Consider the following 137,428-nt stretch of genomic DNA (forward strand, 5'->3'; position numbering starts at 1 on the left):
TGTATCTTTTCTTCCCATATCAGCGAGTTGATTCAATGCCCGATAGAATCCTCTGGCAGACCCTCCATCGTTTCAATGTCTCTCGGTGGTGCGGCCTCTGATACCTTCGACAGTGGGGTTCTCTCTGTCAGCAATCATATCTACTCCACATGTGCCGATATTGACTGGAATAAAATAGCTCATCAATGCCAGCATTCACGTCGTAGTCGCTGCCGGAAATGGCAAGTCCCATCCATCTTTTATTCATGTTCATCAGTGCTTATTTATCTACAGACGGTGATGACGCATCTGGCACCAGTCCCGCCCGTGTGGCCGAAGTCATAACTGTCGGTGCCACGACCATTGCTGATGCGAAAGCAACCTGGTCCAACTACGGGTTCGAGTTTTTTTTTTCGCTTGTGATGTCAAGTTACAAAAGTAACCATTGGTGATAGCTCCGTTGTTGACATCTTTGCTCCTGGAGCATACATCACCAGCGCCTGGATCGGCAGCCCGACGGCCACCAACAACATCAGCGGTACCAGCATGGTAAGTGGATTAATCCTCGGACTGTGCTTACGTGCCAGAGCTGAGCCTTTGTTGCGACTCAGGCTACTCCCCATGTTTCCGGTATTGTCGCGTATCTCATATCTCAAAGCGGGAATACGACCCCGGCGGCAATGAGCCTCCTCGTCAAGTCCCTGGGTGTCTCTGGTGTCCTGACTAGTATTCGTAAGTTGTCTTCTTTGCAATTTTTGGATCATAGTCTGATCTCTACGTATAAGCTTCTGGTACCTCCAACTTGTTGGCCAACAACGGGGCCTGAGATCTGAGAGCGCACTGGACGTTATAACGATATAAATATAAATATATGATGTAAAATAGCCTGAATATCGGCGGGCATGCCTTCAAATGGAATAGAAACAGTTCATCACAATGTTATAGTTTCCAGATTTTTGAGTTGGGTGCTACCTAGTCTCCTCTCATCAGCTGAAATATCATGTGGCATGGTGAGATAGCAGCGGCAAGGTGCTTGAATACACAAATTGGTCTGGTCATTATTTCTCGATAGGCACGACAACACCCCATTTGACTTCTTCTGTGCTCTCTGCTGAATATAGATGGCTACAGAAGACAAAGTGTCCAGCAGATAATACTTTTCGGATACAAGTTCATAATAAAAAAGCTGATATTTAATGATAGAAATGTCATTGATAGAGAAGTGGCCGTTTTTAAAAATCGTAATATCGCGAAGGAATAAAACAGTATGTGGGGTATCATCTGGTCGGATGTAAGTAGTTACAACAATGATAGATGCGCGAGGAAATGGAAGGGTGAAAGGAAGTGAATTGAGACCCTCCTAGGTCCCGGCTGCCACAAACCGAAGGGACATGAGGGGCGGAGATGGGTGTCCTGCTAGAAGCAACGGCCTGCTCAAGTCAACCTCCCTATATGAGAAATATCCATGCTTACCGAGCTTGAGTTTGGGTTGCTTTGGCAGTGAGGATAAGGGCGCGAGGGCACGAGGACGTGATGCTGTAATAAGAAATACGAGTGATGTCAGACAGATAAGGATACGCCCATCGTTCGGAAGACGTACCAGTCGATGGAGAAACTACCGGCCGAGAGCTGCTGTTTGGTTCAGGAGATAAAAGTTCGCGATGTTCGTGAACAGTCATGTCCATACTGATCTTGCAGTCCTGGAAACGACGGCTCTCTCCTAGCGTGGCGTCCCTTGGCAGGGTGGAATCTAGTTATAAACATGCTAATTAGCACCCCTACGGCTATTTTAAGCAAACTTCGAACACACCCAGTACCATCTGTCCCGTTGCTTTTGCAGTGGGAGGTTGTGGGGACCACAAGGCTGACTCCCCCCTTCGCTCCTGCCCCATCGTCTGGCGCCGCATCTGAAGCACGTTTGACGTGAAATAATCAGGACCGTCGAACACTTTAAGGTTCAATCCCGTATCCGGGAGGTGTCGTTGGTTTTGAGTCTTGAGGGGGGAAAGGGACATCTTGATGACTGCAGGGATGGTGGGCAGAAATCGATGAGTCTTACTTATATCATCCAATGATCCAATGGTGGGAATTCAGATGCCGGGCGCTTTGTAAATTGTTCCTGGCGCCTGGGTTACCAAACATACACGAGGGATTTAGCCAGCCTGGACGGACTACGGACCGAAGACACAATCCGCCAGAGCTACTACGTGCCAGAAGCGCTCTATAGAATTGTCGACGAGTTTTACGGACTCCGGTTTACCATTTGGGGCCCTTGTGATTCTCTACAATTGATTGAGTATAAGGTACCTCCAAGTAGATAGGGAGCTCTTCACGTTGATGATATGAAGATTAGATGAGAAAGATGTAACAGCCCAGCCATGGCCCATCAACCATCATTTCTGCGAAACGGCCATGAGACGAGCGAAATACCATCCTTTCCTTACTTATCACCCCCATTCGTGAATCGGATCACCAGGAGAGACGATATCAGACGCATTGTATCAAAAGATACGAAGCCGAAAATCAAGGAGTCGGGTGCAGAGAAGAATCTACGGCAGTTCTCCACAGCAGCTGCATCCATGAAGAGGCATTTTCGCCACGTATCGGCAGATCCGTGAAGCAGAAGACCGGGTTCAAAGCCCGCGGGGTGATGACGTAGACGAGCGACTTTGTGCGTCTCGTTTAAGACGTCGTAGGTCAGAAAGATTTGAAGTCCAAGAACTAGAAGAGTATCATACTCTAATAATACTCTTGAGAAAAAAAAACATGGATGAGCGACAAGAGCTATCAAGATTATCCAAATATCATAGTCCCAGCCAGAATCCAAAAAAAAGATGGTTTTTCTAAGGGACAATCTAAAAGGAGTAACAAGCGAGGATCTTGTTCGGAGTAAACCCTTCCCTGGCTGATCGAGGTAATGCGGCTTTCAGGGATGCCGTCAGGTTTCGTCAGTGAGAGTATGTGCCAGCACAAGCAACTTAAGCGACAGAAAACGCAGGTGAAATAATGGCCTAGAGTAAGCGAAATTTAGCAGGTCGTGGCGGAAGCAACGGTCTGGGTATCTGTGAACCTGAAATATATGTACATTTGTACAGTTGCAAGCGAAGATAGTGCGACTCGGAAGAAGTTGGGAGAAGCGATGACCGATGGAATCGATGATACTCGAATACTTACCCCGCGAAAGTCACGTGAATAGTTGTGTAAGATCTTCACTTGGGAACTTTTTCACTGATCTTCAACAGTAACTTTGCAGGCATAGTTGTGGCTCTCGCCGATGTCTGAGCTTAATCTTGGCTCCAGCCCTGCAACCCTCACTGATCTCCCCAATGAATTGGTCTTCATCATTCTTGACAAGCTAGATAATAAAGAGCTCATTTCAGTTGTCTTACCATATCTCTCGGGCCATGGATCCTAGTCACCCCACCAGAATCAGTGCATCTGAATCAACTCTAGTCACTTGCTTGCATTTATTATTCCACCTCAAGCTGGATTCTCTTTCATTTGGAGCTCCTGACAGATGTGACCTTCCATTTTCCTTCTTCAAGGTTATCTGCCTTTGGCTCATGACAAATCTGCCCATTGAGAAAGTGGACTGCATGTTCTCATTGATTTTTGCAGAGCAGATAACATGTTATTTTTTAATGCATCCAAAGCTGAGTCAAATCACTCTCAATTTATCATCTGGATCCAGTTCTATGGAGTAGATTTTGAATATGCAAAAGAGGCCATTGATGAGATGAGAAAGCAAAGAAACCATGCTTCTTTGGAGAATCTTCTTAAGCATGGCACCACTCTATGGCATGATTAACCATCTCTCCAGGATTTTGTCACTGATGAGAGACCTCATTATAGAGGAAGACAGTAGCACATTTGATGGATCATCTCTCAAAATGTTTAGAATGGTTATCCTGTGTGATGCCAATGTTCTATTTTGTCATTTGTTTAGAGACTGGATCATTGCATCTCTGAATACCTGCTGCATCACCATCTTACAGTTAGATGATATGGATATCAGAACTTTTCTACTCCAGATCCAAATGGGCTTGCTGAATTGGCTGCTCATTCATTGCTCTCATCTCCTGCAATCCAATCTCATTAACTTTTTGTCTTGATATGCATGTATCACTTGGCTGGAGGTCTACATTCTAGATCCTGCTAGAAATATGGCTTTCTTCTCTGAGTCTCTTTCTTATCTTACTTATATCAGCAGTCTATTACATTTTTTGTTTGCTGGACTGGCAGTGTCCAGTGTCATGATGGGAATCACAGATGTTACTGTTGTAAGGCTAGCAAACTCTCTGGATAGAGAAATATGCTTTTGCATCTGCAAGATCTTTTATAAATTCAAGAGAAAATCCATCTGCTCAGAATAGATATTATGATTTTTCTATTTTCTTTTTGATCTAACCTCTATTTGTGCTTAGTCAGAGTGCCTACACCAGTGCTTAGGATCATGGGACAGGCTTAGTCATCACAACAAGCTCAGTCCATCATTGTCCTTTGATGCAATGATGATGCTTGATGATGTACAGCAGTCTTTTTGTGGACAGTAACAATGCTCAAGGACAAAGAGCACAACAACTTGGACAGATACAATAAGTAGTAGTATTAAAATCTCAATGGATGATTAGTATATAAGTAGGCTAGCTCTTGCTGTATATCCTCAGCTTTGAGCTAAAGTTTATTCTATACCTCTTCACTCTCAAGCTGATCTTGCAAGGCCTTGAAGCATTTGGTCAATGGACACATATAGTGAACTCTGACATGACTGTATGAATACAATACAGCATCAGTTTATCATGTGTTCTGATCATGTGTGACTTGGATCTAACAATTAGCTCAAAGCTTTTGCTTCTCTTTCCTTATGCACAACAAGTGTGAAGGAAACTGAATGCCACCTTCTCAGACTACAACTCTTGATCTCACAGATGACTTCTTTAGGCTTTTAGCTGCAATCATTGGAACCCTTCTAGGGCTTCTCACTATTGTTCAACTTTATCAAGAATACCAATTAGTAACTGCTTGATAGTCAGGCACTATCAAGCATTTTAGCAGATATAACAAATATTATACAATGTCATCTCTGACCTTCTCTTCCATGACATTTCTTCCTCTGCCCAAGTCTCCTTTCAGCCTCAGGTTGAAACCATATCAGAAATCCAGCCTAGCAGCTCAGATATGCAGGATGATCAAGAAGAAGAAAAACATGCCTATCTTAAAGAACAACTAGCTGAAATAGTAATGCTTGCCTTGCAGGCTTTAGAAACTTATGGATCCTGCTGGGGTTCTTTTTAGTCCTGAACCATGAGGATGAGGATCTCCCTGATGACTTCTTCAATGACAAGCTGTTCTCTGATCCTTCCACTGCCCCATGAGAACCTGAGATTGAAGATCATACTTGGAACTCCCTTGATGCTCCTTGGGTGGCTTCAAGATTCTAGAGTGTATTGTCAAACTCAGGCCATAACTCTCTCTATGCTATACCAGCCAGAAGCTCCATCTTATTGGTCCACACCAACTATGGTAGTCATAGGGCCATTGACCTCTAGTCTAATGATGAAGACCCATCAGAGCAATGGAATGAAAGGCTCATGACCTGAATCAACTCAAGTGGAGGGCTTTGCACTCAGCTCAGTCTGAGAGGAAGTCCATGAAATCACAGTACAGAAGAACCATCCAACAATCACTATACCACTGCCACTTGAACAGAGTGGGTCAGTGCAGAAGCAGAAGAATGAGCCAGAGATGCCACCAAAGAAGTGGCTGACTGAGCTTTTACTGAGTATGAAGAAAAAAAATATAACCAGCAGTGGCACCAACAGCAGCACCAGTTGAAGACCACTATCTGAGGATCTAGTTCTCTATTCTGGTATGGCCAAGAAACTCTGGACTCTTCCTTTACAGAGTCTAGCACAACTAAAGAAACAGATCTCTGAGCATGGTCCACAGAAGCCATCACCCTCAGTAAGGCTGCCCAATGCACCACATATTCCTCTCATCCTGAAACTTCAAGCATTGCCAATACAGATATCATTCCCTCTCATTCTGAATCTGTACTCAACACCTATGGGCTTTGAGTCTCCCTCAATGCTCACATCTCTGACCACAGCCTCTAGAGGTTTCTGAAAGAAAGAGTTGCAGCACTCTTTCTTAACCTCTAATATTACTGAAACTTCTGCCTCTATCACTGAAAGCTGGAGGAGCAGAGAGTGCATGGCAGCCATTAAGAAGACATTGAGATTAGCACTGGCTGACCTCTTGGGCAGTCTTCTCCTTGGACTGATGATAATGAGGCTAGGCCAAGTGCAAGAAATAATGATCAGCTTGCCAGTAACCATCAAAGCTCCTGCCCCATCTATTTATGACCAGCCCAAGAGCTCTCTCACCAAGGACAGCAAGGATAAGGGAGATGACAAGGCTGAGGATGAAGAGAGCAACAAGAATGCTTTTCTTAAATGGAGAAAATTCATGAAATATGCAAAGGAGGAGACAGATGATAAGGCTCTGGAAGAAGCAATACAGCAGAACAGAGAAAAAGAGTTTTTGGAACTATATCAGGAGAGCATGACATTCCTATAGCAAGATGCCAAATAGTTAGTATTAGACATGGGAAGGAAGTATATTTATGAAGATGATATGGAATAGTGAGATATTTTATAATATTCTGTCACTAAACATGCTATTTTAACTTATAAAAGGAGGCATCCAAAAGACCAACTCAGAGGACTCTTAGTATATCAGTCCAAATACAACATCCAACTGATGCTGTAAACCCCTTCAGTAACTCCAAAACATGCTATTTACATAGCACCATCCATTTGAACCACCAGTAGCTGGTATTCATACTCTACTTCCTCAGTCTGAACATTGGCAACTCAGCTTGCTTGATCCTGACTCCAGCCAACAACAAGGCTCACCAGATTCCAAAACCCTTGGACTAACAGGAGAAGCTGACTTCTGAAGAGACAACTGTCTTCTGATAAGGCTGAAGGAAGTTAAAAGTCCTGCTCTTTCAAGAGCACATCCAATAATATTGATTGATTTTTGATAGACTGCAAGCAATACTTTGAGGTCTATATTGCCTATCTTGAGACCAACATGAATAAAGTTGTCTTTGCCTTCTCTTACCTTGAGGATAAAGCTAAAACATGATGGATTCTCATTTTTCTCAACTTTTATTCTATGACCAAACAGCACTACTGACTGATGTCCTGGCTGGTCTTTAAGCAAATGCTCAATGACAAGTTTATTGACTCTGCCATACAAGATGGGTGATAAGCTGGCTATAGAATACTTTGATGAACTTGAATGATTCACCAAGCTGGCTGAAATCAGAGATGACATAGCTGATAACAGACAAATAGTAGAAGCATTCAAATGAGGAGTCCCACTATTCTATATCAAGATAGTTTTGGATATTGGAATAAACATCCCAAAAGGCTATGATGCATGAAAGGAATGAATCATCAAGATATACAAAGAAAGGCAGTGACAAAAGATGGAGCAGTCTAATTTGCAGGAGTACCATAAACTAAACTAGCTGCCAAACTTAAAATCCAGTAATCAGACTGGCACCACTAGACTAAGTGCTTCATCAACCAGCACCTCCTCCTATGAAACCCAAAAGACTGAGACAGGAATGACATATATAGGAAGTGAGAAGCTGATGAATATAGACTGGCTGAAGAAAGAAGGGAAATGTTTTAATTATGGACAGAAAGGGCATTTGTTGTGGGATTGTCCAAAGAAGAAGCAAACCTGTGAAGACATATGAGTGCAAATTGCCAAACTACAGAAGGAGAAAGAAGAGCTCAGCAAGGACATGAAGGTGAAAGAGGTAAAAGATGGGGCTAACCAGAGAATGATTCTACTGGATTGGCTAAAGAACTAAACAGTGTGTCAGCAATAGCTGTGGGACAGACTAATAGCACTTTTGTAGGAATGACTATGTCTAACTTATATATGCATTTGAATATACTCTGAACTTCAACTACTATATACACTAAGAAATTGCCAACTCCAAAAACTCAAACACCTATAAGCTGAACAGAGAGAGAGACCCCTGTTAAATGGCTCAAGCCATTTGAAACTGAATGGATTTGGTGAGCCATTAAGGATGCTGCAACTGAAGAAGCAGCAAAGGCAGTACTCAAAAATTGAGTATATAAGATCCAGGCTGAAGAAGTAATAGATGAAATGATTGAAGGAATGCAGAAGATGAAGCAATATTGAGCTCTAGAATGGCTTGATGAACTCTGAGGACCTCAGAGATATGTGCAATGAATCAAGACTCTGGAACAGGATCTAACCACAAAGGCTCAAATCAAAACTCTTACCAACTAAACCAGTCATGCAGTAATAGCTCTGATCAACAGTGGATGCATTAGAAGTTCTATTAATTGAGCTTTCATCAACAAGCACAAACTTTCTACTAGAGCAATGATAGCTTCTATCCCAGTGTATAATGCAGATGATACTAAGAACTAAGTCAGCTTGATCACTGAGTTTATTGAGCTATAACTAGCTATTGGTAACCACTCTAAAAGAATTGATTTGGCTATAACTGAGTTGGGCACAAAAGAAATATTCCTAGGACATGACTGATTAATATATCACAACTTACTGGTCAACTGAAAGACCAGATAAATCACATTCATGAGATGTCACTGTTGAAAGATCTCCTTTGGGTTACCTAATAAGGATCCTGAGGATTGGTAGAATGAGGAGATGGAGAGACAATCCTCACTGTAGATCTGGAGAAGGCAATCCATATCTAGATCATATATCATGCCAATGATCTAGCAGCTAGAGCCAATGCAGAAAAAGAAGAGAAGTCTTTTGAAGAGATAGTATCTGAATGGGTCTGAGATTACTGAGATCTGTTTAGCAAAGAAAGCTTTGATGAGCTGCCAAAACCAAAGCCATGGGATCATGGGATTGAGCTAATCCTGAATGCCAATGCCAATTTGGATTGCAAAACATACCTATTAGAAAACCTTGAACAATAAGAACTTGACAAGTTCTTGGATAAAAACCTTTCCAGTGGATGCATCAGACCTTTGAAATTCCTGATGGCCTCCCCATTCTTCTTCATCAAAAAGAAGGATGGCAAGCTCTGATCAGTATAAGATTATCAGAAGCTAAATAAAATAATGATCAAGAATTATTACTCACTTCCTTTAATCTCTGAACTGAACTGATGAACAAGTTGCAAGGGGCAAGTACTACACTAAATTAGACATCAGATGGGAGTATAATAATGTGAGGATCAAGGAAGGCAATGAGTGAAAGGCAGTCTTCTGAATGATTTGGAGACTATTTAAACTCATGGTGATGTTCTTTGGGTTAACAAACTCACCAGTGTTACGATTTTTCCTATTTTTTCCTGATTTTCTTCTCTTTCTCCTTGGAAATGACCCCTATCTCTGCTTAGTCAGGGTGCTTAGGCCAGTGCTTAAGACTGTGGGAATGCTTAGCTCAGCACCCAAGTCAGTCACTCTCCTATCGTGATGCTATGTGCTGTGAAGAAAGAGACAATGTCCTATTTGTCCTTCAACTGTGGCGCAGCAGTAACAGCACAACAGCAAGACAATAACTTTTGTGGAGAGCCTGGCAACAGCAGGGGTAACAGCTCTACAGCAGACAATATCTTTTGTGAATGGATATTAATAGCCAGATAATGGAACAGTATTTAAGTAGCTTAGTTCTCACTGTAATACTCTAGTCTTGAACTAAAGTTTTACTTCACCATCTTATCTCGAGCGAACTGCAATGCCTTGACAACACAATGCTAGTCACACACAAGTGGACTCTGATAGTATAATCCAAAGTGTGAGGTTCTGTCAGTTTATCATATGTCTCTAGTCACGTGGAATTTAGGCTTAACAATTAGTTCAAGACTTCTTGCTTCCCTTTCTCAGGCCCAACAGTGCTGAGAAACCAAATGCCCCCTGCTCTAAATCCATCTGATCCAAACTTTACTTATGAGTTCTTCGAACTCTTGGCTTCTATCATTGGAACCTTGATCAGTTTGTTGGTGATCATACAGCTGTGCTATAAATGCCAATCCATTACCGCCTGGGCCATTCGACACTACTAAGAATTTCAATGCATTTGCACAATTCTCTGAAATGTCACACCAGACCTCCCCCTCCATAACATCCCTACCTCTGTCTGAAACTCCATCCAACACTCTGAAGAAACAGAAGACGAGCCTGGGCACTTGACTGAAGAATGTTCTAGGGAGAAGGAGCAGTGGCAGCAACACGAATATCCCCCAAGACTGCCATCGGCAATCATCTGAGACCCTGGAAACCCTTAGGCTACAGGGTTTCGATGAACCCAACCTGACACCCCCATCCTCTCCTCCGAGTGCAGCATCACTGCATCAAGAACTACTGTCGCCCAGTCTGGAATTGGGTGCTAGGCCTGAGACTTCTTGGATGCCGTTCGGATGGCTTCAAGGACCAGAAGTACTGACAGGCATCAATCCCGAAATGCCTCATCAACAAGAAGTAGCAGAAGGAGAACAAGAGTCAGTAGTCCTGACCCCTTCTTTGATGACACCAACAGGGACGAGGTCCAATACTGGCAAGCAGCATCAAGAGCTGCCAGTAGACTGAAACAAGGAAGAGCCCCATGCCTATCAAGGCATGGTCCAGTGGTACCAAACCCAATATGGCCAACCCCTCAGTCTCTCACCTAGTACCTCAATACCACAGTTGGCACTCCTGACACTCCATTCAGAGAACTGGCCACTCCCACCAGTGAACCTGATCCCTGGGCAAGGCCAGCTGCTAGAGTCGTCTGAGCCAATGACTACTACCACAGAGAGCCAACACTCTTCGATGACAACTGCCCGTTATCATATGGGACAGACACCGTCGCCGAAACTGACGATATTCCCATCTGGAGAAATAGGATACCACCAGAGTTTGGGACAATCAGAGGTGACAATGAACATATTGATCCCACTGGGGACCTCAAAAGGGTCCTTGACAGGCCAATTGCCGATCTCTTCCTTCACCTCTGGTTCTATAGAAACTTCCGCCAGTATTGCAGAGCAGTGGTGCCATCAGCAGAAGGAGAGGAAGAGCAGCCCAACTGGGAGCCTTCTCCTCAATCCGGTCCTGACGACGCTGAGTCAAGTACTCAGCCCTGACCTATGAACCTTCGACCAGCAAGACAGTTTCCTTCTCAAGGGGACCACCGACAAGGGGGTTGAAGGGGATGATGAGGCCAAGAAGGAGGACCAAGAGGGCTGAGCAGTGGACCCCATCCTTGAATGGGGGAGTATCGTTAGTACAATAATACACCAAGAACAAGAGAAGAAGTGGCAAAAATGAGAGGTGTGGGAAGAGGAGTTTATTCGGCTATACCAAGAACAGGTAGCTGAATTATGGAGGGATGATCTCTGGCTATGGTCACCCCTGAGACAAAGGTATACCACCACCGATCCTGTTGAATGGGAAGAAATTATACAGTATGCCACAACTGAGTGTGTGATTTTTAATTTCAATCAGCACTTCTTACATTATCAGATGATGGTGATGCTGCCATACTGGCCAAGATTTGGCAAGAGAGAGGCACTAAAGCCTTGGATGCCAAGTGTAATGCTGGCTAAGTCAACTGGATAGACTATGCCATCAATTCAATTGGCAAATATGGCCACATCAAGATACTCACTTGCCACATTGGCCATCCATAGCATGGCATCTCAGCTAACTCGATCTTATGGACAGCCGAGGACCTATCACCTAAACCCCTGGACTGGCAGAGAAAGCTGATTACTGGAGGGACAACCGCTGCCAGATGAAGCTGAAGAAAGCAGATCAGTCCCGACTGATGTCAAGAAGGATGACCCTGAAGCAATGGTACAAGGGTGGACAATCAAAGATAGGCAGATCATATGAAAGGAAGGACTGCTGATGCCAAGAAGCCCCATCGCTGATGATGGGTCCTTACATTCCTTTCTGGGGCCCCTGATGGATTGGGCTGGTCTCCCTAGAGGGGAATCCTTGAATCTGATGTTGCCTCTCAATCTGAAGGTGCATATACTAAACATCAGACCAATGCTTGGATGGAAACCCCTTCCTTTTAAAAGGGCTTCAGATGATATTGACTGCTTTCTCATAGACTGCGACTAATATTTCCAGGTCTTTGCCTTGTACTTCCTTCACGATATGTACAAGGTCAACTATGCCACCACCTACTTTGAAGACAAGGCAAAGGTGTGGTGAGTACTACTGGCCTCCAACTTCTGGTCGACTACTCGACAACATCACCGATACTCCTCTTGGGCAGTACTGAAGCAGATGATCCATGACAAGTTCACGGACCCTGCTGTATGAGAAGTCCACAGGTCGAAGATGAAAGAATACAAGATGGACAACAAAGTAGCGCCCAACTACTTTGATGAATTGGAGTGGCTCAGGAAGCTGACCGGAATTCAGGACGACATCGCCGACTCAGGGCGAATGGTTGAGTATATGAAGCAGAGACTCCCGCCTCATTATCTGAAGATAATTTCAGATCTCGGCCATAATGTCTCAGTCAGCTACGATGATTGGAAGGCATGGATCATACTAATATGGCAGGAATGACAACGACAGAAGGCAGAAGCAGCAAACCTGTGGGACCAACACAGGTACCAGGGACAGGGCTTGAAGCCCTCCACCTCCCACATGACCACATCCATCAGGCCCAGTGGCTCAGCCCCAACTTCCCAGAACAATGGAAAGCAAACTGGTAAGGGCCCAAGTACCAGAACGGGTAAGCAGATCGATGTGGATCACCTCAAGAAGGAGGGGAAGTGCTTCAATTGTGGCCGACCAGGCCACATGGCATGGAACTGCCTGGAAAAAAAGAATAAATGCATGTGGAAGGACATTAGGGTACAGATTGCAGAACTAATGAAGGAAGCGCAGGACCTTGGGGATGATGAACCTGAGAAGGTAAAAGGTGAGGCCGAGCAGTGAGTGATTCTGCTGACTCAGCCAAGAAAACAAGTAACAGATCACAATCTGCTGGACAGACTGACATTTTACCTTCTGTAGTATTATCACCTATGTCTAAATTATGCATGCATTCAAACATACCTGACCTTGTTACTCAGAAACCAGAATCGCCTAAGGAATCGACTCCTACAACTCAAGCACCGATGAAGGGCTGAAGAGGGGCAGAGAGCCCCAAAGGGGCAGTGAACCCCACAATGTGGCTCAAACCATTTGACACCGAATGGACTTGGCGAGCCATTAAAGATGCCAAGAACAAAGAAGCAGCAAAAGCTGTACTCAAAAACTGAGTACACAAGTCCCGAGTCGAGGAAGTAATCGACAATATAGTCACTAGAATGCAAGTTGCAGAACAGTGCCATGCCTTGGAATAGCTCGATGAATTATGTGGATCATGAAAGTTCATTCGATGGTCTAAGTCTTCAGGACAAGACCTGATAACCCGAGTACAGATCGAGACATTGACATCTTGATCTACATATGCTGTCACCACCCTGATTGACAGTGGCTGCATGGGAAGTTCCATTAATCAAGCTTTCATCAACAAGCATCAACTGCTTACCCGAGCAACCATTGCACCGATTCCCATCTATAATGCAGATGGAACCAAAAATCAAGCAGGATCAATCACTGAATATGTAGAGCTCAGGCTCACTATCGGCAATCATTCCAAACAAATAGACCTCGCCGTAACCAATCTGGGCACCAGGGAAGTATTCCTCGGTCATGATTGGTTAATCAGACACAATCCATTAATCAATTGGAAGACAGGATGCATCATTTTCACTCGATGCCACTGCTGCAAAATTCCATTTGAGTTACTGGATGAGGACCCTGAAGATCAATGGGATGAAGAAATGAAAGATGGTGAAATAATCCTCACTGTTAACCTACAAAGGGCTATTGACATATGAGCAATACACTATGCCAATGACCTAGCAGCCAAAGCTAATGCTGGAAAAGAGAAGAAAACGTTTGAGGAAATGGTTCCCATATGGGCCCATGATTATCAGGATTTATTTGAAAAAGAGAGTTTCGATGAACTACCTGATGCAAAACCCTGGGACCATGCCATCGAATTAATCCCTAATGCAAACAGTAACCTGGATTGCAAGTGTTATCCACTTAGCAATAACGAACAACAGGAACTGGACAAGTTTTTAGAAGAGAACTTATCCAGCAGAAGGATCCGACCATCAAAATCACCGATGGCATCACTGTTCTTCTTTGTCAAAAAGAAGGATGAAAAGCTCCAACCAGTACAGGATTATCGGAAGTTAAATGAAATAACAATCAAGAATTGTTACCCACTTCCCTTGATCGCAGAACTAATGGACAAACTCCAGGGAGCCAAATACTACACTAAACTGGATGTCTGATGGGGATACAACAATGTATGCATCAAAGAAGGTGATGAATGGAAGGCTGCTTTTTGAACTAACTGAGGTTTGTTCGAACCAACGGTTATGTTCTTTAGACTCACCAATTCACCAGCCATATTCCAGTGGATGATGAATGATATCTTCAAAGATCTCATCGCCACTGGAAAGGTCACAATCTATCTGGATGACATCCTCATCATGACAAAGACCAAGGAGAAACACTGACAAATAGTATGGCAAGTGCTATCACGAATGAGGAAACACCGACTTTTCCTCAAAGCCAAGAAGTGCAAATTTGAAGTACTCGAAACAGAGTATCTCGGAGTCATTATCAGCGAAGGAAACATTCAGATGGATCCCATCAAGATTGCAGGAGTAACTGAATAGCCAGAACCAACGAAGAAAAAGGAACTACAATCCTTTTTAGAATTTACCAACTTCTATCACTGATTCATCAGGGACTACAGCAAAATCATCCAACCAATGACACAATTAACCAGAAATTCCTCATAGGCTTGGGGAATTCCCCAACAGGAAGCGTTTAACAACCTTAAATGCTGGTTAGCTGAAGATGTGATTCTGGCCATACTGAGTCAGGATGGAAAGTTCTGGGTGGAAGCAGACTCCAGTGAAGGTGCAATTGGAGCTGTGCTCTCACAAGAACAGGATGACAAATGGTGATCTGTTGCCTTTATGTCAAAAGTGCTCACAGTAATGGAGTGCAACTATGAGATCTACAATAAAGAGCTCCTCGCTATAATGCTTGCCCTTGCTGAATGGCAGCATTATCTCATTGGAGCAGTCCAGACGTTCAAAATCTGGACAGATCACCAGAACCTCCGATATTTCCGACAACTCCAAAAGCTCAATCGCAGACAAGCTAGATGGGTTATGGAATTATCAGAATATGATTATACACTACATCACAAAGCTGGAGTAGCAAACAAGAAGGCTGATTTTCTCAGCCACAGGGTGGATCATAACCAAGGGGGAGACGACAACAAGGAGGTCGTATTATTATAGCTGGAACACTTCTGGGCAATGATTATGTCTATGGAAGAAGAGATGCATGAATGCATTAAGAGCACCACATGGGATCCCCATAAATGGGATCAAAGAATTGCTCCATCACTCAATCATGAGCGGGGGCTGAAAAAAGAAGGGAGATTAATCCGATATGATGAACGGATCTATATCCTAAGGGATCAAAAGCTTTGTGGTGATATCATCACCACATGCCACAATCATGCAACTGCCAGACACCCCGGAATTGCAAAAACAAAGGAGCTTGTACTGAGGGAATATTGGTGGCCCAAAATAGACTATGATATCACCTGATATGTCAAAGCTTGTGAAACTTGTCAAAGGGGCAAGTCTTCAACCCAACAATGAGCAGCACCACTCTACCCAAATAAGGTCCCTTCATCACCATGGACTCACATTTCAGTAGATATGATAACTGGACTGCCCGAAAGTCATGGCTATAATGCAATCATTATCATAGTCGATTGCTTCTCGAAAGTGATCATTCCGATCGCCTGCTCAATAGAACTAACATCCGAGGGATGGGCAAAAATACTATGGGATGAGGTCTATGCAAAGTATGGCATGCCTCAAGTAGTCATTTCAGACAGAGAACCACAATTTGTCTCCAAATTCTTGGACGATTTGTACTGACTCCTCAACATCAAAAAGAATGCTTCTACAGCATATCACTCACAGACAGATGGCCAAATGGAACAGGCCAATCAGGAAATAGAAAAGTACTTGCGACTTTTCATCAGTTATCGACAGGATGACTGGACAGAATGGCTGGTGCTTGCAGCATTCCAACATAATAACAGAATTCACTCAGCCACAGGCAAGACACTATTCTATGTGAATTACGGATGGAACCCACCAGTTGCGCAAACTGGCCATGTTCACACAACAACACCAGTGTCGACAGACTTCATGAAGACAATGACAAAGATCCATGAAGAAACAAAGATGGCCCTTGAAAAAGCTGCTTCAACAATGAAGAAGCAGTATGATAAACATTGCTGTCCAGCACACCAGTATTCAACAAATGACAGGGTCTGGTTGGATACTACAAATCTGCACCTACCAAGGCCGAAACGGAAACTGGCTGATAAACAAACAGGATCCTTCAAAATTCTCTGAAAAATTGGGAACTCAGCTTATAAGTTGCAGCTCCCAGCAACTTGGAAAATTCATAATGTTTTTAATGAAACATTGTTGACACCATACATGGCATCAGCCTTTCCAAACCAAGAACGACCACCTCCACCACCAGCTGAACTCATCGACGATGAAGAACACTATGAAATCGATGAGGTGCTTAACCACAAAATCTGACGAGTTAAAGCACAAGGCGGAGGCATGAAAACAACCATTGACTACCTAGTCAGCTAGAAAGGATATGGGCTAGAGTCAAACCAATGGGTCAATGAAAAATACATGAATGTGGAAGAGGCGATTCGGGACTATGAACACCAAATCAACAAAGTGGATATGAAGGACATTATGATCAGCTGACCAGCTGACAATGGGGGAATGTTACAAGAGGACGATGAAGATGACTCTGCAATGGATGAGCCACAAATGGTGGAGACATACAATGAAGAGCAATGTCCGATGCCTTCGCCTCATTTGAAGCCTACCATTGGAATGATGAGAGGTCCAGCAGATCGGCCACCTCATGCTGAAGGAGGAGGGACTTCCCTAACTTAGCCATCAGAATGATGGTCTTAAGGAGAGGGTAATGTTATGATTTTTCCTATTTTTTCCTGATTTTCTTCTCTTTCTCCTTGGAAATGACCCTTATCTCTGCTTAGTCAGGGTGCTTAGGCCAGTGCTTAAGACTGTGGGAATGCTTAGCTCAGCACCCAAGTCGGTCACTCTCTTATCATGATGCTATGTGCTGTAAAGGGAGAGACAATGACCCATTTGTTCTTCAACTGCAGTGCAGCAGTAACAGCACAACAGCAAGACAATAACTTTTGTGGAGAGCCTGGCAACAGCAGGGGTAACAGCTCTACAGCAGACAATATCTTTTGTGAATGGATATTAATAGCCAGATAATGGAACAGTATTTAAGTAGCTTAGTTCTCACTGTAATACCCTAGTCTTGAACTAAAGTTTTACTTCACCATCTTATCTCGAGTGAACTGCAATGCCTTGACAACACAATGCTAGTCACACACAAGTGGACTCTGACAGTATAACCTGAAGTGCGAGGTTCTGTCAGTTTATCATGTGTCTCTAATCATGTGGAATTTGGGCTTAACAACCAGCCACTTTCTAATGGATGATAAATGATATTTTCAAGGATCTCATTGTCACTGAAAAGGTCATGATCTACCTGAATGACATTCTCATCATGTCCAAGGACCAGAGTGAGCATCAATGACTGGTTCAACAGGTATTAGACCTGATAAAGAAACACAAGCTGTTCTTCAAAGCAGAGAAATGTGAATTTGAGATCCTGGAGATGAAGTATTTAGAGGTGATCATCAGTGAAGAAAGTATATAGATAGATCCAGTAAAGATGGCTGGAGTAACTGAATAGCTGATGCCAACAAAGAAGAAGGAGCTCTAATCCTTCTTAGACTTTATAAACTTCTACTGATGGTTCATTCAGGACTATAGCAAGGTTGTTCAACTAATAACACAACTAACCAGAAATGCTCTGTGGGGCTGAAGACTCTTCCAACAACATGCATTTGATGACCTTAAGCAATGGCTTGCAGAAGATGTGATCCTCACTATTCCAACTCAAGACAGATGGTTTTAGATTGAAGCTGACTCAAATGAAGGAGCAATTGGAGCTGTACTCTCTTAAGAGCAAGATGAGAAATGGCAACCAGTAGCCTTCCTATTTAAGGCCCTGTCAGTTACTGAATGCAATTATAAAATCTATAACAAGAAGCTTTTAGCTATAATGCTCACCCTTGAGGAATAGAGGTATTACATCATCAGTGCAACTCAGACCTTTGAAATTTGGACTGACCACTAGAACCTCTGCTACTTTTGACAATCCCAAAAGCTTAATTGATGACAGGCAAGATAAGTAACAGAACTTTTGAAATATGACTACACTCTCTATCATAAGGCTGGCACAGCAAATAAGAAAGCAGATCTGCTCAGCTGACAAGCTGATCATGATCAAGAAGGAAACAACAATGATGATATGGTACTATTAAAGCCTGAACACTTTCAGGTGATGATGATGCCAATAGAGGAAGAGATTCATAAGCAGATCAAAAGCATCATAAAGAACAACAGTAAATGAGACCAATGAGTAGCCTCATCACTCAATCATAAACAAGAGATAATGAAGGAAGAAGGGCTAATCCATTATGATGGATGGATTTATATCCTGCAGGACCAACAACTCTGAGAAGAGATTATCACCATGTGTTATGACCATGCCACAGCAGAACATCCAAAGATTGCAAAGATGAAGGAACTCATACTTCAAGAATACTGGTGGCCAAAGATGAGCCAAGATATTGAACACTACATAAAAGGGTGCAAAATGTGCCAACAGAAAAAGTCAACAACTCAACCATAGGCTGCTCTCCTTCATCCAAATGAAGTGCTACAGTCACTATGAACACATATCTCTGTTGACATGATCACTAGATTATCAGACTATAACAACTATGATGCTATCTTAATCATCATCAACTGGTTTTCAAAAGTGATCATTCTGGTTGCATATTTAATAGAGTTGACATCTGAAGGATAGACTAAGATTCTATATGATAAGGTCTATATCAAATATGGTATGCCACAAGTTGTCATTTCTGATCAGAGACCACAATTTGTCTTTAAATTCCTTGACAACTTGTATTGCCTACTAAACATCTGCCATAATGTCTCCACTGCCTACCACCTCCAGATGGATAGGCAAACTGAATGTATCAATCAGAAAGTTGAGAAATATCTCAGATTGTTTATCAACTACTATCAGAATGATTGGGTAGAGTGGCTTGCTCTTATAGTATTCCAACACAATAATCACACTCACTCTACAATAGGAAAGACTCTCTTTTTCATCAACCATGGTTGACACCCAAATATTTTCTATATGGAATGTGTTTATGCCACTACTCCTGTATCTTTTGACTTTGCATACATCATGTTCAAGATTCATGAGGAAATGTGCATTGCTCTTGAAAAGGCAGCATTCTTGATAAAAAAACAATATGACAAACATCACACCCCTGATTATATCTATAATATCACAGATAAAGTCTGATTAGACATGACCAACCTTCACCTCCCATGCCCTAAACAGAAGCTCACTGACAAGCATATCAGGCCTTTTTAAATTATCACAAAAGTTGGTGCCTCTACATATAAACTCTGCCTCCTCATCAATTGGAAAATACACAATATTTTTAATGAATCTCTCCTCACACCCTTTATTGCCCCTGCATTCTCCAATCAAGAATATCTGCTACCATCTTCATCTGACCTAATTTATGATGAAGAACATTATAAAATTGATCAAATACTTAATCACCATCTTTGCAAAATTTGAGCACATGGAGGGGGAATGACAATAATAGTTGACTACTTGGTTAGTTGGAAGGGCTATGGTCCAGAATCTAACCAATGGGTCAACAAAAAAACAGATGAATGCTATAGATACAATCCATGACTATGAATTATCTCTAAATTAAGCTATTAGAATGATGATCTTAAGAAGAGAGTAATGTTATGATTTTTCTATTTTCTTTTCAACTTAACCCCTATTTGCACTTAGTCAGGGCACCTACACTGGTGCTTAGGACTGTGGGACAGGCTTAGTCATCACAATAAGCTGAGTCTGTCATTGTCCTTTGACACAACAACAATGCTCAATAATGCACAACAGTCTTTTTGTGAACAGTAATGATGCTCAAAGACAAAGAGCACAATGACTTGGACAGATACAATAAGTAGTAGTATTAATATCTCAACAGATGATTAGTATATAAGTAAGCTAGCTCTTGCTGTATATCCCCAGCTTCAAGCTAAAGTTTATTCTATACCTCTTCACTCTCAAGCCAATCTTGCAAGGCCTTAAAGCATTTGGTCAACAGATACACATAGTGAACTCTGATGTGACTATACAAATATGATACAGCATCAGTTTATCATGTGTTCTGATCATGTGTGACTTGGGTCTAACAACAGATCTGACAGAATCTGCTGTAAGAGCAGATACAATAGCAGAATAAGCCCTGATATCTGCTAAGAGAACAGATGGACATAATGAGGTATTTATACTACTGTGACTGAGTAGTATTTGCCACCCTATGAACAATGTAATTTCTATGAATAAGATAAGTTTTTTGTCTTTGGTGTATCTGACATCCATTATCTCAAGAACAATAAGATGCCAATAAGGATAAGGTGAAAGACTGGTGGACCATGCAGCTAATAGATCTGTATTCTATGGCCAAGGGGCATCACTGACTGCCATCTTGATCTGATTTCAAAGCAGCTATACATGACAAGTTCACTGACTTTGTAGTGTAAGATATCCACAAGGCCAAAATGAAGGAGCTCTGCATGGGTGACAAGATAGTTAGCAAGTACTTTGGCAAGCTAAAGAGGCTCACCAAGCTTGCTGGTCTTTATGAAGACCTCTCCCAGACTGGGCACCTCATGGAGGCCCTGAAGATTGGGGTTCTGTCTTCTTACATAAAGATTATCTCTGATATTACCATCAATATGCTGAAGAGATATGACAAATAAAAAGAAAGGATTACTATCATGAATCAGAAGTGACAGTGATAGAAGATGGTGAGCACCTTTCATCAGAACAGCAACAAGAAGCTGGGAGGAAGCAACAAGAGGTCCAGACAGCAGACACCATCTAAGGCAGGCACAACCCCTTTGTATGGCAAGAAGAAGACTACTACTGGCACAGTCTACACTGGGCAGGAGAAGCTGATAGACATTGATTGGCTCAAGAAGAAAGATAAATGTTTTAACTGCAGAGAGAAAGACCATATGTTAAAGAACTGCCTAAAGAAGAAATACATACAAGAAGAGATCAGATTGCAGATCACAGAACTGCAGAAGGAAGCAGATGCTGTAAGAGAGAATAGAAAGGACACAAAGATTGAGAAGATAAAAGATGGAGCTGATGAATGAGCAATTCCACTCAGTCAGCCAAAGAACTTTATGGTGTGTCTCCAGATATTGCTGGTCATACTTATGATAGCTCTGTAGATACAACTTATTTACATGTGCATTCAAATATACCTGCTTCTGTGACTCTAAACACACTGAAAGAATCATCTAATAAGAAAACTCAACCACCTATAGGCTGAACAGGAGAAGAGACCCTCACTGGATGGCTCAAACCATTTGACATTGAGTGGACCTGGCACATAATCTGTAGCACCAAAACAGAAGAAGAAGCAAAGACTGCACTTAGAAACTGGATACACAAAGTGTGGGCTGAGAAGATGATCAATGAGATGATAAAAAGGTTGAAGAAAGTAGAAAGAAACCACATGTTGGAATAGCTGGATAAACTTTAAAAGCCTCAGAGATACATTCAGCAGCAGAAGACAACTGGCAAGGACCTGGTCATCAAGATCCAGATTGAGATGCTGACAAACTATTCTATGTATATGATCTCAGCTCTGATTAACAGCAGCTGTATCAGAAGTTCCATCAATCATGCTTTTATCATCAAGCACAATCTCTCTACCTGAGCCACTACAGCTCTGATTCCAGTATACAATGCTGATGAGACTCAAAACCAAGCCAGATCGATAACCAAATTTATGAAATTATGAATGGTGATAGGGGATTATATGGAATGGATTGACCTGGCAGTCATAGACTTAGGAACCAAGGAGATCTTTTTTGGATATGACTGGCTGATATGGCATTACCCACTTATCAACTGGAAGACCAGCCAAATCACCTTTTTCTGATGCCACTGTCAAAAAGTCTCTTTTGTCTTGTCTGATAAAGATAAAGAAGATCAGTGGAATGAAGAAATGGAGGAAATAGAAACTATTCTTGCTATCAATATAGAGCAGGCAAGCCATTTTCAGGCTATGCACTATACAAATGACTTAGCAGCAAAAGCCAATAAGAAGAAGGAAGTCCAGATGTTTGAAGAGATGATACCAGAGTGGGTGTGAGATTTTTATGACCTTTTCAACAAGGAGAACTTTAATGAGCTCTCTGGCCCAAAGCTCTGGAACCATGCAATTAAGTTAATTCTGAATGCTAGTACCAATCTTGACTGCAAGATATATCCTCTTGGCCATCACAAGCAGCAGAAATTTGACAAGTTCCTGGATGAGAATCTGACCAGCAGATGTATTTGACCTTTCAAGTTGCTGATAGCATCCCCATTCTTCTTTGTAAAGAAGAAAGATAGAAAACTACAGTCTGTTCAGGATTATCAAAAGCTCAATGAGATAATGATCAAAAACTGCTATTTCCTGCTGCTGATCTCAGAGCTGATGGATAAACTGCATGATGCCTGTTAGATCTAATGAGCATGTGACCTGAACATGTAGTAAACTGGTGCTGTATCACATTCATACAGTCATGCTAGAATCTACTTGAATGTGTCTAAATAGATAATATGCTTCAAGACCAGAGACAGGCTAGGCTTGAGAGAAGATAGTATGAGATAAACTTATAGCTCAAAACTGGACTACTACAGTGAGAGCTATCCTACTTATATATCATCTGTTCTGTAATAAATATAGCTGCTGCCTATTGTACTGTCCTACATTATGCTACTTGTTCTGCTTGGTCATTAGGAGATGGATGATAGGATGTTGTTTATGGATGAAGCAACTAAGTACAATAGTGCTGTCCTCTTATGATTATATAATTCTCCTCATACCCACAGGTAGATGCTTGAGATAAGATAGATGCTCTGATAAGATAAGGAAAAATAAACAAGATAAAGAAAAATCATAACAGTATCTAGTACTATACCAAGCTTGACATGTGATGAGAGTGCAATAATATATGGATTAAGAAAGGGGATGAATGGAAGGCAGCCTTCTGGACTAACAGAGAACTCTTTGAGCTGACCATAATGTTTTTCAGTCTTACCAATTTGCCTGCCATCTTCTAGTGAATGATGAATGACATTTTCAAGGATCTCATCACCATTGGAAAGGTCACAATCTACCTTGACAACATCTTAATTATATCTGGTGACTAAAAAGAGCATTGTCACCTTGTCCAACAGATTCTCATACTGATGAGAAGGCACAAACTATTCTTCAAGACAGAGAAGTGCAAGTTTGAAATGTTGAAGATAAATATCTGAAAGTCATCATCAGCAAAGAGAGCATCCATATAGATCCAATCAAGATACAGAGCATAATAGACTGGCTGGTCCTCATCAAAAAGAAGAAACTTCAATTGTTCCTGGGGTTTACCAACTTCTACTGGCAGTTTATCAAGGATTACAGCTGTATCATTTGATCTATGATCCAATTAACAGAGAATGCCTCTTGAGCATGGGAGGCAGCACAAGAGAATGCTTTTCAGCAACTAAAGAAGAAATTGATGGAGGATATGGTATTAGCCATCCCAACATGAGAAGGGAGATTCTGAGTTGAGGCAGACTCAAGTGATGGAGCAATCAGAGTACTCTTGCAGAAACAGAAAAGAAAGTGGCAACTAATCACATTCCTCTCTAAGGCCTTCACAATCATGGAGAGAAACTACAAAATCTGTAACAAGGAGCTCTTTGCCATTATGCTTGCTCTGACTGAATAGAGACATTATCTAATAGACATAATGCAGCAGTTCAAAATCTGGACCAATCACCAGAACCTCCAATACTTTTAACTCCTCCAGAATCTGAACCAGTGACAGGCCTATTAGGTCACCAAGTTGGCAGAATATGATCTTCTATTCCAGCATAAAGCAGAAACCATAAACAAGAAAGCAGACTTGCTCAGTCAGTGCATAGATCATGTCCAGAAGAAGAATGACAATAGAGAAATGATGGTGCTCAAGGCTGAGTACTTCTGAGCAATGATCATGCTAACAGAAGAGGAGGCTCACAAATGCATCAAAAGTGCCATCCAGCAAACCAAGCTATAGGACCAGAAGATGGCTTCATCAATTAATCATAACTAAGACACAACCAAGAAAGAGGACCTGATCTACTATGACAATTGGATCTATGTATCTCAGAATCATACTCTATAAGAGGAGATCATTGCTCAGCTACACAACTACATCACCATGAGACACTCAGAGATCACAAAGACCATAGAGCTCATCCTGTGGAATTACTGGTGGCCAAAGTTGAAGATAGACATAGAGAAATATGTCAAAGCTTGCAAAACCTGTCAGCACACCAAGTTGAGCATCCAGATGAAAGCAGCCTCCCTATATCCAAATGAGATACTGAGTACATCTTGAATGCATATATCAGTAGACATGGTTATCAGACTACCAGAGTGCCAAAACTATAATGCAATTATTGCCATAGTTGATTGATTCTCCAAGATGATCATATCAATCATATGCTCAACAGAGTTATCATCAGAAGGATGGGCAAAGATTCTGAGAGATGAGGTGTATGCCAAGTATGACATGCCACAGGTGATGATTTTGAATTGAGGACCACAGTTTGTCTTCAAATTCATGATAGACTTTTATTATCTTCTTCAGATTCAAAGCAATGCCTCAACCACTTATCATCTGCAGACAGACAGGCAAATGGAATGGGTTAATCAGGAGGTCAAGAAGTATCTTAGAATGTTTATCAATCATCAGCAAGATGACTGGGCTGATTGGCTCTTACTCATGGCTTTTCAGCACAACAATCATGTCTATTCAGCAATTGGCAAGATATTATTCTTTATCAACTATGGACAACATTCTCATATCACTAGCTCAACCTGTTTTACCACCACAACTTCTGCTTTGATCACATTTGTGGACTAGATGGCCAAAATTCATGACAAAATAAAGTCCACCCTCAAGGAAGTGGCTGCTACAATAAAACACTAATACAATAGATCCTGTCACTCTGCCATCCAATATAATGTTGGCAATCATATATGGCTGAACACAATCAACCTTCATCTTTCATGCCCAAAGAAGAAATTAGCTGACAAACAGACCAATGTAAAGCTAGCAAACTCTCTGATGCAAGAAGGATGCATCTGCTCTTGCAAGTTCTTTTATAATTGCAAGGGGAAAATTCAGCAGTTCAGAGCAGATCTGACAGAATCTGCCTGGAGCAGTTGGCTCACTGGTAGTACAAGCTCTGGCATCTGCTTTTAAGGGCAGATGGGCAGGATATGAGCAGAACATGAAGAGGATAAGAGAGAGAGATTACAAGAATTACTCTAAACTGTCCACTTATATGATACCAGGCTCAAAGGCTTTTAGGTATGCTTATAGCTTTGGCTTGTAGGAGATTAGTGGAATTTTATTCCTTAGCTTTGTACCATAAAAGTTGGTCTCTATTCTATCTACAAGATTATCCTTTAAATACCAAGATTCCAAGAGTCTGCTCCCTTATCAGCTATAGCTCTTATGAGTGCTTATACCACCTCCTTTCTAGCCTCTATTTGACTCAGACCAGTGGGGCACCACTGATCTGCTCCACCAGTCAGCTATCTGTGAGTAAATCAGCTATATCTTTCATATCTGATGCCTCATCAAATAGCTTTATAAGGCTATCCATACCTGATCCATCTCTGATTGGATGAAGCACCCATTATATGCACACTCTGGCTGATATACATCTGCTCCTAAGTGCTAAGGTTGTTTGTCAGACATAAAGGGGGAGGGCAGACAGTAAAAAGCCATCTGTCATTATCTTGTGGGTTGTTGATCACACAGTGGATCTCCAGTCAGATTGTATCAGTGCTCTATTGCTTGAGCTATAGTAGGGGGAATGATTCCTTGTTTTGAAGACAGGATGATGCTTACTGCTCAGCTCTCTTGATGCTCTAGCAGATCTAGAGCCAGAAAAACTGAAATTTGGTGTCCATAAACCCATAGTGCAGCACACCAGACTCTTTTCTATTACAAAGAAGATTGGCACCTCTGTCTATTGGCTCACACTCTCAGCCATCTAGAAGATTCATTCTATTTTCAACAAATCTCTTTTCTCCTTCTATATGCCTCCCACATTCTCAAACCAGGAAGCTCCACTACCTCCTGAACCAGTCCTGATTGAAGATGAAGAACACTATGAAATCAAGAAAATCCTCAATCACCACCTTTATAAAATCTATGGCTATCAGAGTCTGAGCCCCAATATTATTGTCAAATACCTTATTAAATAGAAGGGATATAGTCTTGAGTCTAACCAATGGGTCAGTGAATGCAATATGAATGCTGCCAAGGCTATTTATAACTATAAACTCTCTCTTAATTGAGCCATCAGGATGATGGTCTTAATGAGGGAGGAGAGGGATAATATTATAATTTTCTTATTATTTTATCTTTGATCTTATCTTGTCAGAGTATCTATCTTATCACAGATGCTTGTCAATGAGTGTGGGACAATTACTCATAGTGTTAAGAGTGGAGAATGAGTAAGAAGTAACTCTTGACAGCTAAAACTATGAAATACTCAGAGGAATTCATGAGTTGCTATAACACTAAGCTTATACTAGATAATCAGTATATTGCTGTGACATGATAATAATATGTGTAAATTTGAGTGTATTATATAGTGTGTCATCTGATGTAGTAAAGTGGTCTAGTCTGATAGTCTCTTGTCCTTGTCTATATTTTTATAGTAAAGTATGCATTATATAATTAGAAATCATAAATGAGACTTAGTAAGGCTGTAAGACTGTATCTTAGTAATTTCTAGAGAAACTATATATAATAGCAACTGATCTGCATTGCTGCACTTTATAGAAACTGTGTAGTTTTAGTTGCCAGTGAATGGATCAAAAGGTGCTGTTTAGCTGTGGCTTTTCAAGAAGTAGTGGTTATGCTAAGGAGTGTATGAGTTTATTTTGAGTGAAGAGTTCTGGCATGAAACAGCCTTAGTAAATATAGCTACTTGTCACTGTGGACAGAATTTTGGTGACTAGATGATGTTCTACAGAAACTACATCATATAATTAAATGATTGTAGGCATGTCAACTTCTTGATGTATAGTGATGCAGTAACTGCCAAGTCAGAATAAGAGTCAATTATCCATATCTTGCCATAATAGAATGCAGTAATTATAGTATATATAGTATAGGAAGAATATTAAAATGCTGAAAGAGTGGTTTCTGTGATATAAAACTAGTATTACCATGCTTGAAATTATTGGTTTGCTGAGAGCTCAGCTAGTAGATGGTAATAATAGATATTGCATAAAATCCATGAATTCTGAGTATATAGAGCCTAGAGGCTCATCACTGGATGAGTTTATGTTTGTCAGATGCAGCTACAGGCATTAAAGACAATGTCTCTACTTTTTCAGTTGATTTATAGATTATGCTTGTAGAGCCAGTCATGCTCTAAAAACATCACTTTCTGGTGTAACCATATTACTACTAGGTCAATTTGTTCAACATGATTTCTGATGGTCATTTACATCTTGCAATACTCTGAGATAATATCTCCTGCATTGAACATTCCATCTGCATTATAAACTGGTATGGGCCTTGTGATCTTTTACATCTGAAGATTGTGCATTTTGACAAAGTTAGCATTGATGGAGCTCCTATAGTGTCAGTATGGTTCTAGTGTAGGCTGTTTTATGCAAGTCTCTAGCAGTTTTCAATAGCATAATTACCTGCTCCTGCATAAAGCACTGCTGTCTGTCATCTATGAAGTCAGTTCTGCACTGTTATCTAGTGCTGCTGTTCTACTATAAGGCTTTCATGTTTCTTCAGTGCATCTATTACTCATCTATAAGATCACTCTGAGACTGCTTCTATGTACTGCTATTATAGTGGGCATTTCCCATATTATATCAGTATATAGGCAGTACATCACCTGAGTAAGTGTGCATTATATATTTGTCATATATGGCTTCTGATAGTTTCAGTGAGGTTCCTGCATGTCTAAAGATATACTGTCAGAGTGTTGAATGTGTCAGTGATATGCTCAATAAAATAAGATAGTTATAATAAAGATTTATTTAGTGATCTTATTGCTTAATCTTTAACAAAACAGAAATCAGTATCATTATCATCAATAGAATCTGAGTATATAGGTCTGACTCATGTTTTCAAAGAGCTACTATAGATATGAATGTTTCTGTATCTTGAAGAATTTCCAATCTCATGACTATTCTCTATTGGATTTGATAACTAAATATTGTTAGAAGTCACTATCTCTTATAGCTTGACTATTGGAAATTCAGGTTAGAGTAGACTTCAAGCTGATAAGACCAGAGATTATAAACTTATTATTTATATGGCTCCTATAGAGCTCATATTTATACTACTTTATACTTATATCTAAAATATACTACAACTTTTTTTTTCTCTTGAACTAACTTATCAACTCTTGGCATAATGCTGGACTGCCTCTTCTAGAACTTTCTGGCAAAATTCTAATATTGCAAATAAGATGAAATATATCAATATCTGTTATCACTTTATCTTCAAATATCTATACACTGATAACTTCTTAATACACTGTATTTCTACTCTTGAAATAACTATGGATATACTAACAAAACTCCTCTCAGAACAATTACATATAAAGCACTACTTGTTTTTAGATTAGAGCCATCTGAATAGAGGTGTATTAGGAGGTACAAGAATACCAAGGACTTATTCAGATAGAGAATAGTGATAATGTCAATAATATCAATCTCAATCATATTATAGTCATATGACTATAGACTTAATATTTAGATTGCTTTTTCTTCCTTTCTTCTCCTCAGTCCTTCTTATCAATTGTTCAAGATCTAAGAAGATTAGTAGCCTATATTTATTTTTATTCTGGACTTCATACTTATTATACCTATAATATACTCATTTGTATTCATCAGTACTAGTGCTTAGTCTAACATCAGGCTTTCTTGGAAGGCTCTATTTTCCTGATCATTGTAGGTTGCAGAACCTTCTTGACTTTGAAAATAGAAGAAAGGACAGATAAAAGATTGGAAATACAGGAGAAATAAATATATTAAGTTTTTAGCAGTAGCAGAGATCTTTTTATTTGATGATAGTGTTATGCTAGGATGAACAGGAGGATCAAGGGCTGCTTCAAGTCAGAATGGATGAAGATTACCTTCAGGATACAATGATCTCTATTGGAAAAATATTCTATATCCTCTGAAATATAGAGATCTTTATCAAAATCAAGCTAGAAGAGAACTATTTAAAAAAGAAGTGGTAAGACCAGAATGAGTGATATATCAGATCACACTCAACATCAAACTTGGATATCACCTTTCAAACTTTTCAATCCAAAGTTCTGATGTTCCACTCCAGAGAGTTGCATAATAATATGCTCAATCTTAGTATATGTTAGGAACGTGCCAATTGAGTGGGCTTGAGTGCACGCACAGAGTCTGGCAGAGTGCGTGGGTGTTGACGAAGCTATTAGCAACGTCACTCTTGAGTCAGAGCCCAAGAATCTGGATGGACAGAATGGAGTTCTGTCAGAGAAGTGAACAGGAGTATCCTTCGGAGCGGAATCTGACGGATGAGATAGGGAGGGGTGAGTATGAAGTGTAGATAGCTTATCCAAGTTGATATTCGAACTGAGTAGCTACGATGATGTACATGGCTTTATATACTAATGGTAGCTAATTCCAAGTCAGGTTCCATTGGGTTCTGGTGTTGGTATTCATTACCGAGTTCGGGGTCTAGATATTACAATGTGAAATACAGATGTGAAATGATACTAGTGAAATGAAATTAGTAGGTAATGGGAAGTGGTTGGAGTCTGGTGGGTGATGTGATTGGATTCGTGGTTGGTTGAGGTGACATGGAGGCTGGTGGCATGCACGTAACAGTATCCCCCTCTTAGCGTTCTTGCCCTCAAGAGCGCAGATCCCAATGGCTGGTGGAGCCACATGAAAGATTGTTGGTGGCCATGGGAGTTTTTTCAGCTTGATCTGAAACCACCATCTTCGCCTATGTCATCGCTCGCCATGTATTATCGCTCATGCACTCCCGAGCCTTTGGTGAGGGGATCCACCCTCAATGGCCCTGAAGAGGCCAAGGAATTGTTTCATCTGGAATGGCGAACCGCAGAGGAAGAATATGTGGAGGCCGTAGAGAGCCATTTGGAATGGCAAGGGAAGTGGGAGTGGGAGGAAAGGGTCTGGGCAGACCATGTGGCCTGGGAGACATGGAAAAAGGAGCAGAAGAAGGAGTTGGAGAGAAAGAGGGAGGAGGTTCGGCAGGCTGCAGAGAGGCAGGCTAAGGAGGCAGAGGAGGCGTTGAAAGAGGTGGCTCAGAGGGAAGCTGAGGAGAGGGAGGCCGCGGAGTCAGCAGCGAGGGCTGAGGCTGAGGAGGTAGAGCCAGAGGGGATGGTTGTGGAGGATAGGTTGCAAATGACTCCCATGGAGGCCATTGATTTTCGGCTGCATCAAGTGTTGGCAGAACAGTTTGGTCCTGGCCTCGGTCTTTGCTTCAAGAAGGTGACTCGCTCTATGCCTCTAGAATCCATTGATGAACAGGACAAGGGAACTGAGGGGGATGATGAGTCTGAGGAATCCGAGGAGACTCTGGAGGGGAGGAAGAGGGTGTGGGAGGGGAAGAGAAGGGCAGTGGGTTTGGCAGAGAAAGGCTGTAAACGTAAGTTCAGATCGAGGAGTGTAGTGGATGGCAGTGGGACAGAGGTGGTTGTTAGCCCCAAAAAGCGGGCAAAGTTGGAAGTGGTGGGACCAGCGGGGGGCAAGGAATTGTTAGATGGTGAAAGTAAGTGTCTTGGTTTTCTTTCATGGCTCAACTTAGCTTTTTTGTTTTTAGAGAGTTGTGTGCACTGTTGTCAAGATGGTGCCCAGTGTTATGCATGCCTGGTAACCGAAGGCGCCGGTCGAGGGTGGACTTGCTCTTGCTGCAAGATCAAGAAAACTGCCTGTTCATTCAACAAGGGGGTCACCATGAGCGAGGTGATCAGCAGTGTGGAGGTCTCCACCAGTCTCCACCAACTTTCACAATTGATACGCAAGTTGATGCATTGCATGGATGAGTTGGCGGATGAGGTGGCGGATGTTCATGATACTGTGGCAGGTCTTCAAGACGACTACAGTTCTGATGATATGTCGTCTCCTTTAGAGCTGTTTTCGGAGTCTGAGGTGGAGGCCTGGAAGAAGATCCGGCTGATTTTCAAGGATGAGAGGGATCAGGAGGTGGAGGATCTTCAGGAGGCGATGTTGAAGAGGCTGGATGAGGATATAGAGGAGTTGAAGGAGCAGGGGGAGAGTTCGGGTTCTGGTGCAGGCCTGTCAGATTCTGCTTCTTTGTAAATATTTTGTACAAAATGTATATAGAAAAGAGTGTCAGATGTTGGTGGTGGAAAAAAAAATGTAAATACAAAAAATTTTTGACTTTGAAAGTGTAGGAAGGGTGATCAATCAGTGGTAATTAGTGGTTAGAATTGAAATGGTAAGGTGAGGTGATGGTGGTGTTCAGAGTAGCACTGTATTAGGAATGGGATGTTTGAATAACTTTAGACAAGGATCCTAGTTTGTCTGGGTATCAGTGGTGGAATTCTTCAATAAATTCATCAGCGGAGAACTCAGAGGCTGGTAACCAAGCAAATTCTTTGTTGGTACCTTCGTATCCTAGCCACTGGATTTTGTACAGCAGTGGGCAGTGGAACCGGCGGTCCAGTTTAGAGTTGAGGATTTAGGCTATTTCGAAATGTTCTTCTCCATCAACTTCAACTGGAGGTGGTGGTGGTTGGATTCAGTTAGGAATGGTGTTTTCTTCTATGAGTTCCAATTGTGACACATGAAAGATGGGGTGAATGGACCAGAGGTCTGGCGGAAGCCTCAGGGTAAAGGAGTGGGTATCAGGTTGGGCTATAATTTCGAAAGGACCAAGGTATTTCTCCAAGAATTTTCTGGTTGGGCAGGTGGTTTTGATATGTTTGGAGCTGAGGTAGACCTTGTCTCCCACTGTGAACAGAGGTGCCAGAATCCAGTGCTTGTCTGCTTGGGTCTTGTAGCAAGACTGGGCTTCAGAAATTTCATTCTTCAGTAATTAATGGAGTTCATCAAGGTTGACCATGAAATCTTGGGCCCGGGTGGAGGCGATATCCCTTTCAGGGTGAACGGTGATGTTGGGGTGGTAACCCTTGTTAGCAAAGAATGGAGAAATTCCAGTGGACATGTTAGGGGCATTATTGTAGGCGAATTCAGCAATGGGTAAGAGGGTGTCCCAGTTGTCCTGCTGGTAGGAGCAGTAAATGTGGATGTATTGTTTCAGAGTTTGGTTTGCTCGTTCAGTTTGGCTGTCAGCCTCTGGATGATAACCAGAGGTAAGGTGGAGTTTCATGTCAAGGGCCATGGCTAAGGTGTGAGTAAATTGGGAGACGAATTCAGAGCCACAGTCAGATGTAATGTGACTGGATACCCCATGTTTGGAGAATACATGGATAAGGAAAAGTTGGGCAAGCTCCATGGAGTTGATGGTGTCATGAGTGGGAATGAAGATGGCTTGCTTGCTAGCTCAGTCTATGACTACTAAGATGGCGGTGAATCCGTTGGAGTCTAGTAGTTGTTCAATGAAGTCCATGGAAATAGAATCCCATGGCCATTCGGGAACTGGCAGAGATTTCAGTAACCCATAGGGGTGGTGTCTGGGTGCCTTGTTGCACCCACAAATTGTGCAGGACTTAACATAGTGTCAGACATATTCATGCATCTTTGGCCAGGTGTAGTTCCGCTGGACTAGTTCTAATGTCCGGTTTTGACCAAAGTGACCTGCCAAGATGTGGTCATGATTATTCTGTAGTATACAGAGATGGAGATCGTTGAAGTCTGGGACGTGGATGCGGCCTTCGAAGCGAAGGATGTTGGATTCGTCAATGGACCATTGAGAGGGAGAGGATTCGGAAGCGGCCTTGGCCTGGCAGAGGCCATCGGAGGACATAGCATCAGAGAATTGTGCTTGTCTGATATCGGTGTGGAGTTTGTCGATATCCATGATGGCACTAGCCCATAGGGTGGAGCCTTCGAGATAGGTTGCTCGGAGTGATGCAGAGAGTTGTTCTTGGGTGAACACAGGTTGGAAATTGTGCAGGTTGATTTGAGTATATTGGCTATCCCTCTCTTTAGGGTAGACATCCCATTGTCTAGTGAGCGCATCCGGTTTCCCACCAAGTTTTCCAGGGTGGAACCGGATTACTAGGTTGAACTGGGATAGGTATTCAGACCAGCGGACCTGTCAGCAGGTTAGAATCTTAGTGGTGGCGAAGTATTCAAGGTTCTTGTGGTCTGTTACAACATCGATGGAGTCCACGAAGCCTTCGAGATAGTGCCGCCAATGTTTAAAGGCTTCAAAAATGGCTAGAAGCTCTTTGTCATGGATGTCATAGTTGAGTTCAGCATTGTGGAGGCTCCGGGAGCGGAAAGCAATGGGGTGAATTTCACCATCTTCAAGATAGATGAAGAGGATAGCTGCAATTGCATAGTCGGAGGCATCGGTTTCCACCACTATCTTTTGATCGGAGGAGACCCAGTGGGTAAGGATGAGGGCATGTGTAAAGGCCTGTTTCAACTCATTGAAGGCAGCCAAGCATTTGTCATCAAATTTCCATGGGGTTCCCTTGCAGGTGAGTCGTGTAAGGGGGAGGATGATATCGCTATATTCGTGTATGAAGTGACAGTAGAAGTTGGCAAAGCTGAGAAAAGATTGGATGTCCTTGACTTTTCGCAGCACTGGCCAGTCGACAATGGCCTTGACTTTTTCTTCAGACATGCGAAGTCCTTTAGGTGATAGGATGTAGCCTAGATATTCCACAGAATCCCAGTTGAATTCGCATTTGGAACCTTTGCAATAGAGTCCATTAGCTCTAAGCCTGCATAGGACCTCACGAACATGTTTCTGGTGGTCTTCCAGGTTGTCAGAATATATGAGGATGTCATCGAGGTAGACTACTACTGATATGTCGAGCATGTCAGAGAATATATCATTCACAAATTGTTGGAATGCCACTGGAGCATTTGTGAGGCCAAAAGGCATGATGTGCCATTCGAAGGAACCGTAATGGGTCCAGAAGGCTGTTTTCCATTTATCCCCCTTAGCTATGCAAACAAGATGGTAGGCATGCCGAAGGTCGAGCTTGGTGTAGATGCATGTGGAGCAGGCGGAGTTGAGGAGATCAGAAATGAGGGGAAGAGGGTAGCGATCCTTCTTGGAGATTTTGTTTAGGCCACAGTAGTCAACACAAAGTCAGAGTTCACTGGTCTTTTTCTTGACAAATAAAACTAGAGCCCTGTGTAGAGAGCAGGACAGAGTAATGAACCCATTGCACAGATTATCATCAATAAACTCTCGTAGGGCCTTGAGTTCAGATTCTGAGAGAGAATAAATGAGTCCAAGCGGTGGAGAGGTTCCTTCCTTAAGGTTGATTTTGAGGTCGTATGGCCTGTGTTTGGGTAGTTTTTCAGAGAGAGTATCGCTGAAGATGTCTGCAAAATTGTGGTACTCTACTGGCACTGGTGAAAGATCTGCTGGTTCTGCAGATGCAGCTTTGGCTCCAATATTAGGTAAGGAAGGCTGCAGTGTGAACTGCTGAGCGTCTTCTTCTGCACTGGCTCGGACAAATGCAGCAGCAGATATGATGGAGATCTTTGGATGTGCTTTCGTAGTAAAAGACTCTGAGGGAGGATAGGAGTAGATGGGTTTGTATGGGAACAGAGTCTGCTGGTTACCCAGAGTTGATTTGGAATAGGGTGAAGCCCCAGGAGTTGGACTGGTGGAGTCTGGTGGACATGGAAGTCTTGGATTTGAGCTGGAAGGCTCAGAGAGGGGTGGACTGTTGTCCTGTGGGCATGGAAGTCCCTGGGATGCAGTGGAGGCCGCGGAATTGGTTGGAGTGGGATCCTGGTAGCTTGAGTGGAAAATGATACTGTTCTCAGCCCAGTCAATCAGTAGATTATAGCAGGAGAGCCAGTTGTATCCTAGGACAAGATTGCAAGACGAATCCAGAAAAGTGATATAGAAGTTGATGGGGAAGGTGTCTCCAGATGGGAAACAGATGAGGATGGTTTTAATGGGGATTTCATTGGCAGCTACATACTTAATGTCAACAAAGCAGTGGCTAGAGCCAGAATCAATAAGGGCAAGAAAATGTAGGATGATACAAGTTGGGGAACCATCAGGTTCTGTAGTAGTCGGCAATTCTGCTGAGAGGGGGATGTGGAAGGAGTGATTGGAAAGGGATGTTACATTGAGAGTGATGACCTCCAGTGTGTGAATATAGTCGACACAACCCTGAACTTGCATAGAGGGAACAGGGTTGCTTCCTAGTTTTCCGACTCTGTCGAGGCCGGTTCCATGGGAGCAGTGTCGACCTCTGCTGCACACCCCTTGGCAGAGGCTGCTGCCTTCCGCTTGTTGCAGTCCTCGGTCTTGTGTTTGGCTCCACAGAACATGCAAAGGTTGTTCTGGCACCAGCAGTCTTTTTCTTCCTGGGTAAGGCAGCCATCTTTGCCTAGCTTGTCGGCATAAGGCTTAGGGGTGGTAGATTTTGGTGTGGAGCTGGAGTCTGAGGAAGAAGTGTTAGACCCCTTGGATTTGAGGTTGGGGAATTTATTGTCCCGGTTTTCATGGGCAATTTCGATCTTCCGGGTCCAGTAGCGAGCATCAAGTTCTTGGGCAAAGAAGCGCATATCATGAAGGTTGTTTAGCTTCCCATGGTGTGCCATGTCATCCTTGATATGAGTGCAGAGGCCACAGTAAAAAGCATGGTGGAGGGAGTTATCTCCATACCCAATTTGTGAAGTGTACTGGTTGAATTGGACCATATACTTCATGATCCGATCACCATCGCACATCCAAAGGTGTTCTAATGCATCTTCAGCATCCCTGATAGCATCAAAGGGGCCGAAGTTGCTATGAAGCTTATCTAAGAAGGCTGCATAGGAGAATTGCCAGGCTGGTGGATTCTGCAGATTGGAGTTAAGAATGTCTGGTTTGAACCAGTTGAGCACGGTGCCAGCCAGGAATGAAATGGCATAGTTAACTTTGTTAGCATCCGTTGCAAACACGGTAGGTCTGTCATTGAAGTTCAACTGAAGGGAGACAATGAAGGCCTTCAGTTTGCAAGGGTCAGAGCCATCAAATGGTTCTGGTTCCTTGACCTTGGTATGGACAGTAGCTGGTTTAGGGTTGTTGAAGGAGGCGGAGACTCCTCGTAACAGGTTCATGAATTCTAGGAACATGTCCTGCTGGTTTGGATTGTTACTTCCTGTGGGGCCGTTAGCGCTGCCTGGGCCATTGGGACCACCTGGTCCTCCTGGTCCCCCTGGACCTCCTGGACCACCTGGGAAAGGGTTTGGTGGATTGCCAGCCAGTTCCTGTCAGATGGGAGTATGAGTAGGGGTGTCTTCATCTCTGCCCTCTGAGTCTGGGCTGTCTGGATTCCCATGGTTGTTGCCCAGAGATAAGGGGTCTATTGGGGGGTCGGTTCGGGTGCCATACATCAGGCTGGCCCGCCAGGCCCCATTGGTTGGAATGCTGGTGGCATCGAAAGGGTTAGGGGAATCATCATAATTAGGTTGATGGGCAGTGAAGCTAGAGTGATTGTAGGTTTCCCTATGGGAAGGTTGTCCCCCACTGGAGGCTGATCCAAACAGGCCTGGTTGTTCCTTTGAGGCAGATGCCAGAATGTCTTCCATGGAAAACATGTTTGGATGGGTGGGCTGCCTTTGTTCAGGATCGGTCTCTGTGGGTTCGGTAAATGTGGTGGACATGATAAAATTTTCGACTCAAGGGTTTGAGTTCGAATATACTGTTAGGAACATGCCAATCGAGTGGGCTTGAGTGCACATGCAGAGTCTGGCGGAGTGCATGGGCATTGACGAAGCTATTGGCAATGTCACCCTTGAGTCAGAGCCCAAGAATCTGGATGGACAGAACGGAGTTCTGTCAGAGAAGTGAACAGGAGTATCCTTTGGAGCGGAATCCGATGGATGAGATAGAGAGGGGTGAGTACGAAGTGTAGATGGCTTATCCAAGTTGATATTCGAACTGAGTAGCTATGATGATGTACATGGCTTTATATACTAATGGTAGCTAATTCCAAGTCAGGTTCCATTGGGTTCCAGTGTCAGTATTCATTACCGAGTTCAGGGTCTAGATATTACAATGTGAAATACAGATGTGAAATGATACTGGTGAAATGAAATTAGTAGGTAATGGGAAGCGGTCAGAGTCCAGTGGGTGGTGTGATTGGATTCACGGTTGGTTGAGGTGACATGGAGGCCGGCGGCATGCATATAACAGTATAGGACTCAGTTATGCCATTTATATATGATGGTCCTCAAAATCTATTTCAACAACTATTCACTGTGTGCACAGAGTCTGTTCAACATGTAGGGAGCAACAGGAAGAATGGTTATGCAGGCAAAATTCAGAATGATAGCAGATCACTATGAAGTTGATGGCAGATAACTTTGGCAGGAATAATGTCATTCTCATATCACTTTTAGTCATTAATACATGGTTAACTGTGATATATTCAATTTATATACCTAAGAATTTTGAGGGGTCATGAAGAAACGGTCTCAACAGAATTTATTGAATGTGTGGAACCTGCCTACCCAGTATGGGCATGGCGGATAAGTACCGTGGGAACCAGCAGAACCGGCGTTAAATCGTGTTCTGGCCCTTTTAGTAAACCCACCGGGCATTCGGCATATGCCGAGCCTTTTCACTTGGGGACAACTATCATGACGGAAACAGAATCTACAGCGACATTCGAATCGCTTGGACTCAGTAAACCCCTCCTCGATGCTGTCGAAAAACTCGGATACAAGGAACCTACCCAAATACAGCAGCAGTGCATACCTCCTGCCCTTGAGGGGAGAGACATCATCGGTCTTGCTCCCACTGGTTCTGGTAAAACAGCTGCGTTTGCCATTCCAATCCTACAGAAACTCTGGGATGCACCCCAAGGTCTTTTTGCATGCATACTATCCCCCACACATGAATTAGCGCATCAAATTGCAACTCAATTTGAAGCTCTTGGGGCCGGTATGGGTGTCCGGTGCGCTGTTATCGTCGGTGGAGATATGGACCGAGTTGCACAGGCTGTGGCGCTTGCCAAACGACCTCATATTCTTGTTGCCACTCCTGGCCGGATTGCAGACCATCTCAGAAACACAAAAGGGTTTAGTTTGCGTGCTATCAAGTTCTTGGTCAGTTTTCGTCTGGAGCAACATTCACCTAATAACCATCGTTCTTCAGGTCCTTGATGAAGCTGATCGGTTATTAGATCTAGACTTTGGTACACATTTGGATGATGTACTCAAAGCTATGCCAAAGCAACGAACAACATACCTCTTTTCCGCGACAATGACAACCAAAGTCTCGAAGTTACAGCGCGCCAGTCTAACAAACCCAGAGCGTATAGAGACTGCGTCATCGTGCGTACTTTTAGTCTTAATGGTGTGCACCACCTAACGGTTGCTTCTAGACATCACACGGTCCCCACCCTTCTACAATACTACGTACTTTATCCCCTCATTCATAAGGAGGCACTACTTGTTTATCTAGTAAATTCGTTGTTGAGCAACTCAATGATTGTCTTCGTGCGCACCGTCCACGACGCAAAGCGGTATGTTTTCGGAGTCTTAAGTCTAATATGAAGTATTCACTTGCTGTAGTCTCAGCATCATTCTACGCACGCTTAACTTCGATGCGGTCCCTCTTCACGGTGATCTTACCCGAAGTCAACGTATGGGGGCTTTAGCGAAATTTCGCAGCGGTGATAAAAAGATTTTGGTAGCGACAGATGTCGCAAGTCGGTTCGTCCATTTATTTGCTTAGGCACAACTCAAAACTTACTCGGCTTACAAGTGGTCTGGATATTCCACTCGTGGATCTCGTCATCAACTTCGACGTGCCTGGACATTCTAAGGATTACATTCATCGTGTCGGGCGAACAGCACGTGCAGGTCGTGCCGGAAAAGCTATCCTGATCGTCACTCAGTACGACGTCGAACTACTGCAGCGGCTGGAATGTGTGTTGGAGAAAAAACTTGAAGAATGGCCTACAGACAAGGAGGATGTAATCGCTATGCACTCTACCGTCGATGAAGCAGGACGAGTCGCGGCAAACGAATTGAGAGAAACTGGGAAGCAGCAGAAGAGTCACAAACGTAAGCGACAGGCTGGGGAGACTGATGATCAGGGCATTGAAGAGGTTTCACTCCTTCGTGGTTCGACTCGGGCGCGACGTGACAAGAGTCATCATTGACATACTTTTATGTTACAGTGAGATCCCTTGTTTCACTCTTCCATGCTATGAACACCTTGTTGGCTTATTCTAAACTAGCACACTGTATTAACGACATGCAACGTTCATCCTTGCACTACAATCATCCCAGGGAACATCTGAACCTGTGCCTGTGCTTGCACCTGTGCAGCTTCCAGTAACTTCTTCTTGCGCCCGTTCCCTGTACCCACACCTGTAGCTCCCTTCTTCTTTAGCGCAGCAGCCTCTCCTCCTGGTGTACTCCCTGCGGCTCCCACCACAGTTGTAGCTGTATTACCTGATAGAGCCGCAGAACCAGCAGGCTTTTTCTTCTTCGCGGCTGTCCCCCCTCCAGTTTTGATGATCTGCCCTAGAGGCCCTATCTTCATCTGGGCCGCTGTTGGTGCTTCGTCTGGTATCGGGGTATCTGGCGGTGGAATATTGGGGGGCGGCGGCGACGGCACAGGTATGGGTATTCGAGCACCTGAGGAGTCTGTAAGAAGGGGGTACGAGTTGAGAGTTGGAGGTGGTGGAGGTGGTGGGGCTGACATAGCTGTGATACGACTTTGATAGAAGGGCTTTGAGCAATCCGATCTGGTTGTTGACTTTTGCCCACGGTGAGAGGAACGAAAGATGGTGGTGGTTGATAGGGCGGGGCTGTTCTGACTGTTTGACACTGACGAAGAAAGTCAGTACATAAATGTCGAGGCAAAAAAGGACGTACGCAGTAGACAACGGCCCTCTTGACCGTTTCTTGCCTTTGAGAAGCCGCTTTGGAATAGTGAAGCTTGACATGCCTAACTCCTCCGCAATACTGAGCTCGCGTAGTCTCAGATAATCCATTCCCAAAGATTCCACAAAGTCGCCTCTGGAAAGAAGGTTTCATAAGATATGGACGAAGGGCAGAAGAAAATCACATATAGAGCCAAGACAGCAGCCTCGTCTTCATCTTCTCCTTCAAATAGGCCCTCGTCTTCCACAGCTTCGACAGCGGTCAAAAAGAAACATTTAGTATATTCAGAAAAAAGCTGTGAAAATTGTGCTGACCGCTTCTCGATACGCCCCAACAAGCTTCTTCTCTAAACCATTCAGTCGCGATCCATAACGCCCAACGTCGTCAGAAATGTACCGCTCAACGTCTTGGACTCGCGTCACACCACTCTCAAATAAGGTATGCAATATGATTTCCTTGAGAATCATTCAGCGACATGTACATGCCTCGACACAACTTGCGTGCTCACCTCTGCAGTCATTGTATTTGAATACTTGTCAGACAAAAATCTGATGGTACGTCCAACGTTCAAAAGATAACTCCAGCAAGCACATCCAAAGCAGACTGTGAAGTGCCTGCGATAAGTGACGCTCGAACTACATACCACATCAACCGAGACACGGACGTACCTTGAAACCCCTTCTTGCTCATCCACTGCAAACAATCTGTGCTGTTCTTTTCGCCGATGTCCTCTATTCTCACTTCCTTCTTCCCCAAACTCTACGGCCGTCCGTCAACATCCACTACGGCTGCCTCTTCGTCAGGCACGAGCATGCCTCCAAGCGGGTCTCCCAGTGATGACTCACTATCCTCGGTGCCGGTTCCTCCCAGTGCCGAGAACTTGACATGGCATGCCTCACTCTTCTCATCGTCCGTATGTTGTTGTTCATGAGTGTCAATAAAGACTTGGGATTCGGCCTTGGAGGGTCCGGCCGTTTCCGTCGTTTCTTGCGCTTCGGAAGTGGAGATTTGGGTGGCCGAGGCTGTGGGACCCTAAGCAGACCATTAGGAAGTAGTAGGTCAGATTGCGCTGCCATCCACCACATCTGCGTGATATCATCGCTTGAAGAGGGAAGAAAGATCGGGTATTGAGGTGCCACTCGTGCACGTTTGCGCGGGCGAGCAATCTGCTCATTCAGCTTGCGTTTCTCGTCTGTTCCCGCCTCTGGTTTCACTTCAATCGGATCTTCATCATCGCTCTGATAGTCCGGTGCGAACACCCGAAGTTCGTCGCGTGGAGGAGAGTCGCAGTTTAATTTCGCGAACAGCGACATACCATGCTGCGTCCGAATCAGTGCTGGCGAGTCGGCAAAAGGTAAATCTCGGCGCTGTAAAGGCACAGCAGTAGGCTTGACAATAGCCTTAGCGAGGGGGCCTGAGCTCGAAGGCTGGTGATGTACCATGTGGGGTCTTGAATGTCCGTTCACCATGCCGTTCACTTTGGGACCCTGTAGTGCAGCAGGAATTACAGGGTCAGCTCGTTCCTTGCGATCTGTGATATTTCGCAGCAACTTCTCTGCCTTACCTTTAAGCCGATTGACGCAGTGCCGTAGGGGATGATTCTAAGGCGCTGTCAGCACGAAAAGACGAGAAGATTACAGCAGAAGCACATCTCCATTGTAAGTATAACAATTGAACCATATCAAGTCCAAATCATCCTGAAATTCGCGTTTGGACTTGTAGCTCTTCGCCTTGACCATTCTGGCCATTGTCTGGAAGTCCTGGATAAGATTTTGAATGACTGAGGCAGATCAGCAAGCAATAAACGAATTGCAGGGGCCATACTTGTGTGATAGTCCGGAGCTTCCGTCTTGGAATGATTGTCCTGGTGAACCGGCGGCTTAGCCGAGCGCGTTACACCATTGAAACGTGACGTACGAGGGAATCACAGAATGGATCTGATAGTTTGTCTCCGGCGTGCTGGAAGAGGATTACTTCACTGGGATTGAAGCAACATAACGCGACGTATCCTGCCTTTATTGCCTCCTACCGGTGCAAAGTTCTAGACTATGTCTTCTTAATGAGATAAGGATAAGTATGACACTCAGTCGGGCAGTGGTTGTGAAACAACTGAGGTATATGGATGTCTACAGTTGGATTATATAGTCAATCGAGAAAAGACAGGTGGCATATGTATATGTATATAGTAAGTAGGAATATAGTAACTTAAGTAGGGACAAGTGACAATTGAAAAGGGTGACAAAGTTGAAAGAAGAACATATGGGTATATGGACAGATATCCTCCAACACTTCTTCCCCTTCCTAGGCTTGTTTCCTATCTCATACAGCACCTGTTTTGAACTTCCTTTCAAATATATCATTGTTAGCTAATTTGAATTTAAAGTTTGTCTAAGGAATGGCTGATCCAAGCAGGAAGGACCATTCTTTCAATCAGTGGGAGCTTAAGTCTTCTGTATCTCTTACTAGGTCACAAAGCTGTATTATGCAAGTAGCAATAGGGATACCAGTGCTGGAGGTGATGAAGGCAGAGTCAGGCAGGGTAAAGGGCTTTGCTTGTCAGGTAATGACTAATCCAATATTCCAATTACTTAGCTAATGCTGGGGTCTGATACCAAATGATGATGAGATAGATGATGATGATAGAGGATGATGTGAGTAGTGGTCAGTAGATCTGAGTCACCACTGTTGAACACCAATGAGAAAGTTGCACCAAGAGTCAAAGAGAGTAGTTGGTAAATTGGCCATTAGCTTGAGACTGGGATTACAAGTGATGAACTACTTCCTAAATACTGTTCTAGAAAGCCTTGGCTCTACAGACTGCTACAGTTCAGTTTCAATATGCTCATTGCATATCTGGTGTGGTCTCCAATAGCACTATTCCCTGGAGATTCTGGAGATTCATTCAGACTTCAAACTCATACTTCACTCCCATGAGATAGTGCCACCATTCATATTCATGATGGCCAGCAGTTCTCTATTATAGATCTCATAGTTGCACTCAGTCACTATCAGCACTTTCAATAAGTATATAATGGACTTCTACTGCTTGTGCTGTTCTTGGCTCAAAATAGCCCCTAGCACCTTTTCTGATGTGTCAGCTTCTACTCAGAACTTCCTGGCATTGATTGGGATTGCTACAATAGGGTCTGAAGTGATGTGCTTTTTAATTTCTTGAAATGCTTCCTTCTGTTTATTGCTCTATTCTCATTTAACTTTTCCAGTAAACTGGGTGAGTGGTAATGCTACTTGGCTGTATCCTTCAATAAACTTCAATAAAAATTGGTGAATCCTAGGAACAACTGTAGTTTCCACTTTTTAGCTGGCCTTAGCCACTCTTATTTTCTGGTGATCTTTACCAAATTCATCTGTAGTTTTCCTTCCAAGATTATCAAGCCTAAGTACTCAGTTTTTAAGATCTCAAACTCATATTTTTCTGGTTTCAAACATAATTTATTTTCTCATAAAATCTAGAGTATCTAGTGCATCAGCTTCCAATGTTCTTTAAGTCTTTAGAGAAAATCATAATATCATCCAGATAAATAGTCACCTTTCTCTGAGTGATGAGATCTCTGAATAGATTATTCATCATTGTCTGAAAAGTGGCCAGCAAATTTGTGAGTCCAAAGAACATAACTAGCAGCTCAAATAGTCTTCAGTTGATGTAGAATGTGACCTTTCACTCATCTCCTTCTTGAATCTTAATGTGATAGAATGCTATGAATAGACTCTTTATCAGAATGAGTCAGTGAAACTCTATGACTCTAGTTTACTCATAACACAGTATATAAGTAGCTAAATATTGTGAAATAAAAAATCTCTTTTCATCTCTTAAAAACAACCTCTCAAGTGTGAACTCTTACTATTGGATCTGAGTCAGGCTAGAGAGTATCATGACATTGAAGCTGTTGAAAGAGAAATACTTGACTTCAGACTATACCTATACAGCTATTTATATCAACTGCTTGCTAGTTGATTGAACTATTCCACTAGACCTGATTGGACTTAAAGCATGTGAAACCTCATTATACTTCATATCATATATGTGCATCATGGCATGCCAAACAAAATCATCTTGAACAGAGATCCTCAGTTCATATTACAGTTTATCAAGAAACTGTACAAACTACTTGAAATCATGAGAAACCTATTAACAGTGTATTACCCTCAGTCAGATGAACAGATAGAGTGGGTCAATCAGAAAATGAAAAAGTACCTATGCATATTTATTAATCACCATCAGGATGATTAGATGAAATGGCTTCACATATAATAACCACTAAAACTGTGCTACTTGGTTTTCACTATTTCATCTTACAACAGAAATGAACACTAGTACCAGAATGAACCTCTTATAAAGAAATAGACAAGTACTCTGAGAAAATGAGTTTGTGACTATAATGAAGCAAATCCAGAAGGAAGCTGAAAAGTCTTTGACCAAGGCAGTGAAGATTATGAAATGCCAGTACAATAAGAGGAAGAGACTATTGCACAACTATCAAGTTAGCAACAAGATCATGTTGAACATGAAAAAGTTGGACAACAAGTTCAGAGGACTCTTCATAGTCAAATAGAAAATAGGCAAAGGCACCTATAAACTGGAGATACTAAAGACTTGGAAAGTATATCCAGTCTTCAATGAAAATCTTTTAAAGCTATTTAGGGAGGCTGAATTCCTGAATCAGGAAGCACCCTCTCTATCAGGGCCAGTAGTAGTAGACAGTGAGAAAGAATATGAGATTGACAAAATCCTGAATGACAGAGTATAATATTGCTACCATGAGGATTTAGTATATTTCAAGGGCTATGGCAATGAGGAGAACCAGTGATACATAGAGAAGGATCTGCTGCATGCCAAAAAACTCATCACCAAATGCATAGTAAAGCAAAACCCACTCACTTAAATCAAGCAATAGATGAGGAGAGTGCTCTTTGACAAGTGGGATATGAACTATGACTCAAAGACCTCTTTGAAAAGAAATGACACCTGTTTGAAACTGTAAAATTGTACAGTTGGAAGAATGATGAAGAGCTGAAGGCAGAGAAGGATCTTTGTAGACTAACCATATCCATTGGACTGAATATGCAACTTTTCAGTAGAAATCAACAGCAAAGACAAGGCTGAAGAACTTTTTCTGGATTTACTCTAAGTAGTCAAGGACAACTGCCTTGAGAAGAGGGTAATATCATGATTTTTGACCTTTATCTTATATAACTATAACCATCTTATCTTATCACTGATGCATCTGACATTCTAACACTTAGTCAAGCTGACTCTCACTCTCAGATATGCAGGAACCTCACTGAGACTGCCTGGAACTGTGCATAACTATGCACTTACTCAGTAACCTGCTGCTGCAGCACTCAAGCAGCTTGCCATAATGCAAAAAGTGCATGCTGCCTTAGTATCTGTTAGCAAACAGAAGAAAATAATCTCATAGATAGTAGGCAATGATGCTCTTTAGTGGAGCAGTGAATTGTGCTATTGAAGACCACATAGAATATGCAATGAGCATGTTATAAACTGAACCATAGTGGCCTGTAAAGCTAAGACTTTCTAACACAGTATTTAAGAAGTAGTTTATTATCTGTAACTCCAGTCTCAAGCTAATATTCAATTTACCAACTATTTTCTTTGACTACTAGTGTGACACTCTGATCAGTGTTTTATGCTAGCAACTCAGATCAACCACTACTTGCTTTATCCCTCTATCTTATCATTATTATTTATCTTCTTCTTTTGAAACTTCAGCATTGGACTCTGGCATTAGCTAAATAATTAGAATATTGGATTAGTCATCATCTGACAAGTAAGAAGGATCAAGCACCTAAAACTGTTGTATTACAGTTTCTTCAGCAGTTGAAGAAAAAATATTATCAATCGATAGTGAGATAAAGTGTTATGAATTGAATTATAAATAAAGATCTCATTAGAGTGTGTATATAACTGGTAGGATTCTTATCTATTATCTGTCCTTGATCTAAAATTTATACTACTCTACACTTGTTTCTACTATTGATAAGCCTTCCAGCTCTGTATACTAAGTATAATTTTTTGTCTCTATCTCTTGGATGGACTTTTATAAAGTAAACTGTTGCTATTTCAATCCAATTTAAACCAAGAAAAACAAGTTATTTAACTAATATTCACTCTTGTTTTCTCTCAGCATAGAATCTCTACTATTAGCTCTTAGACATATCATACTTTAGACTATATATCACTGTTACATCTAATTAGTTTATGATATTATGATTTTTATTTTTGAAATCTTATGAAACAAAAGTCAGTTGCAGTAATAAATTACTGAGACTGTTATTTTATTTGATTAGCAGAAGGTTACTCTCATAAGAAGTATTGAAGAATGCTTGAAATATTGAAATAATGCAGTACTTATTACTAATTGACCTTATTATGCTCTATATAGTATCAGTAGGAGAAAGATAATAATATACTAAGAATTTTACTAGTATATGAATTGATACAGCAGAATTGAGTGTAAAGTAGTATAAAATCTAGATCAAGGATAGACAATAAAGAGAGAACCTATCAGTTATACACACTCTAAGAAGACTTCTACCTATAATCTAATCTAGAATATCTCATCTCACTATTGATTGATAATGCTTTTATTTCAACTGCTGAAAAAACTGTAATACAACAGTTTTTGATCTTTTTTACTTCTAACAACTGATATTCTCAAAGTATAGAAAAACTCTATTAAAGCCAATCCCTTATCTTTTACTATCTTAAGGACACTGACTCATATTGCAGAGCAATATTCTTTTCACAACTTGTATAACTCTTTTGATAAGATTAATAAAGTTTGCTATTAGAATCTTATTTGTTTCACAAAGAACAGTATTTTCTTTGCTCACATATAGAGTCATCACTTAACAGTTTCTCACTAAAACTAAAACTATATTACCTTAACCAGATTATAGCTAAATACTTCACACTACAATTAAGCAGCTCTACTTTATAATCTATCTCTATTGAAAAAAGATAACAAAGAACTTTCATAGATTTTATACTGCTTATAGAATCAAACTACTTCTGGTTTTTTTCACTACTCTCACAGAATGCTTTAGTCACTGCATAAGAATGTACAACTAAATTTGCATAAATCAGCCTTCAGATTCTGTATTGATTAATGCTGATAAAGTTATAGACTTCTATAGATAGTTAATACAAATTCTTGATGATAAGTGTTAATCAGTATAGAATCTGAAGACTGGTTTATGCAAAGCTAATTATGCACTTCTGTGTAGTGACTAAAGCATTCTGTAAGGATAGTGAAGAAAAACCTTTAGGAGTTTATTTCTGCTAATAATATAAAATCTAAAAGAGTTTTTTGATATCTTCTCACAATAAAAAAAGAAGTTGTATCAAGTGAGAGACTATACTATGAGACTATCTAATTGCAGAGTGAGGTATTTAGCTATAATCTGGTCAAAGTAATATTGCTTTTGGTTCTAATAGCTAAAGGTTAAAGGATTGCTTTATATATGAGTGAGAAAAACTTTGGTGTTTATTAATAAAGGTTTTAAAGCTTTAGAAGCAAGCTAAGACCAATACTCTAGTTACAAGCAGAGATCTATGGTTGCTTTATATGCAAGTATAGTTTTATGATTTCTTTATAGCACTGGACAAAAGTTAATGTATTTTTACCTACAGATATATAGAAAATATTTATAGTTTTTTTTACTGAAAAGAGTTTAAGAAATATTTAAAAGTTTTCACTATTTTATGCAAAATTTGCAAAATATAATGAAAAGTTCTAAATATTTTTATTATTTTTTCTATAAAAATACTTAAAAGAAATTTTGAATAGTTTCTGTGTATTTAGAAGTAAAAATATATAAATTTTAGTCTAATGTGAGTGAATAAAGAAAACTATATTTTTCAGGATAAAGAAAATAATATTTCTTAATAAGACAAACAAGATTCTAGTAGCAAGCTTTATGAGCTTATTAAAGAGTTTTGCAAAGATACTTCTCTAGTTATAAGAAGAGTGCTGCTCTATAGTATGGATCAATGTCTTAAGATGATGAATAAAAGATTGATCTTAATAAGATTTTTTATTCTTTGATAGTGTTAGTCAGTTAGAAGTAACTATATCATTGATACATAGTGTATACATCCAGCCCTAAAATTTGTGAATTTTAAACAATATACTCACAAAGCTGAAGTCTGTATAGCTAGCCATTCAAATGCTATAGTGGAGGCTCTAAGCTGACAGCCACAGCTGGAAATGCTAAGTTCAATTTGGACTTAGAGAACTAACTTCACATTGAGATGATACTCCTAAGTTGAATTGAACTTGCTTCTGAGCTAGCCAATATAAAATATTAATAAGATCATATTATTTATAGATTCTATACTTTTTACTCATGTATAAAAGAATAGAAGAGAGAGGGAATCACATGCAAGTGATCCATCCCCATGATTAGACCTTCTAGCTCACTGTAGTTAGTCTCTGGATCAAAGGCTTTGTGTCTAATCTCTACTTGAGTAGCTTTGTTGCTAAGTCACCTTGTATTGAATAGAATTAGAGTTCTTAATTAAACTTTGGGTTTTAGCATAATTTGGGTTCCAGCTTAATAAGAGTGTCAGTATCAGAATACAAGTTCTTCAGTTTTGAGGACCACTAGTTGACTACAAGTGCAGCTAGTCAAGCCTAAGTGCTTGAGAGACTTAGTATTAGACTTTGGCATTTATTGGGTTTTGGAGTATTTTAAGCTAAGCAGAGCACAGTAGCTCATTATGTTAAGTCTCAATTTGCATATTGTGTCCTATCCACACTACTCTTGCAAATATTGCATCTTAGAAAGCAAACTAATATTGAATTAACAGTCTTTATACAATTGTTCTTAATTTATTTGAGTCTGCAGAGTGCTTCTATTATACTTGAAACACCTGAACTCAACAATATTGGTGATGGTGTATAGAGTAATTAAGCCTTAGTGACTGAGAGCTCACTTCTCTTTTGCTTGTCTTAGTGGCTTAGCCATTACTGAGCACATCACTATAACTATATGAGCTTAAATCATTGATAGTATGAGTCATAACTGTATCTGTCAACTATAATTTTGTCAATGCCATGTGACTCCAATATTCTTTTATTCTGGGTAGACAAATAAGGACCTTAGTATCTGTCAGATCACAGCAGATTTTAGGCTAAAATACCTATATTCAGTGAACTCATATTGAACCTGTATTTTTTTGTCAATACACAAACCCTATACAGTATGGTTATGGTACCCATGTCAACTGTCCCATAATTCTGTAAATACAGATATAGTGCAGATCCCTAAATGAAATGAAGAGTGAGAACAGTACAAGAATCCTTTCTGAATTCATCACAAGAGAAGATCTAGTTAAACATGAGAACTTTTGTAGTATTGATACTGTGCAGGACATGTGGATGTGTGCTATTGTGCATAATAATAACTATGGGGCCTTTGGTGGTGGTCATAATCAAAATCTGACTTTCATCATGCACTGCCAGTGGTTCCAGAAGCAAATTGTGGCAGCTTCATTTTGTCATTCTCACACTTTGAATATTGTATATTCCAAGGCTCTATTACATGCATAATATAGATTTTTTTAGACTTACGTATGAGGGTCTGGCATTCGTGATGAAGACATGGGCTGTAGGCTTGTTTTTTTGAGTATTAATTGAGCTCTCCGAACTGCGAGTGATGTCCCGGTCCGGGTTTGGAAACACATGGCGTGGCGAAGATGCCGCAAGTAAATACCTGTACACTCTTTCATTCCCCTTCATCCGACATCGAAGAGGTAGTGCGTCCTCAACGACGACTCAAGGCACCTCAGGAGATAACCTACACACCACCGACGCTCACGATATCACTGACGACCACTAACGATAATGACGAGCACTGACGAATACAATCTCACGACCCTTCTCCCATCGACATCATATCTACTGGCCTATACATTACCTCTTCTTTTACTCTCTCTTTTACTCACGTTCTCGGGCGCATTTTTAACCCTCGACCGTACGCGACAATTTGTGCCTCGATACGATGCTATGCCAGGCGTATTTGATTCACCAAAGAAGTTGAAATGGATTCTGGAAGGCGGTATTGGTGGCTTAGCCATTGGATACACCTTTGGACGTGTGTCATCCTATCTTATTACACGATTTCTCCGTACTGAAGTGGTCGTGTAGTGCATTTTTCGACGTTCTTGGCACTGCTGATTCCATCCATAACATCCTCAAGCGCGTTATCATACAAGTCCTTTGTTGCCGTCTGGTTTCTGACCTCTCTTCTGACTACCTTTCTCGCCGGAAGATGGAAGTACTGTGCACTGGCATTCGGCGGTATCTCCGGAGGGTAAGCCCATCATCAGTTTCTTCCGGTATGATTGTCTGAAGCCGAGTACTAGCGCCCTATTCGTCCTCGCTCTTTCTGTCATCATTCATCCCTCGCTGCTGACACGCATCGTCTTTTTGTCTATATGCCCCCCCATTGTGACTCTCTTCACTCTGCTTCCCCTTGTCAAATTTCAGCATGCGTCTCTTCGCTTTGCTACTGCTTCCATGGGTTCCTTTGGCGTCATCGTCGCTATCGCGGCCTTGGCTCATATTCCCGCATGGGCTAATGTTTGGGACCGTCTGTGGCTTACCGCAAGTATAGAATGGGAAACAAGCGAGGAGAGAGGTCTCAGTGCAGGATTCTGTCTGTTCCTCTGCACAGGAATGTTGTCAGATTGGTTCATGAAGAGGACATTTGGCGAGTGCCCGGATGAGGTATGTATCAGGCTCGGCAGCAGAGAATACAACACTTACAAGATTATAAAGAAATGGGATAGCTATCTCGCCGACTATGCAACGAACCTTCCTAATCGTGCGGACCGTGCAGGAGTGTATCAGCCTTTCACATCTGTATGGGATCGCATCTTTGGCTCAACCGAGAAACCCGTCATTCCCAAGAATCTTGTCTTCCCTGACGATGACAAGACTGGTTCGTCTTTGCCTTTGAAGCCAGACAAGAGCGGGCAGACCCCTCCTGAACATTCCTCATTCGATCTCCATCAAAGCCCGGGGTTCTTGAAGAAGGCACGCTTAAAGAATAACAACCGGGCTCGTTTTCATGCTCGCATGGTCGAGTGTAAACGCAATCGAGAAGCTGTCAAGTTCCGGCCTCTAGACCAACTCGAGTCCGGCTCAGATTCAGAGGAAGACGGCCTCAAAGCGAAACCACTCACAGGTGGACGGCCGTGGCTGAAGCAAAGTCATTCTACGACATCCACGCCGCCAACGCTGGTTGGCGACAGCGAAACAGATGCCAAGATCAGGCTGCCAGATGATATTGACTACGACAAGGAAATTCAGAAGCTTGGACAGCTCAAGCGGAAGAATGTGACCAATGGACTTGGGGAGGGGGAGGTGCCCGACTACTCTGACCATGAAGAGGACCTTACGGGTGTCAGTCAGCGGAAGCCCGATGCTGAATGGAGTCCCGGGTTCATAAAGCGATATCGGTCGTCGAAGACACTGTCTTCTAGCCGTGGTACAGCTGTCGAGTCACCATCACCTCCAACGGGTGCTGTTCCCGTCACTCCCTCATTGATAAAGGCTCTTGACCGGATTGCCATGGCACAAAAGGATGCGTTTGGACCGCGAGGAAGGGAGGAACTTCCATGGATTGAGGATGAAAACCAAAACTGCGGGGACGGATGGGCCGATTTTTGGCGGGATGTAAGAAATAATGCAGCAAGAGTTAGTTGAGCAGAGAGGTTCTGATTTTATTAGATGGGGTTACGACTAGCCTCAATGCGTTCTCGCCAGGAGGAGCGTGGGGTGTACTTCATGATGCGACACGATTTATATTTTATTTGATTATTTGTATTATTGTTGTATTTTGCCTTGTGAATGTTTTCTGTTCTGGTTTAATCTGTCACGGAGCGTTTCTAGATGCAGGATGTTTAGACAGGGTTTCACCGACCTTTCATATTTCGGCACAAAACGACCAGGGCCCTGCAGCTTTCTACCAGCAATGACACCGATCCTGATGGACCCGAGCCACCATCTTTTTTTCAACCATTATCTGCTATCGTCCTCTTACCATCGTGTCTTTCACCAGTATGTGACCTTTGGTTTCCTCATCATCTTACAACTAACGCTGAGATCAGATGGCTTCAATCGACCAATCGACCATTACCATGGATCTTCCCGATGAAATTCTCCTTATCATAGTGAAGATCAAGATCTTATAGCACTCGGACGGCTCTGCCGTTGACTCAACCAGCTGGCTCTGCCCCGCGCCATTTATCTTATCTTAAAGACGGATCGAAGAGGCAAATTTGGTACCTTCATCAGTACCGCTCTAACCATCTGATCTAGAAGAGTATACACCATGGGAAACGTGCTCGGTGGTTTCCAATTTTCATCATTGAAGGCCACTCAGCCTTTCATTTTTTACGAAGCCAAGCATCCAGAACATAGGGTGCACCTTTTCGCAGGATTTCGAACGTGAGGCGGGCGAGGTCGCGTTCTATTTCCGGACAGCTCCGGAGTTGACTCGTATTCGTCTGGTACTGAACTTCGGAACCAGGGCTGTTGAGTGAAGAATTTTATGGCCTGGAGTCTCTGTTAATCAACATGAACTTGGAGCAAGGGACTACACCACCTGTCGTGGTGGACACGAAGGAGAGAGATGGTGTTGCTTTTCGAAAGCTGCTATGAGGATTGGCGGGCCTTACAGTACATGACCACGACCCGTCGCAGCCTCAGCTGCTGGTTTTGAAAGGGATTTGATCGTCGGCGAGAGCGATGCTACATTTCAGTGCCAACCCCTGGTTGTGTCTGGAGATGTTGAGATACTTAGCATCAACGTCTTGTTCCCCGCTCCATTCCTTGACTGGATTATCGCGCCATTCAACGTCTCCTATATCACCAGACTGACGTTACGTGGCCTTGATGTTGGACAGCACCTTTCTCAAATGCCTCTTGCCGGTCCAATGTCCTTTGCTGTCGCCATCTCACCTTATCCCATTCTTATCCTGACATAACCTCCTTGTCCGGCTACTCATCGGCAACATATGTCCAGTTGAGGACCCCAGTGTCACTTTTCCATCGAGCGCACTCCCCAATGTCGCTCACATAACCGCACCATCCGACCTTATCTTATTGGCACTCTCGAAACCCAGCATCATGCCTCTCGTCACGAATGTAAGTGTCGGTTACAAAGACCGCCAGAGCGTCTCGGCCTTGCAGAAACTCCTCGGCATGGTTGCGACTCACCCTCACATCTGCAAGGTATTATGCCTTCCACCGGAGAGGCACCAAGCTGGTTGAGTGAATGTATCCTGTATACATATTTGGACAAATATTCCATAGCATGCAATCAATCCTTAAATGAATTACTGGAACCTGGTATCTTACTGTAAAATATGCGCATACGCTGAACTGAATCATTCAAAAGAAAATTCCTCCGGGTTCATTCCGACTATCATGCCTTCTAGGCCCCCCTCAATCTCCATGCATCCAATATGATCTTGGCCCACTTCCTTCAAGAAACCGCCCTCCGCAATATATGTCTCTCTTCCAGACTTCGGTTCCAACACGAAGTCTTCCACTATCATCTTACACCACTGTAAGACCGGTCTCGCAACCCATCGGGTGTTCCAGGACTCGAACCATCCAAGGTGTCCACCTCCTGGCGTGACAACCATACAGACATGTTCATTTTCCACCCCGGCAGGGGAGGTGTAAGCGATTGGGTCATCCTTCGCATTCAGCGTTAACAGCGGAACTCGTACGTCAGCCAGGCTAGACGCCCATGTAGCGTCATCTTTCACGGTGGCAAAGTCATACGCCTGCGGTACACTGCTATTTGGGGGACGGGTAGAATGATAGTGGAATTGCGTGAGTGTTGTCGATTCTCGGGATACCGTGGCTGTCATTAATGCTTCGTGGAAAGGTGCCTGCGTGAACGTCGGCACGAAGTGAATCGTAAGAAATCGTACGAGGCTGTCGTGGATCCCCCTCGCGCTAACGTAGCCGTAAGGACCGAGAAGATTGGACACTGTTCTGATGAATAGTTGGTTAATGATCCTCAACTCCAGAAAAGACGTAACGCGCGTACATTTTACTATTGATCTTTAGATGCCAAGGCTGTCACGTTAGATATAGTCAGTTACGACGGAACGACGCGATAACAGGTACTCACACAGCTCAGAATGCAGGCAGTCGATAATCGACTTAGCTCCTTCTCTTCGGCAAGATACCGTAGAACGATGTTTGCGCCAAGTGAGAATCCGAGTCCAATTAAGGGCGCAGCAGGAAAGCGTTTTGATATATAAAGAAGCGCCTGCCGCAAGTCATCGGTCGGACCTCCATGAACTGGTACGCCAGCACCTAATAGTCGGATGAGGAGAAGGATATTTCGAAATGAAAAGCATATCGCTTACAGCCACGGATATTGGCGACCACTCCTCGGTACCCAAGACCACCTTTCTCTACAGAAGAGCAAGCCGGTGCTAGAATCGCCCGGATATAGGCCTCGTAGCCACCTACAGACAGGAGATCAGAGCTTCGAACTATCTAGCGAACCGGTTTACTTTCCTCCATCCAGGACAGTGACAGAAACAAGGATAGGCGAATCGTCCGCTAAATCTTCATGAGTTGACGTGAAATCGAGGCATCTGATGAGAGCGTTAGTTCCATTCAAAAGATGCAACAAAGTACTCGGACAATGTTCCACCATCTAGCAAGTGAAGGTAGGTTCTGATCATTCATAAGCTCAATATGCTTTGCAGGTTAAGTAACGGAAAGACCATGCATACCTGTCGTATTTTATTTTGTCTATGTGAGAGAATTCTCCGGCAACGCAATATAATGTTTGTAAATGTCCACTAAAGGCGAACGTCAGAGAAGATTCATGCAAGGCCCGGCAATCACGAACTTGAACAACCACCAAGCAGGCGAAAAGTCCTCAAATAAGGCAGGGCACCTGCGCTCTATGATTTTCCGCAACGAACAAAGTATCGTCTCTTTCGATCCCCGAGCTCTCCGTACTTTCACGTTTGCAGGTGTCGCGGGAAAGTAGATCTGGGACTTCTGGGAGCTGAAACCAAGACCCATTTCACGCAGGTTGGTAGTCGAGAATAGCAGTTAAAAGGCTTAGATTAACCCGGGACCTGCAACCGCTGCCAGGGACGTTGTGGTTTTACTCTGGGTCACACACTCCGCATGGTGGAGGAGATGTATTAGGATGTATTGTTTCGGCGGAGAACAATCACGAGACATAAAGAGACGAGTTTGGCCAGTCGAGTGCAAACTATTGGTAAAGCACGCTCCTCGATTCGTAGGCTGCTCTTAAGTTGCTCTAATACGCAGATAACACTTTCAGCTGCAGCGAGCGGTGTTAGATATACGAAAAAGCTCACCGCATCATCGGTACGGATCCTTAGGAATGAAAGATCTGACCGACCAGTCCGGGATATTCATTGAATACCAGGCACGCAGGGCGGTCTCATTCAAAATTTCGTCAGACGCCCGGTATCAAAGATCGGTCAATTGTAAGTCCTCCTCGACAGAAGGAATGAATGGCCTTAGTCAACTTCCAAGTATGCGGTGAAACACATTTCATCACGCGGCGGTGCAACCGCAACCAAACCTCCTGAGATCCAGGAAGGAAACAGCTGGTAGCGCCACTTGAAAGGCAACAATTCTAGGTAGTGATGCCTCATGCTTGAGGTAGAAAGATGACCTTTGTTGGTTCAACGCACAGTCACAAACTTCAAAGCTCACTTGCGCGCAAGAGTCAAGAGCCAGAAACAACGTTGAGAATGAAATAACACGGAAAACCCGGGCCGGAACACAAGGAACCGGTCACGCCAGCTGTGTCTATTGAGCCTGACGTCATAAGTCCTTCCCACGGCTCACAAGTTACGAACTCCTGCTGTGTTTATATTTACCTATTAGATTTGACGCAGTAAGAGTACCTGCGAGTCCATAGACCACAACCATCCAGAAAACAGAACATGTCCTACAATCCCTCGTATGCACCGCGCTTTAATGTCTAGATGAACAGAAGGCTCCCACATTGAAGTGGCGTTGCACAAGCTTTGTACATCAGAAATCACACATATCGCGTGTATTCCAGGCGGATGCGACCGTAAGACGGCTCGGAGACAGTAGCTCAGACGCCACAGTCTATGTTGTGACTAACAGATCTCGGTATTCTCCGTATCTTGCTTGAGAATCTGTGCGATATTTCGAAGACAAGGTTGGTGCATCCAATGAGATTTATATATAGTAACCGTCGATAGCCACCATGCTTTTTCCGCGTGAAGTGGTGCCATCCTGGATAACACAATGTCTTGATCCTACCAAAGAATATCTTTGAACACTCCAAGAGTGATGAGGTCTTTTGTCTGTGAGCTTATCATTCGAATGGCTAAATATTGTGCTCGTGTTATTTTTAACGATGGGAGTCTCCTCGGAAATTTGAAAGCGGTGGTCACTGATCAGGAATGAGCATAATGTATTCACAGAGCTGCCTATTCCTTTTTATACTCACTGGTAGGTAGGTAGGTAGTATTATACAACACGGCAACTGAGAATGGATAGCACATACAACAAGAAGTCAAGACACTTGAAAACATAATTATGGTGCGATGCGGACAGTCATCCAGATTCCAGAGTCGGCTCTCCTACATATTGTTCCTGGGAAAGTTTCCCGCCTCTTCGCCAAGAATAATCAGCGCCTTACCCTTCACCTGCTGACGTATGACAGGGATTGGGCTGGAGGTTGTCTGATCCATCTCGTTCGTGATAACAGACAACGGAGTTGCAGGACCGAGGGAGTCCGGATCGTTGTTGCACATGGCTGAATCGCATGCCACCATGGTGCTGCCAAAGCCACTCGAAGGGAAATGAGGAGTCGAGAAAGAGTTGGCAAACTCGTAGGCGGCATCCCAGTCAGAAGAGAACGTCGAGAGCAGAGGGTCGGTACGAGGAAAAGGAGCCAATGGGACCACTCTGGTGTCGTCAAACCCCTCTGATAGCGGGCTCAATGAGGGACGCCTCTGGTCACCACTGAGTTCTAGGTATCCCAGAGATACAGGGGACAGCTGCAACCCAGAATAGACTTGCTCATCGGTGCTCTCGGAAGTGGCTGCAAGCTGAGATTCGTCGTTCTCCAAACCGACACGCTCGGGGAATGTGTGCTTCCTTTGCTTGAGAGGGATCTATTCAGTCGAGGTCTGCTTGGAGCCAGACCCAGGCTTCAGGTTGAATATGTAACTGGCCTTTTTGACGACAGAACGTACTTTGGGAGGCAGAAGAATCGAAACCGAATGATAGCTGTCAAAGGTCGGGATAGCCACTTCTTGACCTTGGTCCGAACTGCTGGGGGATGAGGAACGAAGCAAGGACATAGCTTCTTCTGCGGTAGGGGAAAGTTGTGAACGTTGATACATGGTAATGACAATGAATGAAATTGCAGAAGGGGAGTCAAAGAGTGATGAGTGTGGCAAGACTTTCGATTGAGTAACACGGATTTAGGAACGACTCTGGACCCTAATCAGTTTTCGAACTCAAGGTCGTGAAAGGAATACTCACTGTCCGCCAAGTATTGTGGGAGTGGGGAGTAAAAGAGAACCATGGTTTAACTTTGACCTTTTTATACAGCAAAGTCCCGATCAAAGACAAAAGTCGATGGTGCTGGGCAATGCCTTACTTGATTGACATTCCTTCTGGACAAAGCGAAGGATATGTATGAGGCTGTGCTGAAGTGCCTTGAGAAGAAAGGCCATGGCTAAATCTTTCAAGCAATATGCCTAGAGTTTGTGGGGTCGTCAACAGTACAAAGACATCATGGCTCCCCAGGACCCGGGCCGGAGGATTTTAACCCACTGAGTCTCGGCGGACTTTCAAACTTTTTTTTTCAGCTGGTATACCTTCTCCTCGACGTGTCGTGCGACGTCCCGACGACCATGCCCACCCATGCTCTACTTGAGACCGCTTCCGGCTATGCCATATTTGAGGTCAAACTTACAGGGGAAATTGAGGCCAAGTCAAAGCCCTTCCAGGATTCAATAAACGATTTTTCGAAATTCTCAAAAATGGTGTCGCTCATGAGCTTTTCGCCCTTTAAAAGTGCAGCTCACGCGTTGGAGAATGCAAACGATATCTCGGAATGTGCGCTACATTTTCTTTGCATATTTTCTCTTTCTAACATACTACAGCAATCGTCAATGATTACCTGAAATCCCTTGTCGAGCTCAATCTTTCCAAGCCAACCAAAAAATCGTCCATTGTGCTAGCCGTAACGGATCCAAATTTGGGAAACTCGATACGCGTAGAGACCAAGGTGCAATGCGAGTCTGGAGACATGGCCATGGAGCTCATTCGAGGCCTTCGTCTGCATGCAACCAAGTTGCTCAAAGGATTGCAGAACGATGATTTTACCAAGTCCCAGCTTGGTTTGGGCCATTCTTACTCTCGCGCGAAGCTAAAGTTCAACGTGAACCGACACGACAACATGATCATTCAAGCCATTGCCCTTCTTGATCAACTCGACAAGGACGTCAACCTATTCTCCATGCGCATTCGGGAATGGTATGGTTATCATTTCCCAGAACTCGTCAAACTCGTTCCCGACAACCACCAATACGCTCGTCTTGTTCAATTCATTGGCGAGAAAGAGACGCTCACCGAGGAGAAGCTCCCCGAGATAGAAGCTATCCTCGAAGACAATTCCACCGTCGCTCAAAACATTCTAGATGCTGCCCGTGGATCCATGGGTTCCTCCCTCTCCGAAATTGACATGCTCAACATCTCCACATTCGCCATTCGCGTCGTCTCGCTAAGTGAATACCGCAAGTCATTAATCACTTATCTATCCGACAAGATGAACCTCATCGCACCAAGTCTCACGGCTCTGTTGGGTGATCGAATCGGCGCACGGCTTATCAGCCACGCTGGAAGTCTGACGAATCTCAGTAAATACCCTGCCAGCACTGTACAGATTCTGGGTGCCGAGAAAGCGCTATTTAGAGCACTGAAGACGAAGGGCAACACACCGAAGGTATGTTAATTATAGGTTTCGTGTCTGCTTCTAGACTGACCGCATTGATCAGTACGGGCTCATATATCATTCGTCGTTCATTGGCCGTGCAGGTCCCAAGCATAAGGGTCGTATCTCGCGTTTCCTAGCCAACAAATGCTCGATAGCATCGCGGATAGATTGTTACTCCGGTATGCTGTTATGCAATTCTCCCAACTCTATTAACTTTTTTTTTTTGGCGTAGACAACCCCACCGCAAAATTCGGCGAGGCTCTCCGGGGACAAGTCGAAGAACGTCTTGAATTCTTTGAGAACGGAACGCCTCCATCGAAGAATGCTGATGCTATCCGGAAGGTTTTGGACGCGCTTGCGGAGGAGGAAGAGGTGGATGTGGAGATGGATGGCCCGGCCTTGACGACTCTCGAGCCGTCGCCAAAGAAGGAGAAGAAGAAGAAGCGAAAGAGTGACGCTATGGACGTTGACGACGAGGAGGAACCTTCACCGAAGAAGGTGAAGTTATCAAAGGAGGAAAAGAAGGCGTTGAAAAAAGCTGCGAAAGAGAAGGCCAAGAAACAGGGTGCTGAAGCGGTACGTTTGATCTTATGCTACGTTTGCATTGTCGACTGATAATCGTGGTTCCTAGGATGTGGATGTCCCTAAGAAGGAGAAGAAAAAGGAGAAGAAGGAGAAGAAGGAGAAAGAGAAAAAGAAGGACAAGAAGGAGTAGTTCCCCTTATCTTGGTGCCCTCTCTCCTTTCTGTCCTGATTTATCTGTGCCATATCTATTTTCTCCTAGTATGTATATTTTGCACGATTCGATGAGACACGTACCTGCGCACTGGCAGGACTACTTCCCTAGGTTCCGGTTAAGGTTCGTTCTTGATTGGTGGCCACGATCTTACACGTAGTTTTTCAGAGACCGCGATGTTCTGATTCTCGTTATACTTATCGTTACGATTATTTATAGCGCAGACCGCTGTGTTAATGGCCTTCGACTCGCCACCCTTATCCGTAAATGAAGACATCAAAATCACTTTGTCGGATAACATTGTATATCTATTTAAGCTGGTTCTTGGCGGAGCGCTGATTTTGGACACTGTCGATTGTCGAACGTGGGTTCCTACCTGGGCTTTCCCAGTGAGCGGGGAGCCCGGGGTCGCCCAGACATTATAATCAGGAGATGGCCGGAGTAGCCGTCATGCGAAGAGCTGCAGCGTTTTAGTCGTATTAGCCTGATGGTGGCGTAGAAGTATGGGGAAGGGGTAAGTAATGGCAAGGAATTCGATTTCGGTATCTGAAGTGCGCTTCGACTGTAGTAACGCGTGTGCTTACTCACATCTGCCACGCAACCGTAGGATCTTTCCCTCGGACTCACAGGCAGTGATATTTCTGTGGCGAGAAGGATCGCCAACGAGGACCATCCAGATGGATGGACAACATGCGCACTGCGCGCTGAAATCTCCGTCGTTGTTGTCTGTTCAACGATCGGGTGCATGGATGCCTTCACATAGCGGTTCCCCCTCTCGCCTGACTGAAGCTCCCATTTACAGGCCATTCCTTCCAGGTTCTCTCTTCTGATATGTGGCAGCATCTTGATGTAGCTCTTACGTTCAGTGCTTCTCTATGTTAGTATCACCGTCATTATCGCATCCAAGTATACCTGATTGTTCAGCTTCGGCCTTCGAAGTCCTACGGAAAGGAAGCGGGAACCCGTTCGGTTGGCCCAAGATCTGACTTGGAATGCGCGATATAGTATCCCGGCCAGGGATCCTAAGTTCATAAAGGTGCCGTCAAGTTAACCTTAAACAGTGAATTCGGTTCCTATCTGGTTCGCCTCGAAGAAGGCTGGACCGGATTTTTACATGCATTCTTGCTTATAGTTGACTTGGATGAAAGCTGTCTCGGAGACGGTACCGGGCCATATCCACTTAGGATCGGGTTGGGATTGGCTAGCATTGAAATGGATCGCACCCGTGAACTCCGCGAAGGTTCGTTATTGGTTCAAATGATTGGATGCACGTAGAAAGATAAAGAGTCACAGGACGCCTTCTAAATCATACTAGCTGTCTTAGGCGGGTCGTGGACTCGTCTCTTCTCGTCACATCGCCGAGACTTAAAGAAAGGTGGACAGAGCAGGTGCATAACACCTCGAGGCGTTTCTTGCTATCACCAAGTTGAATTCCACCCAGTGCCTTGGCCTCGTCCTAAACCATCTTTAGCGCCAGGAGACGTCACCTTCTTTACGTGAGTCTCTGAAGTTAGGCACTATTCAGCCATCATCACTCTTCGCAGATTGAGTCATTGTCAACATGTTACTTGTGCGTCTGTCCTATGACGCATAGATGTATATACTCAGGCTGTCAAAGGGTGAGTATCCGCAGACGTTGCATAAACCGGGCCCGATGGAGCGATGCCATTCTTCTTAAGAATAGGCGGACCGCCTGCTGTACACTTTCAAGTTGCATAATAGCTGAGCTATCGTCATCGTACGGCATCCCGTTCGTCCTTCGATGTGTCATTTCTATGCGACCTTGCGTCAAATTCCACTGACTGCTCCTCTGAATCTGATCCTTCCGATGCGCTCATGAAATACCAGTAGGTCTGTATGTCGTATATCTATTCCGTTTACGTCCAGGCAGATTTCGCAATCCATTATCTGGGGATCAGCTTTCCTAATAAATGTTCCTCAGCTGCTACCGCCTTGATGTCGAGGTGATACGACATTGTCGCACTTTGGAATGTTTCCATGTACCAACTTATACGCTTTCAGCCCCTCTTGTTGTTGGCATGATCATCAAAACATGCCACATTATAATGAAGCTCTCCGAGGAATCTCCTCCCGAACTTCACACGTCGACGGTCAGATACCCCAACATGAGGATTTCGTTCGGATCTCGACAGACAAGTTGAGAATCACGGTACAGGCACTGAGGGAAGAAAGAACGGCCAGAGATGTGGCTGTGTAGTTTGAAAACCCGACATTGTTAATAGCAGCGGATGGATATATGGTGGACTCGAAAAAGTCAGGCCTCGTTGCACCAGTCTCGAAAATCTACCAGCCTATCCAGGAAAGTAAATGTCGTCACGTGAAATAGTCGAGAAGCAATTGGACCCTTGAGTTATAAGCCTTATGTATCACCTCGTGTTCGACAGGCTCCTCCGTTCTCCCTTTTGGCACATAAAGGTTGCACGGGGCGCGAGTGTGGGGTCTTGAGAACGACTTCACGACGATCCTTTCGTCAAAGAGTTGTATATGTACAGGCAAGCCATTTCTCATACACTTGACAGACAACTCACCGCTCCTACAGCTGGCCCTGCTCTCTAGCTTGCCTCGCCCGAGTTAACGTTCTTCACGCTCACGACTATCTGCTCTCTTATTGCTCTCGATATTCGCATCTCGTCCCGTGCTTTCCAAGTTTACGTCGACATCACGCTTTCGTCTCTGCCCGTCATGTTCAAATCGCTGTCGAGTTCTATACCCCGCACGCCCATGATTTCCAGTATCGAACTCCCAGATAGCACTTCGCCTCTCATGATGAGGCCGGCATCTAGACTCTCCAGCCGTTTTACGACGGCTTTTACGACTTCGTCTCGATCCATGACCCCCGCGCCGAACGAGAGGTCTCGAAAGGATTCGACCACGTTGTCGTCTTCTTCACGGATGCGCAAAACGTCGATCACGGGCGGTATGCGCTCATTCGGAAATTGACCTGATTCTAGCTTATCTTCATTTGTAGGGCTGAAGTTGATTTTGAAGCCTAGGAAGCCCTCGCCGGAGCCAGTCCCGCAGCGACAGATCGGTACGTGGATCCTTGTCTATCAGCCCTTGTGCTATAATGATGTCCGTGATAGCAATGCCCCGTCCTCGGAAGGCCTCAAGAACGAGTCCAGTGGATGATATTGAAGCCGCAGGTAAGTGTTCACTGAACCTTGAGAGTGGCGACGACGGCGCTGAGGATGGATATTTAGCAGTAGGTGCTAGGCCACCAGTTTTAGCTTATACTCAATCCAATTCGTCACATCAAGGTCCATCGGGATGGCGTAAGTCGCCTAGATCTTTATCATCTGTATTTTGCTTACGTGCCTTTAGCCGCAACCAATGACGATAACAATGTAAACCACCCACCTCCTACATTAAATAAATATGTTTGTATGTAAATATTCGCCTCCGCTAGTGAATGTAGCATTGACATTTTGCTCCAGTTCCATCCAAACCGACAGATGCGCTTGAAGCGCCATCGGGTTCCTATCGAAAGTCACGACATAACGAGGCGCCACCGAGACCGCAGACGTCAATGGGCTCCCGACATCCAAAGAAAGCTGACAAGGCTCGTTCTGGAAATCTAACGGACATTGAAGCTCCCCTCAAGATACCGCCGGTGCAGCTGAGGACCGAGACCCGTGCGTCCTACAGAGCTAACCTCGTAGAAATACCCTTCCACTGAATATCGAGTAGTACCAGTAAAACGAGGGCAGGTCACGTTGCAATGGCCTCTAGTCAGGTTTAGCCTCTCCGATAAGATGTCCAAATTCTGGGTGGTTATGTTCAATATTATATTCGATCCCGTCCGAAACCGGCCTCAGCTTAAACGTTTCAACGGAGACTACTATGTGGAAATGAAGGATGAAGAACGTACACTAACTGCGTCGTCTCATAGCACGTTGCGCAAGATGAACATTCGAGTCAAGGTGGACCATCCTTTCATACCGTGGGTAGTGAAGGTTCGGCGAAAGGAAGGCATTCGGTGCATTGATGTATTCGAGGCTGTTTATAGCTGCTTCAATACGACCTTGACGGCCGATGAAGCACTCCGTTACCAACATTACCTGAAGACAGAGTGGTGCGTTGCGGCCTTCAGATTCCGCTGTGCGAAAAGTCCCGGAATCACGTACGTCAATGAGAAACAAGGCAGGCGGCGAGTTGACCTCTTAGGCGAGCGGACCTTTTTCGGCGGTTTAACGCATGACGGCGACGACAAGTGGACCTTGGCGCTGGAATCGCATCGCCGGTTTGCACCCTGTTATATGTAATATGGTTAGCTTCTTGCAGTCTGACGTCGACATGGACTGACGAAGTTTCAGCTTACCTCAGTTTATATATTCAACCACGGTCATTTCGCCGACTACATCTTTACAATACCTCACTCAGTATCTACATCAACCCACAGTCATTTAGCTTATCACTCACCCCTGCGTTGCTGTTCCGGGACCTGTAGCATTACCTCTTCGCATTACCTACCACACACTACACCCTTCCGAGTCATACTTACACAAATTTCATACTTCAATACCTCACTGTTATGTTTTTTGATCGATCAGAGTGTGTGGATGACAGCCGAGGTATGTTATCCATAGACGATGCGAGTGCATCAGTGTACGACCTCGACCCTCATTGGCGGTCAAGACTCCAGAGCGAACACCGTGTCGGAGCTCATGTCAGGTGACGCATTAATCTGAACGCCGGGAAGTGCGTGAGTTTTCTCAAGAGATAGACTGGGGGAAAGTAGAACGATGGTAACTGGATCATAATAAGGGAAGATGAACGTCGTGGTTCGAGTCCAACATTCAATACGGCTGTGTGCCTCTTAGTTGCTCATATTTATTTCAGAAGCCATCTGCATTCCAAATTACCAGGTATAGAAGGACTGGTTCTAACCTTCGGGTCGAACTTGTTGAACATTGATAATGGTATCCCTTGTTCCCTCGCTTACATACCGGCTCATAGTTGTGGTATATAATTTATACGTTGACATTCGAGAAAAATGTGCGTAATAGGGACGGGCTTGAAACCCTTGGGGGGGGGGGTCTTCTCCGAGTCCGGGATGATTTTCAACGTGCGACTGTCGCGCTCAAGTACTCTGGATGAACCGAGTGGCAAGAAGGCTGAGCCATACCCGAAACAGTTCTTCTGTCCTCTCTCGGCAAGACCAGTCTGGTCGAGGCTAGTAATGACATTACCAATCGGAGAGGCTTTGCGGATGGTAGATGTTCAGGTTATTGGGTCCGGAAATGATCTTCTTCACGCCTCTCCAGGCTCTCCTGTTGGTAAGGATCTGTCGGCGGACGCAGGCTGATGTTCGGTTGGGTTCGTACGAGCTTTTCTGGAGAAGACCGTGCGCCAGGAGAACTGTTCGGACCTCAGTATATATGTGGCGCCGTTTCAACACGCAGAAAGGAATGATTATGATGGTGAATGTATTCTCAATAACGCGAGGGTCGACTGCTAGTACCCGTTTTTATCGTCTCCGTGGCAGTTCATTGGCGGTTCCAATGATTCTAGCGTCAGCACACACTTTTGAGGGTGGGTCTAAATATGTCTCTGTCTTGCCTCGAGGCCTGGCGCCTGACGCTGTAGATCGCCCGTAGATCGCAAGAACGTGATGTACGAGGGATCCCCCGACCTTTTCCTATTTGTAGGCCCAGTGCGGCGCCTTCCCTGAAAATCCGACAGCTTCCTGCTGCTCCGACGGCTTAGCAGCGATGACAGTCGGGGGGCTGCTTCCTTTTGGCATGTTTGCGCAGCACGCTTCTAGGTTGAGGGATCATTTTGATAAAATGAAGCTTGTCATGCGCACCAATTGAATCGTTGATTTCATTTTCAGCTTCACGTATGATATATCGCCACCGAGCGATTCGCAAGTTCCTTGGTGGTGCTTTGTTCTTTATTATTTTTTTTTTGAACGAAAGCAAACGTTGTGGAGCAGGACCTAGTCAAGCGCGTCTATGTCTTACCTTGTTCAACGTCGGATCGCGCTTCTGTATCTCACGTGCCCAGCCATAATCAGAAAATTTCAGTGGGGCTCCAATAGAGGGCTTTCAATTCGCCTTTGTGTACTTTCTTTCTAACTCTCACCTAATAACTGCTTTTGCTCACGGTACAGTGCATTTCTTAAGCTTCTGTCTTTCGTCGTGTCCGCTGCTGCCCGCGACTGACATTGCCCTGCAGATGGACTTGCAAATGTTATCTAGCCTATTCGCCACGACCTTCAATCCAGACCCTAATATACGAAAATCCGCTGAGCTTGAAATTCGCAAGGTTAGCTTCCATTATCCTGCACATCCTTTGGGCGAAAGATCTCCATTAATCACGCCATGTCCAGGTGGGCAACCAGAATGGCATGATTACCGCCCTTCTCCAGATTATCGCCACCGACAGCATCGACCTGTACGTGTTCCTACGCGTTGTTCTTCTCGTTTTTTGTTTACGGTGGCCCTTTTTCCTAGCCCCATTCGCCAGGCCTGTGCAGTGTGGGTCAAAAACCGCGTTTTCACCCACTACTCAAACGACAAAAAAGGCGGCATTTCGCAGACTGATCGCGAAGCATTGCGCTCAAATCTACTCCATCTTATCGCTGCAGCACCTTCGCGGAGCATCGGCCTCCAACTTGCCAACGTACTCAAACTTGTAATTTGTCGCGATTTCCCCCATAAATGGCCCGGACTCCTGGACGAAATTAAGCGGTTGCTGGCGAGCTCAGAAATCAGGGAAGTTCATGCTGGATGTGTGGCGGCGCTCGAAACAGTGAGAGCTTTCAGGTGTGCGATGAAATGAGAGTATATATGCAGTTCGGCTGACTCTGCGACAAACCAGATTCATCCAGAACAATGAAGTCTTACCCAGTGTCATCCCAGAAATCTTCCCTACCCTTGTTAACATCGCATCCCATATGATGCAAACGCCCCCAACCACATCACAAGACATACCCGCCATGCTCCATCTCATCTTGAAGACTTATAAGACGAGTATTGTCATGTCTCTAAGCGCTCATCAGCAGAGCGCCGAGAGTATCGTTCCTTGGGGCCAACTATTCTTTTCTATCGTCAACCTTCAAATACCGAGCGCTGTCGTGCCTGAAGATGAAGAAGAGCGAGAGCGTGCAGAATGGTGGAAAACTAAGAAATGGGCATATGCTATCCTCGGGCGCTTATTCCATCGGTATGTTTCTCCCATTTTATGCTCAACAGGATGTTCATGTCTATGCGCCTCCGTTTCAGCTATGGCAACCCTTCTCAGCTCCCGAGCACGATGCAAAACTATTCCAGATTTGCACATCATTTTGTGACTACGTTTGCCCCGGAGATACTGAACGTCTACTTCCGTCAAGTAGACCTGTTCGTATCGGGACAGGCGTGGTTGTCACAAAAGTGTCAATATCAAATATTTACATTCTTCAGCGAATGGTACGTCTAGTCTCTTAAACTTTTTCGTATGAACATCTGACACCCTTCCAGTGTCAAGCCCAAATCTACATGGGCCCTTCTCAAACCTCATTTTGAGACCCTTGTTTCCTCTTTCGTATTCCCTCAGTTGTCTTTTAATACCACAAAGCAGAATCTATGGGAGAACGACCCGGTTGACTATGTCAGGATCTCAGTTGGTTCGTTTCGATAAGCTTCGATACTTCAGACAGCCTTTGATCAAACGTTGACAGATGAATACGAGAGTTTTGCTACTCCAGTCTCCGCGGCGACCACGTTCTTGTTTGGCCTCGCCACCAACAGAACCAACACTACGTTCCTACCCATTTTGTCGTTCATTAATTCCGTACTTCAATCGTACGTCGGTCTTCTAGATTCACAGCGGTGTACTAAGGTTTACCTCACTAGCAATGCATCTGCGACGCAACGTTTCGGCGCGCTGAACATGGCCGCGGCGCTCGGGCCCTGGATGATGAAACATCCTACAGTCAAGGACAATATGGAGACCTTTATAATGCAATACGTGACTCCCCAGTTAAGCAGTCCGGAGCCTTATTTGCGAGCCATTGTATGCGCCGTCCACTATCAAACTCAGTCACACTGATCTAGTTTATTCATAGACATGTGAAGTCATAGGCACTGTGGTGAAGAACCGCCTACAATGGACTAGTGAAGAGGTGAGATTTGTGTTCCTGGAAACCGCTCCAATGCATGATTAATGGCGCTCCGTTCGTTTGCAGCATCTTCATACCAATTTCACTGCCGTCGTCGCTGCGATGGATGACCCGGAATTCCCGGTCAGGGTTCAGGCGTGTCTCGCCCTTACGGAGATGGTGGTCGCCTATGACTCTGGTGGGATTTTTCCAATTCAATTTCCTCCACTCTGGTCTTAATATGGTATATTTTTCTAGTGAAAACTGCCGTAGCACCTCAAGTGAGCAAAGTCATTCAAAGTAGGGTCTCTTTACACATATGATGACAACTATCTGATGATAGTGGACTAGGCCTACTCAAGCTGGCGGACGAGAGTGACCTGGATATCTTGAACCACAGTATGGATGTAATGGTTGATCAATACCAAACGGAGTTACTTCCCGTCGCGGCTCAGTTGACTGAACGATTGGTAAGAGGATGGCGTACAAATTGAGCTGAGTTTTCTTTCTGATTAATGTTGTTTGCAGTGCGATTCTTACCTGCGTTTGGCAAGAGAGACCATCGCCCAGGATTCGGAAGCGGACGGGATGGATCTCGAATCCTTGATGTCCACAGGGGAAGATGACAAGACGTATTACGCTATGGGCATCGCGAAGACAATCTGGACGGTATGGGTTTGTATGTCCATGGGGATTCTGTCCATTCAGCAGATTTCTGTGTGCAGGTCATCAATTCCATAGAGAGTGCGCCCGAAATCCTGGCGCAGGTTCAGGAGATTGTGATTCCCATTGTCACGTTCACATTGGAGAACAAGTTTCTTGGTAAGCCTGTGTCCTTGTAATGTTATGCACTCGGTTTTGAGTCATTATCGGCAGATCTTTTCGACAGCATGTACGAGCTGGTGGACAGCTTGACTTTTAAGCTCCGGGCGATATCTCCGAGCATGTGGCCGGTGTTTGAATTAACATACAAACAGTTCAAATCCGATGCGGTGGATTACCTAGAAGGTAGGTTGTTGTTCAGTCCTTGTAAACCAAAATGTCACGTCAGACCTGCACCAAGAAATGTTGCCTTCTCTGGATAATTTCGTCTCGTTTGGGAGCGAAGTGATTAGGAATCGGGCTGATTACAAGCGGATGCTCGTGGACATCTACACGACCTCGATCGTGAACGAGCATTTGGGTGAAAATGATCGGGTGAACGGATGCAAGCTGGCCGAATCTGTGCTGTTGAACCTGCGCGGAAGCGTTGACGATGTGCGTGCCGCTGTTTACGGAAAACTTACCAGCATTCATTGTTTTTTTTTTTTTTTTCCCTTTAAATAGGCTCTGCAACCGTTCATTATCACTGCCTTGGATCAGCTGGACAAAACGGAGACCCCTGCCCTTCGTCTGGCGAACCTCGAAGTATTGATCAACGCGATTCTATACAATCCCACCGCCACGCTTCACATCATGGAGACGTCCCGACCTGGACTGACGCGTGTGTTTCTGGACAAATGGTTCGCCGCTATCAACTCTGAGAATCAGCTGCCGCGGGTGCATGACAAACGGCTGAGCATCCTTGCGTTGTCTGCGCTAATCGAAATGGACCCGAGCGGTATCCCTGAAAGTGTCCAACAGGGATGGCCAGGCATCCTGGGTGGGATCCTGAAGCTGTTTAGAGACTTTCCCAAGGCTGTCGAAGGTGTGTGTGTTTTTTTTTCCCCTTGTTTTTGAGAAAGGTGAAATGATGAGGTAATCATTGTTGTTGTAGCGCGTAAGGCTCTGGAAGAAGCTCTTCAGGAAGATGAAGATGAGGATGATGTTTATGACGAGAAGTCCCTGAACCTGAACGAAGATGATGGTGGGATCTCCCCCTGCAAGCGTTTTTATCAACTGATGTGAATTCATTTTATTTAGAGGACGTCTGGGATGAAGATTCAGCGTATCTGGAAATGTTGGCTAAAGAGGTGAGTTGAATTGATAAATTCAGGTCCCCTTTCTGATGTGTTGGCCTCTCTTCCCTCGTGTTTCAGGGCGCCCGATTGAGGGAGAGATCTGCTGGAGAGGAAGAGTACGACGATGAGGAGGATGAGGATATCGAGGAGGAGTTGGGGTACTATAGTCCGTTGGATAACGTCAATCCGTATGTTTCGTTCCAGCAAGCTCTGACTGGTGAGTTTCTTTTTTTCCTTTTTCTTTTTTAATAGTATTAATTCTGATGTGATTTGTGATAATTAATAGCGTTCCAAATGAAAAGTGGCAATGTGTATCAGGCAGCCACGACGTCTTTGACGGTAGAACAACAGACGGTGCTGATGGAGGTGATGAAAGTGGCGGATGCGGTATCGAAATGAGATGCCGTGGGCGTTGGGTGGTTTAATCACATGCACACATGTTGGGGTTTTTTGTCCAATAGACTTTTTGTATTTCCATAAGATAGCGGAGGGGAGAAAACACCGGTTATTAATATAAAGTGAGGGAGAAATTCTAGAAGAACAAGGGAAGGGGGGTTCATTCATTTCTTTCTCGCGGTGCCTGTCTTGCTCTTCGATCGACCTTGTTTTTCTTTTTCCTTTTCCTTTTCTTTTTCCTCCCCTGCTGATACCCTCCACTTTCTCCGGGTGGCGTTGCTCCCGCTTTCGAGGTACTCTTGTCTTGTGACCACAGAGTCTTTGTATGCTGGGGTGGAGACGAAGCGCATGGCGGCGTCGTAGGGGGCGGTTATAGGGCTATAGAATTAATAATCGTAAGAAAGAAAGAAAAGAATATTGCAGGGGCAGGGAGGGAAATACGCAACTCGGGGTATTCGTATACCTGCACGTCGTGTTCCACCGGCGCGAGTGGGCGGAGATCCGCTAGCCTACGAGGTTGTCAGCATGAGTTTTTTTTTTTTTACCAAGCCAAAGCGCCAAAGACAGACAGTCGTTCGCGAAACCCAGGAAACTTGGTGTTCCCGCCTATGAGAGCGATGTTCGCCCAGAACATGCCTTGGAGGTCTTCCGGGAGGAGCGAGATGGAGTGGGCGATGGTCCCTGCGAGGCCTACTTGGTTTAGGCCGATGTCGTCAGGGCGGAAGATGATCTCTGGGACGCTGAACCGCTCGTTGTTCATTACGAGGATCTGGCTGCTGCCGCTGCTCGTAGAGTCTCCTGGCTGGCGCAAGCGGCCCTCTGCTAGGGCGTACTCCTGCGTGAGGGGGTTGGGGCTGCGGGCGGAGCGGGCGGTGTGGAGGTCGCGCGCAAAGTCGGAAGAGACGAAGCAGCATGATTCCTTGATGTGGTTCGTGATGTGTGTTTGGTCCATCATGTTCCATTGGCGGAAGGAGATGAGGTGCTTGAGGTGGTTCGTGAGGAGCTTGCCGCCGATGGAGAGGCGCGTGAGGGCGCGCGAGTGGGGGCGGCCGTGGATGAGGGGGACGGCGTGAGTGAAGCTGAAGCCGGAGTCGACGATTAGGGTGCAGTCTGGGGATGGGGTGGTGGTGGTGGTGGTGGTGGGGAAGAGGTGCGGGATGAGGGAGGCGGGTGTGCAGCGGTAGTACGAGGCGAATTGGTATTCTTCAAAGATGAATTGGTCATAGACTTGTTGGATGTTGGGCAGGTTGTGGTACGGCTCTGTGAGGAGGAGCGAGGATTGGGTGGTGTCGATGCCGAGGACGTCGGTGGAGAAGAGGCCGTCCCAGATGGCTTTTTGGGCGTCCCAGTCTACGATGAGGCCCTTTTTTGTGGGTTGTTAGTTGGCGGTCACTGGGGGTGGGTGCATACCTTGGAGATGGGGAGGCGGTAGCTGAGGGAGGCGTGGTCTGTGCACTGAAGGAGTTCGTGTCCAAAGTAGGTTGTGCTTTTTGATTTGGAGCGGGCGATGGCGTTGGGGATGAGTTGGGCGGGAGTGTCGGTGCCGCCGATGCCGGCCTTGATGGTGTGCCCGCCGTTATCGAGTACGATGGTTGGGGTCATGGGGCGTGGGAACTCTGATTATGTGTATCGCTTTCTGGACTCTCGACCATCCGGATTACGCTCTGTGCGTGTTCCCTTCCTTCTTCTTCTTCTTCTTCTCTAGGCCCTAATAGAATCCCAGGATTCTGTGCACCAACCGCGATGAATTCCTCGATCGACCTACTCTTGATGCTCGTTTCCATTCTTTCGGGCACGATGGCGCTGATGGTGATGTCCTCTCAGGGATCGACGTCCTCGGCGGCGGGACGTGGTTTGGCGTGACTCGCGCTGGGAGGATCGCCCTGTTGACGAATATCACGGAGCCGCCGCCTGCGCAGAGCTTCGAGTCCCGGGGCGCACTTGTCTCAGCGCATTTGTTGGGCGAGGTGATTCCCCGGGATACGAGGTTTGCGGGGTTCAATATGCTGCGTCTTGTCCCGAGGTGGGAGGAGGAGGAGGGGGGGAGGCTCGCCTTTGACGGGGTGTTTGTGTCGAATGCGGGGGCGGGCGGGATGGTTGAGGAGCGGGGCCTCCGGGAGGGCCAGGGCGGGTTCTCGAATGCTGTTGATGGGGAGGGGGAGGAGTGGGACAAGGTGAGGGAGGGTAAGCAAGAGTTTGCGAGGATCCTCGAGAGTGGGGGGGATCTCGTCGAGGGGTTGTTTCGTTTGCTCGGGTGGGTTTCTTGGGTTTTTTGGGCAAGTCACTGTTTTTTTCTCATTTCGTCACTCAGTGAGCACCCGTCTGAACGCGTCGTGCACCGTTCTGAGCTCAAGAAGGCTATCCAAGTCGTGCCCATGTTGATAGAGGGAAGGATGTACGCTACCCGCTTGTCGACGGTCGTGCTCGTCGGCAGGGACGGGAGCGTGCTCTTTGTTGAGCGGGATATATGGAAGCCAGATGGGACAAAGGCAAGTCCCGGTTCACAACGGCTCTATCGCTTCCAATTGGATGTAATTCTATAAATCCTGTATCCAAAATATATATATAATCGTAATCGCATGCGTGAAAAAAAAAAAAACACAACATTGAGGGGGATATACTCGCAAGTCCAATGTACGTTACAACGAGTCCAAGATGTAGCTAGCTAAAAACATTCAAAGACGTCCATTCGTTCAGGTAATGATATGGTTATACATTCCCCCGTGTTCATTGGACTGCATGGGAAAGTAGGGGTTGTAGTTGGGCGTCGACATGGTGTTCCATTCGTGCGGTGATACCCCGCCTGGGGGGGAGCTGTTGTGGAACGGCGGTCCGCCGTGTGTGCTGCTCGACGCCGATAGAGGTGTCAGGATCTCGCTGTCCGTCGGGGTATTGCTATCGTACGTCGGGCCTTCTGGTTCGTTGGTCCTAAACCTGAGTCACCAATAAGCCATAACGAAAGAGAAATATATATATAAAGGAAAGCGGAGCTTACTGCATGAGGTTATGAAGCTCTGCGATGCGCCGGTAGAGCAGGCAGGGCGTGTTGGCGGGATGGGTGCTGTATTGCCGGAGGGCAGTGAGCGTGCTCTGGAGTTGGTGCGAGAGGTTCATGTATGTGTGGCTCGCCCCGGGGCTGGTCCGGCATGAGCAGTAGGGATGATCCCCCGCTGCCCCGTCGTACCGGTCACCACGAGCGTAGTCTCCCCCATCAGAGTACCCGTTCCCATTCCCGTTCCCGTTCCCATACCCCGACCCGGGCGAAGAGTGGTAGGACCCGCTCCCGGCGCCGTTGCTGTACTCGGACAGATTCTGGTGGTACCTCATCGAGGGCGGGGCGGGGGCAGGAGGGGAGGGCGAGAAGCGGTAGAGCGTCGTTGAGGACGTTGGGGCGGACCCCCCGTCTGGGGGTGCTTCTGTTTTGATGGATGGAGATGGGGCGCGCCGTTTGGCGGAGAGGGGGGCGCATTTCGTTGCTCGGGAGTGCCATTTTTCGTTGGGGTCACCATCCCGGAAGGAGCTGTCGGCCCAGCGCGGGTGGGGTTTGCCTGGGAGGACGTGTTAGTAAGTGGAAGGAGGTCGAGGAGGAGGAAGAGCTGGAGGATACCTCGGAGTTCTCGGACGAGGCTCTCAAGTTCAGCGATTCTGTTTCGGAGTCGTGTTGTTTCGTCCACAGAGGGATCGTCTCTGCGATTGAATTATACGGTCAGTGGCGGGTAATAAATAGGACGAGGTCTCGAACACTCACCTCAAGGCGGGGTCATCAATCTCGTACACACACAGTCCGGTCTGGACGAATATATAAATAAGAAATCAACGCGACCGACAGACAACGAAAGCCCCGCGCACCAAGCCCAGCTGTATACATCTCTGACACGGTCTTTTCCGATCACACTGACACAAAATAATAATAATAATCAGCACCCGTAACACCCTCCGTACGACGGGACAGACACACCTTGCGTTTTGACGTGTGGCAGTTGAGACAACTCTGAGTCGTCCGGTTCCGTCTTCTCTTTCTGTAACGTCCATCTCAGTGAGTGGGAGCACGGGCATCGAGGGTTGGGGTGGGGGGAGGGGACACGCACCGGTGGTCAGTGTCGATAGTAAACTCGAGATCCATAACTTCTCCCTTGAGCTGCAATGGCTGAAAAGGATCCATGGACACAGTAGTAGAGAGGAGGAGAAGAGGAAAAAAAAAGAAAAGGTCCAGAAAGGAACACACTCGAGGAATTGTCTTTAAGAGGGTCCCGGCGCCATTAAGTAAAGATCCCATAGTTCGAGATGGCGAACCAAACCGCCTCGCTCGACGAGAAGGGAAGGTCCATTCCGAATACGTGGGTTTGCCCTGAAAATCAAATACTCCTCCCCCCTCCTCCACCCCCTCCAACCCTCCTCCGGCCGTGTTCCCCCTCCGGCGTTCTAGGAAGCAACCATCCCCGTGAGGAGTTGAATTGCCGATAATAATAATATTATTATTTATATTTACGTAAGACGATGCGCAAATTATCCGCGGGGGACGGCTCTCTCTCTCCCGTAGTAGATCTGCGTAGTAGCGTGACAGTGACCTCCCTCGCCCACGTGTTTCATCGTCATCCCTTCCTTGCATCCATTTTGCCCTTTTTTTTTTTTTTACATTGCATTACATTTCCATTGACATGGAGCTGTCATCACCAGTTGATGATTCGGATAGCGCAGGCGTAGAGTCTGAGCCGATCCCTGGGCTGAATGGGGTTCCCGTACGATGTGAGCCTGAGCCTGCCCCTCCCCACCGTTGTTTGAATTGAGGCTGATGGTCCATAGGGTACGATGTACGTTCCTTCCCTTCCTCTCCTCCCCGTTGCTCGAACCCGAACCCGAACCCGACCCGAACCTGTATAGGCAGATCGCACAGAACCCTACACGCGGATCACCCCCTTCCAAGAACGGCATGATACCAGCGTCGAGTACGTACCCTCACCATAAACTTTTTGACGCCCCGAGTCGGGTCGGGAAAGCTCACTCGTAACGAAATTTCAGATTCTTCTACAAACCCATAACACTCTCCGCCCTCGCCCTAGGCCTCGCCCTCCTCGCATACGTAGCGACCACCCAATCCGTCCTCGAAGAAGGCCGCGACAAACGACGCGTGTAAGCTCCCCCCCTACCCTCCCCCTCCCCCTTCCTTCCCCTCTCACACCCTCCCCCCCCATAATAGCGGCGCCTATGCCTCCCTCCTCTCCTTCCTCATGTTCTCCATCCTCCAGTTCCGCGATGGCCCCTTCATCCGGCCCCACCCCGCCTTCTGGCGCATGGTCCTCGGCATCAACCTCCTGTACGAGTTGGCCCTGGTCTTTTTGCTCTTCCAGGATCTGGACTCGGCGAGGGGGATGATGAGAGAGTTGGACCCCGCCTTGGGCGTGCCCTTGCCGGAGAAGAGCTATGCGGAGGATTGTACGCTTAGCTGGGGGGTCGTTTGGGTGGGTGGCGCTCCTTAATTCGTTTTTGGGTGAGAACTTGATTTTTTTTTTTTTTTTTTTTTCATGAGGTTAGAATGCGCTCGACGTGTTTTGTGTTGCCCATACGCTCGGTTGGTTCGGCAAGGCGATGATTTTGAGGGATTATTGGTTTTGTTGGGTGCGTCGAGTTTTTTTTTTTTTTGGGTTCGTTGGGTCTTGGTTTTGAATTCCCCGAGTTGGTAGATCCTGAGTATCGCGTTCGAGCTGGCAGAGTATAGCTTACAGCACCAGCTCGCTAATTTTGCAGAGGTCAGTGCCGTCCTTGGCGCCTTTAGTTTCTCCTGAGACAATTGTCCGCTTTTAGTGTTGGTGGGACCATGTATGTTCAAACGAAACACAAACTTGCTCGTTATTGACTTGCGTATTCCCCAAAGTGGATCTTGGACGTGCTAATCTGCAATTGGATTGGCACCTACCTCGGTAAGCACCCCTTCCCCTCCCCCTCTTCTCCTTTCCGTCCTTCCTTTCCTTCTTGGCTGATCTCCTTTCCAAGGAATGAAAGTTTGCCAGTATTTGGAAGTCAAGGTACCCTCCCCTCCCCCTTCCCTACGAGACCCACTCATCCATCCGAGCTTCTTAACCTTTCGTTTCCTTTCCTTAGCCTTACGAATGGCGTGGCCTACGCCAACACCGGGGCCTCCGCTCCAAGGCTCGACGCGTCCTAAGCCAGTTCTCGCCCCACGACTTTACGGCTTTCAAATGGGGAACGGCATCTTCGTTTATGCACTATATCAGTGTGGTGCTCCTTCTGGCTGTTTTCCTCGCAGCGGAGCTAAACCCGTTTTATCTCAAGGTACGCTTGAGTGGGATGATGATGATGATGGGGGGGTTGGGTGATTTTGTTGATTAAGCCCGCGTTATTAGACTCTCTTGTGGATGGAGCCTGATCATCCTATCGTCATTATGAGGTTGGCGTTTGTGTTCTTGTGTGCGCTTCCTGCGGTGAGGGAGCTGTATCAGTATATTAATGATCCGAGGTGTGTGTTCTTGTTGTTGCCATCCTCTCATGTTGAATGGGAGGCGGTGTCATAGAAAAGCTGTGAGGATGGGCCAACACGTCTGGCTCCTCCTGGCGACTATCCTTACCGAGATCCTTGTCATCAGGAAGTGGAGCGTGGGCGTGTTCACTGAGCCGTTCCCGGCGAGGGTCAAATGGGGCTTGGGTACCGGCGCGGTGCTGTTGGTGCTGTATCCGGTTGTGCAGGTGAGAAAGAGGAATCATTACGTCTTTATTTTTTGTATATTGATGATGGTGGTGATGCTAGTTTGGTATTCCGAGTGCCAGGAGGTACGTTCGTAAAGAGAAGAGGAAGGCGAGGGGCAGGCCAGGGTTGAAGATAGAGTGAATTGCGAAGCGCGTTCTGGGTTGTAATCTAAGTTTGATAACGGTGGATTGTATTGATACGGTTCTGGTTGTAATTGATATCTAGGGTAATTGATTAAGGACTTGCCATCGAGATTGGGGGGTTGACGCCATCAGTGCTCTCCGCCTTTTATGGGCGACCAGAGGTGGGAGACGGTTTTTGAGCGGGGAAGGGGGAGTAAGGTTTATTTGTGTGGATTGGGGGATTGTGACAAACATGGGGCATAGCTTTCTTTGCTATGTCATCACTTTCGGTGTTTCCGAGTCCGCCATTAACGATCACCACCACGACCACCAACAACTACTACTACAACTACTACAACTATGCCTCGCGCCGAAGGTAAGCTTTCTACCGAACAATAATTCATCAACATGCTCAACTGAGCCGCAGTCGGAACCCCGAAGTACCTGGCGAACAAGATGAAGTCCAAGGGACTTCAAAGACTCCGATGGTACTGCCAAGTGTGCGAGAAACAATGCCGCGACGAGAACGGTTTTAAGTGCCACGCCGCCTCTGAGAGCCACCTCCGCCAGATGCTTGTCGTCGGCGAGCACGCGGGGAGACACATCTCGAATTTCTCCGGCGAGTTTCAGTCCGAGTTCGTTGCGCTGCTTTCGAGAAGGTCGGGTTAATCTATCCTATCCTATCCTATATCTATGTTTTTTTAAAAAAAACCGACGGGGCTTTTTTTTTTTAGGTTCGGGACGAAACGAGTGCGAGCGAACCAAGTGTACCAAGAGTACATTTCTGACAAGCACCATGTGCATATGAACTCTACGCGGTGGGTGACGTTGACGGAGTTTGTGAAGCATCTTGGGAGGACTGGTGTTGCGCGGGTGGACGAGACTGGGAAGGGGTGGTTTATCGCGTGGGTGGATAATAGTCCGAAGGCGCTGGCGAAGGCTGAGGCGTCGATGAAGAAGGAGCGGGCGACGGTTTCGGATGAGCAGCGGGAGAGGATGCTTATTGCTGAGCAGATTGAACGGGCTAGGGGGGAGGCTGGGGAGGAGGAGGATAAGGGGGAGGACAGGGGGGAGGAGGAAAGGGTGTTGTTGAAGAGGGACGAGGGGGCGGAGAAGCTGACGATTTCGTTTTCGAAGCCTGGAGTGGAATCGTCGTCATCGACCCCTGGTGCCATAAAGATGAATGTGAATCCGTTGAAAGGTGGTGCCGTCAAAGCGAACCCGTTGAAGCGACCGAATGTTTTCAAGGGAGCTTCAGTAAGTTCAAGCTCCGGGGCGCAGAAGCGAAGTGCACCACCACCACCACCCATGACGGCAGCGGAGAGGTTGATATTGGAAGAGCAGGATAGAAAGAGGCGGAAGATGGAGCGGGAGAATGCTTAGAGGCCGACCCATTGTATAACGTTCTTTTGTAATTCATTTCAGTTGCTTTCGACTCCCATACCGGCCTTGAGCTCGAACTTGGAACTTCACACCCATTCATAGGAAGAAACTGGTGCAGGGCGGTCTCGCCTGATGGCCATGAAACGCTTCGAATGCAATAAAAATTGATTTTCCCGCGAACGTTTACTACAAGTACTTGGAAAAAAAAAAAAAGTGAGCTCCGTCTCGGCGATATAGCGGCGCCGGCAAGGCGTGTTCACTGACTGCTTTGGGGGTAACGTTGGGAAGTTGTGGCGCATCAGTTTAGTATCGTAATCTTCTTTCCGCAAGGGAAGGGATGGGGGATGTTTGAACCGAGAGTATGGTACACCTTCCTCGAAGTTGAAAAGCTGTAGATCGTTACCCGATGAGCCGTTTGTCTAGAGCGTCAAGCTAAAACATCGGGATACAGAGACCGAATTCGGGCATAACCGCCAGCTCGCTCATCAGTCTCTGCTGCGCAACCCCCCAATAACGAAAAAGGCAATGTAATCGAAGAACTCACTCAACAGGAGCTTCGAGTTGACAACTGAATACGCCAGGAGGTTGAGACAAGGTAAAAAAAAAAAAAGGGATCGGCGTTCCAAGGCCGCAATACGGCTAAGACATCCCTTTCCGACCACGTTCCGCAAAGGCACGCGAAATTATTATCAACAATGGGTTAGGGATCGCGGCGCGGGCTGTACACCCGACCACCACGACCATGGCGCACTACCACAATGTGTCCACGCACGACGATGATTTGGACTCTCCCTTTGCGACACCGACGACGCGTAGCACACCCATAGCTGGGACGAGTGGTAGTAATTCCGAGGATGAGCTCATCGACATGGTATGCGTCTCTTGGGTTGAGTGCCCTAAAAATTTCTCTCAACCCCTCTCTAAAGTATGGTACCAAGGAGGCGCCTGTCGCCTCTGCGATGAGCGCAACCCAACGACGACAGCTTCTGACAGAGCGACGGAACCTCAAGAACGCAAAACACCGAAAATCGGTTGTCTCTGCCCATATCACGCACGTTAACCCGCTAGCGACGTCCCGAAGAAAAAAGATCCTCATCATTTCTTTGTGCGTGCTCGCAGTGGTTGTCATCGCCGTTGCTGTTCCTGTCGCGACCGTCTTGATCAAGAAGAAGGGTCATGGTTCCAGTTCGAGCTCGAACGGATCCTCAGGAGGGGGGCCAGGTTCCGGAAATACCGCAACGTCGGGCACTACGGGAAGTTTGATAACTATGAGCGATGGCACCACGTTCACGTACACGAACACGTTTGGCGGTGATTGGGCTGAAGATCCCACGAGTCCGTTTACTTCTGGTGGCAAGGCCCAAAATTGGAGTAAGCGTATCGGTTCGGAAGACTGGGTCTGGGGCGAGGACGTGGCTCGTGGCGTCAACCTAGGGTGAGGGAGCTTTTTGGTTGTCGTTTCATACAAAGACGCTAATTTGTTATTTCTTTTTTTCTTTCTTTTTCTTTTTTAGTGGATGGCTAGGTTCGCATGCATCGCCTGTCGGCATTCCCCCCCCCCTGAATTTGATTTCGCTGACGTCTTTTTTCTAGTGACAGAGCCTTTCATTTGCCCCAGTCTTTACGAAAAATACGTGAATAAGACTGATATTTTCGTTGTTGATGAGTGGACCCTGGCTCTTGCCATGGACAAGAATCTGGCATCAGAAATGGAGGACCATTACAAGACGTTCATTGTGAGATGATAACCCGCTTCCTCCGTGTCCGGTTTCCTCGTGATCCTGACCCTGTTTGTACCTTCAACAGACCGAACAGGACTTTGCAGATATCGCGGGTACGTTTTTCGACAGTTGCCCAAACCGGATAGGGCTTCTTTTTCTTTTTTGCTCATGGCTTGGCTGGCCCCCCTGTTTAGGTGCCGGTTTGAACTGGGTTCGAATACCCATCGGGTTTTGGGTTAGTCTCCCCTTATTGGCAGCGCTTTTTTTCTCATGAGGGCTAATCCTATTGCTATTTGCTAGGCAATTGAGACCATTGGCGATGAGCCGTTTCTCGTTGGCACCTCATGGTCCTATTTCCTCAAGGCGTAAGTTGATGATCGAGTTCAGCCGGGCCTTCTGACCTAGTTCTTCAGTATCGAATGGGGCAGGAAGTATGGCATCCGCATCTTCCTTGACCTGCACGCCCTCCCTGGAAGTCAAAACGGTTGGGTCTGTGTCTATCAACCGTGTCCTGGCTGTTCTTGCGTGACTGACTCACTTGCTCGTACCTTTTTTGTTTTTTTCCACAGAACCATTCTGGTAAAAGTGAATATCCCTTTTCGTATACGTATTATCAATTCGAACTAATCAACTGCATCTCCATCAACAAGGCGGCTCCGTCAACTTGTAAGATCTATCTTTCTTCTACCGCCGTTCCACTGATTCATTTCTCGGCCTGTCCTTTAGTATGGTTCGTCGGGAACATTCTATTCGTACCCTCCATAACTGTCTGACCTTTCAAACAGAATGGTGTTATGGGAATAGCCAACGCCGAGCGGACGCTCACCTATCTCCGAATCCTTACAGAGTTCGTCAGCCAAGATCAGTACCGTGACGTTGTAGGAATGTACGTGTATTCCCGCGGGGCTTCTTGATGGTTCTCTCGTCTCACTCACACACGCACAGTGTGGGCATCGTCAACGAAATCCTCTGGGCAACTATCGGACAAACTTCCGTACAAAGTTTCTATTATGCGGCATACGAAGCCATCAGAACTTCAACGTGCGGGATTCCATTCCCTATGTCCTCATTTCTGCAGTATCGTTAAACTTCATTCGTCAGTGGCATTGGGTCCGGAGCTGGACCCTATATCGCAATTCATGAAGGATTCCAGGGGGTGAGTCGTATCTTTTATTACGGGGGTACCGGACCATGACGTTTTCATCTTGATTCATAGGTCGCCATCTGGGAAGGGTGCGTGTGATGATGATTCCGGTGTCGGCGCTTTGCCCAATTCCTTCTTGTGCTGATACAGATTCCTATCTGGTGCCGACCGTATCGCATTAGATCAACATCCTGTACGTCCTGTCACTTTTATCCTTCGTCCTGCCCCCGCCTGACGTCTTTCGTTCGCTTTCATGTAGTACTTGGCGTTCACTGGCGATCACACCAGCTCGTGAGTTCATTTCAATTCCTTATGAGTAGATGACACGTCAACATGTCACGTCTTGCCGTTAGCGTTGATCAGTTGGCACTCAAACCGTGGTATGTGTTCTTACTCCCTCGGCAATGGGATCTTGTGATGTTCACCTAAAATTAATGTCCGTCCCTAGTGCCTGGGCAATCGCTACAAACCAGTCTTCGAAAGCTTTCGGTGTCACTTTAGGCGGAGAGTGGTCTACTGCAGTGAACGACTGTGGCCTGTGGTAGGTACCCTCATTCCTTATCGATATCTCACACTCCACCTCCGTAATTGAATCTTGATCGGTTTCTCATCCCGTGCCATTCTCTCTCAGGCTCAACGGAATTGGTTCTACACCTGGCTATCCGGACTGTACCATTTGGGATGACTGGGCTGTACGTGATCCTTTCCCTTCGTACTTCCTAACTCAGCAGAAGCTAACCCGTTCCGCGACAGTCGTATAACGCCAGCACCATTGCAGGCATCAAGAACGTAGCTTTAGCATCCATGGACGCGCTCCAGAATTTCTTCTTCTGGACGTGGAAGATCGGGAACTCCACCCAGCTAGGGACGTCTTCCAGCCCCCTTTGGCATTACCAACTGGGTCTCCAACAAGGATGGGTTCCAAAAGGTAAAGTAGCACATCTACAAGTCCCGCGTCGAGAGCTCAGTTTTCTTTTCCCTTGTGCTAATTATAGATCCACGGGAAGCCATCGGCCACTGTGCAAGTGTTCTCAGTTCATCTCAGATATTCGATGGGAGCTATCCCGCAACAGCAACCGGTGGGGTGGGTCTTGACGGTTCCGTTCCCGTCATTTTGTTCCCATAAAGCTGATTTGTTCGTTTTTCTCTCTCTCTAGTCAGGCGCAGGTACCGTTGAAGCTGCACAGACGTCGTCACATGTGTTCCCTCCGCCTTCTCTGGCCCCGTCCTTCTCACCCTCGCAGATGTCCCTCCTCCCGACGTATACCCCGACGGGATCGATAAAGACGCTGTTTGCACCGACTTTTACCGCTGCCCCGAAGGCGACGGTGGGTACCGGCTGGAATAACTCCGCCGACACGCAGTTGGCTTATGTGTAAGTGATTTCTGGCGCCCCCCCCCCCCTTCGTTTTACATTTTCGGCTATCTTATACTGAACGCCGGTTGACGTTTTCTGTGTAGAACTGTCGCGGGATGCTCGTATCCTGAGTGAGTTGTTCGACATATTTGTCCCTCCCTTCCATTGGCTAATGCTGTGCTTGCAGCCCATGGAACGCGGTCAACGCCACGCTCCCTACTGCTACTTGTACGGGGTCATAAGTACCCGAACATTTTTTTTGTTCCTTCTTAGTGTTATACTGTTGTACCGACTGAACCCTGAGACTCGTTTATTCTTGGACTTTATTGTTTTGACATCTTACGCGGACTCTCATATAGATAGGTGTACATATAGTATTATGGAACTGTCTTTTTTACACACTAGAGTACATATTAGAAGAATAAGTCTTCTGAATCGATAATGACCAGAGCCGAACGCTTCCTCGGACGGGCCCTACTGTAAGCCGAACCAAAGGACGACCATCATGTAGGCACAGCCCGCGATCGACACGCATCGCAAACCTGTCAAAATTCTGGATTGTGTCGTCCATGCGTTGTACACGTCGTTGGAATTTCTGACGAACATGCAGAATTCTTTCCCCGGAAGAGAGACATCATACGTGCGCTCCTCGTAGTATCTGATTAGCGACGGGGCTGCGATAGCCGATAAACACGTTTTTAGTAAGTAAATAAATGGAGAAATGGGGGAAGGGAAGGAGAGGATCGCTCACACCGAAGACGACTGTGAAACAGATAGAGCAAGTGGTACGTGATGGCGAAGAAGATTTCCCGGAGGAGAACGACACCCGTTAAAAGGATGTCGGGCCCGATGAATATGGTGCAGAAAATTAATAAGTACAGCCAAGGAAGCCGTTTGACTGGTACATGAAACCATGAGGAAAAAAGCCAAGTATGTATATGGGGGAAAAAAAAAAACTCTGCCGTACTGTGCTGATCAAGGGACACGGCGACCTGGTACGGAAAATCCGCGGGTCTCTGGAAGAGGCGGCCAAGTTGCTCATCTGTGTGTGTGTGCGGTATGCGAAAAACAGTCGAAGAGAGAAAGAGCGCGAAATGCGTACAGGTGTAATCCACCGGATGCTCCGTGAACGCCTTGAGCACGCCAAGTAAAGAAGATTCTGTTGCGTATGATAAACTCGCAAGTCGGGCTTGGAGATGGAGGTGCACGCACGAAAATAGACGCACAGCGCTGTTAGAATGGTGAATGTCAGGGACTTGGCTGTTGTGTTCATGGAGACAAGGGGATGAGGTATTTATGCTTGTTCCGTACATTTCGATGGGCCTCATCGCATGCTCGTGGTCGGCTGCAGCTTATGATGTCACAGCACGCAAATCAGAAGCCACCTTCTCGGCGGAGGATTTTGTTATTATTACACGACAAATGACGTCTAAACTACCTGCCAAACGGCCGCTTAGCATTCATGATTTGGGCAGTAGAAAATGGTTGTACTCACAGTCAACTTATTCTCGCTGTATTAGCGCCAAGAGCCCAAGGCCTCCTAATAGAGCGTATTTGAGCTGGGGGAAATCATTCTAGAGAGACATTTAGCGCGAGCCCTGAGAGCGTAAAACCAAGGACAACGAACCATCGCTATCGTGACATATCCAATGTACGGTAAAAACCTGACAATATGGAGTCAACACAAAAAACCACCCAAAGGAGAGACCGACATACCCTCTAACTTTCCCCACAATATGCTTCCTCTCCAACCATTCCAGTCCTTGATACAAATCAATGTCGTCCACGTAATTGTTGTCCCCCTTGGTCAGCAGATATTGTTTCGCCAGACTAAACAGAACCCCCAAATTTAATCAGCCCTGGCCCATACGCCCTACAGATTCCTAGAAACGCACGTAGAATTATCATTCAGCAGAAAATCATGTGTCTCCAACACCCGGTGGACGATCGGGATATCCGCCCCAGGGATCTTGTAAACCGTGATATCTCCCGTATGGTATCTCTCATGTACGGGGTTGGTAAGGAATAGTAGATCGCCGCGGTAGAAGGCTGGTTCCATCGAGCCACTGTTTACACGTCAGTTGCACGTCGCTTCACAGGCTGGGGCTAGCGATCACGCACCTCAGCACCACGACAATGGGTGACTCTGAGTTTGTAATGAGTCCCAGGCCCTTCCATATCATGAGTCCCGAGGCGATGACAGTCGCGAAATTGAGGCATTGGAGAAGGAGCTAAATGCAGCCGTAGGTAAGGAAAGAGTACGCAGAACATGCAGCATCATGCATACATGGCGAAATCCAAGTCTTCGAAAGGTTTTCAGTTCTTCAGTAAACATTGTTGGGCAAATCGGACACGTTGGTCCCCCCCGTAGGTGAATTTGGTGAAGTGACACGTCGATTGTCAGTTGTTGTTTGGGAGCTTCCGCTGTGGCTGTGTTGTTGACGCGTACATATGGACCTACTCAATGAACAATGGGCATCAGCAAAAGAAGTATATTATCTACAAACAGTCCATCGGTACGTGTATAATATTCCCTCCCTGCTCCCTCAAAATTTGGGCGAGTCACCTGTGACCGTCTCCCATGCCGGTCCCGATGGTAAATCCCACTCCTCATAACAATCATATACCCAATCAACCTTATCAATCAGCTCCTTCTGCGCCGCCACAAACGTCTCCACCGGGCACATACCATCCTCCTGGTCAGGACACCCCTTGATCCCAGTAAGCGGTACGACCCCATCGTTGATAATGATACGGATTTGCTGCCCCGGAACCGACGTACATTCCAATACTAAGTTACGTTAGGACCGTTGATGATATGAAAGAAGAAGTATTCATACACTGGAATTGAATGTTCGTGGCAAACGGAGCCAGCTCGGATACCTTGAATGACCGGTTTTCGGGTATATGGTCGTACGGGAGCGGTCCAGTGGCTGCTAAGGTTGTCAAGTTCAATGCGGTGATGACTGGTCAAATAAAAGTGAAAAGATCCGGTGAATTAGTCTACATTCCCAGAATAGCGATGCACGGAACTTACTGTTCAAAACCACCACTTCATGTGTAGCATCCACATACAAACTGTTCCCAAAGGGGAACATCGTAGGGTCATCGTCCAGCGTGGCGTTCGTCGAGAACCTATGTTCCTTGATGCGTTCCTGCGTGAGCCGAGCCACGAGCTCCTGGACGTACCCAGTGCCCTGAACACGGGCAACAGGAGATCCGAACGCGGAGTTATACCAGAAACTCAGGTCCAGGCTGCCGAGAAAGACGACGTCAGTATGATAACAGGGAAGACCAAAGACAGGAACCCTACGCATAATCGAAGCCTTCCCATTCTTCTTCCGTAAACAGGGTGCAGAATTGCGAATACCCCAGCGCCACTGTCTGGACATATTTTCAGTACGCGGATCCTTTGCGACGGGATCAGATGCGCACCTCGTATGCACACATCTGCTGAAGGATATAAGTGTCTTCAATGGTCAAATTATACCCATTGAGTTGACGTTGGAGGCGTTCCCGGGCATTCTTCAGGTAGACTCCAGCCCATTGTTCCACGTACCACTTGCCACGATCGCTTCTGGAACTTATCTTGGCGTTCGGACATCTGCAAGGCTGTCAAGACAAGACACTGTAAGACGTACAAATGACATACGTGTCGTACGGGGCCAAAGTGTTGTTGAACTACGAGACAGTCAGACAGTGGGGATCCATGATGACAAGGACTTACTCCAGTTGCTTCGATGGTGATACTTTGCTGATACTGACCTTCGAATGGGTACCCAAAGAAGCCGATAGCAAAGTTCATGGCTGAGTTAAGCATACGATCTCTGCACACAGATAAGACACTGAACCATCACTTTTCGAGGAGCATATTTACTGGGATTCGGTCCGGAAAACAGGAATGGTGTTGGACTCCGTAAAGTTTTTGAGAAGATATCCATACTTGAGTCTCATTGAAATACCCAAATCATCTGGAAGGCGAGATGAGCGGATACGCAAGTATATGACACGGGTCGACTGACAAAGCTGCTGTCTCCCAAAGGGCGTAAGGACTTCTTCACCGAGCTTGTACGTCCTATAAACGAGTACGTTTAGGGCCCCACTTGTATCCGAAAACTACGCACCATTCATTCAAGAATTCCAAGTCTCCAGACGCGCTTAGTCCTGCAGCAGCATCGTGCAACCGTCCCGATAAATTTGCAGGACCACCGTATGACGCTGCGGAGGAACAATGATTAGGTCCATCCGCCACCGGAATAAGATCGTCACTCACCCCACGTAGTCGGATACCTGGCGCCATGTCTATGCAAGAAATGCAGGCCTGTAATCCTACAAGTCTCAGGCGTCTCAGGACTCGAATCTAGCCCAAATGTCTTCTTGTCCACACTATACCACGGCGAGAGGTTGCCCCACTTCTTGAACAAATCAAATGTCTCTGTCTTCTCCTTGTGCGTCATCGCCTGAGGCGCGACGAGCACCGCGGCGCCGCTGTGTATAGGATACGACGGGGCCGTCGCTATTAACGCAGGCTCGACTCCCGTCGGAGTTCCCCCAGCATACCCAACATTGGTGGGGAAGAGAGATGGGAAAGCGTTCGTTGGCGTGGCTGGTGGGAAAATGTCCCGTTCCGTCGAGCCGACATAAGGAGGCGCCAGGATGATAGCATCGTCGTAGCTGCCCATCGCGCTCCCGGCTACACCATCAGAGAAACAGGTTGTCCCGCATATCGCATATTGAGCAAAGAAACAGCCTAGGGATCCAGCCAGAAAGGCAATGGCAAGATGTAGTAGAGTGAAATGGGGATCGGTGTAGAATGAGGATGTCGGCTGGTATATCGGGCTCCTGGGCCACTCCTCTTGAGAGTGGGGAGATGACAGCGCCTCACCCTCTATTGGATCATACTCCTTCACGCCGCGTTCGACGTCCATCGTGGTCAGGAGGTAGGGCGTCTCTCGCACGTGACGAACGTGCGCCTCATATAGGGTGCTCAAGATTGGCTCATCGTCCGAGTGTGTCAAATTTGTACAAAGCCAGTCTGTACATTACATGTACAAATTATATATACAGGTACCAGTCAGGCTATGATCATAGTAGGAATCTCCCCCAGGCGAAGTTTCGCAGCGCCAAATGGGACAAGCTTGACGGCGAAGGTGTCGCTGGCGCAAGCGTTTGGACTTTGAGGGGGAGAGGCAGCCGTTCCATTAGAAATTTCCCAGTCGATTTGGCATGCCGTCGCTGGAGGGGAAGCACTTGATTAGCATGAAAGAAGGCGGGCGGATGGGCAACAAACCACTCATGGTGATAGGCTGAGAACCGGGTGACCAGACGTAGAATGGCAAGTTCGAAACCTTGGACGAACGATCAACGATCTCAATGGTGGAAGGATCAATAGCGAGACGCCATTCCGTGGTAGGTAGCAGCGTGTGGTCTTTGGTGTGATTGTCGTACTACATTTACCATAAGCAAGGGCCCCGTTACGAATAAATGATATGGTACATGCCGGTGTAAGATACTCAGCAGGCGCATTAGGATAAAGAGTTTTCACATCGCTCAAGGCTTGTTCGCTCCTGTCAGTGAAGATGAGAAAAATCTTTATTCCCAAGAGTCACAGAACCATACCGTAATCCTTCAGTAACCGTATTGTTGTAAGATAGTTCTATTGCATAGTTAAGCGCCCCATAGTTGATGGCGATAGCGTCGTTGAACCGCTTTTCTATGTCAAGGACAGCATGAAGGGAAAGCGCTATCGTCGATGACCCTTCTAAAAGCTAGACCAGGTCAGCCGAACTACCTAGTCACACCGTAATCAAACATTCACCTCAACGACCTGGAAATTCGCATCGTCAGGCGTCAGGGTCGTCGCCTCCTCCCCATTCACGGATATCACGCTTTTTTCCGCAGCCCAATCTGGTATACGGATCTTGAAAATCAGTGGTTCGCTCGTCGCTATTTGGTACTTGAGCGTGTTGCTGAACGGATAAATGGTATCAACAACGACTGCAGGATGGTGAGAGAGTTGAGGTAAGCGGCCATTAAAAAAGGAATGACATACCATCAACTTGGTTGGACGCTCCAACGATTCCGGAATACGTATACGGCCCCAGAAAAACGTGCAACAATCCGTCATCCGCTGGATCGGTCATGAACGCATGAGCCCAGAATTTCGGGTATCCTTGCGGATGATTGACGGTACAACATGGGTAATTCCTACGTGTTGTGGAAGTCCTTCATTTTGTGACATGAATAAAAAATGGAACTTACGGCTCGAACCCGAAGATGTTTGACCTAGGACCATTATTACCCCATGGCGATGGGTCCATTTCCCGAGCCCAAATTTGATTGACTGCAAAAGAATACTAAATAAGATAAAAAAGGAACAAATTTGCGAAGGGTTGTGACCTTCTTGGTCATACTGGTGTGCTGACGGATAACAGACGGAAAATGATAAGCACCGAGAAATTCTATAGACTGGGAGAGCTTACACCACCAATCATGCATTATTCCGGCAGGTAATGCATTGTAGGCTGGCCGATTCAGGTTAGTCTACGGCTGCCAAAAAGCCCTAGATCATGCCTACCTATTCTCTCCGCGCGGTCGGCCACGGAATTGTTGCCAAATATTTGGTAGATTGTCGCAAGCGAGAAGATTTGTTCCCTTAGAAAAGTCTCAGCTCGAACAAGCAAGTGACTGTGCAGCGCCTCACACTACGGCGCACAGTTCAGTTCTTCCAGGATGTCAGTGACAACTAAGAATCCCTCGTACACAAGTTACGGCATCGACCTACCCATGAGAAGGACCCAGACCAGCGAGATGTTCGTCGGCTGAAAAGGTACCTGTACATAAAAGAATCGGACCCGGCTTGAAAATAGATTTTACGGTGGGGACGAATACTCAGACGAACCGGAGGCACGCCCGTGGTACTGGTAGATCATGTCGAGCCGGTCAAAAGTGCTCTGAACGTCTGTCGGATCACCCGTAAAACGGTACGCCAGCGCCTCAGACTTGAGCGCTACCACAGAATTTCGTAAGTGCGAGCCAGACAGCCGGTGTTGCGATTTGGCAATTCCTACCTTCTGCGTTGTTCACGCCATGCCTGCAGGGTGAGTTTTTTTTTGATGAGTTCTCCGTGAGACTGGGCTGTTACGCCCAATTAAAAGGACTTGGTTTGCTTACGTGTACGAGAAGAAGGATGTCACTGCTTCCCTTGCGAAACTGGCCTCTGTATACCAGTCGTCTTTCCAGGAAAATCCGGAGTCTCTGAGGAGTTGCATCGTCTCGATCAAGATGTCTTCCTGGCCTGAATCGCAAATCAATATGAACAACGTGGCAGGATGAACTCGTTAATATGATTGGGGGAACTCAGACCGTTTGGATAATTATCATATAACCATTGTAAGGAGTAGACCAACTAGGAAAAAGAAAACTTTAGTTTTAATATAGTAAGGAGCAAGAAGGCCACTTACTTCTTCCCATCTCACATATTGATACTCGAACTGGAAACCATCTTCAGGATCGCCTTCCGAGCCGGAGGCCCAGGTACTATGAACAAGTGTGATAAAACTGTGCATGGCGCCTACGATCCGTTCGGTTTGGGAAGGGTCCGCTTCGGCATATTGCTATCCCAACATCAAGAACTGTGCTTGAATGACTGCGAATGGTACTCACAACAAGTCCCATTAATACAAGATAACGGGGCCATGTCAGACGGGGAACATCCGATGACCCGTCGAGGACCTCGGGACCAATCCAGCCATCATCGCCTTGATGGTCTAGAGTCCAATCCAAGAATGCACGGACTTGACCCAAGAGGCGCTTATCTTCAAGTTGAAAAGCCAGCGCCACCATGCCGTTGCTTTCGTTTCAAAATTGTCAATTGAGAGGGATATAGTGGCGCCATTGAAATAGAATAGAGAAATGGCCAGACTTACAACCAATACGGGGCTGATTCGTGCATCGCACTGTACTCGATGGAGCCTCCCTCTACCCAAATTGACCCGTTGACGCTAGAATTAATCCATCAGATGGCGCACTGACAGGAAGGGATCCTGCTGCAGGCTCACTAGCTGTCGAAGTCCATCAGATGTCCGGCGAGGCCCTCTGCCTGGACATTACCTTGATCCAATGCCCATCCGGCAGGTTTGATCGCCCCCGTTGGAATTCTGTTGTACACCGGTGCGATGACTTGCAGAGAGTCTGACTAAGAAAATCACGTAACATCTCTATTGACACTTACGCGTTCCGAGAGTCGAAAGGACTCCAAAACAGATTGTTGACAGTAAAGGAAGCAGGATTGTCTTTACCCTTATGAGCAGTCTTAATACGAAGTTGATGGAGTATGCGTACCATCGTACAACTGTTCAAAAGTGTTCTTTCGCGTATCACTTGATGCTGCTTTTGTATCTGGTTCCAAGGAGTCCATACGCGGTCCGCCAGTAAGACCACAATACTTCCCGACACCTGAAGAAAGTCAGATGATGAAGTCACGATGCCTCTCCCTAGCAATTCAGAATGCTAGCAATTGAGAACAGCCTTTGTGCAAGACGGCCCGCCTGAAAGAAGGAACATCAAATGAGAAGTTTACAACGCCACCCCCGAAAAACACTTGTCCCCTGTTATGACTAACAGTGCGACGACCCGACGTCGGTTAGCGAGCAGTCACGAAAAGAATTTCCTTCAACGGCGTCCTTTCACGGAGGTAAGAGGTTTGACAGGCGGAGAAAATTAGAAAATTAAAAAATCGCACGACAGCACAAAGGGCAGAGAGCTACGAATGGGTTTTCGGTTAAAACACGGAAGCCAAGCAACCAGCTTCATACCTGTTCCGGACCCGGTCCGTATTCGGGACGGAGAGCCGTGTTGTGTTTTCCGGATGCGAGAAATGAATCGAGTCGTTGCGTTGGTTCAGTTGAGCGAGGGGATTGTGCGCATTAAAGATCCCATCTCATGAGATCCAACGGGACCTGATTGAATCTGATTTTCGATCAATGATATGCGAACCGGCAGCTGCGTAGCTTTTTATTAGCGTTTCGTTCGACGCCTGTAAATCCGAAAGAACATAGGTCTTCGATCATGGCAGCACCCTGGATGTATGCCCTAGACGGCGGAGGTTGCGAGGAATCCAACACGTGGAATATAGTATATGTAGTCACCTATGTACATCTTGACGGAGCACAATGTGTTTGGGGGGCGGGCAAGTCCGAATGAATGACACTTCCGTAGTCCGTTCTCGTGCGCCAATCATGACGGCAACACTGGGATTCTTCTTTCCTGAAGGACGGAATTTGCCAATAGGGTCAGAGGATGTTGGTTACCGGTTGCTGCCTCGGTAGGCGCGTTGGAAACCACCGCACACGGCCTGTCGTCGCCGACTGCTGCGACCATATGACCCTCGATTTGTAGGGTAAATATTTGGCATTTTCTTTCTCCAACGAAAAAGACGAGGCTCTTGGATTTTAAATTTTTCTGACAGGATTGGCATTTCCTGTTCACAAATGTCAGACACAGAGCCAGGCACAGTATGTATGCAGAGAATTCTCGCCTTGAGGCTGGAGCTGATGCAGGTGCTTCGAATCTTGTAATCGGTGCCGCGGGAGCATGAAGAGAGCAAACCTAAACAAGGCAAGATTAATAAGGTGCAGTGAAACGGTCACGATGAAGGTTGCAGAACCGAAACTTGGAGTTATTCTTGTTGTTGGTTTATTGTTGTTTCCATTGCAAGGTCATAGCGATGGGAAGCATTGTTTGTCACACATTTCCTACGAAAGAAAGACCCAACTTGCAGTGCTACGAAGAAATTCAAAGTGCAAGCAAGAGATAGCAAAACGGGAAGTTGACGGTAGACCGTCGACGTTTGGCGTGAAGTGACGGCCCCACGTGAAGGGCGTGCTGACAAACAGATGCAGACAACGTTGCTCCCTTCCCTCCGACGCCCACGACGGGGCGCAGCGGTCTTTTTTTCTTCTCTTCATGCCTTTTTGTTAGGCCTTGGGGCTTCAACGTTTCGCTCTTTTTGTTACCAATCGGTTCTCAGCTGCCGGAAAAGTTCTAAATGTCCCCCCGACCTGTCAACTGTACTCGAAAACGTCCGCTTTCTGCTGTATACTTGGGGAAAGATCCTCTGTACATATATTCTCCCCCAAACCTGCCTGATTTACCGGAACCACCAAGTCCAGTTGCGAGCACGAGCTCAAAAGGTTCTGGTCTCCCTTCTCCACCGGCAACGAATTCCACTGGTAGTGGAAGTACAGGCGATCCTGCCAGCGTCGCTAGAAGAAATAGGCCCCATCCCGGTGAAATGCTCACTGAGTCGAATGTAAAGACATTCCATCACGCTTTTGAAGAAGAGCAGGATGGGTTCGCCAGTCGTTCGGTCGATCCAGACGATGATGACGATTATGACAATGACAATGACAACAACGACGACGAGGATAATACGGCGCGTCTTAACGGAAGACATTCTTCCATATCCTCCAGCGAGAATGTGCAGGCGCTTGAACGCGTCAAGAGCCTCACACAGAGGAATCGGATGGTATGTCTTTCGGATGACCCGGTCTTTTTTCCTTCTCTGATTTTATCTCTTTTGTAGGCCCTCGATAAACTTTCTTCTTACTCTCGGCTAAGTACGCCTTCACCCAAGCCACGTCACCCGACTACGCCCAAACGTCATGCTCTACCATTTGCCTCATCATCGTCCCAATCTTCCTCCTCCTCCTCCTCGAGAACACGCTCGTCACGTCATTCCCATCAAATTACCCCAGATCACCAGTCAGGCTCTGAAACAGAGCGGGAGAATCTCCACCCTCCCATATTCTCGACAAACCCCCACTCTTCCTCCTCAAATTCGTCCTCCCAAGCAGGCTCTTCCGATCCTCGCCCGTCTACGCCACGTAGCCGACAGCGCCTCATATCCGCCCCCTCATTACCCGGACAAGTCCTTGCAGCCAAGTCCAATTCCTCGCACTCATCAAATTCCTCTATTCATATCCGGAAGCGCGCTTCCATTGCTCTTACAGAAACATCATCTCCTTACCGTTCAAAATCTCCAGACCGTGACGTGATGCAAAGCGCGCTGGCAGCGGTTGCGTCGTCCAGGCGGAGTCCCACAGTGGGTCTGGGGAAAAAGAGGCAGCCTCTTCCACCGGAATTTCGTGATTCACCGAGTGGCGGTGACCCAATATCTCACCGGAACGGCGTTAACAATACACTTACCCGAAGCTCTACCCTACAATTCTCATCTCTCCCAAAACCTCCTGCTAGATCCTCAACAGTGCGAGATCTGACTCGACGACACCAGACACGTTGGATGAGTGAAGACCTATTGGCGACGTCTCCTACCGACGATAACGATGAACCCACTATAGGGCGGCGGCAAACACGACGGGGTGGGAGTGCGGAGAGTGGTTTGACAGTGAGTGCTCGGGGTAGAAGCCTAGTGGGTGAAGGGTTGCGGGCAGCTGGTATAGGTCTGAAGGATGGAGAGGAGAGGCGGGGCAGCGATGTTAGGACTCGTGCTAGCACTGTTGGACAGAGAGCAGCAACGTCGATGGCAGAATACGGCCGAGATTACGAGGACGACAACGACGCTTCTCCATCAGTTTCGCGTCAGTTGAGGAGTCATCGAAGTGCATATCCCTTACGGGACAGAGATTCTTCAGCATCTCGGAGGGAGGTGGAGAGGTCCCAGTCGTCACTCAGCGTGTACAGTGGACAGGACCGGCACTCGAGTCCACGAGTTTCAGGGATACAGCAGTCTGGACATCATACAGAGCTTATGCACGATAGCCTGTCGATGTTCGAATCACAAGTCAATCGGGTGCAGTTGATTGCGACCAGTGATTTGCTAAGGAACGCGCAGGGTATAGTAACAGCCGCTGAAAGACTGCAAGGGCTAATGAAAGGTGGGAATGGGCGCGCACTGGAGCAGCAGATTAATGCGGAGGTTGGCGATCGTGACATGGATGCGGACTTGGTGGAGATATGGAGTAAAGTTGGTGGGGAGTATAGAGAGGGCATGAGAGCAAGTGACGAGCTTGTTAGAGCGGTGACAAGCTTCCTGCTGGGTGTCGGCAAAGCTGTTAAAGATCTAAGTGGTGCTGGAGATACTCATAATCGGAGCATCAGTTTAGACGAAGAAGGTCTGACGGGACGTTTATCGAGGCTTCATCTTACGCCAGAAACCCCTGTGAACGGTAACGGCAGACGTAGCGCTGAATCCCGGCGTAGCTGGGACATTCGAGATAGAGAGCGAGAAGAGGCCACGCGACGGCTGAACGCAAGAGCAGAAAGTGTTCTCGCTGTTCGATCCCCGTCAGCTCTCAACACGTTGAGGAACGAGGATTATGCTCGATCTGTTTTTGATACCCCATCTCCTCATCGAAATGCTACTACCAATGGGGCAAGTTCTGGTTCCATACGACGAGTGCAACCACGGGAGCCTTCAATACGTGTCGACGTCAACGGTGTCGCTACATTGGATTCTCAAGACACTGCCGATGCTTTTGATCCATCGCCTACACCTGCTTCTCGTATCAATCGTATACCGGATCGAAGTCAGACTCTCCCTCCCCTTGACATTCCAAAGCCACTGCCGACATTACCTTCCGAATCTCTTCGAGCTCGACTTCCTGTTACTCCTACACCTCCTTCAGAAAAACGACCTCAAGATCGTAACGGGGACCAGCAAAATCAAACCCTTTCTCGCCGCAAGAACCTCAACACCATCTTTTCTGTTCGAAGCCCAAATACGACAACGGCTCTCACCACACATACGGTATCCAATTCTCCTGATCGAGGGGGTTTTCCAGGCGTGAGCCCGTCACAGCGGACCGATTCGAACAAGTCGAATCGAACGTCAGTGACGTTCTCCCGTCCATCGACTGTTTCGATTTCAACGCTCAATGGACTCCAGCAGCAGGATGAGAGACAGCGGAAGTCGTCCTCTTCAGGTTCTGTGGACGCGGATGAGGCAGAGATTGTTGCTGGTGTCAACTCGCCAATGTCAGGTTCTGAGACGGAGAGAGACTGGAGGCGGATGGTCAATCGATCGACGAGGATGTCGCTTGATGGGACACATGCGGGGCACGCTGCCGATCGGAGTGCTGCTTCTTCCATTCTCCCTGCTTCGAAGAGAGAGAGGAGGAGAACGGTTGTGGATATCTGGCCTCCCGCTGGGAGGTGATTCGGCTTCGGCTCTATTGCATTTCTTGTACATACCATGCGTGAGTCATCCCTTCCCCGGTATTCATATCCTTGGTCACATTCTCACAGATTACTTTCTTTTACTGTTTTTATTGCGCGGACGCTGATGCTCTGAACTGCGGTACCTCTACGCGCGTCTTCCTTCTCCAAGTGTTCGTCCCTTGATCAATCCTTTCATTTATTTGGGCTTTAAGAATTGCATGCAAGCTTTCGTTATTTCGACCTCCGTCTCTGTCTCGTTATCTGATCTGTCGTGTAGTATTCTATTCGTTTTTCGTTCCTGCCTGTTTTCTATATCTCGATGTCCTGACGTTGTACGTATTTTATGGGCTCTATGATATGTGGTTGTGAGTTAGACTCACTGCGAAGTACTTGAAGTAGAATACCTAATAAATGCCAATTGTATGCATCCATGAGGAGCGTAGCGGTGAATAGGGGTGTGACTCTTCATGCACCTTCATGTGCATCCACAGCGCTTTATCCCAACTGAAAACATAATGTACAGATCATGTAAAATTGAAAGATACTATTTGTAAGCCAAATGATAGCAAGTATGACAGCACATTGGACTATGACCTTAAATGAAAAGGACCACATATAAATTGTCCCTCTTTATATCCTTCCTGCTCAAGCCACTGGTACCACTGCTCAAGGTAGGCCTGCACTGAGTCCATCTCAGAACCACTGGAAGAGGTCATAAAGATGTTTTTTTGTGTTATTCCAGTGATCTTCATGGCTTAAATTTTCCTATATAATCCATACATTTCACTTCTGTAATTTCCCACCTGAGTCTAGCAGATGATGTTACAGACCACCAGCAGCACTGATAGTTGGCTATGCTGTATCATTCATAGTAGTCACTGATGACCACTGCTGTTGCCATCAGCTGTTCCAATATCAAAGATGATTCTTTGAATTCCAACTTGACAATCAAATGTCATGATTTTAGCCTTTAATCATAACCTCCTGATGCTTAGTAACCTGACACTTATGAAAGCCTGATGATCCCTGATGAATAAGTGCTCTCAGACATGCAGAAACCCTGCTGAAGCCACATGGAATCATGGATGTATGCATGATACCCAATGCTCATTACTTACATTGTATGTTGCCTATTGCAGATCATTTGTTTTTCCTACTTCTATACTTCAACCTGACAGTATATATATCTAGTAGTTACATCTGTATCCTCAGTTATTTTACTATTACTGCATTAACTGAGGTATGCTTTACTCACTCATTTCCTTAGTTCTAACTATGTTGTTCATCTTACCTTAGGTATGGTATCATATCAATACAGTCATTTCACTATTACTGCACTGAATGAGTTCTAACTACATTGTTCATCTTTGGGTTATGTGGCTCTGCTCTTATCTTTGAACCAGTCAAGAAGAACACAGTAAATTGTACCCATAAAACAACTCAATATTCATATGAAATACCATAACCTCTAACCATGTCAACAATAAGCCCTTCCATTATCCAACTCTCTGAAGCTTTCCAGTTTAATGGCAAGAACCTTGCCACCTGGAAATCCAAGATTGCTGAAATCATCAGTGGCAAAAGATGATGAGGGTACATGGATGGATCAATATCTTATCCAACCACCATGCAAATGACCCAGAGCACAGCACCAATCAGAGCACTGCTTCCACCAGATTCCACACCACTCTACTTATTCACACTATTGCTTGATGAATGGAAATTTCAAGACTCCTGCATATGGTTCCACATCATTCTCAATGTTGTGGATCCTACAGAATTAGGAATCAAGACATCAGAAATGGTGAAACAAGCATGGGACTCAATTATAGACATCTACACTATCCAGAACAAGATGGCTTTATCTGAGATGCAATGTCTCCTTTAGAAACACAAAGCACATAGAGAGAGCTAATATGGAGGCCTACATCCAGAACCTCCATATGAAGCAAGCTGCAGTCAGCAATCTGTCTGAAGCTGGATATGAGTTAACAGACAAAGATTTCAGGGAAATTATCATATGGCCTCTTTTCCACTCTGCAAGCTGGCTGCCAATCATACCATCCTTCTACCAGTGTAAGATGATCATCAAAATTACTTCACTACTCCAAACCCACCATATCACATTATATCCCACAAAGATAGACCTGTCTCTTGCTTTGAATGCAAAAAATCATCAGCTGGGAAATACTGTACCAACTCTAAGTGTAAGGCTCATAAATGCTCAACCCACAATATCTCAGATTGCTACTGGTCTGATAGAGGAAAGGAAGGGCAGTTTTCAGAGAATTTTAGAAGGAACAAACAAAGCAACCAGGCAAATAACATATTGTTTAGCATGCCAGCAAATGCATAGGCTGCTGCAGCTCTTCAGGCTAGCCTGATGGTATTTCACAGCCCCCATATCATATTCATAGCATACATGACATCTGGTGATAAAGATAGTATCACAGGGGTTATCATTGAGAAAGTACTAGATGAGACATCCTATCTTGAGAATATTGATGCTGAATGAATCCTTGGATTTTGAGGATATGACTACTTCATCTATGTCTGATTTTAATATCTTGAACCTTAAGAAAGTCAACAAAGCTAAACTAGTCATTAGTCATTTTGAGGTGAAGAAGTATATATATGATGCACCTATTGCAGATAGAGCATTTGTCTCTATGATATTCCAGAGATGAAAATCCACAAAGTCATTGTGCTTTCTTGATTCTGATGCAAGCAATCACTTGCTGTGGGATTTGAAGGGATTCACTGAGTATACACCCCAACTGTATCATACTGGTTTTTTGGCAAAGAAAGTGGAAGGTGGATTCTCAATTCTGAATGCTGAGACTCTTATCAAACTTTTTTGCCAGATATCTAAGGAGAAGAAATTAGTCAGACTGATCTTCAAGAATGTCTTATATGCACCTTCGCTCACTGCAAACCTCATCTCTGTCAGTGCATTTGATGCTGCTGGGTTCTTTACAACATTTGGAGGCAAGCAGGCAGTTGTCAAGAATGCAAATGGTGCTGAAATCTTTACTGAAAAGAGAGAGAATAGAATGTATATCCTCAAGTGTGTAGATGATGAGAGGGATTTATCTGCTGATCACTTTGTTATGTCCTTGAGAAGTGATCCTACATCTTTGTGCCAATGGCATCATTGATTTATATATGCAAGCATTAAAACTATCAAGTCTATAGCATCAAAGAACTTAGTTGACAGGCTCACTAGAAGAGTTATAGACAGGAACATCAAGGAGAAGTGTAAAGATTGTCTTATAGCCAAGCAAACATATTAGCCTCTCAATGAGCCAACAGACCCTGATGTGGAGCCTCTCCACCTTATGGAAACAGACTTGTGAGGTTCTAGCTATATAGTATCAAATAGAAGAAAGTCTTACTTCATGCTGGTTGTGGATAGCAGCATATCTTTCAAACATGAAGTGTTTCTCATGAATAAAGCTGATGAGATGACAATCTAGGCTTTTGATGAATTCTTGATGCTGGCCAAGAACCAGACTAGTCAATAAGTCAAACACCTTTATGCTGATGATATCTTTACAGAGTTAAAGTGGTTGACTACTATAAAAAGCATAGGATTATCCTTAAGCTAATAGCACTGTACTCATCTTTGGAGAATGGATTAGTGGAAAGAGTGATCTATACAATTATCTAGAATACTTGTGCACTCTTGTGAGATTTGAGCCTGCATCATAAATATTAGGTTGAGGTGGCAGCTATTTTAATGTACACAAGAAATCTGATCTCATCATGTCACTATCCTAATACAGTTTCTTTAGAGTTATAGACCAGGAAATGACAAGATGTATCTCACCTGCAAGCTTTTAGCAGTATCTGTTGGGCAAAAATTCTGATAGTAAATAGGCAGCAGATATCTGGTGAAAGCAAATTAGATGATTAGTCAACTGAGGCTTGCTTGTTGGAATATGCATCTTGGGGCTATTACAAATTGCTCAATAAGTCAGGCAAAATCTTCATCTCACATGATATCATACAGTCAACTCTCTCATAACTTAAAGTGGTTAGTGGATCCTCAGAGCTGTGAGTTACAAGAGAGTATGAGATTGGAGAGAGGATGTTGTAGATTAACTTTGAGGCTCTCATAAGAGCTTATATTTTGAAGATGCCATATGTATACTAACAATGATGTATGTCTTATATGATCAGGTATTATGGTACTTGGCCAGGCCTTTCCATTTTCAGGGTTTCAAACTTGCATTTTTCTGGTTTTTCTGTGATACTATATGAGACTATAAGACTTTCATCAATTAATCCATCAGGATAATGGTCTTAAGGGAGGGTGATATTATGATTTTCTCTATATCTCATTCTTTTTTCTTATCTTATCAAGGCACTTATTTTATCTCAAGCACTCTCCTGAAGGGCATGGAAAGGATTAGACAATCACAACAGATGGAGTGCCATTGTACTCAGTCATCTCACCTACAGACAATTCCTCATTGTCTTATCCCTGACAATTAGGCAGAATCAGCATCCTAGCATAATAGGTATTAGTTATATTTATTACAAGTTGAACAGTATATAAGTAGGATAGCTGTCACTGTAGTAGTCCAGCTTCAAGCTATAAGTTTATCTCACACTATCTCCTCTTGAGCTTAGCTTGTCTCCAGCCTTGAAGCACTTCACCTATCAGAGCACATTTAATGAACTCTAGCATGATTGTATGAATACAATACAGCACTAGTTTATTATGTGTTCAGATCATATGCCAGTTAGATCTAATATAATCTTCTTCATGATAGAGAAAGGCCTGGTGCATTTATTGGTCAGTTTCTTCTTTGAACATGAAAAGTGAAGATTTGTGGTATTCAGCAATATGTGGTCACCAACATTGTATTAGATGGCAGAGTGGTGGGACTTGTCATACTGATATTTCATAGCAGCAGCCACTTTTTTGAGAGTTTGATCTACAAAAGATGTTGAGGTAGGAGTTGTAACAGTGCAGTGGATTGAGCTAGTGATATAGAGGATGTCATCTGTAGTTGATGAAAAATAGTGTTTTGCTGATTGCAGAGTGGACATGGTTATTGTATTAGAATGTGTTAGGCCCAAGCATCACATGAATAAGACCACATGATAAACAGCTGTCTCTTTGCACTTTGAGGGATCGGCTGAGTCCATGGAGTTGGTCTTCTTTCTGTGTGACTCAATGTCTTGTAGACTCAAGATAGATTGGTAGTTATAAACTTTAGCTCGAAGCTGGGGTATACCAGTGAGAGCTGTGGGTCTTAAATACTATACAGGCTATGCTAATAATATCCCTACTAATTGTGTTCATCTATGTCTATGGTGCCTATTGTCCTTAGGCATTGTTACCATACATAAAAAGGTGCTTATGTGTCATCAAGCATTGTTGTCTAAGCTGACTTGATGGGTGGGTTAGTTGTGATGACTAAGCTATCCCATAGTCCTATGCATTCTGACTAAGCATAAATAGGGGTAAAATCGTAGAAATAAGAGAAAAATCATAACATTACCTCCTCCTTAAGACCATCATCCTGATGGCTTAATTTAGAGATAGTTCATAGTTATGAATTGCATCGTTTGCTGCTATATATTTTTCGTTAACCTATTGGTTGGATTCAGATCCATATTCCTTCTAGCTGACAAGGTAGTCGATGGTTGTTGTCATCTCTCCTCCTTTCGCTTTGACTTTTCTGAGTTTGTGGTTTAAGACTTGTTCAATTTTGTAGTGTTCTTCACTGTCAATCAGGTCAGGTGGTAGTGGCAGAGGGCATTCCTGAGTTGAGAATGTGGAGGCGATGTAGAGTGAGAGAAGACTCATTGAATACATTATGCACCTTCCAGCTGATTGGGAGATGGAGTTTGTATGCACTGTCCCCCATCTTTGCAATAATAGGGAAGGGGCCAGTGCATTTGTCTGCTAACTTCCATTTTGGCTGGGGTAGGTGTAGGTTTGTCGTGTTGAGCCAGACCTTGTCATTGATCGAGTATGTGTAGACCAGTTGACAGTGCTTGTCATACTGGATTTTTATTATTTTTGTGACTCTTTCGAGCACGGTTTTTGTTTCAGAATGAATTTTTGCTATATCAGTGGTGAAGTCAGTGGAAGCGAATGTTGTTGCCCAGTGGCATGACATTTGGGTGATATTAGGGTGTCGTCCAAAATTGATAAAGAATAGGGTTCAACCAGTTGCTGAATGGATCTGATTATTATGCTGGAATGCAGCAAGTGCTAACCATTCTACCCAGTCATCTTGTTGATAATTGATGAATAGGCACAGGTATTTTTTGATCTCTTGGTTTGCTCACTCTGTTTGTCCATCAGTTTGCAGATAATATGCAGTGGAAGCATTTTATTTAATGTTCAGCAGTTTATAGAGATTGTTGAGAAATTTGGAGATGAATTGTGGTCCTCGGTCAGAGATAACCACTTGGGGCATTCCATATTTGGCATATACCTTATCTTATAGGATTTTTGCCCATCCTTCTGATGTTAATTCTGTGGAGCATGCAATCAGAATGATTGCCTTTGAGAATCAATCAATGATGATAAGAATGGCATCATATCTATTGCAGTCAGGTAGCCTGATGATCATGTCAACCGAGATGTGAGTCCATGGGGTTGACAGGATTTCGTTCAGATGAAGGGGAGCTGCCTGAGGCTGTGTTGAGGCTTTTCCCCTTTGGCAGGTTTCACATGCTTTGACATATACTGCGATGTTGGTCCCTATTTTGGGCCACCAATATTCTTGCAAGATGAGCTCTTTTGTTTTAGTGATGCCTGGGTGCCCTGCCATTGCATGATCATGACAGGTGGTGATGATTTCCTCTTGTAGGCTTTGGTTCCTAGGGATATAGATCTTTCCATCATAGCAGATCATCCCATCTTCTTTAGTCATTCCCCTCTTGTGGTTGAGTGATGGGGCAACCTTTTGGTCTTATTTGTAGCTGTCTCAGGTTGCGCTTTTGATCCGCTCATGAATCTCCTCCTCCATTGGCATTATCATGGCTTGGAAGTGTTCAGATCATAAGATGGTGATCTTCACATTGTTGTTTCCCCCTTGATCATGATCAGCATGTTGGGAAAGGAGGTCTGCTTTCTTGTTTGCTGTTCCCACCTTATGATGAAGGGTGTATTGATATTGGATAAGCTCTGTGACCCATCGAGCCTGTTGGCAGTTTAACTTTTGGGGCTGTTAGAAATATCTGAGATTCTGGTGGTTGGTTCAGATCTCGAAAATCTTGGTGGCCCTGATAAGATATTGCCACCATTCCTCTAGGGTGAGCATTATCGCAAGCAGTTCCTTGTCATAAATCTCATAGTTCCTTTCTGTTGTCATCAATGCCTTTGAAAGAAATGCAACTGAGCACCATCTTCCATCCTGCTTCTGAGACAGTACTGCACCGATCACTCCTTTGCTGGAGTCAGCCTCTACTCAGAACTTTCCTTCTTGGGATGGTATAGTGAGGATGACATCCTCAGCTAGTCATCGTTTCAAGTCTGTAAACATGAGTCACTGGGAATTTCCCCACCCTCATGGGGCATTACCAGTGAGTTGAATCATTGGTCGAACAATTTTGCTGTAGTCTCGAATGAACCATTGATAGAAATTCATGAATCCAAGGAACAATTGTAATTCCTTCTTTTTGGTTAGTTCCAGCCATTCAACTACCCCAGCCACTTTAATGGGGTCCATTCTGATACTCCCTTTGCTAATGATTACCCTGAAGTATTCTGTTTCCAATACCTCAAATTCACATTTCTCGGCTTTGAGGAACAGCTTGTGCTTCCTCATTAGAGTGAGTACCTGTCATACTAGGTGTTGATGCTCTTCTCTCATTTGCAACATGATCAAAATGTCATCAAGGTAGATTGTGATTTTCCCAGTGGCGATGAGATCTTTGAATATATCATTCATCATCCACTGGAATGTGGCAGGGGAATTGGTTAACCCAAAGAACATGACAGTGGGTTTGAATAGGCCCTGATTAGTTCTAAAGGTGGCCTTTCATTCATCTCCCTCCTTGATTTGCACATTATTATACCCTCAGCAGACATTGAATTTGGTATAGTATTTGGCACCCCAGAGTTTGTCTATTAGCTCTGAGATTAAAGGCAAGAGGTATTGGTTCTTGATTGTCATTTCATTTAATTTCCAATAGTCCTGAACTAGTTGGAGTTTACCATCCTTCTTTTTTACAAAGAAGAATGGCGATGCCATTGGGGATTTTGATGGTCGAATCTGTCCACTGGATAGGTTCTTGTTGAGGAACTTGTCAAGTTTCTGCTGCTCTTGATTGCCAAGGGAGTAGGTTTTACAATCTAAGTTGGCATTGGCATTGGGGAGTAATTCAATGGTGTGATCCCAGGGTTTTGGGTCTGAAAGCTCATTGAAACTCTTCTTCTCAAAGAGGTCTCAGTAATCCTGTGCTCACTTCAGTACCAGTTCCTCAAAGGTTTTTTCTATCTTCCTCTTGTTGGCTTTCATAGCCAGGTTGTTGGCATGATGAATGGCTTGGATGCAGATCTCTTTTTGCAAGTCTATGGCCAGGATGGTTTTGCCATCCTCCATCTCCTCATCTCATCTGTCTTCTGGGTCTTCATCAGGCAACTTGAATGGGATTTTTCGGTATCAGCATCAGGTGAAGGTTATTCATCCGGTTTTCCAATTGATGAGCAGGTTATATCGTATGAGCCAATTGTGCCCGAGGAATAATTCCTTTGTTCTGAGATTGGTTATCACTAAGTTGATTCATTCGGAGTGATCTCCAATTGTTAAGTGTAATTCAACAAACTCGGTAATTGAACCGGCTTGGTTCTTTGTCCCATCAGCATTATATACTGGGATTGAGGCTGCAGTAGACCGGGTTGATAGCTTGTGCTGAATGATGAAGGTGCAGTTTATCGAGCTCTCAGTGCACCCACTATCTATCAGGGCAGTTATCAAATGCATGGATCGGTTGGTTAGAGTCTTGATCTGGGCTTTCATCATTAGGTCTCTCTCTGGTGTTTTGGTGCATCAGATAAACTTGCAGGGCCTGTGTAGCTCATTTAGCCATTCTAGAGCCCAGCTTCATTCTGTGTTCTTCAGTTCTTCCACCATTCCCTCAGTGGCTTCCCCTGTTCAGGATTGATGCATTCACCTTCCTAGTGTGGCTTTCGCTGCACTGCTATTGACTGCTTCCTTGATGGATCTCCAAGTCCATTTCGTATTGAATGGCCTAAGCCAGTTCGAAGGGCCCTCTGCCCTGATTTGGCCCATAGATAGTTGAGTTCCTTTTTGCAATTCATTGATGTGTGTAGTAATAGTTCATAGTATATTCAAATGCATGCATAGCAGTGACATGAGTGTAACTACAGGGGTAGCATAAGTCTGATCAACAGCTGGGGATTGCACACCTTTAGACATTCTAGCCAGGTCAGTGGAATCGCTTACTGGCTGGCCTCGTCTTTTACCTCCTTGATCTTGGTTTCCTTTTCTAGGTCTTCTTCTTCTTTTTGTAACTCGGCAATCTGGGCCTGTATATCTTCATGGGTCCTCTTCTTCTTCAGGCAGTCTTTTGCCATGTGCCCTTTCTGTCTGCAGTTAAAGCACTTCCCTTCTTTCTTCATCCTATCAATATCCATTGGCTTTCCTGTTCTGGTGTATGTAGTGCCTGTCCTGATCTTCTGGCTCGAATAGGTCATTGCTATTGAGGGTCCTGATGATTTTCTGGCAGTTTGCCCTGGCTTGTTTGAGGTTGGTGAGGTCGGCTTCTTGGTGTATTCCTGTAGTGTTGATGATTCTGCTTTCTGCCTTTGTCATTCTTTATATATCTCGATGATCCACTCCTTCCATTCATCATAGCCAATGGGCATCAATAGTTTGATGCCCATGGTGGAGATCATTGTGAGATATGAAGAAGGGACTCCTCTCTTGAGGGCTTCGACCATTTTCTCATCATTGGCAATGTCCTCCCGTATCCCTGCTAATTTGGTGAGTCTCTCCAGCTCATCGAAATAATCCATAGCTGCTTTATCTCCCATCTTGTATTCCTTGATTTTTTACTTATGTACCTCTTATACCACTGGATTAATGAACTTGTCATTGAGCATTTGTTTAAATACTGGCCAGGACAGGTATCGGTAATGGCCATGGGTGGAGGAGTGGAAGTTCAGGACAATGAGGATCCACCAAGTCTTGGCTTTTTCCTCCAGGTACGAGGCAGCAAAAAAGACTTTGTTCATGTCAGATCCTAGACATCTGATGTAAACTTTGAAGTATTGCTTGCAGTCTATAAGGAATCTGTCAATGTTATCAGAAGCCCCTTTAAAAGAGCAGGGCTTCCAGAGTAAATCTGAGCAGTATTGGAGGACATTGGCATTTTCTGGTAATGGTCTCATAGGATTAGACCATCTGTCGAAGGGCGGCTGCTGTCATTCAGCAGGTGGCCTGGGGAAGGAATAGAGAGAGTGGTCATTGGCCACTGGACTCCCTTTTGACTCTTCTTTCCAGATAATGACTCCATCCTGAATTGTGAATCCCAGTCTGGTGGCCTCGGGATCATCTCGTGCAGGTTCCTTGCCCTTCCCACTGGGTTCGGCCTGGTCAGAGGGTGGTTGTCCCCCCAGGAGTTGGCTTCCCTGGTCTGTCCAAGGGTTTGAGTGTTTTATGGTCGGCTGTACTTGGGTCTCAGCAAGCTGGGTTGCCATAGTTTGTACTGAGTAATCAGAGTTTGTAAAGGTGCTTTGGAGCAACAGGGCCTGGTATACAGCCTGTCTCGGCACAATGGAAGGAGTTCTCAGCATTGGTCATATGTCTTGTAATGCTGGATACACCAGTGGATGGCTAACCAGGTATTCGGGGTGCCATTGGTTATACTGTTGGGTGGCATAATCAGTTGCTGCTCACTTCAGGATTTCTGCTCATTTATTAGTTTCTGAATGCATGTATAATTGTCCTATCTGTGATACTACCCAAGTAGCATTGTGCTATAAGAATCTTACTCTGTGCAGGTAATACTCCTGGTACTCCTGTATCCTCTCTTCTTGTGCCAGCCTCCTTACTTCTTCTTCGTCTGTGTCCTCTTGTTCATCATATGGTGGCCCCCTGGGGGGCCTGCTATCCTCTGTTTCTTCTTCCTCAAGAAAGGAACTGATGGGCCAGGCATAAATGTTCTCTGTGACCCCTTGCAGGACTGTCATTTCACTCTCCTGGCTGGATACTCGGTCCAGCAGTTGCGATGACTTCATAGTTGGCAGCAGGTTGGCTTCCAATGGATGCATTGTATTGGTTTTCTCCTATCACTCTTGCCGCCTCCACTCGCTTGCGATAGAGGCAGATATTGTGTCTAGTCATTGTTGATAAGCTGCCCAATCACTCTACTTCCAAGAAAGCCTCAGAGAGCATGGGTGGAGATGTGAGCATTTTCAGGAACCTGTAGTCCATAGTGTCTAAGGATGGACTTGTTGCTCCTGAAAGTAGTGTCAGCACTAGGGGTTCAGGAGAAGAGGGGGTATTTGGGGGTTGGGGCTCTTAGGTATCATTGGGTTCTGGTGCCATCTGCCCAGTGCTCTGGGAATCCACTGCTTGGAGTACTGGATTCATGAAAGATGGGGGCTGAGGCAGAGGGGTTGGCCTGTGCAGAGGCAAGAATACTGATGCTCTCAGGTCAGAGCCCGTACCAGTTGCTGATGTTGGCCCTGTCCAGTCTGGCTCTCTCAACTGTCCACTGTTTATCCCTGTGGAGCTCATCATACTGAGCCGCCTCCTGCCTCTGCTGCTTATCTTCCATGCTTGTTCCTTCTGACATGTGACATACTAGCTGCAGCTCATTCCACTGCCTTTGCTCCTCCTGTCGAATGACGTTGTCATAGTCTAATGGGATAGTGAAATCCCAGGTGGAGAAGTTCTGATGGATGGTCTCTTCCCATATCTGTTATTGCTGCTCTTCTGCTGTGAGAACCCGCTCTATCCTGAGGCTAGTCCTGGTGGGGGGACAGGAGCTATCAGGCTGGCTTCGAGGAGTTTTGGGGCAGGATTGTCGAGCTATCCAAGGGGCATCGAGAGAGTCTCTGGCATGGTCAGCAATCCCATAGGTACAGAAGGCAGAATTGGAGGAGGGGGACTGCTGGAAGAAGTCTTTTGAGAGGTCTTCATCTTCATAGTTGAGGGGTGGTCCTCATACAAGTATACTGTTCCTTCCTGGGATGCCAGGGTCTATGTTTCTGGATCGGGAGGAGCATTGCCTTCCCACTTCTTCTTGACCATCCCTTAGATGCATGCTGCTAGATCTGGCCTCTGGGAGTTGGTAGGTCGTTCTTCGGGATTTGGAGATGTCATAGAGGGAAAGGTCAGAGGTTATATTGTGTAGTATATCACAGATGTGTAGGAATTCGTTGTAATGTCTGAGAGCCCAGGCAGTGATTGAATAGTGTCCCCAGCACAGCTGGATGATTACCAACAATCCTATCAATGTTCTGATGATGGAAGCGAGGAGTTCAAAGAACTTGTGATTGAAGTTTGGGTCGGTAGAGGTTGTAGAGAGCATTCGGTTTCTTAGCACAATTGAGCTTGAGAAAGAGAAGAGGAAGCTTTGAGCTAATTGTTAGGCCCAAGCATCACGTGAATAAGACCACATGATAAACAGCTGTCCCTTTGCACTTTGAGGGATCAGCTGAGTCCACAGAGTTGGTCTTCTTTCTGTGTGACTCAACGTCTTGTAGACTCGAGATAAATTGGTAGTTATAAACTTTAGCTCGAAGCTGGGGTATACCAGTGAGAGCTGTGGGTCTTAAATACTATACAGGCTATGCTAATAATATCCCTACTAATTGTGTTCATCTGTATCTATGGTGCCCATTGTCCTTGAGTATCATTACCATATATAAAAGGGTGCTTGTGTGTCATCGAGCATTGTTGTCTAGGCTGACTTGATGGGTGGGTTAGTTATGATGACTAAGCTATCCCACAGTCCTATGCATTCTGACTAAGCATAAATAAGAGTAAAATCATAGAAATAAGGGAAAAATCATAACAGAATACAGCAAGTGAAAGCCAGTTAGCCCAGTCATCCTGTTAATAGTTAATAAACATATAGAAATACTTCTTAATTCCCTGGTTGACCCACTCCATCTGCCCATCTGTCTGTGGATGATAGGCAGTGGAGACATTACTTCAGATCTGGAGTAAGTAATACAGGTCTGTCATAAATTTAGAGATGAACTGTGGTTCTTGGTCTGAGATCACCATCTGCAGCATATCATGCTTTGCATACACTTCATCCTGTAAAATCTTTGTCCATCCCTCTGATAACAGCTCTATCAAACATGCAATCAATATGATCATCTTTGAAAACCAATCAACTATGATGATAGCATCATAGCTATGATATTTCAGTAGTTTGATGACCATATTCATGGAGATATAGGTTCATGGGGCATTGAGTACTTCATTTGGGTGCAACAGGGCTGTCTTTGCCTGAGTGCTCAACTTGGTGTGCTGATAGGTTTCACAGGCCTTAACATACTTTTCTATGTCTGCTTTCAGTTCCAGCCATTAATACTCTCATAGTATCAACTCTATCATCTTTGTAATTCCTAGATGCCTGGCTATGATATGGTCATATGACCAGGCAATAATTTCTCTCCAGAGAGTGTGATCCTGAGGTATATAGATCCTTCTATTATAATAGATCAAATCTCTCTCCTTCATCATTTTTTGATCATAGTTGATCAATAGAGCCATCTTCTGATCTTATAGTTTGATCTGTTGAATAGCACTTTTGATATACTCATACACCTCTTTCTCTATTAGCATAATCATCACTCTGAAGTGCTCTATCTTGAACACTACTATTTCTTTATTGTTGTTCTTCTCTTAGTCATAGTTAGTATGTCAGCTGAGGAGGTTTGCCTTTTTGTTGGCAGTTCCTGCCTTATGCTGAAGAAGGAAGTTGTATTCAGCTAACTCAGTGATCCAATGGGCCTGTCATTGGTGATGTGCTTGGTAATAGCTAAGTGACTAAGAGAGGTGAATGAGGAATGAACTCTCAAACACCAACACCTAACCACTCAATACACTATCACCAAATACAATTGAGGTTGGTTGTTTTGAGTACAATAGAAGCACTCTTGCAGTCTTAAATAAAATCAAAGAAATAGTCAATAAAGACAGTTATTCAACTCTATCTTGCTTTCTAAGATGCAATACTTGTGAGAGTAGTTTATTGCAATGTTTAAGTACAATTAGAACTTAGAATCAATGCACAATTGCACTCCAAATCAACTTAGAATATTTTGAAACTCAATAAACTCTGAAACACAAATACCAAGTCTATCAAGCACTTAGGCTTGACTAGCTGCACTCTTGGCTGACTAGCAGTCTTCAAAACCAAAGAACTTGTATTCTGATGCTGAAACCCTTATATTTTGGAACCCAAATTAATCCAAAACCTAAAATACAGTTAATATTCTAATCTAATCCTCTCTAAGTGACAAAGCAACTTAAATAAATCATTAAGCCAAAGCAGAACTCAAAAACTGTTGTTCCAGAGACTAACTACAGTGAGCTAGAAGGCTTGAATGTGGAGGTGAGTCACTTGCTTGCTATTTCTCCTCCTCTTCTCTACTTTTATACATTAAAAACAGATACAGAATCTATAAATAAAGTGTCCAAAATAATATTTCTTCTGTTTGAAGTGGGATCAGACCACTATTCTAGATTGATAGCACTCCTGGACTCTCTTAGGTCTGTCCAGATCTGCCTGGTCACCACACAGCTTTATTTTAAGCTTGCAGTGTCTGTAGGTATTTAACTTCTTTCTATTTACTCAGAGTTTTATCTGTCTAGGCTATTTTTAGTAGCTTGATTGATCAGGTCTGATCATACTTGTTATGATTTCACCCTTTTTTTACTTCTTTAACCCCTATTTATGCTTAGTCAAAGCATCTAGACCTGGCACCTAAAGACTATGGGACAAGGCTTAGTCAGCACAACAGGCCCAGACAACCATTTGTCTTCAAGTCATCAACAACAACCAGCAACACACAAAAACCCTTTTATATACAGTAATGATGCACAAAGGCAAGAGAACAAGAAGCAGAAGAAACCACAATGAGATGTATAGTAATAATAGCATGACATATACAGTATTTAAAAAGCTCACTCTTGCTGGATAAGACCCAGCTTCAAGCTAAAGTTTATAACCATCATTCTATCTTGAGTCTATATCTGACCTTGAGTCATAATGAGTACGAGTACACATTCAGTGGACTCAGCTGATCCCTCAAAGTGCAAAGAGATGGCTGTTTATCATGTGTATTCACTCATGTGATGCTTGAGTCTAACAATTAGCTCAAAGCTTCTACTTCCCTTTCTCAAGCCCAATTGTGCTGAGAAACCAAATACCCCCCACAAACTCTACCGACCTGAATTTCGACCATGAGTTCTTCGAACTCCTCTCATCTATCATTGGAACATTGATAGGATTATTGGTGATCATCCAGCTGTGCCAGAGATGCCATTCAATCACCGCCTGGGCTCTCAGACACTACAATGAGTTTTTACATATTTGAGAAATCTTATGCAATGTAACCTCTGACCTCCCCCTTCATGACATCCCCGAATCCCAACAAACAACCTACCAGCCCCCAGAAGCTGAACCTAGCAGCCTGCATCCAAGAGATAGTGAAGAGGAAGAGGGAGGACAACCCTGCTCTCGACCTGGAAACCAGGATAGTAGCATCTCAGGACAACAAGGGATCCTTGTTTCAGGACCCCCTCCTGACCATGAAGATGAAGATCTCTCAGAGGACTTCTTCTGCCAGTCCTCCTCCCCCTCTACCACCTCCCAAACCCATGGGATTGCTGACAATGCCAGGGACTCTCTCGATGCCCCTCAGATGGCTTGGTGACCCAGCAACAGAACTCCTTGAAGTCAGCCTGCTAGCTCCCACCTCTCCATCAGAGCCAGCTCAGGGATGGGCAGCCCCTCCCTCAACAATAAAGAGCAGCGACAATGAGTATAGGAAGAAACTGTCTATTGGTACTTCCTGATCTGAGACTTCACCATCTCCTTCAATTATGATGACACCGTTCAACAGGAGGAGTAAAGGCAGTGGAATGAGCTGCAGTCAGTACATTCAGAGCCAGAAGACCAGCATGAGCAGCAGAGGAGAGAGGCCATGCAGTATGATGAGTGCTATAAAGACAGGCAGCGAGAGGTGGAAAGGACTTGACTGGCAAGGGCAGACATCAGTAATTGGTATGGACTCCACCCCGAGGTCGCCAGTGTCCTCGCACCCATACAAGCTGACCTCTTGGCCCCAGCCAACATCTTCAGGGAGCCCAGTACCCCAAGCAGTGGAGTTCTGGAGCATTGGGCCAATGGCACAAGAACCTGACAACATGGGAGCCCCCTGACTCCTCAATATCCCCCTTCTGTTAAGCCCAAACTCCACATGACTATTAACACATGATAAACAGTTCAGAACCTCGCACTTTGGGTTAGACTGACTGAGTTCACTGATGTGTTAACAGAGGTGTGTGGTCAAGGCATTTGCAAGTCGCTTGAGATAGGATGGTAGAGAATAAACTTTAGCTCAAAGCTGGGGTATTACAGTGAGAGCTATGCTACTTAAATACTGTTCTGTTATTGTGCTATAAATAAATGTTCATAAAAGATATTGTCTGCTGTAGAGCTGTTACCCCTGCTGTTGCCAGGCTCTCCACAAAAGCTGTTGTCTTGCTGTTGTGCTCGTTATCGTTGCAGTGCAAGATGGGACAAAAGAAGTGTTGTCTCTCTCTTTACAGCACACAGCAATGCACTGGGAGAGTGACCAACTGGGCTGCTGAGCTAAGCATTCCCATAGTCCTAAGCACTGGCCTAAGCACTCTGACTAAGCAAAGATAGGGGTCATTTCTGAGGAAAAAGAAAAGAAAATGGAAAAAATCATAACACCTTCCTCATGAACCCCTAGCGCTGATTCCACCTTTGGAAGCGACAAGTCCATTCTCAAGCACTACAGACTATGAACCCCAAACACTGCCCACATCCTCACTCGCATCCTCCAAGGCTTTTTCAGAAATCGAGTTGTTGGACAGCTCATTAACAATGACTACAGAAACAACATCTGCCTCTATCGTGAGTGAGTGGAGGCAACAAGAGCTACAGAAGGGAACTGGTATGACTCTAATATCAGAAGTCGACCAGCCTCTGTCTATGAAAACATCTCAATATCTCCTATCACTGGCCCGAGTACCCAGCCAAGAGAGTGAGACAATGATACAGCAAGGGGCTGGGGAGAGCATCTATGATCAGCCCATCGATTTCCTTCTCAAGGAGGATGATGAGAACGAGAAAGGAGGAATAGAGAGCAATGATCCTCTAAGAGGACCACTATACGATTCACAGAAAGAAATGGACCAGAAAGAAATAGTGAAGCTAGTGCAGGAAGAGAGGATGTGAGAGTACCAAGAGTACTATGTGTGCAGAGTGAACTTTCTATAGTGCGATGCTGCTTGGGCAGCATCGCAAATGGGACAATTATATTTGTATTCCAGCACTAATGAAAGGACAGAAATCCTGAAATGAGTGGCAGCAGACTACACCACACAATAGTATAACCGACAACATCTGGAGTACTCGATGCGCTGATCTCTGGCATATCAAGTAACATTCTCCATAAAACCAATGCCATAAACTCCCCCTATGAATCTGCAATAAGCTGTATACCAAGCCTTATCAATCTGGAGCTGGATTTCGGTCACCGACCAACATACCCAGCTCATGGCAACTCGGCTAATCAGGTGACAATCTCAGCCTGAGGAAGGAGTTTGAAATCCATGGACCAGCAAAGGCAGCCAACTTCTAGAGGGACAACCACCCTCCGACCAGGCAGAGACTAGTGGAACAGGAAAAGAGCCCATACAAGATGATCCTGAAGCAGTTCACTTAGAATTCATGGTCTGAGACAGAGTCATTGTCCAGATAGAGAAACCAAAGGGCAGTTTGGTAGCCAATGATCAGTCCCTTCATTCATTCCTCAGGCCTCCTGCAGAATGGCAACAACTGCCATTCTCTGGATGGCCAAACCTGATGGGCACATTACCAGAAAATGCCAATGTTCTCCAATGCCATCCTGACCTTCTTCAGAAATCCTGTCCATTCAAAGAGGCTTCAGATGACATTGACAGATTCCTAGTAGACTGTGAACAGTATTTCGAAGTCTACATCAGATACCTAGGGATGGACATGAACAAAGTAGCCTTTGCAACCTTTTATCTGAAAGAGAAGGCAAAGACCTGGTGGATTCTTATATCCCCAAACTTCTAATCAACTATGAGGGAACATTACTGATACCCTTCCTGGCCAGTGTTCAAACAAATGTTGAACAACAAATTTATTGATCCCATGGTACAGGAAGTACACAAACAAAAGATTAAGGAGTACAAAATAGGAGATAAGATGGCAACAGATTATTTCAATGAGCTGGAGTGGCTCACCAAACTAGCTGGAATATAGGATGATGTTGCCAATGATGGCTGAATGGTCAAGGCCCTCAAACAAGAAGTCCCTCCTTCATACCTCATGATGATCTCCACAATAGGCATCAAAATTCTGATGCTCCATGGATACAATGAATGGAAGGAGCAAATCATCGAAATGTATAAGGAATGACAAAGGCAGAAAGCAGAGTCCACAATGCTACAAGAAGGCATGAAAAAGCTGACACCACCAACCCCAAACAAGTCAGAGACAACTGCTGGGAAATCACCAGGACCCTCTATTGCCTCCTCCTATAGTTCCCAGAAGACTGAAACCAGGACAATCTATACTGGCACAGGAAAACCAATGGACATTGATCGAATGAAGAAAGAAGGGAAGTGCTTCAACTGCAGGCAGAAGGGACATATGGCCAAGGACTGCCCAAAAAAGAAGCACACTAGGGAAGACATCCATGCCCAGATTGCTGAACTGCAAAAGGAAGAAGAAGAATTGAGCACAGAGACAAAAGTCGAAGAAGTAAAAGAAGGGGCCAGCCAGTGAGTGATTCCACTGAACTGGCCAAACAAGCAAAAGGTGTGCCCCTTGTAGCTGATAGTTGGACTCATAATACCTCTGTAGTTACCACCATGTCATCATTACCTATGCATTCAAATATACTCTGATCAATGACTACAAACATCTTTGAATTGCAAGAAAAAACTTAACTGCCTCCAGGCTGAACAAGAGCAGAGAGCCCCATATCCTGGCTCAAACCGTTCGACACTGAATGGACCTGGAGGGCCATCAGAGAAGCAAAAACAGAAGAAGTGGCAAAAGCCATATTAAAGAACTGGATTCATTAAACTCGAACAGAGGAGGTAACCAGCAAAGTAGTGGATGGGATCAAAGGAGCAGAATGACCCCAAGCCCTTGCATGGCTGGACGAGTTGCACAGACCCAGAAAATTCATCTGATGCTCCAAGACCCCTGGTCGAGATCTAACAGCAAAAGCCCAGATTGAGACCTTAACATCGTGGACAGTACACTCCGTAAACACCCTAATAGACAGTGGTTGCACTGGGAGTTCCATAAACTGGGCTTTCATTGACAAGTACCACCTCCTGACCCAGGCAACCACAGCCCCTATCTCAGTATACAATGCTGATGGAACAAAAAACCAAGCTGGGTCAATCACCAAATTCATCGAAATCTGACTCACTATCAGAGATCACTCAGAACAAATTGACTTAGCCATGACAGACCTCGGGACCAAAGAAATCTTCTTGGGCCACAATTGGCTCATACAGCACAACCCATTGGTAAACTGGAAAACTGGGTGAATCACATTTGCTCGATGCCAATATCGAAAAATCCCATTTGAATTACCCGATGAAGACCCAGAAGACTGGTGGGATGAGGAGATGGAGGATGGGGAAACTATCCTTGCTGTTGACCTACAGAACAAGATGCATGTCCAGGCCATCTATCATGCTAATAACCTGGCAGCAAAAGCTAATGAAGAGAAAGAGGAGAAAGCCTTCGAAGAGATGGTACCGGAATGGGCATGAGACTTTCAGGACCTCTTTAAAAAGGAAAGCTTTGATGAGCTCCCAGCCTCAAAGCCTTGGGACCACATGATCAAACTGATCCCAAATGCCAATGCCAATCTAGACTGCAAAATGTATCCACTCAGTAATCAGGAACAACAGGAGCTCAACAAGTTCCTTGATGAGAACTTGTCCAGCAGACATATTCAACCCTCTAAATCCCACATGACATCATCTTTTTTCTTTGTTAAGAAGAAGGACAGCAAGCTTTGACTGGTCTAAGACTACTGGAAGCTAAACGAGATGATGATTAAAAATCATTACCCCCTTTCTCTCATCTCAGAACTAATAGATAAACTCCAAGGCACTAAGTATTACACCAAGCTTGACATCCAATGGGGATATAACAACATTCAGATCAAGGAAGAAGATGAGTGGAAGGCTGCCTTCAGAATGAATCAGAGATTGTTTGAGCCTATTGTCATATTCTTTGGACTCACCAACTCCCCTGCCATGTTCCAATGGATGATGAATGACATCTTTAAGGATCTCATGGCCACTGGAAAGGTTATCATCTATCTGGATGATATTCTAATTATGTCACAAACCAAGGAGAAACACAGAAAGCTAGTGTGGCAAGTACTGGCCCTGATAAGGAAGCATCGATTATTCCTCAAGGCAGAGAAGTGTGAATTTGAGGTGCTTGAAATGGAATACCTCAGTGTTATCATCAGTGAAGGAAGCATTCAGATGGATCCAATTAAAGTGGCTGGGGTAACAGAGTGGCTGGAACCAAGCAAGAAAAAGAAGCTACAATCCTTCTTTGGGTTCACAAACTTTTACTGATGATTCATTCAGGACTATAGTAGAGTGGTGCGCCCTATGATGCAACTCATTGGGAATGCTCTGTGGACCTGGGGACTCTCCCAGCAGTCTGCATTCAATGATCTGAAATGATGCATAGCTGAAGACGTCATACTCGCCATCTCCATCCAGGAAGGAAGGTTCAGAGTCAAAGCCGATTCCAGTGAGGAAGCAATTGGCACAGTACTTTCTCAGGAACAGATGGGAAAATGGCACCCAGTCGCGTTCCTCTCAAAAGCCCTCACTGTCACAGAAAGGAACTATGAAATTTATGACAAGGAGCTATTAGCAATAATGCTATTTCTGGAGGAGTGGTGATATTATCTAATTGGCATCACCAAGGTCTTCGAGATCTGGACAGACCATCAGAATCTCAGGTATTTCTGGCAACCCCAGAAACTAAATCGCCAGCAAGCCTGCTGGGTCACAGAACTCAGCTAATACTAATATACTCTCTATCACAAAGTGGGTTTGGCTAATAAAAAGGCCAACCTCCTTAGCTGATGTGCAGACCATGATCAGGGGGGAAGTGATAATGCAGGAGTCCTCTTTCTTGCATCTGAACATTTTCAGGCAATGCTAATGCCAATGGAAGAAGAAATACATGAGTGCATCAAGAGTGCAACCTGAGATAGTCACAAATGGGACCAATGCATTGCCCCATCCCTGAACCATGAATGAGGACTGACTCAAGCAAATGAGCTTATTTGTTATGATGGACAAATTTACATCTCACATGACAAAAGATTATGAGATGACATCATCATAACATATTATGACTATATGACAGCTGATCACCCAGGGATCGCCAAAACAAAAGAATTAATCCTACAAGAATACTGGTGGTCCAAGATAGGAAATGATATCACTGACTATATCTGAGGGTGTGAAGTATGCTAAAGAGGAAAGGCATCAACAAAGCTATGTGCAGCTCCACTGCACCTCAATGAGATCCCATCATCACCATGGACTCACATCTCTGTAGACATGATCACAGGACTGCCTGACTGTAATGGCTATGACACTATACTAGTCATTGTCGATCAATTCTCAAAAGCAATCATCCTGATTGCCTGCTCCATGGAATTAAATTCTGAAGGATGGGCAAAGATACTATGAGATGAGATCTATGCCAAATATGGCATACCTCAAGTCATCATTTCAGATCGGAATTTCCAATTTGTCTTGAAGTTCATCACCGACTTATACCGACTGTTGAACATCAAACAGAATGCATCAACAGCATATCACCCTCAAACTGACAGACAGATAGAGCATGCCAATCAAGAGATAGAAAAGTACCTCCATCTCTTTATCAACTATCAACAGGATGACTGAGTCGAATGGTTAGCCCTTGCTGCCTTCCAACACAACAACTGAATACATTCAGCAATAGAAAAGACCCCCTTCTTTGTCAACTATGGCTGACACTCTCTTGTCACTCAAACAAATCACTGCCATACCTCGACCCCAGCCTCCTTGGACTTTGCCACAACTATGATGAAAATCCACACAGAAACTAAAGCAGCACTTAAAAAAGCTGCTGCTTCAATGAAAGCTCAATATGATAAACACTGACATGCCACACATGCATACTCCATCAATGACAAGATTTGGTTAGACACCACCAACTTACACCTACTCTGTCTAAAGAGAAAACTCACTGACAAATGAACAGGCCTATTCCCAATCACTGCCAAAATTGGGCAGAGCACCTATAAACTCCACCTACCAATATCCTGAAAAATACATGACATATTTAATGAAACACTCCTCTCCCCCTATATTGTGCCATCATTCCCTAACTAAGAATGTCCACTGCCTCCACTCTCTGACTTAATCAATGACAAAGAATACTACAAAATCAACCAAGTCTTAAACCATAAACTACAAAAAATCAAGGCCAAGGGAGGCGGAATAACAACAACAGTGGACTACCTGGTTAGTTGGAAGGGCTACGGCCTAGAATCCAACCAATGGGTTAATGAAAAACAAATAATGGCCAATGATGCAATCTATGACTATGAATTATCCCTTAATTAAGCTGTTGAGATGATGGTCTTAAGGAGGGGGTAATGTTATGATTTCACCCTTTTTTTACTTCTTTAACCCCTATTTATGCTTAGTCAAAGCATCTAGACCTGGCACCTAAAGACCATGAGATAAGGCTTAGTCAGCACAACAGGCCCAGACAACTATTTGTCTTCAAGTCATCAATGACAACCAGCAATGCACAAAAACCCTTTTATATACAGTAATGATGCACAAAGGTGAGAGGACAAGGAGCAGAAGGAACCACAATAAGATGTATAGTAATAATAGTATGACATGTACAGTATTTAAAGAGCTCACTCTCGCTGGATAAGACTCAGCTTCGAGCTAAAGTTTATAACCATCATTCTATCTTGAGTCTATATCTGACCTTGAGTCATAACGAGTACGAGTACACATTCAGTGGACTCAGCTGATCCCTCAAAGTGTGAAGAGATGGCTGTTTATCATGTGTATCCACTCATGTGATGCTTGGACCTAACAATACTCAACTGACTAATCCTATCCACTCTATTTCTCTCAATTCTAAGTTCTTTAGGTCATCTGACATCAAGAAATTCTGACTTAGGAAGTTGAGTCAAAACTTGGGATGCTAGCTACAGATCATTGGATTCTATTTCCTACTGCTCTTAGATAGTGCCATCTTTACTCAATACTGCATAACTGGCAATAGTATTATATCTCTAACTGTCTTAAAATATACTTATCTTAGTGGCATATAGAATTGGCTCCATTTGAGATACTGTTTCTAAGTACAACTTGGACTTAATATTTTCCAAGATGTGATGCAGAACTTTTCTAAGTTCAAACTCAACTTAGGATTTTTATCTTTATATCATGTTATTTTACAAAGTTCTTTTTGGACTTAGTATTAGTGACTAGCATGACTATCAGCTTTGAGCCTCAGCCATAGTCCTCAGTTACTAATATATTCCAGTGTGTTATGCAGAATTTGCAAATTATAGAGCTGAACATGTACTCAGTGTATCATTGCACTCCCATTTAACAATTGCAGTCTTTCTGTTGCCTTTCTGTCTAATAGCTGCAACCTCCCTCTGAAGCTCTCTGCAATCCTTCTCTCTAACTGCTGAAATTTGTTGTTGGACTGCCCTGTTCTTCTTTCTTATGAGTTTGATGGTAGATATTGAGGTATCACTTTATTGCTTAGTGTAGAATAAATCAGAGCCTTCTACTTTCTCTCTATTAAAATTTCTGTCTAAAACTACAACTATATTATAGCCAATATGATAGTGCAAAGAAAGGATTGTCTCATAGCATATGACTGCATACAGTCTGTCTCTTTGCTTCAGGTCATGTCAGAACTCAAATCATGATTGGATATAATTGCAAGAGACTATAAACCACTGTGACCATTAGCTGTAGAGACATGTGAAGGAAAGAGAATTATTGAGGCCAGTATAAGCATTTCTCTTTTCTGAATAAATGTTACTTACATGTTTTACTTAGAATGAATTCAACCTATTTTTATTTTTATTAGATATGATATATGCTTGACCTGTTTTTAAATATGATGGGTTCTACTTCCAGATCCAATCAGCATTCATTTTGTCAACTTAACTATATGGACTGACTCAGAAGCCAACATGATAATCTGAACTGATGCCAGCCACTGGATTCTCTGTCTAATATTGTAAAGAATTTTTTGTTGAACCAATTCTGAAATGAAATGTTATTATTCTCTTGAAGAAAAACTGGAATGCATAAGCCATAAAGATGATTGTGATATTTGACATATTGTGATAGGAGTTGAATCAGATCTGCCAGTTTCTGTCATGTGAATAGGATGTTAGTGCCATAGTAGAAAGAATCTGATTTATAATATGAAAGATAATACTGAGTATCATCTTTCTGAAAGATAAAGGAGGAGTATTTGACTATTTTATAGAAGTCTTAAAGTTGTTTATCATTTTTCCATGTAAGCTTATCTGACCAATAGCACTTATAGAAACAGCAAAAAAGGATGGTAGCAAAAAGAAGTGTTAGGCTTCTACTAACACTCACAAATCTCTAGCACTGCTTTCATCAGAGTCTAATTCTAAATGCTGAGTCTGGGTCTGGTTTTGATATAGAAGTATGATGAGATAAGTTATAAGGATTTTGTAGAGAGGGGTGGAGAGTTGTAGCTGATAGATATAGTCTGCCATTGTGGCAAGTGTTATGATTTTTCTACTATTTCTCTATCTTAATTCCTATTTATGCTTAGTCAGAGCACCTAGATCAGTGCTTAGGACTATAGAACTGGCTTAGTCAGCACAACAAGCCCAGTCAGTTGTTGTCTTTTGATGTAGCAACAACACTCAATGATGCACAATCACTCTTTTATAGACAGTAATGATGCCCAAGGACAAAGGGCATAATGACCAAGATAGATACAATAGGTAGCATTATTTATATTGACCATAACCTGTAGTATATAAGACAGCTTGCTCTCACTAGTAATCTCTAGCTTTGAGCTAAAGTTTATATTCATACCATTCTACCCTTGAGCTAATCACATTGGCCTTGTCACACACTAATCAATATTCACATCAGTGAACTCTGACAAAACACTTGAACATAAAGTGACATCAGTTTATCATGTGTCTATAATCATATGCAGCTTAAGCATAACAATTAGTTCAAAGCTTTTACTTCTCTTTTCTTATGCATAATAGTGTAGAGAAAATTGAATGTTATCTATCAATTCCAAATCTCCATCATTGGAACATTGTTAGGATTATTGGTGATCATCCAGCTGTGCTGGAGATGCCAATTAATCACTGCTTGGGCAGTTAGACACTACCAAGAATTCCAGAATATCCACCAAATTTTATGAAATGTCACTCTTGATCTTTTTCTTTACAACATTCTAATCTCTCTCTGAGCCTCCTATCAGTCTATAGCCAGAGCCATACTCCAAACTGAGCCTAAGAGAATGGATCAGAGTGTTAGATCCAAGCTGCATGTGATTATAAACATGTGATAAACTGTTGTCATTTCACACTTCAAGTGAAACAGCAGAGTCCACTTGATGTGATTATTGATTGTAGTGCTTCAAGGCCTTAGGATTGGCTTGAGGATAGAATGGTGTGAAAGTAAACTTTAGCTTGAAGCTGGAGTTATACCAGTGAGAGCTGTCCTACTTATATACAGTTGTCTGATATAGTTATAAATACTACTACTAATTGTATCCTTTGTGATTATTATGCTCATTGTCTTTGAGCATTGTTACTATCTACAATAATATTGTCATATGTCATTGAGTGATATTGTTGCATTGAAGGATAATGCTGGACTGGACTTATTGTGCTGACTAATCTAGTTCCACAGTTCTAAATGCTAGTGTAGGCACCTTGACTAAGCACAGATAGGGGTTAAGACAAGAAAAGAATGAAAATCATAACATTATCTTCTCTTTAAGACCATTGTCCTGATGGCCTAATTTAGGGATAATTTATAGTCTCATATAGTGTTAGGAGCATTCATACACTTTTCATTTATCTATTGGTTGGATTCTGGACTATAACCCTTCCAACTGACAAGGTAGTCCATCATAGTTGTTGTCCTCCCTCCTATGGGCCTTGACCTTTTGCAGTTTATAATTCAAAATTTGTTCAATCTTGTAGTGTTCCTCATCATCAATGAGGTTGGGGAGAGAAGGTGGCAGTCAGTCTTGGTTTGGGAAGACTGGTGCAATATATGAGGTCAGGAGTGATTTATTAAAGATGTTATGAATTTTTCAATGAGGGGAGAGGTAGAGTTTGTAGGTGGAGATACCAACTTTTACAAGGATAGAGAATAGGCCAGTACACTTATTGTCTAGCTTTCATTTTGAATGAGAGAGATGGAGGTTGGTAGTATCCAACCAGACTTTGTCATTAATGTTAAAGATGCATATGGAGTCTGGTGTTTGTCATATTGGGTTTTTATTATTGTGGCTGCTTGTTTGAGGGCTGTGCATATCTTGTTGTGTATATTGGTTATAGTTGCAGCAAAGTCTGTGGAGGCAGGTGTGATTGTATGGGTATGGGTGGTTTGTGTGATATGAGGGTGGCAGCCATTGTTGATAAAGAAAGGGGTTTTGCTGATTGCCAAGTGGATGTGATTATTATGTTGAAAGACAGCCAGAGCTAGCCACTCCATCCAGTCATCTTGGCAATAATTAATAAAGAGATGAAGGTATTTCTTGATCTCTTGATTAACCCATTCTGTCTGGCCATCAGTTTGAGGGTGATACACAGTTGAAGCATTGCAGCAGATGTTTAGTAGTTGATAGAGATTATCAAGGAATCTCAAGATGAATTGTAGTCCTTGGTGGGAGATGACTACTTGTGGCATTCTATATTTTGTGTAGATCTTGTCATGCAGAATCTTGGCTCAGCCTTCAGATGTTAGCTCTATGGAGCATGCAATGGGAATGACCACTTTTGAGAAGCAGTCAATAATGACAATAATGGTGTCATAACTATTACACTCCAGTAATCCAGTGATCATATCCACTGAAATATAGGTCTATAGTGAGTTGAGTACTTCATTCAGATAAAGGAGTGCCACATGTGGCTGGATCATAGTCTTGCCTCTCTAGCATGTTTCACACCCTTTGACATACTGCTTGATGTTCTGGCCCAATTTGGGCCACCAATACTCTCATAACATAAGTTCTTTTGTCTTGGTGATTCTGAGATACCCTGCAGTTATATGATCATGACAGGTTGCAATAATTTCCTCCTAGAGTGCATGATCTCATAAGATATATATTTGTCTGTCATAGCAGATTAGTTCTTTCTCCCTTGTCATTCTGCATTTGTGGTTCAGTGATGGGACTACACATTGATCCCATTTACTGGTGTCTCTTATCATGCTCTTGATCCACTCATGGATCTCCTTCTCTGTTGGCATTATCATAGCATAGAAATGTTTAGACCTGAGTAACATGATGCTCTGATTGTCATTCTCTCTCTGGTTATGGTCAGCATGCTAACTTAGGAGGTCAGCTTTCTTGTTGGCAATGCTGGCTTTATAGTAGAGAGTGTACTTGTATTGACTGAGTTTGGTTACCCATTGAACTTGGCAATGGTTCAACTTTTGCAGTTGTTGAAAATATCACAAGTTCTGAATGATCTGTCCATATCTTAAAGGTTTGGGCTGCACTGATCAGGTAGTGCCACTATTCTTCTAAAGCAATCATGATAGTGAGCAACTCCTTGCTGTAGATTTTGTAGTTGCATTTGGTGATCATGAGGGCTTTAGAGAGAAAAGCAACTGGTCATCACCTTCCATCCTGCTTCTGAGAAAGCACTGCCCTGATAGCCCCCTTGCTGGAGTCTGCTTCAATATGAAATTTCTCTTTCTGAGTTGGAATTGTGAGAATCACATCCTTGGCAAGTCATCGCTTCAGATCATTAAATGCAGTTTGCTGAGAATGCTCTTATGCCCAAGATGCATTTTCTGTCAGCTGCATCATCAGCCAGACTATTTTGCTGTAGTCCTGTATGAATTATCAGTAGAAGTTAGTGAACCCCAGAAAAGATTGGAGTTCTCTTTTTTTGTGGGTTCTGGCCATTTCATTACTCCTGCAACCTTCACTGGATCCATGCAGATACTCTCTTTGCTGATAATCACTCTCAAATACTCTATCTTCAGTACCTTGAACTTGCATTTTTCTGCCTTGAGAAAGAGCTTATGCTTTTGCATTAGCTCCAGGACTTTTCATAGTAACTTTCAATGCTCAGTTTGATCTTTTGACATGATCAAGATGTCATTCAGATATCATGACCTTTCTAGTGGTAATGAGATCTTTGAATATATCATTCATCATCCACTGGAATGTAGTGGATGAGTTTGTGAGTCCAAAAAACATAACTATTGGTTTGAAAAGTCCTCAGTTTGTTCAGAAGGTGGCTTTCCATTCATCTCTCTCTTTGATATAGACATTGTTATAGCCTCACCAAACATCTAGCTTCATGTAGTACTAGGTGCTCCTGAGTTTGTTTATTAGTTCTGAAATTAAGGAGAGTGGATAGTGATTCTTGATTGTCATTTTATTCAGTTTTTGGTAATTCTAAATAGACTGGAGCTTTCCATTCTTCTTTTTGACAAAGAAGAATGGTGATGCCATCAGTGACTTTGATGGTCAAATTTATCCACTGGAGAAGTTCTTATCTAAAAACTTATTGAGTTTCTCTTGCTTATGATGTCTAAGTGAATATGTTTTGCAGTTAAGATTAGTGTTGATGTTTGAGGTTAACTTGATGGCATGATCTCACAGTTTTTTTGGCTTTAGCAATTCATCAAAGTTTTTTTTCTTGAATATGTCACAGTAGTCCTGCACCTATTTCAGCACTATTTCTTCAAACATCTTTCCTTTCTTCTGTTCATTCACCTTGGCTGCTAGGTTGTTGGCATGATGTATAGTATATAGGTGTAGAGCTGATTGAAGGTCAACTGCAAGAATTGTTTCTCCATCCTCTATTTCCTCATTCCATCAGTTCTCCAGATCTTTATCTAATAGTTCAAATAGTATTTTTTAGCATTGTATACTAGTATAAAGGCTGCAGTAGCTCAGGTCAGAAGATTGTGCTTGTTAACAAAAGCATGGTTGATCAAGCTGCTAGTACAGCCACTGTCAATTAGTGTGATGACTGCATGGGTCTTTTGATTGGTTAATATTTCAATCTGAGCTTTAGTGGTCAGATCCTGCCCTGGAGTTTTTGTGCATTGAACATATTATTGGGGGCCTTAGAGCTCATTAAGCCATTCAAGGGCTCAACATCTTTCAGCTTTTCTCATCTCTTTGATCACTTCATCTATTACTTTCTTAGTGCAGGTCTTATATACCCAGTTTTTAAGTACAGCTTTAGCTGCTTCTTCCATGGTTGCATCTCATATGGCTCACCAGATCCATTCAGTATCAAATGGTTTGAGCTATACTTAAGGGGTCTCTCCCCCTATTTGGCCCACAGGCATTTGAGTTTTGAGTTTTGATGATTCTTTGGCAGGTTGTGTAGTAGTCAGAGCAGATATATTCAAATGCATGCATAATTTAGACATATGAGTACCTACAGAGGAACTATTAGTCTGTCCTGCAGCTACTTTAACTGTTCTGCTAAGTCCTGTGGCTGATCTAGTAGAATTGCTCACTGATTGGCCTTGTCTTTTATCTTCTCCAGTTTAGTATCTGCTTTTAGAGCTTCATATTCTTTCTGGAGTTCAGCAATCTGGGCTCAGATATCCTCCCAGATTTTCTTCTTCTTCAGGCAATCCTTTGCTATGTGGCCTTTCTATCCACAATTAAAACACTTTCCTTTCTTCTTTATACAATCAATATCCATAGGTTTATTGGTCCTAGTATAAGTTGTACTGGTTCTGGTCTTCTGCATGGTGTAAGAGAGCATGATAGTGGTGTTTGATTTTGGGGTAGTTCTGATTTTTCTATTAGAGAATCTGCTAGACTTTTTGTCAGGCTGAGCACTGGTATTTACCACCTTCTGTCAAAGTTGTTCTTTGTTTATTTCTGTAATTCAGTCCTTCCATGCATCATACTCTCTTAGCATATTGGTTCTGATGTTAGAGATTATAGAGATATAGGAGGAGGGGATGCTAAGCTTGAGGTACTCAACTATTCTCCTGTCATCATTGGTGCTTTCCTGTACTCCTGCTAATGTTCCTAGTCACTTCAGTTTATTGAAGTACTCACTTGTGACTTTATCTCCAGCCATCTATAACTCTTTCATTTTGTTCTTGTGCACCTCCTATACAGCTGGATCAATGAACTTGTCACAGACCATCTGTTTGAATATCAGCCATGAGAGAAAGTGGTGATGTTGTCTGGTGGAAGAGTAGAATGTGGGAGAAATGAGCATCCACCAGCATTTGGTCTTGCTCTTGAAGTAGAAGGCAGCAAAAGCTACTTTATTCATGTCAGTTCTGAGATAAATGATATACACCTCGAAATATTATTCACAGTTGATCAGAAACTGATTAATATTATCAAATGTGCCCTTAAAGAGGCAAGATGTTCAGATGAGATCAGGTTTACATTATAGAATGGCCACAGTCTGAGGTAAGGCCCTTATGGAATTAGGGTATTTGTCAAATAGTGGCTAGTGCCATTCAGTAGATGAGCCAGAGAAGGAGTGGAGAGAGTTATCATCAGCAATGGGACTCTCTTGTGGGGCTGTGTCCTTTCACACTATCACCTCATTTTGAATGGTGAAGCCTAGTCAAATGGCTTTGGGGTCATCTTTAACAGGTTCCTTTCTGGTTCTGCTCTCTTTGGCCTTGTCAGGTGGTGGTTAACCTCTAAGTAGTCAGCTCCCTTTGCCAGTCTATAGGTTCTGAAAGCCAGTTGGTTAGCTGGTTGGCTTGGGTCATGGCCATGAGAGCTGAGTTGCTGAGGTTTAAACTGAAGGTGCAGAGTATGAGTACTAGCTTCAGCTTGATCAGGTCAATGGAGCTATATAAATAGCTTATTTCAGGGCCATAGACAGAGTCTACAGCATTGGCTATATGTTGTACTTTGATTTGTATGACAGTAGTTCACTGAGCTGATCTTCTGGGTGCCAATGATTATAGACTGAAATGGCATGCTTAGTTGTAGAGTACTGTAAAATGTCCTGTCACTCAGATGGTTCTGCATTAATGTATAGCTGTTCTATTTGCAATGCTAACCACTTGGTATCACACCATAAAAATATTATCTCTTTTTCATATAAGTCCTGGTACTCTTCTTCTCTAGCCCTTTGTATTTTCTGCCTCAGCACTTCCTCATCAACATTTTCTTTTGCATATTTCATAAAATCCTTGAGCCTATATGGGCTTCACTGCTTTCTATTTTGTTCTTATCATTCTCAACCTTGCTGCTCTCCTTATCTATGTCCTTGAGAGGGGAATCAGCAGGCTGGTCAAAGATGCTCCTCTTATGTAGTCTGATTGTCACTGGAGAGCTGATGGGGCTGAGTACTGGGTCCAGCCTTGGGATTTCTGGAGATGGGAGTAGTGGATAAGTGTGCTTGAGGACTGGCTCCAATCTCAATATCATATTAGTTGCCACCATATGCTTGCACTGCTACCAAGTCCTCATTATAGACTCAGAAGTTTTCATAAAACTCTAAGTTGAGGAATTGTCCTACAACTCAACTTCTGAGAAATTGCCAGAGAGTGTAGTCAGAGACATGGACATTGAGAAGTACTTATAGCCTATAGATGCTGAGAATAGATTTGGCATCCAAGTGGATGGTGTTGGGACTGGAAGTATGTTGGAAAGAGGGATACTGGAGAGTTTCAGAGCTGGCACATTGAAGAGAAGAGATGTTATCTCTTCAGAAAGGAGGAGTATTATCTCTTCTAGCAGCTTTGCTGGGGGTGACAGAGCTATAGGGTTCTGCCCAGAGGTCTGTATTGGTAATGCTGGACTCCTAGAAGGGAGACCTGAAAAGTTCAGAGTGGAGTTCATATCAGTCTGGAGAGCCACTCTCTAGGCAGACAGCTTCAGCCTCTTGCTATTGCCTGTCTTTTTCTTCTTCTTTATACTCTTGCTGAGCCTGTGCTCTGGCATGCTCTGCAAGCTTTTCTCAAGCTTGCTCAGGATCTGCCTGAGCTCACTCTTGTTGTTGCTGTTGCTGCTGCTATAGTGCTGCATCATAGTTAAATGGGACCTGGAGATTCCAGTCCAAGAAGATTCTGTGAATGATCCTGTCTCAGGCTGCCAATCCTTGTCTTTGGGTGTTGCTATCATTGCTGGATGTCAGGTCCTTCTTATGGCCACTATAGTTAGAGTGGTCTGAGAGGAAGGCACTTCCAGTTGGGGTTGTGTAGAGTGAATCATGTTCTGAGTGCAGTGAAACACCTCAGAGTCTTGAAGCTATCTCAGTGGCATCAAGAGAGTCCTAAGCATGGTCTCCAATCTCAGCTTCTCTTAGAGTGGTGGAAGGGTCAGAAAACAGCAAGTCATTAAAGAAGTTCATGGAGAGATTCTTATCCTTATAGCTAGGGATGGAGAGTGGGACCTATGGGTTTTGGAACTCTGTGAGGTGAGAGTTTTGGTTTCTGCTATCTGGTCAAGAGGATTGAGGGGAATATTAGTGTTTCTCTATTTCTTAAATGTTCCCTAAATGTAAGCTGTTAGACTCAGCTTTAGATAAGAGTTGCTCCATGAGCTGGTAGAAGAGTCAGACAGAGTTTGGAATGTCATAGAGAGATAGATTAGAGGTTATGTTTCTGAGAATACAGTGGATATTCTGAAATTCCTAGTAGTGTCTAACTGCCCAGACTGTGATTGATTGGCATTCTTGGCACAGCTGAATGATCACTAATAATCCTAACAATGTTCTGATAATAGAGGTGAGGAGTTCAAAGAACTTGTGATTGAAGTTCAGAGATTCGAGGTTAATAGATGGCATTTGGTTTTCTCCACATTATTGTGCATGAGGAAAGAGAAGATGAAGCTTCAAGCTAATTGTTAGACCCAAGCTGCATATAATTATAAACATATGATAAACTGTTGTCACTTTGCACTTTGAGTGAAATGGCAGAGTCCATTTGATGTGATTATTGATCATAGTGCTTTAAGGCCTTAGGATTGGCTCAAGGATAGAATAGTGTAAAAGTAAACTTTAGCTTGAAGCTGAGGTTATGCCAGTGAGAGCTGTCCTACTTATATACAGTTGTCTGACATAGTTATAAATACTACTACTAATTGTATTCTTTGTGGTTATTATGCTCATTGTCCTTGAGCATTGTTACTGTCTACAATAGTGTCATCATGCATCATCAAGCAGTGTTGTTGCATCAAAGGACAATGCCAGACTGGGCTTGTTGTGCTGACTAACCTAGTCTCACAGTCCTAAGTGCTGGTGTAGGCACCTTGACTAAGCACAGATAGAGGTTAAGACAAGACAAGAATGAAAATCATAACACAGAGAGGCACTCCACAAGAAGAGAAAGAACACAGATACCTCCTATGACCAACAGCCAGAACAGACAGATGACATCAGGACAATCAGCTCATAGATTTCAGAAATCTGTAGATCCTGTCAGAGTTCTCTCCAGTCCTAAACTATGAGGACCAGGATCTCCCTGATGACTTCTTTGATGATACACCCTCCTCCTCAGCACATGGCATTAGAGACTATGCTAGAGACTCTCTTGATGCCTCTAGAGTGGCTTTAAGACCTGAACCTATTTTGCCTATGCAGTCTAGACACAACTCCCTCTATGTGACCTCAGAGTCCAGTCCACCTTCAACTGAGTATATTGATTCCTACCCAGAGTCAGAAGACCCAGGTGAGTGATGGGAACCAACAGTCACTGACCAGCTTGAGCATGACACCAGAGATTTCATTGCTGAGAAAATCCAGATGGCCAGTGAGGAGATCCTCAGGAACCTTGACTGGGCAGAAGCTAAGCAGGCCTGATGACAAGCAATCCATAATGACAAGCTATATGATGTGCAGTATCATCAACAACAATGAGAGCTTGAGGCTGCTGAGTGAGGCACCTTGAGCTCTTATGTCTCTGATTTATAAACAGAACAGTCTTGCTCTCCCTTCTGAGAGCCTAGTACCCCTGCTACAACCAAAACAGACTCCTAGGCTGAGCCATATAATCTTGTCACCTCCAGTGAGGCTGCAAAGAGAGGAAACAATCTCTCTTCTTGAACTGTCAGCATTGCTGATACTGACATCATTCCCTCAAGCTCTGACTCTGTTCTTGATGCCTATAGACTTCAAGTTCTTCTCAATGCCCACATCCCTGACCAAGGCCTCCATCACTTTCTGGGAGAGAGAGTTGCATGACTCTTTCTCAATCTCTGATTTTACACCAACTCTCATATTTATAGCTAAGACCTGGAGGCAGCAAGAGTGGATAGAGACCATAGATATGACTCTGACCTTGGGGCCACTCTCCTCCTCCAGCTAATGTCACTGGACCTAGCAACTGGAATGACAACCAGTTTGCCAGCAATGATCAAATCTCTGGCACTGCCAATCTATGACCCACATGATGACTTCCTCAAGAAGGACAGCAGAGATGAGAGAGATGAGAAGAGCAACAAGGATGACATGGGGGATGACTTCCCTCTTGATTGAAAATGACTCAGAGAATATGCAAATGAGAAAACAGATGAGGAAGCATTACTGGAGAAGGTATAGAGAGAGCAGGAAAAGGAATACCACTAGCTATACTGGGATGATATAGCATTTTTATGGTGGGATGTGACTTGGTTAGCATCATCCCTGAGACAGAAGTATATTTCAGCAGACAACTTTGAAAAGCAGAATATCTTACAGTATTCTGCTACTAAATATGCAATTTTCAGTTACAACAGGAGGCACTCTGAGGACCAACTCAGTGAGCTGCCTGAATACATGTTGAAGTATAATATCAAGCCAATACCATGGACTCCATCCATCATCTCAAAATGTGCCATATATATGGCACCTTCCATCTGAACCTACACCAGCTGATTTTTGCACTCCACACTGTCAGTCTGATCATCAGTAACTTGGCTCTCATGATTCTGACCACAATCAAGTAGCCAGGCCACCAGGTACCAAAATTCTTAGACTGGCAGAGAGAGCTGATTACTTGGTGGCCAACTGCCACCTGATGAAGCTGAAGGGAGTGGAACCAGCAAAGAACCTATCAAGAATGACCTGAAAGCAATAAAGCTAGACTTTACCATTTGAAACAGAGTAATCATATAGAAGGAAGCTGCTCCTCATAAAAGTCCTGTGGCTGACAACAACTCACTCCATTCATTCTCTGGGCTGCCAACTGATTGGCAACACCCTCCTTTTGATCAATGGCCCAATTCTATGAGTGCCCTCTCTGAGAATGCAGCTATCTTACAGTGCAAACCTGATTTGCTCTGTAAACTCCACCCTTTCAAAGGTGTCTCTGATGACATCAACCAATTCCTAATAGACTGTGAACAATATTTCAAAGTCTATATCACATACCTGAGAAACAATATGAACAAGGTTGCATTTGCAGCCTCATACCTTGAAGACAAGATGAAAACATGGTGGATATTAATCTTGCCAAACTTCTATTCCACCATCTGACAACATTATTGTTTCCCCTCTTGGCCCATCTTTAAGCAGATGCTTAATGACAAATTTATCAATCTGACTGTCCAGAAAGTCCACAAATCTAAGATCAAGAAATTTCAGATAGGCGACAAAGTGGCCACCAAATACTTCAATAAACTGGAATGGCTTGCCAAGCTCACTGGAATCTGGGATGACATAGCTGATGATGGATGAATGGTTGAGGCTCTCAAATGGGAGGCACCCACATCATACATCAAGATGGTCTCTGATATCAGCAAATTTATCCTGAAGAGATATGATGAATGAAAGGAGAAAATTATCAAGATGTATAAGGAATGGCAACAACAGAAGGCAGAGCAAGCTAATCTACAGGAGTACTAAAAGGTATCAACAACTTCAAATCAGAAGACTGGCTACCAATCAAGTACTCTCAAAACTGGGTCATCAACAACTAGCATGCCTTTCTATAGTGCTTAGAAGACAGAAACCAGAATAACCTACACTGGAGCAGAGAAGCCCATGAACATTGATTGATTAAAGAAGAAAGGAAAATGCTTCAACTGTGGCCAGAAGAGCCACATGTCAAAGGACTGTCCAAAGAAGAAACACACAAGAGAAGACATTTGGGTGCAGATCACCAAGCTGCAAAAGAAAGCAGAGGAACTTAGCACAGAGACTAAAGTAGAGAAGGTAAAAGAGGAGGCCAATCAGTAAAAGATCCTATTGAGTTGGCCAAACAACAGAATAATGTGTCTGAAGTAGCTGCTGGATAGACTAATAGTGTCTCTATAGGTACAATATATCTAACTTATCCATGCATTTAAATATACCCCACTCTTTAACTACTATACATATGCCAGAAGGACCACTGGAACAAACTTAAACACTCATGGGCTGAACAAGAAGAGAGACCCCCATCAGATAGCTCAAGCCATTCAATACCAAATGGACTTGGCAGGCCATCAAAGATGCAAAAACAGAGGAAGTGGCAAAGGCTGTGCTCAGAAACTGGATCCACAAGGCCTGAGCTGAGAAAGTTATCAACAAAATGATAGAGAAGATGAAAAAGGCTGAAAGATGCTGAGCCTTGAAATAGCTCAACAAACTTTGGGGATCCTAAAGATATATCCAACAGGCTAAGACCTTAGAGTGAGATCTGATCACTAAAGCCCAGATTGAGACTCTCACTAACCACTCCACTTATGCAGTTATGGCCCTCATTGATAGCAGCTGCACTGGCAGCTTGATTAATCATGCTTTTGTTGACAAGCACAAACTTTCAACCCAAGCCACTGCAGCCTCTATTTCAGTCTATAACATAGACAGAACAAAGAACCAAGCCATTTTGATCATAGAATTTATTGAACTATGACTAACTATTAGTGATCATTCAGAATGGATCAATTTAGCTGTTACTGACTTAAGAACCAAAGAGGTATTTTTGGGCTACAATTGGCTCATCCAGCATAATCTGCTAGTAAACTAGAAGAATGAGTGAATTATCTTCATACAGTGTAAATGCTGAAAAATTCCATTTAAACTACCAGATGAAGACCTGAAAGACAGGTAGGATGAGGAGATGGAAGATGGAGAAACCATTCTCACTGTAGATCTGAAGAAGGCAATCCATATCTGAGCCATGCACCATATCAATGATTTGGCAGCCAAAGTGAACACCAAGAGAGAGAAATGGATGTTTGAGGAGATGGTCTCCAATTGAGCTCAGGACTACTAGGATCTCTTTGATAAAAGCTTTGACAAACTACTAGAACTCAAACCATGGGACCATGCAATCAAGTTAATCCCTAATGCCAATGCCAATCTCAACTGCAAAATGTACCTGCTCAGTAACTATGAACAACAGGAGCTTGACAAGTTCCTAGAGGAAAATCTCTCCAGCAGCTAAATACAACTCTCAAAGTCCCTGATGGCATCACCATTCTTCTTTGTCAAAAAGAAGGATGGAAAGCTCCAATCTATGCAAGACTATCAGAAGCTAAATGAAATGACAATGAAGAATTGTTACCCACTTCCCTTAATTTCAGAACTAATGGACAAATTATGAGGTGCCAAGTACTACACTAAGCTGGATGTCTGATGGGGCTATAACAATATATGCATTAAAGAGAGAGATAAATGAAAGGCTGCCTTCCATATGAACTGAGGACTGTTTGAACTGACAGTGATGTTCTTCAGTTTAACCAATTCACTGGCAACATTTCAGTGGATGATGAATGATATCTTCAAAGATCTCATCACCATTGAGAAGATCACTATATACCTGGATGACATTCTGATAATATCCCAGGACCATATCAAACACTGACAGCTAGTCTATCAGATACTCAAACTAATGAGAAAACATAAGCTGTTTCTCAAAGCAGAAAAGTGCAAATTTGAAGTGTTGAAGACAGAGTATCTTAGGGTCATCATTAGTGAAGGAAGTATTTGCATGGATCCCATCAAGATCACCAGAATAACAAAATGGCTAGAACTGACTAAGAAGCAGAAACTACAATCATTCTTAGACTTTACCAACTTCTACTAGTGGTTTATCTGAGACTACAGCAAGATCATATACCCTATGATGCAACTCACCAGAAATGCCCTCTGATCATGGAGACACTCATAACAAGTGGCATTCAACAGCTTAAAGTGCTGGCTTGCTAAGGACATTATTCTAGCCATCTCAACTCAGGAGGGGAGATTTCATGTAGAGGCCAATTCCAGTGAAGGAGCAATTGGAGCTGTTCTGTCTCAGAAACAGAAAGGGAAATGGTGCTCAGTTGCCTTTCTCTTAAAGGCCTTAACAGTGACAGAATGAAATTATGAGATCTACAATAAGGAATTACTTGCAATAATGCTCACCTTAGAAGAGTGGTATCACTACTTGATCAGTGCAGTCCAGGCCTTTGAAATCTAGACTGACCATCAAAATCTGTGATACTTCTAACAACCACAAAAACTCAATCAATGACAAGCATAATGAGTGATAGAACTGAGCCAGTACCTGTACATCCTGCACCACAAGGCAGGAATAGCAAACAAGAAAGCTGACCTTCTTAGTCAGTAAGCAGATCACAAACAAGAAGGAAACAACAATGAAAGGATAACATTATTAAAGCTCAAGCATTTCTAGATAATGATAATACCAATGGAGGAGGAGATCTATGAACAAATTAAGAGTGTGACAAGAGACAACTGAAAGTGGAACCAGCATGTAGCCTCATCCCTCAATCATGAGTGAGAGATAATAAAGGAAAGAGGGCTGATCTGATATGATGGGTAAATCTATAGTCTCAGAGATAAAGAACTTCAAAGAGAGATCATTGCCATGTGCTATAACTACACAATGGCAGGCCACTCAGAGATCACTAAAACCAAGAAGTTAGTCCTATAAGAGTACTGGTGGCCAAAGATAAGATGGAACATAGAATGCTATATCAAAGGATATAAGACCTGTCAATGAGAAAAATCATCAATCCAGCTGCAGGCTGTGCCACTTCATTCAAATGAGGTCCCAAAGTCTCCATGAATCCATATCTCAGTGGATATGATTACTGATTTACCAGAATATAATAGCTATAATACTATTATCATCATTGTGGACTGGTTCTCAAAAGCAATCATCCTGATTGTATACTCAATGGAGTTAGCATTTGAAGGGTGGACAAAGATTTTACATGATGAGATCTACATCAAATATAGAATGCCTCAAGTTATTATCTCTGATTGGAGACCACAGTTCATCTCAAAATTTCTTGATGACCTGTACTACCTCCTCAACATTTGACATAATGCATCAATGGCTTATCACTCACAAACAGACAGACAAATAGAATGGGCAAACCAAAAGATCAAAAAATACCTATGGTTATTCATCAACTACTGCCAGGATGATTGGATGGAATGGCTTGCTCTTGCAGCCTTTCAACACAACAATCAAGTCCACTCTGCTACTGGCAAAACACTGTTTTTTGTTAACTACAGATGACATCCAAACATTATCCACATGGAATGCATATTCATCTTGACCTCTGCCTCCTGTGATTTCATGCAAGAAATGACCAAAATCCACTCTGAAACCTAGGCCACACTAGAAAGAGCAGCCATCATCATAAAAAAACAGTACAACAAACATTGATTCTCAGTACACTCCTATAATGTCAATGACAAGGTCTGGTTAGATACAACCAATCTCCATCTTTCTCATTCAAAATGAAAATTAGACAACAAATAAACTGGTCCATTTCTAATAGTCACTAAAATCAGTTCTTCTGCATATAAACTTTGCCTATCAACCAACTGGAAGGTTCATGATGTTTTCAATAAATCCTTTCTCACTCTCTTTCTCACTCTCATCTTTCTGAATCAAGCACAACCTTCATCTCCTCCTCCAGACTTAATCAACAATAAGAAACACTATAAAATTGATTAGATTTTAAACTATAAACTATACAAGGTGCAGGCTAAAGACAGTGGGACAACAACAATGGTTGATTATCTGGTTAATTAGAAGGGCTATGGTCTGGAATCTAACCAGTGAGTAAACAAGAAATGGATGGCTGCTGATGACATGATACAGAAGTATGAATTATTCCTAAATTAAGCTATCAGGATGATGGTCTTAAGAAGGACATAATGTTATGATTTTTTTACTATTTCTTTATCTTAATCCCTATTTATGCTTAGTCAGAGTGCCTAGACTAGTGCTTAGGACTGTAGGACTGGCTTAATCAGCACAACAAGCCCAGTCAGTCTTTGTCTTTTGATATAGCAACAACACTTGATGATGCACAATTGCTCTTTTGTAAACAGTAATAACACTCAAGGACAAAGGGTATAATGACCAGGATGAATACAATAAGTAGCATTATTTATATTGACTACAATCTGTAGTATATAAGATGGCTTGCTCTCATTGATAATCTCCAGCTTCAAGCTAAAGTTTATATTTATACCATTCTATCCTCAAGCCAATCACATCAGTGAACTCTGATAGAACACTTGAATATAAAGTGACATTAGTTTATCACATGTCTATAATTATGTGCAGCTTGGATATAACAGAAAGTCTGAGAGATATATAAAATGTCACTTCACTTGCCCTAGCATAAATACCACAGGA

General features: G+C 44.3%; 23 protein-coding genes across 23 annotated transcripts in view; 13 read left to right on the forward strand and 10 right to left on the reverse strand.

Annotated features, from left to right (window-relative positions):
* BT62DRAFT_896637 (peptidase 1) overlaps positions 1-805 on the forward strand; it is a gene marked incomplete at both ends in the record, with an annotated part of 2,062 nt that extends 1,257 nt beyond the window's left edge. Inside the window, 6 exons of the mRNA XM_043183269.1 lie at positions 47-126; positions 179-225; positions 257-376; positions 435-528; positions 591-711; positions 765-805. Coding sequence (XP_043039100.1) covers positions 47-126; positions 179-225; positions 257-376; positions 435-528; positions 591-711; positions 765-805 — 503 coding nt within the window. The remainder of the gene's footprint in view (positions 1-46; positions 127-178; positions 226-256; positions 377-434; positions 529-590; positions 712-764) is intronic.
* A 534-nt stretch (positions 806-1,339) lies between these two features.
* BT62DRAFT_920310 (uncharacterized protein) lies at positions 1,340-1,994 on the reverse strand (the record flags this gene model as incomplete). Its single annotated transcript, XM_043184213.1, has 3 exons — positions 1,340-1,515; positions 1,580-1,729; positions 1,790-1,994. The coding sequence occupies 3 exons, from the start codon at positions 1,992-1,994 to the stop codon at positions 1,340-1,342; spliced, it is 531 nt and encodes a 176-aa protein (XP_043039101.1).
* A 36,195-nt stretch (positions 1,995-38,189) lies between these two features.
* On the forward strand, positions 38,190-39,892 carry BT62DRAFT_166114 (DEAD-domain-containing protein). Its single transcript, XM_043179904.1, has 5 exons — positions 38,190-38,685; positions 38,735-38,913; positions 38,964-39,104; positions 39,154-39,294; positions 39,347-39,892. Exons 1-5 carry the CDS (start codon positions 38,218-38,220, stop codon positions 39,744-39,746), a joined length of 1,329 nt encoding a protein of 442 aa, XP_043039102.1. The 5' UTR covers positions 38,190-38,217; the 3' UTR covers positions 39,747-39,892.
* Positions 39,624-40,601, reverse strand: BT62DRAFT_932747 (uncharacterized protein). The gene is given in 2 exon segments (XM_043186410.1): positions 39,624-40,405; positions 40,425-40,601. 2 exon segments carry the CDS (start codon positions 40,584-40,586, stop codon positions 39,851-39,853), a joined length of 717 nt encoding a protein of 238 aa, XP_043039103.1. The 5' UTR covers positions 40,587-40,601; the 3' UTR covers positions 39,624-39,850.
* A 55-nt stretch (positions 40,602-40,656) lies between these two features.
* BT62DRAFT_920312 (uncharacterized protein) lies at positions 40,657-42,224 on the reverse strand (the record flags this gene model as incomplete). The annotated part of the gene is made up of 6 exons (XM_043184214.1): positions 40,657-40,725; positions 40,791-40,931; positions 40,985-40,986; positions 41,145-41,235; positions 41,322-42,040; positions 42,146-42,224. The coding sequence occupies 6 exons, from the start codon at positions 42,222-42,224 to the stop codon at positions 40,657-40,659; spliced, it is 1,101 nt and encodes a 366-aa protein (XP_043039104.1).
* An 8,245-nt stretch (positions 42,225-50,469) lies between these two features.
* On the forward strand, positions 50,470-52,326 carry BT62DRAFT_166250 (uncharacterized protein). The gene is made up of 4 exons (XM_043179905.1): positions 50,470-50,615; positions 50,667-50,832; positions 50,885-51,248; positions 51,300-52,326. Exons 1-4 carry the CDS (start codon positions 50,561-50,563, stop codon positions 52,227-52,229), a joined length of 1,515 nt encoding a protein of 504 aa, XP_043039105.1. The 5' UTR covers positions 50,470-50,560; the 3' UTR covers positions 52,230-52,326.
* Positions 52,327-53,914: 1,588 nt separating this feature from the next.
* On the reverse strand, positions 53,915-55,586 carry BT62DRAFT_897015 (AB-hydrolase YheT; the record flags this gene model as incomplete). Its single annotated transcript, XM_043183285.1, has 8 exons — positions 53,915-54,533; positions 54,589-54,617; positions 54,673-54,860; positions 54,914-55,046; positions 55,093-55,147; positions 55,191-55,229; positions 55,289-55,357; positions 55,408-55,586. The coding sequence occupies 8 exons, from the start codon at positions 55,584-55,586 to the stop codon at positions 53,915-53,917; spliced, it is 1,311 nt and encodes a 436-aa protein (XP_043039106.1).
* A 2,812-nt stretch (positions 55,587-58,398) lies between these two features.
* On the forward strand, positions 58,399-60,538 carry BT62DRAFT_932752 (Nop-domain-containing protein). Its single transcript, XM_043186411.1, has 5 exons — positions 58,399-58,649; positions 58,697-59,538; positions 59,591-59,708; positions 59,762-60,105; positions 60,161-60,538. The coding sequence occupies exons 1-5, from the start codon at positions 58,574-58,576 to the stop codon at positions 60,242-60,244; spliced, it is 1,464 nt and encodes a 487-aa protein (XP_043039107.1). The 5' UTR covers positions 58,399-58,573; the 3' UTR covers positions 60,245-60,538.
* Positions 60,539-62,702: 2,164 nt separating this feature from the next.
* BT62DRAFT_166337 (uncharacterized protein) lies at positions 62,703-64,221 on the forward strand. The gene is made up of 7 exons (XM_043179907.1): positions 62,703-62,778; positions 62,826-63,203; positions 63,255-63,317; positions 63,370-63,429; positions 63,490-63,558; positions 63,608-63,667; positions 63,721-64,221. The coding sequence occupies exons 2-7, from the start codon at positions 62,969-62,971 to the stop codon at positions 63,960-63,962; spliced, it is 729 nt and encodes a 242-aa protein (XP_043039108.1). The 5' UTR covers positions 62,703-62,778; positions 62,826-62,968; the 3' UTR covers positions 63,963-64,221.
* Positions 63,968-64,844, forward strand: BT62DRAFT_932757 (uncharacterized protein). Its single transcript, XM_043186412.1, has one exon. The coding sequence runs from the start codon at positions 64,039-64,041 to the stop codon at positions 64,546-64,548; it is 510 nt and encodes a 169-aa protein (XP_043039109.1). The 5' UTR covers positions 63,968-64,038; the 3' UTR covers positions 64,549-64,844.
* Positions 64,845-66,463: 1,619 nt separating this feature from the next.
* BT62DRAFT_897077 (ARM repeat-containing protein) lies at positions 66,464-70,708 on the forward strand (the record flags this gene model as incomplete). The annotated part of the gene is made up of 21 exons (XM_043183288.1): positions 66,464-66,553; positions 66,618-66,682; positions 66,742-67,053; positions 67,109-67,453; positions 67,513-67,698; positions 67,750-67,895; positions 67,950-68,073; positions 68,125-68,284; positions 68,337-68,393; positions 68,457-68,568; positions 68,628-68,669; positions 68,721-68,839; positions 68,898-69,038; positions 69,095-69,191; positions 69,246-69,377; positions 69,433-69,626; positions 69,696-70,056; positions 70,126-70,215; positions 70,272-70,321; positions 70,388-70,526; positions 70,596-70,708. 21 exons carry the CDS (start codon positions 66,464-66,466, stop codon positions 70,706-70,708), a joined length of 3,075 nt encoding a protein of 1,024 aa, XP_043039110.1.
* A 161-nt stretch (positions 70,709-70,869) lies between these two features.
* On the reverse strand, positions 70,870-72,787 carry BT62DRAFT_969306 (actin-like protein ARP6; the record flags this gene model as incomplete). The annotated part of the gene is made up of 4 exons (XM_043188939.1): positions 72,116-72,787; positions 71,275-72,068; positions 71,152-71,214; positions 70,870-71,083 (listed from the first exon to the last, which is right to left on the reverse strand). Exons 1-4 carry the CDS (start codon positions 72,305-72,307, stop codon positions 70,870-70,872), a joined length of 1,263 nt encoding a protein of 420 aa, XP_043039111.1. The 5' UTR covers positions 72,308-72,787.
* Positions 72,054-73,680, forward strand: BT62DRAFT_166323 (DUF833-domain-containing protein). The gene is made up of 3 exons (XM_043179906.1): positions 72,054-72,371; positions 72,429-72,959; positions 73,017-73,680. The coding sequence occupies exons 1-3, from the start codon at positions 72,328-72,330 to the stop codon at positions 73,246-73,248; spliced, it is 807 nt and encodes a 268-aa protein (XP_043039112.1). The 5' UTR covers positions 72,054-72,327; the 3' UTR covers positions 73,249-73,680.
* BT62DRAFT_932764 (uncharacterized protein) lies at positions 73,292-74,906 on the reverse strand. Its single transcript, XM_043186413.1, has 7 exons — positions 74,794-74,906; positions 74,664-74,724; positions 74,555-74,599; positions 74,454-74,494; positions 74,313-74,392; positions 73,701-74,253; positions 73,292-73,639 (listed from the first exon to the last, which is right to left on the reverse strand). The coding sequence occupies exons 1-7, from the start codon at positions 74,865-74,867 to the stop codon at positions 73,399-73,401; spliced, it is 1,095 nt and encodes a 364-aa protein (XP_043039113.1). The 5' UTR covers positions 74,868-74,906; the 3' UTR covers positions 73,292-73,398.
* Positions 74,907-75,363: 457 nt separating this feature from the next.
* BT62DRAFT_981067 (PSS-domain-containing protein) lies at positions 75,364-77,549 on the forward strand (the record flags this gene model as incomplete). Its single annotated transcript, XM_043189563.1, has 13 exons — positions 75,364-75,451; positions 75,509-75,516; positions 75,587-75,651; positions 75,725-75,835; positions 75,903-76,164; positions 76,238-76,321; positions 76,387-76,452; positions 76,578-76,623; positions 76,697-76,728; positions 76,805-76,996; positions 77,068-77,180; positions 77,236-77,407; positions 77,469-77,549. The coding sequence occupies 13 exons, from the start codon at positions 75,364-75,366 to the stop codon at positions 77,547-77,549; spliced, it is 1,320 nt and encodes a 439-aa protein (XP_043039114.1).
* A 341-nt stretch (positions 77,550-77,890) lies between these two features.
* Positions 77,891-78,913, forward strand: BT62DRAFT_987310 (zinc finger protein RTS2; the record flags this gene model as incomplete). The annotated part of the gene is made up of 3 exons (XM_043190061.1): positions 77,891-77,906; positions 77,958-78,189; positions 78,265-78,913. The coding sequence occupies 3 exons, from the start codon at positions 77,891-77,893 to the stop codon at positions 78,911-78,913; spliced, it is 897 nt and encodes a 298-aa protein (XP_043039115.1).
* Positions 78,914-79,390: 477 nt separating this feature from the next.
* BT62DRAFT_932773 (glycoside hydrolase) lies at positions 79,391-83,586 on the forward strand. Its single transcript, XM_043186414.1, has 22 exons — positions 79,391-79,784; positions 79,840-80,348; positions 80,532-80,649; positions 80,720-80,747; positions 80,829-80,869; positions 80,935-80,999; positions 81,048-81,123; positions 81,204-81,219; positions 81,285-81,292; positions 81,420-81,520; positions 81,580-81,675; positions 81,736-81,790; positions 81,851-81,867; positions 81,929-81,971; positions 82,038-82,069; positions 82,132-82,158; positions 82,227-82,319; positions 82,410-82,470; positions 82,532-82,706; positions 82,774-82,862; positions 82,936-83,157; positions 83,323-83,586. The coding sequence occupies exons 1-21, from the start codon at positions 79,656-79,658 to the stop codon at positions 83,155-83,157; spliced, it is 2,001 nt and encodes a 666-aa protein (XP_043039116.1). The 5' UTR covers positions 79,391-79,655; the 3' UTR covers positions 83,323-83,586.
* A 119-nt stretch (positions 83,587-83,705) lies between these two features.
* BT62DRAFT_168477 (uncharacterized protein) lies at positions 83,706-84,686 on the reverse strand. The gene is made up of 3 exons (XM_043179909.1): positions 84,631-84,686; positions 84,348-84,569; positions 83,706-84,294 (listed from the first exon to the last, which is right to left on the reverse strand). Exons 2-3 carry the CDS (start codon positions 84,406-84,408, stop codon positions 83,834-83,836), a joined length of 522 nt encoding a protein of 173 aa, XP_043039117.1. The 5' UTR covers positions 84,409-84,569; positions 84,631-84,686; the 3' UTR covers positions 83,706-83,833.
* Positions 84,638-85,470, reverse strand: BT62DRAFT_896234 (uncharacterized protein; the record flags this gene model as incomplete). Its single annotated transcript, XM_043183250.1, has 6 exons — positions 84,638-84,709; positions 84,763-84,799; positions 84,852-84,965; positions 85,013-85,201; positions 85,257-85,366; positions 85,423-85,470. The coding sequence occupies 6 exons, from the start codon at positions 85,468-85,470 to the stop codon at positions 84,638-84,640; spliced, it is 570 nt and encodes a 189-aa protein (XP_043039118.1).
* A 138-nt stretch (positions 85,471-85,608) lies between these two features.
* On the reverse strand, positions 85,609-88,080 carry BT62DRAFT_950426 (phosphoglycerate mutase-like protein). The gene is made up of 11 exons (XM_043188142.1): positions 87,409-88,080; positions 87,260-87,353; positions 87,158-87,210; positions 87,013-87,106; positions 86,863-86,962; positions 86,788-86,816; positions 86,571-86,739; positions 86,449-86,519; positions 86,173-86,390; positions 85,976-86,101; positions 85,609-85,926 (listed from the first exon to the last, which is right to left on the reverse strand). Exons 1-11 carry the CDS (start codon positions 88,061-88,063, stop codon positions 85,682-85,684), a joined length of 1,854 nt encoding a protein of 617 aa, XP_043039119.1. The 5' UTR covers positions 88,064-88,080; the 3' UTR covers positions 85,609-85,681.
* Positions 88,081-88,209: 129 nt separating this feature from the next.
* Positions 88,210-91,554, reverse strand: BT62DRAFT_1006631 (uncharacterized protein; the record flags this gene model as incomplete). The annotated part of the gene is made up of 22 exons (XM_043177259.1): positions 88,210-88,370; positions 88,426-88,563; positions 88,614-88,702; positions 88,755-88,903; positions 88,954-89,132; positions 89,188-89,342; positions 89,397-89,478; positions 89,535-89,555; positions 89,618-89,659; positions 89,713-89,789; positions 89,839-89,859; positions 89,920-89,968; positions 90,037-90,144; positions 90,206-90,228; positions 90,309-90,432; positions 90,501-90,543; positions 90,599-90,751; positions 90,801-90,987; positions 91,064-91,138; positions 91,196-91,294; positions 91,369-91,429; positions 91,479-91,554. The coding sequence occupies 22 exons, from the start codon at positions 91,552-91,554 to the stop codon at positions 88,210-88,212; spliced, it is 2,112 nt and encodes a 703-aa protein (XP_043039120.1).
* Positions 91,555-93,048: 1,494 nt separating this feature from the next.
* On the forward strand, positions 93,049-96,745 carry BT62DRAFT_932779 (uncharacterized protein). Its single transcript, XM_043186415.1, has 3 exons — positions 93,049-93,663; positions 93,721-96,352; positions 96,402-96,745. Exons 1-2 carry the CDS (start codon positions 93,184-93,186, stop codon positions 96,310-96,312), a joined length of 3,072 nt encoding a protein of 1,023 aa, XP_043039121.1. The 5' UTR covers positions 93,049-93,183; the 3' UTR covers positions 96,313-96,352; positions 96,402-96,745.
* A 15,162-nt stretch (positions 96,746-111,907) lies between these two features.
* Positions 111,908-112,717, forward strand: BT62DRAFT_920326 (uncharacterized protein; the record flags this gene model as incomplete). Its single annotated transcript, XM_043184215.1, has 2 exons — positions 111,908-112,317; positions 112,399-112,717. The coding sequence occupies 2 exons, from the start codon at positions 111,908-111,910 to the stop codon at positions 112,715-112,717; spliced, it is 729 nt and encodes a 242-aa protein (XP_043039122.1).
* Between the last annotated feature and the right edge of the window lie 24,711 nt (positions 112,718-137,428).

This window comes from Guyanagaster necrorhizus, assembly GCF_019112545.1.
Source record: "Guyanagaster necrorhizus MCA 3950 unplaced genomic scaffold BT62scaffold_14, whole genome shotgun sequence".
Taxonomy (NCBI): Eukaryota; Fungi; Basidiomycota; class Agaricomycetes; order Agaricales; family Physalacriaceae; genus Guyanagaster; species Guyanagaster necrorhizus.

Bases quoted from the DNA above. Each gene is read 5' to 3' on its own strand.
- BT62DRAFT_166114 (XM_043179904.1), top strand. From the start codon at position 38,218: ATGACGGAAACAGAATCTACAGCGACATTCGAATCGCTTGGACTCAGT. The intron at 38,914-38,963 runs GTGCGTACTTTT...GGTTGCTTCTAG, and splicing joins CGTATAGAGACTGCGTCATC to ACATCACACGGTCCCCACCC. The intron at 39,105-39,153 runs GTATGTTTTCGG...CACTTGCTGTAG, and splicing joins ACCGTCCACGACGCAAAGCG to TCTCAGCATCATTCTACGCA.
- BT62DRAFT_166323 (XM_043179906.1), top strand. From the start codon at position 72,328: ATGTGTATCGCTTTCTGGACTCTCGACCATCCGGATTACGCTCT. The intron at 72,372-72,428 runs GTGCGTGTTCCC...ATAGAATCCCAG, and splicing joins GACCATCCGGATTACGCTCT to GATTCTGTGCACCAACCGCG. The intron at 72,960-73,016 runs GTGGGTTTCTTG...TTCGTCACTCAG, and splicing joins GGGTTGTTTCGTTTGCTCGG to TGAGCACCCGTCTGAACGCG.
- BT62DRAFT_932779 (XM_043186415.1), top strand. From the start codon at position 93,184: ATGTCCCCCCGACCTGTCAACTGTACTCGAAAACGTCCGCTTTCTGCT. The intron at 93,664-93,720 runs GTATGTCTTTCG...TCTCTTTTGTAG, and splicing joins TCACACAGAGGAATCGGATG to GCCCTCGATAAACTTTCTTC.
- BT62DRAFT_932764 (XM_043186413.1), bottom strand. From the start codon at position 74,867: ATGGATCCTTTTCAGCCATTGCAGCTCAAGGGAGAAGTTATGGATCTC. The intron at 74,600-74,663 runs GTGTGTCTGTCC...ATTTTGTGTCAG, and splicing joins GCCACACGTCAAAACGCAAG to TGTGATCGGAAAAGACCGTG. The intron at 73,640-73,700 runs GTAAGCTCCGCT...TTGGTGACTCAG, and splicing joins GAGCTTCATAACCTCATGCA to GTTTAGGACCAACGAACCAG.
- BT62DRAFT_932757 (XM_043186412.1), top strand. From the start codon at position 64,039: ATGTCCAAATTCTGGGTGGTTATGTTCAATATTATATTCGATCCCGTC.
- BT62DRAFT_932773 (XM_043186414.1), top strand. From the start codon at position 79,656: ATGGCGCACTACCACAATGTGTCCACGCACGACGATGATTTGGACTCT. The intron at 81,972-82,037 runs GTACGTCCTGTC...GCTTTCATGTAG, and splicing joins TCGCATTAGATCAACATCCT to TACTTGGCGTTCACTGGCGA. The intron at 82,070-82,131 runs GTGAGTTCATTT...TCTTGCCGTTAG, and splicing joins ACTGGCGATCACACCAGCTC to CGTTGATCAGTTGGCACTCA.
- BT62DRAFT_932752 (XM_043186411.1), top strand. From the start codon at position 58,574: ATGGTGTCGCTCATGAGCTTTTCGCCCTTTAAAAGTGCAGCTCACGCG. The intron at 59,539-59,590 runs GTATGTTAATTA...CGCATTGATCAG, and splicing joins CGAAGGGCAACACACCGAAG to TACGGGCTCATATATCATTC. The intron at 60,106-60,160 runs GTACGTTTGATC...CGTGGTTCCTAG, and splicing joins AGAAACAGGGTGCTGAAGCG to GATGTGGATGTCCCTAAGAA.
- BT62DRAFT_166337 (XM_043179907.1), top strand. From the start codon at position 62,969: ATGTTCAAATCGCTGTCGAGTTCTATACCCCGCACGCCCATGATTTCC. The intron at 63,204-63,254 runs GTATGCGCTCAT...CTTCATTTGTAG, and splicing joins CAAAACGTCGATCACGGGCG to GGCTGAAGTTGATTTTGAAG. The intron at 63,318-63,369 runs GTACGTGGATCC...TGTCCGTGATAG, and splicing joins AGTCCCGCAGCGACAGATCG to CAATGCCCCGTCCTCGGAAG.
- BT62DRAFT_950426 (XM_043188142.1), bottom strand. From the start codon at position 88,063: ATGGACGTCGAACGCGGCGTGAAGGAGTATGATCCAATAGAGGGTGAG. The intron at 86,817-86,862 runs GTAAGTCCTTGT...ACTGTCTCGTAG, and splicing joins TCACCATCGAAGCAACTGGA to TTCAACAACACTTTGGCCCC. The intron at 86,520-86,570 runs GTGCGCATCTGA...AAATATGTCCAG, and splicing joins AGCAGATGTGTGCATACGAG to ACAGTGGCGCTGGGGTATTC.
- BT62DRAFT_166250 (XM_043179905.1), top strand. From the start codon at position 50,561: ATGGATTCTGGAAGGCGGTATTGGTGGCTTAGCCATTGGATACACCTT. The intron at 50,616-50,666 runs GTGTCATCCTAT...GTGGTCGTGTAG, and splicing joins TTGGATACACCTTTGGACGT to TGCATTTTTCGACGTTCTTG. The intron at 51,249-51,299 runs GTATGTATCAGG...AAGATTATAAAG, and splicing joins TTGGCGAGTGCCCGGATGAG to AAATGGGATAGCTATCTCGC.
- BT62DRAFT_168477 (XM_043179909.1), bottom strand. From the start codon at position 84,408: ATGAACACAACAGCCAAGTCCCTGACATTCACCATTCTAACAGCGCTG. The intron at 84,295-84,347 runs GTGCGTGCACCT...CATACGCAACAG, and splicing joins AGCGCTGTGCGTCTATTTTC to AATCTTCTTTACTTGGCGTG.
- BT62DRAFT_932747 (XM_043186410.1), bottom strand. From the start codon at position 40,586: ATGGATTATCTGAGACTACGCGAGCTCAGTATTGCGGAGGAGTTAGGC.